The sequence below is a fragment of the Rattus norvegicus genome, chromosome 4 (assembly GCF_036323735.1).
Source record: "Rattus norvegicus strain BN/NHsdMcwi chromosome 4, GRCr8, whole genome shotgun sequence".
Lineage (NCBI taxonomy): Eukaryota > Metazoa > Chordata > Mammalia > Rodentia > Muridae > Rattus > Rattus norvegicus.
In genome coordinates, this window is record NC_086022.1 from 46,480,122 (window position 1) to 46,602,017 (window position 121,896).

At 40.6% G+C, this 121,896-nt stretch overlaps 1 protein-coding gene and 1 long non-coding RNA gene across 3 annotated transcripts; one reads left to right on the top strand and one right to left on the bottom strand.

The window, feature by feature from the left end:
• Window positions 1-31,487: 31,487 nt before the first annotated feature.
• LOC102550644 (uncharacterized) lies at window positions 31,488-101,889 on the bottom strand. Of its 2 annotated transcripts, none has more exons than XR_005503471.2 (6): window positions 101,752-101,889; window positions 100,966-101,034; window positions 60,368-60,522; window positions 55,890-56,236; window positions 55,225-55,409; window positions 31,488-35,841 (listed from the first exon to the last, which is right to left on the bottom strand). It is a non-coding gene; the product is annotated as an uncharacterized LOC102550644 (long non-coding RNA). The 2 variants fall into 2 exon arrangements; XR_005503469.2 differs by having other exon boundaries at window positions 31,491-36,471.
• Window positions 101,890-102,559: 670 nt separating this feature from the next.
• Cav2 (caveolin 2) lies at window positions 102,560-109,937 on the top strand. Its single transcript, NM_131914.3, has 3 exons — window positions 102,560-102,832; window positions 103,199-103,386; window positions 107,910-109,937. The coding sequence occupies exons 1-3, from the start codon at window positions 102,683-102,685 to the stop codon at window positions 108,058-108,060; spliced, it is 489 nt and encodes a 162-aa protein (NP_571989.3). The 5' UTR covers window positions 102,560-102,682; the 3' UTR covers window positions 108,061-109,937.
• The last annotated feature ends 11,959 nt before the right edge of the window (window positions 109,938-121,896 follow it).

Here is a 121,896-nt window from a genome sequence, read left to right on the forward strand (position 1 = left end):
GTTATATATGAGCGCAATAATCTTCATGATCCCCATTTCACAGTAATGTAAAGTAAAGCACAGAAATGCTAAGTAGATTGCCAAGTTCACCATTTAGTAAGTGAAGAGTCACAGTGTCTGTTCCCAGATCTGTGCTTATGATCAATATATTACTTCTTTAAGGATGTGCTGTTTAGTTCTTCTGAGCTTCTGTATCTTCACTTACTAACTAACCAACCTCACAAACAAATAAACAAACAAATAAATAAATGATCTAGTAATAGAATTAAAATTTGTAGATATATTGGTACAAAATAAGTTGCTAACAGATTAGGTTTCCATTTTGTCTTTCTGATGTCTTCTTTATACACAATTCCATTGACACCTTTCAGGAACTAATCTTCTGTAGATTAGGACTATCTAGGCCCTTCGTCGGACTCTTCATAAGAGGGGTAAAAAGATGGCTTTCTTAAAGGCAAGCATAAGCTCCAATTTCTACTCTCATGGATGTGTTAATGGATTCGAATATTAGGCATAAGCCTAATTCAAGTACATCACCTGGGTCCCCTGGGATGCAGGACCGAGACCATGTGGAGCCTGATCCAAACTCAATTTAAGAGACCTCCACAGTCAGTCCCCCTCCCCTGCCTGCTCACCAGCACCCACTCCTTCGATAGTGTTAATCTGGAATCTGAACCCAGAGTCCCAACCAGAACTTCGGTTCCCCAACAGGAAATCCAGGTAGAAACTTCCAGAGCCAGCCTTCCAGCCAGCCTGACTCTTAGCTACCTCTGGATTTGCAGGTTCCTGGGAATTTATGGTACCCAATCCAGAACCTTAGCAACAGACAACTAAAGATGCCTGCCTATCTTCTGCTCGCCTACCACTCGCCCTGCCTATCATGGTCACCTGAGATCAGTTTCAGTTTACACCCTGAAACCCAGATTGGACCCAAGACTTAAAATCAAAAATCATTCAATAGCTCATCATCCAACCGACTGGGAAGCAGCAAAGACCACAACACTCACTCAACGAAGGCAAGACCAGGTATCCACATCAAGAAACACCTCAAATAAAAAACAGCCACAGCAAAAACACAAACACGAACAACCAAGATAATGTGCTCTGCCAGAGGCCAGCAAACCCTATTGCAAGACTCCGAGAAAAACAATTTAGCTAAAGCTGAAAATAGCAATTATGAGCACGTTCAAGAACTTCGTAGGAGATATGAATAATTGCCTTAACAAAGACTGACAACACAAACAATTGAATATTCAAAAGCTCAAGCTACGAAAATAGAATTTAACACAGAAATAAAACTACTAAAGAAAAGCCAAACAGAAGTAAAACTTAAAATGAGAGACTTAGGAAGTCAGCTCAAAGCTCAGAGAAAAGCCTCATCAGCGTGCTCAATGAAGAGGAATGGAAAATATCAGGTCTTGAAGACAAACGGATAGATAGCTCAGTCAGAGAAACTGCTAAATATTTTTCTAATTAATTATTTTGTTTACACTTCATATGATATCCTCTTTCCCAGTTACCCCTCCACAAATCCCCCATCCTATCCCCTTTCTCCCCTTCCCCTTTGTTTCTGCTTCATCACTTCAGCATCCCCCCCTATGCTGGGGCCTCAAGCCTCCACAGGACCAAGGGCCTTCCCTCCCATTGATGTCTGACAAGGCCATCCTCTGCTGGAGCCATGGGTCCCTCCATGTGTACTTTTTAGTTGGTGGTTTAATCTTTTGGAGCTCTGGGTGGTCCCGTTAGTTGATATTGTCTTCCTTTCCCTTGCAGTCCCCTTCAGCTCCTTCAGTCCTTCCCCAAGTTCTTCCATTGGGGTCTCCGGGCTCAGTCTAATGTTTGAGTGTGAGCATCTGCATCTATATTGATATGGTGCTGGCAGAGCCTCTCAGGATCCTGTCAACCATACCTGGATTCTGTCAGCAAATGCTTCTTGGCAACAGAAGTAGTGTCTGGGTTTGGTGTCTGCAGATGGGATAGTTCCCAAGGTGAGGTTACTTCTGGATGGTCTTTCCTTCAGTCTCTGTTTCAAGATTTGTCCCTGTCTTTTCTATGCACAGGAACATTTCTGGGTTAAAACTTTTGAGATGGATGGATGGTCCCATCCCTCAACTGGGGGATCATGCCTATCTATTGGAGGGAGTCTTTAAATAAATACAAAAAAATCCCAGCCCAAAACATCCAGGAAATCTGGAACACTATAAAAAAACCAAACCTACAAATGATAGGAAAAGAGGAAGGAGAAGAAACCCAGGTCAAAGGATCAGAAAATAACTTTTAACAAAATCATAGAAGAGAATTACCCTAATCTGAAGAAAGATAAGCCTACTAAGGTGGAAAAAGCTTCTAAAACACTAATAGGACGGAAAATGAAACTCCCCGCAACACAGAATAATCAAAACATTAAATGTACAGAACAAAGAAAGGATATTAAAAAGGCCAAGGGAAAAACACCAAGTCTCATATAGCCAAGCTCTTCCACATTTCAGTAGCAGCACTGTCCTCTGTCCTTTACAGAGCTACCACTTAACTTCCCTATTCCTTGCCACACTCACCGCCTTAGTGCATGGCTACAATGTACTTAGCAGCTTCATGAACCTCATGAGCATGGATCAAAGTTCTAAAACTGTATAAGATCTAAGTACCTTAAAACAGGGAAGATAAATCTATAGAAGACTGTATCTATCGTCAGTTCTATGTAAAAGAAAAGGAAAAGAAGGTGAATAGGTAACAGACAATTGAGATGCCATCTGCTTTGACATGGGCAGCAACCGAGAGAGAGAGAGAGAGAGAGAGAGAGAGAGAGAGAGAGAGAGAGAGAGAGAGAGAGAAGGGAGGAGGAGGAGGAGGAAGAGGAAGAGGAAGAGGAAGAGGAAGAAGAAGAAGAAGAAGAAGAAGAAGAAGAAGAAGAAGAAGAAGAAGAAGAAGAAGAAGAAGAAGAAGAAGAAGAAGAAGAGAAGGAGGAGGGAGGGGAAAAGGAGGAGGAGGAGAAAGAGGAAGAGAAGAAGGAGAAGGAGGAGAAGGAGGAGAAGGAGAAGGAGAAGGAGAAGGAGAAGGAGAAGGAGAAGGAGAAGGAGAAGGAGAAGGAGAAGGAGAAGGAGAAGGAGAAGGAGAAGGAGAAGGAGAAGAAGAGTCATTATCCTACTCAGATCTCAGGGCCTGGATAGCTCAAAACCCTAGGAAGCTTTCTGAGCTCCCTAAAAGAGAAATAATAATGTTCTGAGACTAAATTGATATCAAATATGGTAAAATATTTTTAAAAAGTCAAAGGAGGTGAGGTGAGGCATCAACAGCAGATCTTACAGTAGGACGCATGGGACTGTGGCACGTCAGTTAAAGCAGTGGACAGTCACTACTCTGATGACCTTCACCTTCCAGCTCACATTAGTGATCAGAAAGGACACACAGGAGCTTGGATGTTTGTACAACCAAACCTCCAGTTCAGGGCACATAGCCCATTTGCACTCATTTGCACTTTGGAAAACAACAGAAATGAATTTCTTTTGCCTTCCTTCCTTAGGTCTTGACACCTTTGGCTTATTAATTTTCATGCCCAATGATTGACACTGTGCCCTGCTAGCTAACTGCTTCACATTTCGTATAGTTTTTATGATGGTTTACTGATACCCTTCACCATCTTGAGAGCTTGTCACTCTTTTTTGCCTTTCTCTCTCCTGCTTATATAAGAGCTTCTCTGGATGACCACATGGTAATTCTTTATCTGTAATCACATTCACCATGATAAACACAAGCAATGATGTCCTGTACAGTAGCCTGAAATTCTTCAAAGACAAGTGAATACATTTCTAATTCCCAGTGTGGATCTAAATTTGCTTAGTGCTTGGTCTATAATTTCCATATGGCCTTATGGCAATCTACCAGCTGTATTACATGTATTCTTACTTTTCCCCGCCCACCTAGATCATGTATTTATTTATACAAAGTTCATATTTAAGTCTAATTCATCTTCATTTTTCTTGTTTCTCAAGTCTCCCCTGATACATAAACAAATGCAGCATTTAGGACACATTAGCCATTTAAGACTCATTTAGTAAACCAAATTGTCTGAAATGCAATCACCAATTTTGGTGCAAGTTATTTATTTATCTGGGAGAATATTCAAGAAGCATGCAAAAGTGTTTGACTTTCAATCCTTCCATGCAAAATGGTGACATCTACTTTACTCAACCTAAAATCTACAATACCCAACTGTGGTGGTTTGAATGAGGAATGTCCTACAGAGAGTCACACATTTACACTTAGTCTGCAGTTGGTGCTGTTTGGGAAGGTTATGGGACCTTTGGGAGGTCTAGCCTACATAAATATACCACTTCAATTAGACTCTAAGGGTTTTTAGCCTCACCCCACTATCAGTTTTGTCTCTGCTTCATGTTTGCAATTGAAAATGTCTCTCAACTTCCCACTCTAGGTGCCTGCTGCCAAGTTTCCCCACAAATATGTTCTCTCTCTCTCTCTCTCTCTCTCTCTCTCTCTCTCTCTCCTGCTCTCTCTTGCTCTCTTGCTCTCTCTTTCCCTCTCTCCCTTTTCCCCCTTCCCCTTTCTCTTTCTCTCTCTTTCTCCAGAACTATAAGCCAAAATGAACTCTTCTATGAACCATTGTTGGTAATGGTGCTTTATCACAACAATAGAAAATAACTACTTCAAGTACCCTAGCCATTCAACTCCAGTGAAGATAGGATATAGTAGGTCAAAAATTGAAAATGTACCCAGAAGCCCTAACTCTTGGCACCACATCACGTGTCATCCCATTCCCTTGATGTAGGTAAAATTTGCAATGTAACTTTCCTGCAATTAGGCAAGATAACTTGACAAAGATGATGGGGGTTTGAAAATGCTGTTAGGATTTCTAATCTATTGAATTGCAAGTAATCCTAAGGAAGGTAAGTTTGTGTCAGCCTCACTTAAACAGGTGAACTTTTTAAAGGTCAGACCCAAGGGTTCCAAATGTTCTCATATTGACTCTGGATAAGCAACTGGCCATATTGTAGAATATGCATCACAAATACAAACAAAAAAAAATACGTGTTAATTCTGTTATTTTACCAAATAGTGGAAAAAGCAAGACATTCCAAGAGGCTCTTTGAGAACACTTCAGTTCACTAGTCACACCAAATTAAAACTAAGCTCTGAGAATTAGCACTACCCACTCAACCAGTGGAACGACTCAACCCTGGCTCAAGCCTGGAAGCAGCTTCATTCCGATCTTGACATGGCTTTATTTAAGATGTAAATAGCAGGATTCTTATTCTCTTGAGATTTTCCTTTGGGGTCAACTTCTCATAACATGCTAAATAAAGATTTTAGGTCAGTACTATCACAGAAACATGAAGGGATCATGCTTAGACTCATGGGGCAAGAACTACTGGTTGTTGCTCTAGAAATAACTCTTATCTCTTTTATGCATCCCATTTATCCCATTTCAGAGACATTTGTTTAAATGTTGTTGATAGGGGGCAATGCTTTCATGTTGGGCACTGTCTGAGTTTAGACAGCAACTGAATCACAGGCTCATAATTGTTCTTTGAAAGTCTTAGTCTCTGGGGATGGAGATGGCAGAGTCAGTAAGTTGCTTGCTGTTTAAGTCTGGGAACCTGAGTTTGATCTACCCAAAACCCATGTGAAAAAGGCTGTATTTGAGGGGCTATTCCCATAATCCAAGAACAATGTGGAGGAGGAGATGGGTGGCTTCTTGGAGCTTGCTGGCCAGCTACTAAAGTTAAATCAGTGAGTTTCGGGGTCAGTGAGAGTCTTTGCCTTAAAAATAAGGCAGAAAGTAATAGCAGAGGGCATTTGACGTCAACCTCAGGCCTCCAAAAGTACATGCATGAGTGTACACACACACACACACACACTCACACACATACACACATACACATCGACCCACATACACACATGTGTAAACACACACAAACATAACACAGACACACAGATACACAATCTAAGTCTTAAAATTAAAGAAGATCCTAAATTCCATGATTAACCATAATGAAGGCCAAACGAAAGAAAACCACAGAACTCATTTTCTACTTTCACAGAATATAGAGCAGCACATTCAATCTTCCAGAATTTAGTTCCTGTCTCTACAATTCCCATCATTCTCAGGTCTTCCTTTGGCCAATCTCACATCATAGTGAGCTTAGAGTAAAGTAAGGATCAGGCCAACAAGAGTTAGTCATTTATGGAGGTTCAATACATTTCTAAATTCACTGATGAAACCCCAGCATTGAATGAAACTTGGCTTGCAGAAGGTCACTTTCCACAATCAGACCACTGAACTTAGAAGACAGACTGAACCACAGATACTGTGAAGCAACTCTAACCCTGTAGGGGATTTATTTCTACATTCTGTAGTAGGTGGACACAAGGCATGTGGAGACAGGCATGAGAACAGAGCATATTTATAAAGATAGAAGTGACTCATCAGCCAACCTGACAGTATTGCAAAAGGCCACGGGGCAAGGCATATTTACTTAATCCCATCCACTGTGGTCCCTATCACCCGCATTCCATGCTGTGTGTCCTTCTCAGGTAACTCAGTGGTTTTGGTCAGTGTTCCTTCAGTTTTATGTCATGTCTCCTCTCTCACTCCCATCAGCTTTCTTGACAGTGTCGTTTCTGTTACTGTGAAAAACATAACTGACTGGCTGACTTTGTCCCTGTCCACTGAGCAAGGTAGGTCCTGTAGAGTTGAATTAAATGCCCAGACATCATTTACTTAATGTCAGTCGTTTAACATTGGTAAGGTTGGTTCTTACAATAACCCTTAAAAGGTGGCTATCATGATGAAATTTTATAGGTATATAAAGAAAGGTTCAGAAAGGCAGACTGCTTACCCCACACTAGGATCCCGGTGCTCTGAGTGATAGCCTTGTTAGATGTCCAATCCTAATCAATGAAGCACGTCAGCTGTGACTCAGTTTCTTCTTATTCTAAGAGGAAATAAAAGGGAACATCAAGCTTGTTGTCTGGATAAAGGGAATAAAGTGAGAGAGTAAACATTGTCAAACACTGGGCAAAGCACTGCCACAACTCTGCATAAGTATCACCTGAGAATTCTTAGCCTGCATACGCTAGTATTATTTCAAATAATATGCATTTTGAACTACATGATCCCCTTGAAATTTTAATGTTATATGGACTCCTACCGTAACTTTAACCAAATTTACTTTTGTGGCTCAAGACAATTAAAATGTGAGCTTGTCATAATGTTCTAAGAACTAAAAATATCCATGTGCTTCTAGAAACTTAACAATAGACATCTAAAGCCAGAAGTACTTTTGTGAATCTCTTTGCTCCACTTAAAGACAGGATAAACCAGAACAAGATACAAAACTTCAGCGAACGTGCTTCCGACACGTACTACATACCAAACACCACCCTAGGCACTTAGGACCTGAGATAGGCAAAGTAGCTTCCCTAATCTCAAGTAGTTTATGGCTAAATAGGGGCAGCTTTCATGTGGGAGAGTTGATATCCTCCTGCTAAGCTTCATTAAACAGCAATGAAACAATGAGAAAGTTTACCCTGTGGCTTCTACCCCACAAGATGATTGTATCCTCAGTCAACCTCATGAAATCAATCCAAGGAACATATTTATTTGCTGCTTGCATATTTTGAAAGAAACCAGTAACAGCAGCTCCATGGGGTGCTGCTGAGGTACACAGGTTATGACACGATTGTCATTCTGCTGAGTTGCTAAGTATAATAGCCCTGTTTGTCAGGATGGGGGGAAGAAATGAAATGGGCGAAGATTATTAGGGGGAACAGGGCAGTTTGTGAGGAAAGAAATCCAATCCCATGACCCTGAACTGAGCACAGAATCTTCATGTCAGGTATTTACACTGTCTCAGTAAGAGCTTAGGGATGTATGCACTCAGCTAGCATAATTTCAAATGTACACCTCCAGATGCTGTTCAGTATTTTGTGTTAACATGTATAGCCCTGTGTTGCCATTATTAAGAGAAAAAAAAAGCTAAACCAAAAGAATTTCCTGTTACTTTTTAAAAAAAAAACAAATTTTATTTTTTGTTGTGTGTGTGCGTGCGTGTGTGTGTGTGTGTGTGTGTGTGTGTGTCTGCACGCACATGCACACTCATGCACACACATGCATGCACACGTGCATATGGATACAGATGCACACTGAGGCCAGAAGAGTGTGCAAGTCCCTTGGAGCTGGAATTACAGGCAGTTGTGAGGGGCCCAGTGTGGGTGCTAGGAACCAAACTCGCAAGAACATTTATGCACTTTTAACCACTGTACCGTGTCTCTGATTGTACGTGTTTAACTTCAGTTTGTACTCATTTGAAAATGAGTGCCAGCAAAGAGGGAAAACATACGAAGCATATTTAAGATGTTCTCAAGTGCATCCTGGAAATTCTACCAAAAATGCTATTCCTCTTATCACGTGGATCTCGTGGATCTCGGTTACTTCCTGCTGCTCCTAAAAAAACCTCATCACAAGAAGCAACTTAAGGAAGAAACAGTTTATTTTGGCTTATGGTAAGAGAGAGAGAGAGAGAGAGAGAGAGAGAGAGAGAGAGAGAGAGAGAGAGAGAGAGAGAGACAATGAGTGGAGGCAGGACAATGACAGGCAAAGCTAGATCTAAGAGATCACATCTACACTCCAGTGGGCAGAGAAAGCCAACTAGAACTGGTTCAGGTGAGGTTACAAACTTTCAAAGCCCACCCTCAGTGACATCTTCTGGCAAGGCTCTACTTCATAGAGGACCCATAACCTCTCAAATGGGGCCACCAAATGGGCACCAAGTGTTTATATGGATTAACCTGTGGGAGACATTTCTCATTCAAATCCCCATGACTTTGGCTTAATTTCAGAGATGAGGATGATAAAAACAATCTGCCATGCTGGCGTCTGCCATGCTGGTATCCTGGTTACCTTTTATGCCAGGATATGTATTTGTGAATGTGGAATTTCCAACCTTAACATACACATCTTTTGGGCAAACACTGCCATTCCCATCACTGAAGAGGATGTATGTCTCTTTACCTGGAAAGCAAACACACACACACACACACACACACACACACACACACACACACACACACACACAGTGGAGGAGATTGATCCCTTTGAAAAGCAGGAACATTTTATTTTATTTAACCCCTGATCATTTTTAAGATTATTGAGAAAGCAGTTATACCAAGTATATTTTTGGGTGCAGGAAGACAGACTGATGATGTGTGTTTCTCTGTAGGCAGCAGCATCTACATAACAAACCTTCAAAGAGCACCTTTTGTCTAATAGGCCCCTAGAAGGAACTGAGAATGCAAGAGAAAGGGTGACAAGCACCAACAGGGAACTAAAAGGAGATTACAGCTCAGCCCTCGTGGAGAATGCTCAGCAATGGGTTACTAAGAAATAGGAGAGGAGAACCACACAGCCCAGAACACATTGTCATGCCTGATATTCAGTTGAAAATTAAGCCTATCCACTCTTTCAACGGTAATTGACAGCAGGGTGTCCTTTTATACTCCCTTTGCAAAGCAAGAAGGGAGAAATCATGGCGAGATCAATACTCTGACCACTGGGTGTGTTTTAGTTCCTTCTAGTTGCTGGGATATGCAGGGCTGGTAAACAGTGTTCTCAGTCGTCTCGTGAACGCCCCTTCTTTCCTCTTCTCCCTAACAAGGTTAGTGAGATTTGTGCAGATTGTTGCATTGGAAAGCGTCTTATCACTGTGCAGTGATCGCTGTTTCAGCCCCGGACAATGAGGGTTCATCCAAAAGCACAGCTTCCGTTCTGCTATGGACAGGAAGCCCTTCCTGGGACAGCCACGAATGCCTCACGCAGTGCCTGGGCAGGCAGCAGCTGGAGAGCTGAGAGAAAAACAATTTCTAGACCTGGTGTTTGTGCAATTAAAATACCAGGTGGTCATGCAATGGGAAAAGTAAAGGGGGAAGTTCAGAAGTTGTTCACTGTTGTGATAATTTGTCTGGGATGTAGAGAGAATTTTGAGATTCAGAAGAACGCTCACGAACAACAAAAGATTGCCTTGTCCGGTCTTGATATGAGTTCTTCTGCCCAGTCCTATTGTATCTTGTTATGTAATGTTTGGTTCTTTATCACTGGGAGGCCCGCTCTTTTCTGAAAGGAAATGGAAGATTAGTGGATCTGAGGAGAGAGGAGGTACTGGGGCAGAGGACTGGGGGAGAGGAGTAGAAAGGGAAACTGAGGTTGGGATATGTTATATACGAGGAAAAAAAGAAAAAAGTATGCCTCAAGCTAAGGAAACAAAGACGTGAGAAACCGAGGGTTTAAAGAGTACTGTAAGTCTCCATCACAGCCTGGTAAACGCATTAAGAGGAATTTGCTTCGCTGATAGAACTACGAGAAGTGGATTTCAAACTCCTGAATTCTGACATTCAGTTACAGAGACTGAGTTGGGTCCCACTATCAACAGTATGGATGGAATGTTGTTAAGACACCGCCCGCAGGAAATGTTAAAATGGAGAACGGGGGCAACTGGGCCTGGATATTTTATTTCCATGCACAAGATTCCATCCTTATCTCTAGACAGAGATGTGTCTTCAACTGGGAGATGTGTTAGGATTCCTTCAGAAGCACCAGAGAAGGGAACTGAACACTGTCCTCCATGTCCTGGAGAGGAGACGGTGATGAGCAGACCCAGGACAGGTCCCTGCGGTTGGTTGTTAAGGATTTGGACCTACTGTTCTCTGCAAGCTTGGAGTGACTAAGGCAGGGGGAAAAATACCAAAAAAGAGGAAAGATAAAAGAGTCAAAGCAAGGTCACAGAGAAAATGTCTATATTTGGATGAAGAAAAGAGAAAGAAAATAATTTCACTGGATGCACATCTAGATAAAAGAAAAAAGTCGAAAGAATTTAATAAGTCTAGAGGCCTAGGGACGAACAGGGACTCATAGGAGGCAGAAGGGAGGGGCAGAACTATGTGTGGGCAACCAGAATCAGAGAATTGGCAATGCCTTAGTACTCGAGAGACAACTTTTGTAGATAAATGAAAGCTGGAGGCAGACTGGCAGAAGGACTGGCTTGCGGACGAGCAATTGGTGAGGCAGCCGAGGAAACAAGCAGATAACCTTTCCAAAAACGTGGTCGTGGAAGAGTCAGAGTCTGTGGAAACCTGGAGGGCTGCCGAGAAGCAAGAGCTCTGATGGCAGGAACTTCACTACACAGAGATCAAAATGGTTAAGGAGAAAATGGTGAATTTCCCTTTGTCCCCAGGGAAAGAAAACATGCCTTAAAAGAAAAGTTACAAATCCAAATGACAGAAAATGCAACTTCAGGCTGTTCCTGGCTATACTCACATAGGGAGCCAGAGCCATCAGTACCAAGGCTCTCTCTGCTGCCTTAAACAAAGTTGGACTTGAACACACAACTCAAGCATTGATGTGTTTGGTAACCCCCACTTCCTTTTGGTGGAGAGCGGAGCTTCCTGTGGTGAGCCACAGGCAGCCCTGGCTTGCCTGCTCTGCCTACCCTTCCTGACTCCCTCCTCCCAGCATACCCAGGCTCTCCTCCTCCCCCTCTCCTCCTCTTCTCCTTCCCCTCCTCCTCCCTCCTCCTCCTCTTCCCCCTCTATGTCCTCCTCCACTACCACCACCACTTCTTCCTCCTCCACCTCCTCTTCTTCCTCCTCCTTTTCTTTAATGTCCCCAGCTGAGTGTGTCTTCTAGATTGTAGCACAAAAGATTTAGATGACTAAAACAAGCTGTCTCTAGCAACCAAGGAAGGATCCAGAATACTGGAAATAGAGGTCAGGGTTTAAAGAGAAAGAGAGGGAAGGTTCCAGAGGAAATAAAGATAATACTGGTTTAATGAGAGCTTGAATGGTGGTAGGTGATGGGGTTTCCGGTGTCAAAAATCTGTCCAGACTGTGAGGGGTAACTTCGAAGACTTAAAAAGGTATAGAGGCTACCTGCTGACTCACAGAGAAGAGAATGCACTGTTACAATATGAAACACATCAGTGCTGGAACTTTACTTCATTCACAAATACATGTGTTGCACACCGCATTTAGTATATAATTTATATTTCTTGAACTGATCAATAAGTTCATGAGTCATGCCATGTTCTTTAATTCTTATGGTATGTTGGGAAATCTATGTTAAGCTGCGTATTATTTTATCTTACTCATGATGAAGTAAAAAGAACTTGCAGGTTCTCTTTAAATCATGCTTGCAGGGCTGTGAGTTCTCTGGAAGCGAACCTTGGTCTTCTTTCCTACACTCCGCATACCTTGTGGTAATAGCTGCCCACCAAATGTTCCGTTGACTTGAAATTGAACTTCCTTATCTTGGCTCTACGTAATAACTACCTTTAGGGCTCATTAATACTTAACATTTTTGCTTAAGAAGAAATATGTTTTCCTCAGCTAAGGCAAGGTAGGTGGTTTTTCTCTCAAACGACCACTGTGAGAGCTGAAAGGACAAAAATGTGGCTATAGACCCAAGTGTGTCTCCTGACTGAAAAAGCATTTAAGCAGATGTAAAAGATGTTTGACGAAGACGGAAGAGTAAGAGGATCGGTGTACAGTAAGAAGGTGTGGAGGACGCAGTCACAGACCCATGTGTCTGGGGACATAGACAGCTTTCAGTGACAGTAGGCATGAGAGGCCCCAGTATCTTCACCACATTTAGTAGTGCTAAACTCTGTTTCTCCATAGGTCCAGCCCCTCCTCCATGCCTTTGCCACTTCAGCAAATCATCACAAGTTGAAAACAACACAAATGTACTACCTTTTCAGTGTGAAAGAGAAGACGACTAAAATAAATTATATGTGATAGAAATTAACAGGCGATTGGGGATGTCTGCTTTCTGGAGACGCCAGAGAATCTTTGTTTACCTTTCCCTGGCTCTAGAGGCTGCCTAGTTCTCCAGCTAATAACCGCTGCCCTCCCTGCAACCCAGCCCCATCTTCTGCCACTGCTAAGGTAGGCCCTATCTCCACCTTTGATCTGATCCCTGTTTTTGTCAGATACATATGGTGACATCAGATCCACTCAAGTTATCCAGGATATGATGGTTTTAATTTCACATACCAACTTTTCTTGATGTTACTGTGAAAGTATTGAATAAGTTTACCATTTGTGTGTGTACGACACACGTGCATCTATGAACACAGTATGAGCATAGCTACACGCACATGTGGAGGCCACAACTGAACATCAGGTGTCTTTCTGTATTGCTCTTTACTATGCTTTCTTATCATTTGATAGAGTCTTTAGCCAAGTCTGGAGTTTGCTAATTTGGCTACACTGGATGGCTTCAAAGCCCTAAGATTCTTCTGACTCCATCAACCCAGTGCTAGGCTCTAGGATATACAGAATATATAGGATATACTTGCTACCTCGGCCAGTTTTATTTGTGGTACATACACAGCACTGAACTCAGGCCCTTATAGTTTATGGCCATCACTTTAGAGACTGGATCATCTCCTTAGACCCAAAAGTTAATAATATTTAAGTGAGTACAAAAAATATCCTCTATAGGGAGGGTGGGCTGTTTTAAGAATTCGTTCATTTTAGTCATGTTTGTAAATATAATAAAATGTATCACACCTCAGTTTCTCTGCTGTTCAGAGGTGGAGAGAGTTTCACTCAGATAAACTTTATTTCCAGAACCAATACAGGGAAATGAGACTTCTAAGATACTGTAGCTGACACCACGGAACTGCAGTTGTTCCATGTGCTGTAGCCTTTTCCACTTTTGTCCTTAAAAGCTATTAGAACCCTTATAAAAATCATAGCCGTTTACTCAGAGACCAACTCTTCCTCCTAGTGATTCTTTTAGCTTATAAGGCATCTGGATATTTATTCCTCCATCTCCCCTATCTTTCTGTGTTTGTCCAGGTAAAGTGGAAAATCTCCAATCCACACCCATCTGTTTGCCTCATTCAGTAGAGCTTTCAGGCAACAGAAGGCATGACCTCAGTAAATAGGCTCATGACTACAATAAAATTCCTGAGATTGCCAAGACACGGGACACTTGGGTAAAAGATTAAGATAAGGTTTGCATGGTTAAATTCTTTCCACATACTTTCTTCTCTCTCTCTCTCTCTCTCTCTCTCTCTCTCTCTCTCTCTCTCTCTCTCTCTCTCATAATACCACTGGTTATAGGTAAAGATTTCAGGTAAATTAGAAAATGCCACACAGAGAGGGAATCCAATGAGTTATTACATAAACAGCCAGCTGCCACACTGAAATCCCTGACTCACTCAGCTTCTGGATAGAAGTCTGGGCTTCCATTTGCATTCATTTAAGTTGGAATTAGCTGTTGGCAAACCATGTTCAAGTTGGGACATTCCACAGAGAATAGAGAGCCAGCCTGCCAGAGAGCACTCTCCATGTTGAACCCATAGCAATCAGCCTTTGTGTGGAACCCAAAGAACCAGAATCGCAGTACAAATATATTATTCTTTCAGTTCCATCATCCCATGATGGCTGGAAACCTGCTTGCTAAAACTAGAGACTGTCACCAGAGATTGTGGGTGACCTGGCAAGGTCCTCGGGAGTTTCTTACCCTTATAAATGAAGAAATTCAGGAAGATAATTTTTAAAAAGCTGGAGAACATTTTTACTAGAGTTAACAAACAAACCAAAATAACAACAGCACACAAAACAAAAAACGACAAACAACACTTCCCAGGCAGGCGCTGTGAATCTCAGCAGCTATCCAGAGAAGGAAGATGGAGAAGAGAAAGAGAAAACTCTATGCCATTTGACTTACATCAACACAGAGGTCAGTTATGTGGTGGACAAACATCTTCATGGTGGGCTATAGAGAAAGAGAAGGAAACTCAATAGCATAACAAAAACAAACAAAGATCAGCATATTTAGATTGTGGCCAGTATCCAAAAAATAGAAAAGAATAAAAATGAAAAGTTCATTTCTTTTTAAGTCAGAATTAAGAAGATTGAGCAGATCCAACGGAATCTCATAATGGCCCTAGAGTAGATGCACAGAGAGTGAAAATTCAGAGAAGGAAAGTGTGTCTATCTCATTGAAGATACGTTATTTGCCTTATCCAATTTAGCATTGCTAATGTTGGGCCTGTCTTCCTGAGGGTAGTCCATTGGCCAAGTGGTTGCCCAATTGGATTAGCTTTTAATGGAAGAACAACACATCTCTCCACCTCTTGGTAGATTCCGTTCTTTACTGTAACTACTGGGCAGTCTCTAAAATGCTGGCACTAACACCAGCAACTCAATACATGTATTGCTTCACTACCCGGTAAGTCACATCCCGTTATCTGATCTGCTTTTTAGATATAGAATTTGAGGGAGAATGTGTAAGTCGCTTAGAGGCACCTTGCTACAGAGATTAGCACCAGCATATAAATGCCAATAGCTCTCCTCAAGACTTCAGGTGCTAAGCCACTGTGCTTGGCAACATTTTTACAAAACTCTTTGCCTAAGGAAGGAGCTCCTCTTACCATGCCATTGACTATGAATCGATTTTATTGGGTACTGAGAACAGATTCACAGTGAACATTCCACCTCAATTCAGCTGACCTCAAGAAACAGTATTGCAAGATGGCTGGCTGGCTGGCTGGCTTGGCTATGGGTGGAGTTGTTTCCAAGCCAATGTGAGTTTATTGGCTTACTTGAGGATAAATCTGAATCTTGGCCTCATTAGCATAATGCTTTATTGAAACAAATGGGAAAACCAGAGTCATTGTTATAAATATCTGAAGCCTAATTATCTGAAGCCACATGCTATGAAGAAAATGAGTAGCTAATTAAAAACAGAAAATTTCTTCTTATGGCATACAAGATGAAGCTATTTAGTGGTACCCCCCCCCATACTATATGGTTTCTCGGGTTACTAAAGAGCTCATATTATATTGCGTCCCAATGGCTCTAATCCCTTTAAATGCCTGGAGGTTGTTGTGAAATCAACACTAAAGAACAGGAGGAGGCTCTCTGGGCTGCACAAATGTCACATTATCCCAATACAATTTCTCACAGACCCTCCAGCAGCAAGCCCGCCCAGCACCACATCAAAGGACACGATTAAACATGCAGCTTCTTTATAAGGTGCTGATGGTTTCTCATAGATGAGGAGAAAACAACAGGACCACCGGATTAGGGCTTGTTATAGCCCAACTGTTCCTGCTTCTTAAATAATGGATCAATGACTGCCCGGCAGAATTAGCCTTTCAAACAACTTTTGCTTTTTGCCCATCATTTCCAAAGCTCATCTCCCATGGGGAAGGCTGAAAGAAGGAGTTGACACTGAGGGAACAGAACTCCTCTTGTGGCTTGAGCTTGCTTTATTTTACTGTTCAGGGAAGGACAACAGGGACCCCTGTGCACTTTGCATGGTTATGACAACATTACTATTCTTCTAGCCTTTGTCTTGTCCCATGGTGACCTACATATCTAGCCATAGAGCATACAGTTATTAACTCCTTTTTGCTGTTGTTGTTGGCCTAAAAGTCTTCACTTTAATAACCATCAGCTCATATTTGCATGCTCCATTTAGTCCAAATAATGTCTTCCATATTATTGTTTTATAATTAATTTCATAATTAATAAAGTTGCAGTTTAAAATCCTTATAAAAGTACAGGGAAGGGGTTAAGAGATGAAACTGTTCAAAACAAGACCATATATATTTTAGCTTCACCAGAGCAAAGAGGAAATTGTTCATTTCTTCCAGCTTGTTCTAGTGCCCTATGGCAAGAGCAGAACGTGAGCGATTACTAACTCCCTTTGCTTATTGCCATGTGGAAACTGGTCCTACTGTTGTAAAGAGACGCATCTCAGTTCCAGGCAAGAGATTGTGTGTGTTCCCTCAACAATCCCACACCAGTGTGGGATTCAGAGTTAGAAGCGTAATTGTTCTAAAGGCAAATTTAGGCATCTGAAGCAACCTTGTGTTGTATCCATTTGCTGATTCCTGACAGAGATGGAGCCTCATTAAATAAGGATTATTTATCCAAGGCCTTACCAGAAAATATACAAAACAAATTTAAGACAATTAACAATTGTCCTAAACAATTTTAAGTGGCCCAGGCTATTCTGGAGCCCATTATGTAGCCAATGAAAATCTCCTAATTTTCCTGTCCCAGCTCCCAAATGCTGCCATTTTAGATATGCACCATGTGTCCACCTTGAAAAAGCAAAATCTTTATTAAATAAATTTCTTATGTCAACATCTAACATTTGCTCACCTCGTATTTTCTAGCCACTTTCAATCTCAAATACAGACGCCACTGAAACATAAGTTTTTCTCACAAAAGTTTAGGACCAGGTTTTAGGCTAGGATATGGCTGGACCAACCCTTCAAACGAGGCAGAAGAGTAACAATACACAAACATTCCTCACTCTGCATCTCCTTTCCAATCAATACAAACATGCAAAGTCACACCTTCATCTCCGTGTCAGGGACTGCTTGTGAAATCACAGGGAGCTGTCCCTCTGAGTCAAATACAGGGCCAAGAGCCAAGAACCAATCCCTCAGGAGCCATGTTCTGAACAGGTTTACTGCAAGGGTCCAGCGGGGGAGTACCACAGAGGGGAAGCACATCACAGAACATCCTTGACTATAGAAGTATGAAGCCCCATTTCCTCTTATATGTAGGTCATAGCTGTGCAGAATCACTGGTCTTATTTGAAAATTTCTGGTTATTAATTGGGAAGCAAGGTAGAACAGCATCTTAGAGAGCTTAATCTACTAAAAGTAAAGACCGTATTGGCAATTGTTCCTTTCTCAAGGGAACAGTTTTGTTTCGAGTAGAGTTTCTTTTCTATATTGCACATGCCAAAAAGAGTCTGGTGAAGTTTTTAATACTAGGAATTGAAAAGATAATGATTGACTACTCATCGACCCGTTAATAATCATCTGTAGTCCTTTGGAAATGACTGTTCCTATAAAATCAAGTGGAGCAGTGAGACATATTATAAACATTTGAAGTAGTACCATTTGAAGGAAATAATTTTAAAGTGCTCCCCAAATCTTTTGCAGCAGAACAGATCTGACTGAATCCTGGATAGAAGAGGCACATTGATGTCTACACTAATTTTGGAATAAGAAAAAATGGGTTGTTGGATTTGATTGTCCACTTGTATACCATGTTGTCTGTCTTAGAACTCTTTTTCCGAGATTTATCATGTACATACCTTGAGTTAGGAAAAACAAACCAGCATTTGATGTTTAGCCAAAGATTCTAATGCCCTAAGGCCTTATCTAAGGACTCAGTGGCTCAAGCTTGCCTTGTGATCCCTAACTACAAGTTTTTTGGGGAAAAAAGAACTAAAAGGAATACTATAAACACAAATAAGCATGACCATCATCATCATCATCATTATTATTATTATTTAAATATTTATTCAACATTATGAATCATGATGTATCATAAATAGTAGTGGCAAAACCATGTAAACAGAGGGTGACTGGACAAGGAAATGGTCATAGGATAAAGACCCAGGTGGGTAAAGGCCAGCACTCTAGAAGAAAACATAGCAAGAGAAATTGTTATACTACATACATATTTGTTATGGATCAGTTTTATACAGAGAATCATAAAAATGTTAGTGTTTACAATGTGAAATATGTCAATTATGAATCACTGAACCAATGGGCATTTATTTTATGATACAAGAAACCAGAAACTAGATAGTTCGAGTGTCTCTTGATCCCACAATACATTTAAGTGACAGTGGACCTTCAAGGTGATTCTGCCTTGGAGGAGCAGTGTCTCCCTGATGCGTTCCAAGGTATCACAGCAGTGCATAAGCATCTTCATGTTTGCACCAATTTAGTAAATTTTCCTCTTCATATATGTCACTGAGAGTTAACTTTGACTCATTTTAAGTTTCCTTATCCTGTTTTTTTTAACCAGGCAAATTGATGCTTTGCTGGGAACAGCGCCTGCCAAGCTCCCCTCTCCATCACTCTGGAATTCCCACGGCTCAAGGTTTCTTGTGTCAAGGCTTCAATACGGAACACTCACACTTCTTCTATGCTCTATTGCTTGGGTTAGATCAGGAAATCAGCTTAAGACTGAGGAGGCAGAAAAATAGATGCCATCTCTAAAATAAAAGAAACCACAAAGCCATTCCCTAAAGGTTTGGATACAAAGTCACTTAGGGGCCTGAGACCACAGCTAATTCAAGGTGAGAATGACCTTTCTGAGACCTGCTCTCTGCGTTTCTCCTTTGGTCTCCCTCTGGACCCTGGGTCTGCACTGCAGCTACAAGGTCTACTCGAAGAAGCGGACACTGACATTTTCAGCAGACTCTGCCAGTGATGAGGTGTAGAGACAAGATGCATGTATGGGAAGCAGCCACTGTGTCTGACAAAACGAACTCCCCTCAGGGTTTCCTAGAGTTTAACCAGGAGAGGAAACACTGCCTGATGTCAAATATAATTAAAGTTAAAGTTAAATATTTATTTAGAAATTTGGAATAAATATCCCTTGCTCATAACATATACTTTGGGAAGTTTCTGAAAAGATGCAGGATGTTACAAGGGACCCAGAAGAAACAGTGAGCTGTTGTAGGCTAAGAAGCACTGGTATGAACTGTAAGCCAACCGAGTGTGCTTCCGGCAAATTAATGCCCACCGGAATAACCTATCATGCTACGTAATGCCATAAAACTGCAATTAGTCTCCCTGGGCCATTCTGTACGTCACATGTATTTCAGAGTGTGTTTCATAAGTTCTTTCAACTATTTAGTAAAATAAAAAGTAGGGAAATCCCACGTTAAAGAAAAGATTAAATTAATCTAGCTAATAAAGGGAACCTATCCAATTCCATTGAATAACTTTCTCTTCATGTCCTGCTTCCCTTATTAAGCAGACAAGAGGGAAAATACAAAGCAGGGAAGTCTGGGAAACCAGGAAGTATGACAGCTGAGAGATGACAGCATTTTATGTGTTGTTGGCCTTGAACCGCGGAAGAACCTTCATAAGTCATGGTCATTCAGAAACTAGAAATGTGGGTCTAAACCATGGCTTACAATGACAGCTTTCCCTCAGAGAATAAAGAGCATCTTTTTATGTATTTAACCACACTTTTGTTTGTTTGCTTGTTTGCTTTTATAACTCCTCTGCCTTCTGCTGGGCAGATGGATTGAAAGTTACTTTGAAATGTATTCAAGATCATAGTGTCACAGACAATGATGGGCTCACCAAACTCTGTCACTTCTGTTGGCTAAGAACAAAGATGAAGTGCATTTCCCAGCTGTTATGGAGCCTATGATTGTCTGGCCAAGGAAACGTGAACAGACGTAATCTTAGTACTTACAGGCTCAATATAAAACCCATGCCTCCGCCTGACTTCTTCCTCATCGGTCAGAACTTGTTTTTTTTAAAATGACTTGATTTATTTTATGTTTATGTGTTTTTTTGTGCATATATGTCTATATAACACATGTGTGCCCAGTGCCCAAGGAACCTAGAAGAGGATATCAGAATCCCTAAAACTGGCATTTCAGTCATTTTCCACCACCTCAGTGCTGGGAATTGAACCTCGGTTCTCTGAAAGAGCAGCTCGTGCTCTTAACTGCTGAGTCATCTCGCCAGCACACAGAAGACCATGAGAGAAAACCCAGAAGTCACAAAGGGAAAGTTGTTTGAGTCTCTGTACACCGACTGGGAACATCCAGTTGGGCCATTTATTTGATCACAATTCCTAAGAGCGTTTTGTAGCTGAATCATTGTGCAAAGATCTAATTCTTTACCTAAATTGTAAACTTGGAAAGAAATTTCTCCTCACAACATTAAAACTTTGTTTTTGAAATTACTTTCCAGAAAGCTTGCATATCATTTAAAATTCCCATTGACAAGACAACAGGAGTTTCCTGAACAGCTCACACTTCAGGACTCAACAGTATCTTCTAATGCAGTAAGTAATTTCTGTAAGGCATTGGCTGGGACCCATCTATCTTTTTTATTTGTTTCCCAAACCAAATGTCATGGAATAATGTGTATTTCAAATGTAAAATATAAGTTAACATTATATATATGTATATATATATATATGGTAGCACATTATTCATTGTGTCTTATAAACAACTTCTGCAAGTGTCCTGTCTGAGCTTTAATAAGATTGTCACGTAGCTGATGATTGTAGGATTGGTTACACAGCAGTACAGATGTTTCCTTCTTGTAGTTTTTATTGGCTCAACATGAGCACAAGCTTTAGTTCAAACAAAGGTGAGAGAGTGAAATTTAAATGAGGATATGGTAGAATGGATGTGTGCTGGAAAAGAAAAGAAGATAAAAGAACTGGCTGTTTATTTGGTTTTCCTTTGAAACCCGCAGGCACCTCTGCTCCTGGTTTGACACTCACAGTCTAGAAAGTTTCCATGTGTGATGAACAGGACTTCTGTCTCCCCTTGGGAGCTTAAGCGAGCCGTGGTAGACCACAGGAACCAATGGAAATACCTCATCCTATTTATGCTGGATCACATTTCACCATTTCTGACAGATGCCGCCTTTGGGGAAGAATATTAACGACCGTGGGGGACACAGTAGTTGTTTGGAGACACATGCAATAAATAGCCAAGAAATATTTCAAACAGACTCTCAAGGTCATTTAATGCTTAAAACTCCCAAAGAAGCTTTTCTTGCGGTCTGTGATGTATATATGTGTCCGTGTCTGTGTTCATGCATGTGCATGTGTGTGTACCTGCGTGTGTGTGGGCGTGCATGTGCATATACATGTGTATGTGTGCAGATGCATGTGTGTGCATGTGTGTGCATGTGTGTGCAGATGCATGTGTGTGCAGATGCGTGTGTGTGCATGTGTGTGCGTGTGTGTATGTGTCTAATGAATACACAAGTGATGGTTAACTCTTGCAGATCTCCCACGTACTAGTTGTCTTTCTTTTTTTTTCTTTTTTCTTTTTTTTGGAGCTGGGGACCGAACCCAGGGCCTTGCGCTTGCTAGGCAAGTGCTCTACCACTGAGCTAAATCCCCAACCCCCCCTTTTTTTTTTAAAGATTTATTTATTTATTTATTTATTTATTTATTTATTTATTTATTTATGAGTACACTGTGGCTATCTTCAGACACACCAGAAGAGGGCATCGGATCCCATTACAGATAGTTGTGAGCCACCATGTGGTTGCTGGGAATTGAACTCAGGACCTCTGGGAGAGCAGACAGTGCTATAACCACTGAGCCATCTCTCCAGCCCCACTAGTTGTCTTTCTTACAACAAATACTTAAGATAATGAGCGTGTAAGTAGAGGAGGCTGGGTTGGCTCAGCTTTAGAGGCCTTGGTTCATGAGCTGTTGGCCTCACTGCTTTTGGGTCTTTAGCAAGAAAGTAGAGGATGGTGGTTGCATGAAGCAGAGCAAAACTCCTTTGGTTCGCAGCTGTTAAGTGAAATGACAGGCGGAGGAGCCAGCATCCTACTATTCCCGTTAAAGGCACAACCCCAATGCATTACACACTTCCCACTAGTTTTGCTTCTTACAAAATCTTTCATGTACCAGTGATGCCATATCAAGGGCCAATAGTCCCAGATATTAGAGGCTTGGGAGTCATCTTTCTCCGTCTCCAACTTGATTCTCCCGCCTCTCCTCCTCCTCTCTCCTGCCTAGACTTTTTCCCTCCCTAGCCTTCCTTCTCATCCAATAATAGCTTTGCCCTACCTGTATCTGCCTTGCGTCATGATGACATCATAATACAGATCTCCCTTGCCATTTGATAGCTATTATCAAAGACTTAGAAGTCCATCCTGGTACACCCGCAGATCCCGGCCCGCAGCAGCTCTCTGCTCCCAGACCCGGTGAGAGAGAGACCCAACCACCTGGTTAGGTGGGCACTCCTGAGGCTGCAGAGCGGAAGAGACCACCAACACTGCTCACCCTTGCCCACATCCCTGGCCCAAGAGGAAACTGTATAAGGCCTCTGGGCTCCCGTGGGGGAGCGGCAGGACCCCTGCCAGAGACACCGCCGGACCCTGAAGGAAACAGACCGGATAAACAGTTCTCTGCACCCAAATCCCGTGGGAGGGAGAGCTAAACCTTCAGAGAGGCAGACAAGCCTGGGAAACCAGAAGAGACTGCTCCCTGCACACACATCTCGGACGCCAGAGGAAAAAGCCAAAGACCATCTGGAACCCTGGTGCACTGAAGCTCCCAGAAGGGGCGGCACAGGTCTTCCTGGTTGCTGCCGCTGCAGAGAGCCCCTGGGCAGCACCCCACGAGCAAACCTGAGCCTCGGGACCACAGGTAAGACCAAATTTTCTGCTGCAAGAAAGCTGCCTGGTGAACTCAAGACACAGGCCCACAGGAACAGCTGAAGACCTGTAGAGAGGAAAAACTACACGCCCGAAAGCAGAACACTCTGTCCCCATAACTGACTGAAAGAGAGGAAAACAGGTCTACAGCACTCCTGACACACAGGCTTATAGGACAGTCTAGCCACTGTCAGAAATAGCAGAACAAAGTAACACTAGAGATAATCTGATGGCGAGAGGCAAGCGCAGGAACCCAAGCAACAGAAACCAAGACTACATGCCATCATCGGAGCCCAATTCTCCCACCAAAACAAACATGGAATATCCAAACACACCAGAAAAGCAAGATCTAGTTTCAAAATCATATTTGATCAGGATGCTGGAGGACTTCAAGAAAGACATGAACACACTTAGGGAAGCACAGGAAAACATTAATAAACAAGTAAAAGCCTACAGAGAGGAATCGCAAAAATCCCTGAAAGAATTCCAGGAAAACACAATCAAACAGTTGAAGGAATTAAAAATGGAAATAGAAGCAATCAAGAAAGAACACATGGAAACAACCCTGGATATAGAAAACCAAAAGAAGAGACAAGGAGCTGTAGATACAAGCTTCACCAACAGAATACAAGAGATGGAAGAGAGAATCTCAGGAGCAGAAGATTCCATAGAAATCATTGACTCAACTGTCAAAGATAATGTAAAGCGGAAAAAGCTACTGGTCCAAAACATACAGGAAATCCAGGACTCAATGAGAAGATCAAACCTAAGGATAATAGGTATAGAAGAGAGTGAAGACTCCCAGCTCAAAGGACCAGTAAATATCTTCAACAAAATCATAGAAGAAAACTTCCCTAACCTAAAAAAAGAGATACCCATAGACATACAAGAAGCCTACAGAACTCCAAATAGATTGGACCAGAAAAGAAACACCTCCCGTCACATAATTGTCAAAACACCAAACGCACAAAATAAAGAAAGAATATTAAAAGCAGTAAGGGAAAAAGGTCAAGTAACATATAAAGGGAGACCTATCAGAATCACACCAGACTTCTTGCCAGAAACTATGAAGGCCAGAAGATCCTGGACTGATGTCATACAGACCCTAAGAGAACACAAATGCCAGCCCAGGTTACTGTATCCAGCAAAACTCTCAATTAACATTGATGGAGAAACCAAGATATTCCATGACAAAACCAAATTTACACAATATCTTTCTACAAATCCAGCACTACAAAGGATAATAAATGGTAAAGCCCAACATAAGGAGGCAAGCTATACCCTAGAAGAAGCAAGAAACTAATCGTCTTGGCAACAAAACAAAGAGAATGAAAGCACACAAACATAACCTCACATCCAAATATGAATATAACGGGAAGCAATAATCACTATTCCTTAATATCTCTCAATATCAATGGCCTCAACTCCCCAATAAAAAGACATAGATTAACAAACTGGATACGCAACGAGGACCCTGCATTCTGCTGCCTACAGGAAACACACCTCAGAGACAAAGACAGACACTACCTCAGAGTGAAAGGCTGGAAAACAACTTTCCAAGCAAATGGTCAGAAGAAGCAAGCTGGAGTAGCCATTCTAATATCAAATAAAATCAATTTCCAACTAAAAGTCATCAAAAAAGATAAGGAAGGACACTTCATATTCATCAAAGGAAAAATCCACCAAGATGAACTCTCAATCCTAAATATCTATGCCCCAAATACAAGGGCACCTACATACGTAAAAGAAACCTTACTAAAGCTCAAAACACACATTGCACCTCACACAATAATAGTGGGAGATTTCAACACCCCACTCTCATCAATGGACAGATCATGGAAACAGAAATTAAACAGTGATGTCGACAGACTAAGAGAAGTCATGAGCCAAATGGACTTAACGGATATTTATAGAACATTCTATCCTAAAGCAAAAGGATATACCTTCTTCTCAGCTCCTCATGGTACTTTCTCCAAAATTGACCATATAATTGGTCAAAAAACGGGCCTCAACAGGTACAGAAAGATAGAAATAATCCCATGCGTGCTATCGGACCACCACGGCCTAAAACTGGTCTTCAATAACAATAAGGGAAGAATGCCCACATATACGTGGAAATTGAACAATGCTCTACTCAATGATAACCTGGTCAAGGAAGAAATAAAGAAAGAAATTAAAAACTTTTTAGAATTTAATGAAAATGAAGATACAACATACTCAAACTTATGGGACACAATGAAAGCTGTGCTAAGAGGAAAACTCATAGCGCTGAGTGCCTGCAGAAAGAAACAGGAAAGAGCATATGTCAGCAGCTTGACAGCACACCTAAAAGCTCTAGAACAAAAAGAAGCAAATACACCCAGGAGGAGTAGAAGGCAGGAAATAATCAAAGTCAGAGCTGAAATCAACCAAGTAGAAACAAAAAGGACCATAGAAAGAATCAACAGAACCAAAAGTTGGTTCTTTGAGAAAATCAACAAGATAGATAAACCCTTAGCCAGACTAACGAGAGGACACAGAGAGTGTGTCCAAATTAACAAAATCAGAAATGAAAAGGGAGACATAACTACAGATTCGGAGGAAATTCAAAAAATCATCAGATCTTACTATAAAAACCTATATTCAACAAAATTTGAAAATCTTCAGGAAATGGACAATTTCCTAGACAGATACCAGGTATCGAAGTTAAATCAGGAACAGATAAACCAGTTAAACAACCCCATAACTCCTAAGGAAATAGAAGCAGTCATTAAAGGTCTCCCAACCAAAAAGAGCCCAGGTCCAGACGGGTTTAGTGCAGAATTCTATCAAACCTTCATAGAAGACCTCATACCAATATTATCCAAACTATTCCACAAAATTGAAACAGATGGAGCCCTACCGAATTCCTTCTACGAAGCCACAATTACTCTTATACCTAAACCACACAAAGACCCAACAAAGAAAGAGAACTTCAGACCAATTTCCCTTATGAATATCGACGCAAATATACTCAATAAAATTCTGGCAAACCGAATTCAAGAGCACATCAAAACAATCATCCACCATGATCAAGTAGGCTTCATCCCAGGCATGCAGGGATGGTTTAATATACGGAAAACCATCAACGTGATCCATTATATAAACAAACTGAAAGAACAGAACCACATGATCATTTCATTAGATGCTGAGAAAGCATTTGACAAAATTCAACACCCCTTCATGATAAAAGTCCTGGAAAGAATAGGAATTCAAGGCCCATACCTAAACATAGTAAAAGCCATATACAGCAAACCAGTTGCTAACATTAAACTAAATGGAGAGAAACTTGAAGCAATCCCACTAAAATCAGGGACTAGACAAGGCTGCCCGCTCTCTCCCTACTTATTCAATATAGTTCTTGAAGTTCTAGCCAGAGCAATCAGACAACAAAAGGAGATCAAAGGGATACAGATCGGAAAAGAAGAGGTCAAAATATCACTATTTGCAGATGACATGATAGTATATTTAAGTGATCCCAAAAGTTCCACCAGAGAACTACTAAAGCTGATAAACAAATTCAGAAAAGTGGCTGGGTATAAAATTAACTCAAATAAATCAGTTGCCTTCCTCTATACAAAAGAGAAACAAGCCGAGAAAGAAATTAGGGAAACGACACCCTTCATAATAGACCCAAATAATATAAAGTACCTCGGTGTGACTTTAACCAAGCAAGTAAAAGATCTGTACAATAAGAACTTCAAGACACTGAGGAAAGAAATTGAAGAAGACCTCAGAAGATGGAAAGATCTCCCATGCTCATGGATTGGCAGGATTAATATAGTAAAAATGGCCATTTTACCAAAAGCAATCTACAGATTCAATGCAATCCCCATCAAAATACCAATCCAATTCTTCAAAGAGTTAGACAGAACAATTTGCAAATTCATCTGGAATAACAAAAAACCCAGGATAGCTAAAGCTATCCTCAACAATAAAAGGACTTCAGGGGGAATCACTATCCCTGAACTCAAGCAGTATTACAGAGCAATAGTGATAAAAACTGCATGGTATTGGTACAGAGACAGACAGATAGACCAATGGAATAGAATTGAAGACCCAGAAATGAACCCACACACCTATGGTCACTTGATTTTTGACAAAGGAGCCAAAACCATCCAATGGAAAAAAGATAGCATTTTCAGCAAATGGTGCTGGTTCAACTGGAGGGCAACATGTAGAAGAATGCAGATCGATCCATGCTTATCACCCTGTACAAAGCTTAAGTCCAAGTGGATCAAGGACCTCCACATCAAAGCAGACACACTCAAACTAATAGAAGAAAAACTAGGGAAGCATCTGGAACACATGGGCACTGGAAAAAATTTCCTGAACAAAACACCAATGGCTTATGCTCTCAGATCAAGAATCGACAAATGGGATCTCATAAAACTGCAAAGCTTCTGTAAGGCAAAGGACACTGTGGTTAGGACAAAACGGCAACCAACAGATTGGGAAAAGATCTTTACCAATCCTACAACAGATAGAGGCCTTATATCCAAAATATACAAAGAACTCAAGAAGTTAGACCGCAGGGAAACAAATAACCCTATTAAAAATGGGGTTCAGAGCTAAACAAAGAATTCACAGCTGAGGAATGCCAAATGGCTGAGAAACACCTAAAGAAATGTTCAACATCTTTAGTCATAAGGGAAATGCAAATCAAAACAACCCTGAGATTTCACCTCACACCAGTGCGATTGGCTAAGATCAAAAACTCAGGTGACAGCAGATGCTGGCGAGGATGTGGAGAAAGAGGAACACTCCTCCATTGTTGGTGGGATTGCAGACTGGTAAAACCATTCTGGAAATCAGTCTGGAGGTTCCTCAGAAAATTGGACATTGAACTGCCTGAGGATCCAGCTATACCTCTCTTGGGCCTATACCCAAAAGATGCCTCAACATATAAAAGAGACACGTGCTCCACTATGTTCATCGCAGCCTTATTTATAATAGCCAGAAAATGGAAAGAACCCAGATGCCCTTCAACAGAGGAATGGATACAGAAAATGTGGTACATCTACACAATGGAATATTACTCAGCTATCAAAAACAACGAGTTTATGAAATTCGTAGGCAAATGGTTGGAACTGGAAAATATCATCCTGAGTGAGCTAACCCAATCACAGAAAGACATACATGGTATGCACTCATTGATAAGTGGCTATTAGCCCAAATGCTTGAATTACCCTAGATCCCTAGAACAAACGAAACTCAAGACGGATGATCAAAATGTGAATGCTTCGCTCCTTCTTTAAATGAGGAAAAAGAATACCCTTGGCAGGGAAGGGAGAGGCAAAGATTAAAACAGAGACTGAAGGAACACCCATTCAGAGCCTGCCCCACATGTGGCCCATACATATACAGCCACCCAATTAGACAAGATGGATGAAGCAAAGAAGTGCAGACCGACAGGAGCCGGATGTAGATCGCTCCTGAGAGACACAGCCAGAATACAGCAAATATAGAGGTGAATGCCAGCAGCAAACCACTGAACTGAGAATAGGTCCCCTATTGAAGGAATCAGAGAAAGAACTGGAAGAGCTTGAAGGGGCTCGAGACCCCAAAAGTACAACAATGCCAAGCAACCAGAGCTTCCAGGGACTAAGCCACTACCTAAAGACTATACATGGACTGACCCTGGACTCTGACCCCATAGGTAGCAATGAATATCCTAGTAAGAGCACCAGTGGAAGGGGAAGCCCTGGGTCCTGCTAAGACTGAACCCCCAGTGAACTAGTCTATGGGGGGAGGGCGGCAATGGGGGGAGGGTTGGGAGGGGAACACCCATAAGGAAGGGGAGGGGGGAGGGGGATGTTTGCCCGGAAACCGGGAAAGGGAATAACACTCGAAATGTATATAAGAAATACTCAAGTTAATAAAAAAAAAAAAAAAAAAAAAAGAAGTCCATCCTGGTGATCAAAATGTGAATGCTTCACTTCTTCTTTAAAAGGGGAACAAGAATACACTTGGCAGGGAATAGAGAGGCAAAGATTAAAACAGAGAATGAAGGAACACCCATTCAGAGCCTGCCCCACATGTGGCCCATACATATACAGCCACCCAATTAGACAAGATGGATGAAGCAAAGAAATGCAGACCGACAGGAGCCGGATGTAGATCGCTCCTGAGAGACACAGCCAGAATACAGCAAATACAGAGGCGAATGCCAGCAGCAAACCACTGAACTGAGAATAGGACCCTCATGAAGGAATCAGAGAAAGAACTGGAAGAGCTTGAAGGGGCTCGAGACCCCTTATGTACAACAATGCCAAGCAACCAGAGCTTCCAGGGACTAAGCCACTACCTAAAGACTATACATGGACTGACCCTGGACTCTGACCCCATAGGTAGCAATGAATATCCTAGTAAGAGCACCAGTGGAAGGGGAAGCCCTGGGTCCTGCTAAGACTGAACCCCCAGTGAACGTGATTGTGGAGGGGAGGGCGGCAATGGGGGAGGATGGGGAGGGGAACACCCATAAAGAAGGGGAGGGGGAGGGATTAGGGGGATGTTTGCCCGGAAACCGGGAAAGGGAATAACATTTGAAATGTAAATAAGAAATACTCAAGTTAATAAAAAAATACACAAAATAAAGCTAAATTAAATTAAAAAAAAAAAAAGAAGTCCATCCTGGATGGAAACGCAGTCCTTCGGAAGGTTGGAAAGCTTATTCCTCATATGGGTGAATTAGGACAAAAGACAATAAATTCCAACCAGGAAAAATCAATTAATTCCTGAAAACAAATAAATCTGTTTTATCGTAATTGATGGTCTTCCAGAATCTTATAGCTATCAACCTAAAATCCTAAAGTAAACGCCCATAGCAATTCCAACTAGAATAAGGTTAAAGAATATATGTATACCTGGTTTTGAAATTTGTTCAAATATGTTCAGGCTATGGTCATTCCTTCCTTTAGCTAGAGTGAGCCACAGTTCTGCTAAGACACTGGTGGCTCAGGGCAGTCCCTTCTGGATACCTGAGATGTCTCATGTTTTCTCAGATAAGTTACATTAGAACAAACAGTCCAATAATTTCCCAACATTTTTTTCTGGTATTCAAGTTTCTTGCAGCCATCTCTAGAGGAAGAATCCTCCTCAAAGGACTGCCCCAGGATTATCCTTGCACAGATTGGAGGGAAATCCCAGAAACTATGTACCAGCAGTGATATGAGAGACGTCAAAAATGTCAAGTGGACAGGGTGTACCCATGCTGCTGCTTTGGACTCGGGTAAGAAGGTTCAGCGAACGAACCAGTCTGTGCTCGGCAGGGGAAGTTATTTGTTTTAAAGACCATAAGGACAAAGTACTTGGTTCAAGACTCATTCCACTGAAGCAAATTCTGAAGAGCAAATATTGTTGAGCTTAAACTGAAGCTCATAGCCAAAAGGAGTGCTAGATATCCCACAAGAATCTAGATTTGTATCACTAGAGTGCAATTTCTACAAATTTGAACCTGTGGTAATTCTAAGGACACTAGTACATTCATATCACATTTGATGATAGACACGTTTATAGCAATGTTTCATGAACATTGAAGTGTAGGAAACAAATAATAGAAAATAATTAAGAAAAATGTATGATTGGCAGGACCTAAGCTAGTGGGAACATATGAAGAATATACATTCCACGAAAATGCATTGTCTTTGCAAGTTTTCAGTGCCTTTAAAACCCTTCTGAAGGAAGAGAGCTAATCCTTCCAGTTTAATAGAGCATAAAATAAAACAAGGGATCAATCAAGGAGGTCCTTTGGAAGATACTGGAAGGTATGAGAAGGAAAACTGAATTTGCTAGACTCAGGCAGATGCTCGCAGCCAACCATTGGACTGAAAACAGGATCTCCAATGGAGGAGTTAGAGAAAGGACTGAAGGAGCTGAAGCGATTTGCAAATGCATAGGAAGAGCAACAATATCAAGCAACCAGACCCCCTCAGAGCTCCCAGAGAGGAAACTACCAATCAAAGAGTACACATGGAGGGGCCCATGGCTCCAGCCGCATATGTAGCAGAGGATGGCCTTGTCGGGCGTCAATGGGAGGAAAGGCCCTTGGTCCTGTGAAGGCTTGATGCCCCAGTGTAGGGGAATGGCAGAGCGGTGAGGTGAGAGTGGGTGGGTGGGTGGGAGATCACCCCCACAGAAGCAGGGGGAGGGAGGATGGGATAGGGGGTTTACAGAGGGGAAACCCGGAAAGGCATAACATTTGAAATGTAAATAAATAAAATATCCAGTAAGAATGGAAGAAGAGGAAAACTGAAGAATAAACACAAGGAGTTTCCGGTGGTCAAACCTTTGTCAGGCACTATAGATTCGATGGAAAATCAGCAGTTGGGTCCGACTCAACAGCACTGCTTAGAAAGTTAACCAAGACTTGCACTGCCTTTCCTTGTCCACTGCAGACCACTTTAGGCTGGGCTGGCTTTCTTTAGATATCCCCTTCTACCCTCTAGTCAATCGTAGCCAAGAGGAGCTGATACTCAATGCATGTAACAGTAAGTGAGTGAGGAGCCCCCCAGCCTCAACCCATGACAGACATGGGACTCCATTTAATTTTTACAGTAAAGGCTATAGATGATTAACAAATGACTTATAAATAATTACAAAATTCCAACAGAGGTTCCAATTTCCAAAAGACTGGAAAGCCAATATGTAATATAAGTGGTTATTTTAACTCTCTAGTATGTGTGTGTTAGGTAATTTCAAGATAATAAGATAGTCAAAAAGGTGTTGTTACTCCTGTGATTAGAGAAGCCCTCCCCTTAAATAGTTTTTGAGAGCTAAGTGAAATAACCCACCGGCTTTGTATTAATATAACTCCACAGTAGTTTGCCTCAGAGTCATTCATAACAATATTAAGATCCCTCATCATTCTGTCTTGATGGATAAATTTTTGTTCTATGCCCTAGAGACCTCTGTCATAATTTTATTGAGCAAAACTCAGAAGGCTGTGACAAAAGTTTTCTAAGCTCTGTTATGATTTTATGGAGACATTGCAGGAGATGGATGTCTCCAAGGCTTGTCCTTTTCATTCTAACTAATTTTATCTCCCACTAGTATTTTCAGGGTGTCTCATAGATCTGGGGACTTTGCTCAAGAGGCTTCCCATACATCTCCCCCTTTGAATAGCCACACATCAGCTTCCGTGTGTACACACTTTGCTTTGCGTTTCTCCTTTTCTTTGTATTATAATTGGAGTTTTTGGGAGGGTGTAGTCTGATGCTTTAAAAAGATAAATTGAGGGGTTGGGGATTTAGCTCAGTGGTAGAGCGCTTGCCTAGTAAGCACAAGGCCCTGGGTTCGGTCCTCAGCTCCAAAAAAAGGAAAAAAAAAGATAAATTGATGCTTCCACTATGGCTCAGCAGTGGAGAGCTGGTGAGCATGCACAGGGCCTTGTATTCAATTCTCAGTGCCCCAAAACACACTAACATGAGTGGATGGTATTGTGTACATTTAAAGAACTCAATACAATATTATGTGCTATGGAGTAAACAGCTATGACAGTGAGGGAGTTGGCATATCCATCACATACACATCTTTCTCTCTCATTCTAATTGAAATTTCTTGCATTTATTATATATTTTAAATTATGTTATGCACACACAAGGCACATAACATGATGTCATAGGCTACTTAGAGGACACAAGTTACTATAATGAGCTGATTAAAATATGCAGGTCCACACATTTTATTGATATGACCAGTTATTTCATGACTACTAAACCTCAGGGTAAGAATGAGTGAAAAGGAACACATCTGTGACTTAACATTTCTTATTTTCCCACCCAGAGTGGGAGGTTGCCTGTGAAAACGCTTCTGCGAATCTCTTAGGACCTTTGAGGTACTCTGAATTTGTTTCTGCCCTAGGTCTTTTTTCTCAAACACTACTGTTTGAAGCAAGCTTGAGGTTGTTTTTCAGTTACTTCCCTCAAGGCTAGTGTTCTTCCTCTGAAGATGTCACTGAACTGGATTTCCACCTCCCCAGTCTATCTATTGGAAGTAAATAAAGTATAGAGATGACCACATGAGTGTTTACACATATACATGCACATACGTTCACATAAACACATACACACCAGAGCAGGAATCCTTAAAGAGATACAGAATTGTTTATCGGTGTGGAAGAGAATGAAAGGAGATTGACAAAAGACATATTAAATTCATGATCCCATCCTACTTCTGGTAAAAGTCTATGTGACAGAAGCCGTATTCTGTTCCTCCCAGTACACAATACAGCAAAGTGACCTCAGCAAGGCCACCTATACATCTGTAGAGCTCTGGCATTGGGGCTTACTGATCACTGTGGAAAGCAGGATTCCACCTCACACCAGTCAGAATGGTTAAGATCAAAACCTCAGGTGACAACACATGTCGGCAAGGATGTGGAGAAAGAGGAACACTCCTCCATTACTGGTGGGATTGCAAACTGGTAAAACCACTCTGGAAATCAATTTGGAGGTTCCTCAGAAATTTGGAAATAGACTGATCTAAAGACCCAGCAATACCACTCTTGGGAATATACCCAAAAAGTGACCCACCATGCCACAGAGGCACATGTTCCACTATGTTCATAAGGGCCTATTCATGATAGCCAGAAGATGGAAACAACCCAGATGCCTCACAATGGAAGAATAAAGAAAATGTGGTTCACTTACACAATGGAACACTACTCAGCTATTAGGAACTAGGACATACTGAATTTTGTAGGAAAATGGATGAAACTAGAAAATACCATCCTGGGTGAGGTAACTCAGACCCAAAAGGACATGCACAGTATGTTCTCACTGATAAGTGAATATTAGCCAAAAAAGTACAGAATACCCAAGATACAGACCATAGAACTCAAAAAGGTCAACAAGCTGAAAGTCCCAAGTGAGGATGCCTCATTCCACTTGGGAGGGAGAAGAAAGCAATCACAAGGGGGGAGGAAGGGGCAGGGGAGTGACAGGGAATGGAGGTGGTGGAGAGAGGAGAACATGATCTGGTAGTGGGTAGGGGAAAAGGACTGAAGCCCTGAGGGCCAGCAGAAAGAATGGAAACAGATGCCCTTGGAGGAAGGAGGTTGAGAGGATGCTCTAGAATATACCAGAGACCTGGAAAGTGAGAGGTTCTCAGGACTCAAAGGTGGGAGGGGAACACTAGATGAAATGCCCTACAGTGGGGAGAGGAAACTTATTGAACCCACCTCCAGCAGAAAGACAGGGCATCAAGTGAGGGATGGGGTTGCTATCCTACAGTCAAAGCTCTGACCCATAATTCTTCCTGTCTGAAGGAAATGCAGGGATGGAAATGGAGAACAGCCTGAGGAAAAGAGAGAGCGACAGACCCAAGGTGGGATCCATCTCAAGGGAAGGCCCCAAGGCCTGACACCATTATTGAGGCTACTGGGCATTCACAAAAATGGACTTAAGATGACTGCCCTCCAAAAGACCCAACAAGCAGCTGAAAGAATTAGATGCAGATATGTGTACCCAACCAATGAACAAAAAACTACTGACCCTCTGGTTGAATTAGGGAAAAGCTGCAGGAAGCTGAGGAGACAGTCAACCCTATAAGAGGAACAGCAGTCTCAGTTAACCTGGACCCCTGAGATCTCTCAGACACTGGATCACCAAGCAGGCAGCGCACACCAGCTGAGATGAGGACCCCAACACAGAGGACTCCTGGGTCTGGGTTCAGTCAGAGAAGATGCACCTAACCCTCAAGAGGCTGGAAGCTCCAGGAAGTTTAAAGGTCTGGTGGGGTGGGTGCGGTGGGGACCATCCTTGTCGAGAGGAGAGGGGGCAGGGAAGAGGGATGGGATGTGGAGCAGTCGGGAGGTGGACTGGGAGGGGAATAAAATCTGGAGTGTAAGAATAAATAAATCAATTAATTAAAAAAAAAGAAGTCTGAAGAGGAAACAAGGCCCTTCTCATGATAGAATGTGGGTGACCCCACGTTGGCTGAGAGACCACAGAACACAGTATGCTTCTGTGGGATGTGGGTTATGGCTAACATCTGTGAAAAAGAGAAAAACTCATTTGTGGAGATTTTAGCAAGTGGCAATCATTTTTTTTTATTGTAATAAAATAGCATTGGCATCAGTGGTGCATTGACGTTGTATCTGTTTATTTTATTTATTTATTTAAAATTGGATGTTTTCTTTATTTGCATTTCAAATGGTATCTCCTTTCCTGGTTTCCGGTCCAGAAACCTATCCCATCCTCCCTCTCCGTGCTTCTATGAAGGTGCTCTCCCACCCATCCACCCACTCCCACCTCACCGCCCTACCATTCCCCAGTCATGGAGTCTTCACAGCACCAAGGGTTTCTCCTCCCACTGATGCCCAACAAGGGCATCCTCTGCTATGTAGCTGGAGCTGTGGGTCCCTCTTTGGTTGATGGTTTAGTCCCTGGGAACTCTTGGAGCTCTGGTTGGTTAATATCGTTGTTCTTCCTATGGAGTTGCAAACCCCTTCAGCTCCTTCAGTCCTTCCTCTAACTCCTCCACTGGGAGAATGGCACCAAATTATTCTTCCAAATTCTATGTTCACCAACTGCTTAGAAGCTGGGGACCTCTCCTGTTCTTCACAGCATCTGGACATGCTCCGGGCTTCATGGCATGAAATTACCTGTGTAGATGGTATTAAGTGCTAAGGCAGTTCAGTCACCCTGCTTGTTGTAATCTAGCTAGTGGAGAAATTGTGCACATACATTCAGAAATCAAACACTAAGTTATACATGAGAGAAAATGAGGGAGAACAGTAAGCTTCCCTTTAAACTGTCATGTTCACTCTTTCATTATATTCTCTTTGGAATATATTCACAGGATCACCCTCTAGCCAGATTTCAGTTCTAGTGGTTGGCTTGTTGTTTGTTTGTTTGTTGTTTTTCCTCCTGTGACTTCAAATGTGGTCCTGAATGTCCAGCTAAAATCTCTGTTTGCCTGCTAGTCTAGATTCTTCCTCTGGTTCTAACTCTACCCACCCAGATTTTGACGTTTCTCACAGCACGTTTGCTTCTCTAGTCATTCATCTCTCTCTCTCTCTCTCTCTCTCTCTCTCTCTCTCTCTCTCTCTCATTCTCTCTCTCTCTCTCACTCTCTCTCTCTCTCTCACACAGTGTCCCCCTTCAGCTGCTGCGGAGTCCTTCTGAGACAACACAATGCACTTCTCTGTGATGACCATGGGCAGATGTGCTTTTTAATTGGTCCTATTCGGCTTGCTTATTTATTATGGATTCCTCTGACTTCAGTCTTTAGTCTGGAACGAAATAAATTGGAGCACTCATTTCTTCTCATTTATACCAAGATTGATTTTTTTCATCAATTCGAAATGATTTTATATATTAAATCAAGCTCTTAAGTCCTTGTCTGAAAACCATAGAATGTATGAGGTGAAGTTTAAAAGGCACAGCTTTGTTATTTCTTTTTTTAAAGGAAACTCAAGAGCAAGGAAGCAGCAGCTTTAGCAGAAGTTCACCTTCTTGATACAGCGCTCGTGGCGTTTGTAAGAATGTTAACACAAGTGTTTCCCAAACCATGTGTCAGTGTTTTCCAATTACTTCTCTTCCTTTCAATGGCTACTTTATGTATTGAGAGCACTGAACCCAGAAGAGCATTTGAGATGCATCATGGCTCATTTTACAGGTGAGGAAATATAAGCCACAGAAGCAGGATAATGCCCTAGTGGGTTCATAGCTAATGAGTAGCAGCAAAAAGATTGGGAACCAGGATCTTCACTCTGAATCCAGACCTTTCTCCCCAGTCACCTCAAATACAAGGATAGCCCCTCCCAAAGCACCTGCACAGCCATAGGTGAGGCTGACATAGTGACAGCTCACATGGTAAGTAGTCATAAAGGCAGAAATAGATGTTCTGCAAGGCTAAATCAAAAACTACAGATTGAGCCAAGAATGCTAGCACCTATTATAACCCCAGCACTCAGAAGGCTGAAGCAGGGGGAAACATCATGACTTTAAGGTCAGATGGGTTACATAAGTGAGTTCACGATTAGCTGGCACTATATAGGAAGATCCAGTCTCAACCAAGATGGGAGAAAAATCTCAAACTCTCCAAAACAAAACCTTACAGACTAGATGGCAGACGAAAATGGAGTAACTAATATGGACCTGCTACCTCGGCACACTGGCAAGTTTATTCTCCACACTTACTGGACCACATTGGATGAGGCCGGCAGAGCAAGCTTAAGAGTTCCAAGAAAGACAGAGATGATGACTTCCAAGCACAGCCCTCCCAGGGCATCTCAGTAAAGTTCTGCCTGGTAGTGATTAGTTGTAGGGAACATTGTGTTTTATGCATTAATTAGTTGTAAGTGGGTTGATCAATTGACCTAAGGGGAATTTCAGTTAGAGCAGAGGAGGGTGGAGCCCTGGTAAGGAAAACATTATTCCTGCTGTGACTTGGGTTGAAACACATATTTCAAAGGTTTATTCCAGCAACACAATTCAGGTCCCTTTTGGAAGTCTTTGCAAAGAAGAACCTGTGTTAACAGCCAGATCTTAGAAAGCTTCTGCTTTCTCGGGGATTTGATCATATAGGCATCATATTTAATAACTATCTACCACATGAAAAACAGAGTCATTAATGTTAATATTCACAACAACAAGATGGCTTTTCTTTGTATTAGACGCTTAGAAAGCATGCCATCTTTTCAAAGCATTTCCAAGTGTCTGTTTTAGCATTTGTCTTTTGAAAGAGGTTATAACGTTTGTGCTCAGAGAGAGCAATTCCAGTGTCTTCTACTAGAAAAGCAGTTAATCTTATCTTCTTGGATTTTTAAATCAACAAACAAAACACTTCAAGGAGAACTGGCCATGAAAAAATGGGGTGAACTAGGGTTAAAACACTTCAGAAGGGGCTGTACTAATTTGAACCATGCAAGACTTTCCAGAAAAATCTATTTACAAATGAGGATAGCATTTCAAGGAGCTGAGAAGTCACGGTTGTGACACTGATGCATCTTAAGTGTTAAATTATCCTTTTGAATACGTGGCATGCGTTTGTTATGTGCAAGACTTGGTTTCATCTCTCACCTCCATGCCCCCAATCCTGCCCTTTAGGCTTCAGTGAAACAGACTAAGGATTAAAAGATTTTGTTAGTGGGAAACACCTACACATGCTGGTGTGGGTGATATGGAGAGCATATCCACACATAACAGACCCACTCTGAGCTGATCCAATCCATTCTTAGGTTCCTAAGGAATTTGAGGTTTGTTTTTTTTTTTTATGGTTTTTGTTGGTTTTTTTCTTTTTTTTTTTTAGTTTAGTTTTTGAGAATTTCATACATTGTATGTTCATTATATTCTTTTTTTTCTCTCCCTAACTCCTCCCAGGTTCCTCTTACCAACTTCATAATCTCTCTCTCTCTCTCTCTCTCTCTCTCTCTCTCTCTCTCTCTCTCTCTCTCTCTTAAATTTTACTTATTTTTTTACACTCCAGATTTTAATCCCCTCCCAGTCCACCTTCTGATTGTTCCCCACCCTACACCTCCTCCCCATCCCCCTGTCTCCATGAGGATGTCTCCAACCCAACCCCCCGACCCCCACCCCCACCCCCACCCCCACCCCCAGACCTCTAAACTCCCTGGGGCCTCCAGTACCTTATTGGTTAGGTGTATCTTTTCTGACTGAACCCAGACCTGACAGTCTTCTGCTGTATATGTGTTGGGAGCCTCATCTCAGCCGGTGTGTGCTGCCTGGTTAGTGGTCTAGTGTCTGAGAGATCTTGGGGGTCCAGGTTAATTGAAACGGCCTGGTCCTCTTACAGGGTTGTCCTCTTCCTCACCTTCTTCCAGCTTTTCCCTAATTCAACTATACCCCTGTCCATTGGTTGGGTGGAATTGCCTACATCTGACACTTTCAGTTGCTTGTTGGTTCTTTTGGAGGGCAGTCATGTTAGGTCCATTTTTGTGAGTGAACCACAGACTCAGTAATGGTGTCAGGTCTTAGGGCCTCTCCTTGAGCTGGATCCCACTTTGGGTCTGACACTGGACCTTCTTTTCCTCAGGCTCCTCTCCATTTCCATCCCTGCATTTCTTTCAGACAGGAAGAATTAAGGGGCAGAGTTTCGGGTGGAATGGCAACTCCATCCCTCACTTGATGCCCTGTCTTTCTGCTGGAGGTGGGATCTACAAGTTTCTTCTCCCCACTGTAGGGCATTTCATCTAAGGTACCTCCCTTTGAGTTTTGAGAGTTTCTCACCTCCCAGGTCTCTGGTACATTCTGGAGGGTCCCCCCAATCTCCTACCTCTAGAGGTTGCCTATTTTCACTCTTTCTGCTGGTCCTCAGGGCTTCAGTCTTTTTCCCACATCCAATACAAGATCATGTTCCCCTCTACCCCATACTCTGTCCCCTTTCCCACCCAAGTCTCTCCCTCCCTACCCCATTGTGATTGCTTTTTTCTCTCTCCCAAGTGGGACTGAGGCATCCTCACTTGGGCTCTTCAGCTTGTTGACCTTTTTGAGTTCTGTGGGCTGTGTCTTGGGTATTCTGTATTTTTTTTTGCTAACATTCTCTTATTAGTGAGTACATACCATATACGCCTTTTTGGGTCTGAGTTACCTAACTCAGGATGATATTTTCTAGTCCCATCAATTTACCTGTAAAACTCAGAATGTCCTTGTTCTTAATATATGAATAGTATTCCATTATGTAAATGAATCACATTTTCTGTATACATTCTTCTGTCTTGGGGCATCTGAGTTGTTTCCAGCTTCTGGCTATCACAAACAAGGTCACTATGAACATAGTGAAACATGTGCCCCTGTGGCCTGGTTGGGCATCTTTTGGGTATATTCCCAAGAATGGTATTGCTGGATCTTTAGGTAGATCTATTTCCAATTTTCTGAGGAGCCTCCAGATTGATTTCCAGAATAACTGTGCCAGTTTCAATGCCACCAGCAATGGAGGAGTGTTCATCTTTCTCCACATTCTTGCCAATATGTGATGTCATCTGAATTTTTTATCTTGGCCATTCTGATTGATGGAAGATGGAATCTCAGGGTCGTTTTGATTTGCATTTTCCTGATCACTAAGGACTTTGAACATTTCTTTAGGTGCTTCTCAGCCATTCCAGATCCAACTGTTGTGAATTCTCTGTTTAGTTCTATACCCTTTATTGATTGAGTTGTTTACCAAAAGCTGGTTCTTGGAGAGAATCCAAGATAGATAAACCTACAGCCAAACTAACTCAAGGGCTCAGAGGCAGGATCCAAATTAACAAAATCAGAAAGGAAAAGGGAACCATAACAACAGAAATAGAAAATATTCAAAAAATTATCAGATCCTACTACAAAAGCCCAGGCTCAACAAAACAGGAAAATCTAGATGGAATACATGGTTTTCTAGACAGATACCACATAGCAAAGTTAAATCAAGAGCAGGTAAATTATCAAAACAGGCCCATATCCAATAAGGAAATAGAAGAAGTCATTAAAAACCTCCCAAACAAAAAACAGCCCAGGACCAAACAGATTTGCAGAATTCTACAATACCTTCAAAGAAGTCCTAATTTCAATATTCTGCAAGCTATTCCATAAAATAGAAACAGAAGGAAAACTACCTAATTCATTTTATGAAGCCACAATTACTCTGATACCTAAACCACCGAACAGCCCAACCCCCCCCCAAAAAAGAACTTCAGACCAATTTCACTTATGAATATTGATGCAAAAATACTCAATAAAATTCTTGCAAACCATCATTCACAATGATCAAGTAGGCTTCATCCCAGGGATGCAAGATTGGCTCAATATACAAAAATCCATTAATATAATCTACTATATAAACAAAGTCAAAGGGGAAAAAATCACATGATCACCTCTTTAGATGCAGAAAAACCATTTGAGAAAATACAACAACACTTCATGTTAAAAGTATTGGAAAGATCAGGAATCCAAGGCCCATACCTAAACATAATAAAAGCAATTTACTGCAAACCAATAGCCAATATCAAATTAAATGGAGAGATACTTGAAGCAATCCCACTAAAATTGGGGACAAGACAAGGATACCCACTCTCTCCATATCTATTCAATATAGTAATTGAAGGGCTAGCTAGAAGAATAAGACAACAAAAGAGATCAAGGGAATACAAATTGGCAAAGAAGAAATAAAGGTATCACTATTTGCAGATAGACATGATAATATACATAAGCAACCCCAAAAATTCTACCAGAGATCTTCTCCAGCTGATAAACAACTTCAGCAAAGGGGCCAGATATAAAATTAATTCAAATAAATCAGTAACCTTTCTTTATACAAATGATAAACAGGCTGAGAAAGAAATTAGGGAAACAAGTCACTTCACAATAGCCACAGATAATATAAAATATCTCAACATAAAACCAGATACACTGAATCTAATAGAAGAGAAAGTGAGAAAGAGTCTTGAACTCATTGACCCAGGAGGAAATTTTTTAAACAGAACTCCAATGGCTCACACTTTAAGATAAAAAATTGATAAATGGAACCTCATGAAACTGAAAAGCTTCTGTAAGACAAAGGTCATAGTCAATAAGACAAATCAGCAACCTACATATTGGGATAACAACTTCACTAACTCCACATCTGATAGAGAGCTAACATCCAAAGTATATAAAGAACTCAAGAAGCTAACAACAAAAATACCAAACAACTTTTTCTTTCTTAAACAAACACCCCATAAAGCCACATTTGTGTTAGCCAACTACTCCTGAGCATGGGGTCTGCCTGGAGTATGGTTAATAAACCAAGTGTCAGTCCATTGAAGAAAGCCAACGAGGCCCCTCCCAACAGCTATTAGTTGCAGAAGCTCCTTGACTAGGAGTGGGATGTTGTGATTAGTTCCCCTTCTCAGTACTGGGATTTTGTCTTGCACAATCTCTGAGTTCATATGTGAATCAGCTCTCGTTCTTCAAGAAAACAGTTTCCTTGATGTTGTCCACCACCTAACATCTCTTTCCCTCTGTTTCTACATAGGTCCCTAAGCCTTGAGGAAAGGAGCTTCATGAATATATCCCATGCAGACCTGAATGCTCCAAAATCTCTCACTCTCTGCATATATCTCTCACTGTCTGCATATATCTCTCACTTTCTGCATATATTTCTCAGTCTCTGCATATATCTCTCACTCTCTGCATATATCTCTCAGTCTCTGCATATATCCTGTCATAGGTCTCTGTGTTATACCACCTTCTACAAGAAGAAACCTCTCTAATGAGGTCTGAGAGATGAAATTGATCTAAGGGTACGGTGCTGTTTTTTGGAGTTATTTTTTAAATTGCTGTTTATTTAGCAGAATAAAAGTTTTCCTCTAGGCCCATGACCTATCTAGTCTCAAGTTCCTGACCTCATTAGTTTCCAGAATAGGTTTCACCTCATGGAGCCAGTTCCAAATATAATTGAAAAATGACTGCCCATATATAGCAGTCTCTGGCACTATGATCACTAGTCAGTGGGGCAAAGCATCCTCTTGGGTATCACCTTCCCAGAGAATCTTATCTTGCTTCCCATTCATATCTCTGCAAGGCACCTTACCATCCTCAACATGGCATGTAAAGGAGATAGTTATTTCTCTTGCAAACATAGTTTCAGTGTAGTTTAATTTAAGTTTGTTATTACACTATTCAAATATCCATCTTACCAGATGAGGGATAGAAATGGTAGGGAGGAAAATCATGCTTTAGTAGATACTAGGAATACTGTTCGTTTTGCATCAAAATTAACTGAATACATGAAACTGTAGAGGCGTTTATAAATACATCTAGCTCCAATTTGCTAGCTGTACTGTCTTCTTCTTTTTTTTTTTTTATTAACTTGAGTATTTCTTATATACATTTCAAGTGTTATTCCCTTTCCCGGTTTCCGGACAAACATCACCCTCCCCCCTCCCCTTCCTTATGGGTGTTCCCCTCCCAAACCTCCCCCCATTGCCACCCTCCCCGCATAGTCTAGTTCACTGGGGGTTCAGTCTTAGCAGGACCCAGGGCTTCCCCTTCCACTGGTGCTCTTACTAGGATATTCATTGCTACCTATGGGGACAGAGTCCAGGGTCAGTCCATGTATAGTCTTTAGGTAGTGGCTTAGTCCCTGGAAGCTCTGGTTGCTTGACATTGTTGTACTTTTGGGGTCTCGAGCACCTTCAAGCTCTTCCAGTTCTTTCTCTGATTCCTTCAACGGGGGACCTATTCTCAGTTCAGTGGTTTGCTGCTGGCATTCGCCTCTGTATTTGCTGTATTCTGGCTGTGTCTCTCAGGAGCGATCTACATCCGGCTCCTGTCGGTCTGCACTTCTTTGCTTCATCCATCTTGTCTAATTGGGTGGCTGTATATGTATGGGCCACCTGTGGGGCAGGCTCTGAATGGGTGTTCCTTCAGTCTCTGTTTTAATCTTTGCCTCTCCCTTCCCTGCCAAGGGTATTCTTTTTCCTCATTTAAAGAAGGAGTGAAGCATTCACATTTTGATCATCCGTCTTGAGTTTCCTTTGTTCTAGGGATCTAGGGTAATTCAAGCATTTGGGCTAATAGCCACTAAGGTGCACTGGGTAATATCTGGTATGCCTTCAGGTGCACAAGACTGAAGAACAATGGATCTTACACATTGTGAGAGTGACTCTACCCCAGGAACTGCCATTAACCCCGGGAACATGAGCAATGTGGCACTAGGAATCTTACTTTCCCTGACAGCCCATATCTGTGCTTAAAAAAATAATCAAAATAACTAGATGTATATATGCAATATAATTATACATAAAATATAATTACATATATATGATATATATGTACACACACACAATTACCAAAGAATACATCAAAAAATTTTCCTTAGAAGCAGAGCTAACCTAAGAGGTCATCAAAAAGATGCTGACAAAGAAAGAATTCAATAATAACACAAGCCGCACAGTGTCTCGCACAGTACAGTACTCATGAGACAAGTGTGTCACTAGAACCACTCGCATCTAACATTACATAAGAAGACAGGGACTCAATGATGGCACCCAAAATGCTGACCAAGGGAGGAAGAATTTTAAAAAGTGTTCTGCAATCTCCAAGAAAATCTCAAAGTAAATTAATTATTTACTTTTATATGCAAATGTGAAATGAAGAGAAGGGAAAAAAATCTGAGATGGTATTGTAACGCTGAGAAAAGCCTGAGTTTCAAAATAGCTTTTGTTTCATAATAGCAAGGAAGGAGATAAGCATTTCCCATGCTTGTGGAGAAGTACTTTTCAGGTGCCATTGCCAGATTAGGTCAATCAATGATTGTTAGCATATGTTTTAATGTCCAAAACCTAGGAACTGATTTTATGCCAAGGAAATCAGGGTGTAGACAAAAGAAATGCAAGGAATTCAGCCTCACCTTTTAGTGTCTCTGAGAAACGACTTCCTGCAAAAAAATATTTGTATTAAAGTTGGAAACTTATTTTAACTAGAGTGTGTAGGTGGTAAATCAAGCAACCCCAGGGGCTGAGCACAGGAAATGTGCTCAAGAAGGGAAAGGATTCCAGACACTGGCTACTTGCTGGTTACTTCCTGGTTAGGAAGTGATGCTCATGAACCTTTAGATTCTGTTTGGGCTCCTGTTGAGTGGATGGATGAGAATAGAGTGAAAGGAGAGTAGGCTGAGGATTCTCTCCCTCCTCCCCCTACTACAGTCTCTTTTCAAACTCCACATACAAGCTCTCTCCAGTTCGATGTAGATCTTTCATTGCATAGATAATGGTATCTGGGTCCTGGAAAAATGTTTAGACTCTATTTATCTTTCCAAATGTTATTTCTCATCTCCCTCTGTGTTTATTTCCCTGCTTTTACACAATGCCCTATTGTCTTCCCAAACAAAGTAATTGGGCCAAAGTCTAATTTATCAGTGATGTCTGCTAACCTCCCTCTTGTACCCTACTATATCAGACTCCTGACTTCTAGCCATGATAGAATGTACCGTTCAACCTACAAGCTAAATAAACCCTTTCTCCTTAAAGTTACTCATTTCAGGCATTTTGTCCCAGCTACAGGAATAGTAACAAATTCAATTTGCTAGTACACTTAATTCCCAGGACAAGGTTAAAGCTAACTTTGCAAACATTGCAGTCAGCCTTTCAGATTCACCATTAATCGCCTCCTTCCTTCCCATAATCCAGTTCATAAACTCCACCCCACCACGTACCTTGCTTTCTTTTCTGCACTGAATAACACACATAATTCACTTTCTCCAGAATAGCCTGCTTTGCATTCCTCACTTAATTGACTCATCTCCATGATCATGTCCAATAAAAAATAATCTTCCCTAGGGATTAGGGCAGATATATGAATCTTCCTGGGAAAAAGAAATAGAACAGATTTTATGGATAAACTGGGGACAGGGTGGAGATGGGAATGGTATGATCAGATATGGAGGTGGAGAGAAGATGGGGTTGAGGGGGAAGTTGGAAAAGAGACAGCTAGAATTGAAGGGCATTTGAGGCGTGATGTGGAAGCTTAGTGCAGTGGAAACTTCCTACAATATACAAAGGTGATCCTAATGAAGTCTCCAAATAGTGAGGGAGACAAAGTCCCTACTAGCTATCTCTTCCAGTACTAGGACTGGGTTATATCCAGTTGAATCGTTGGCCAAAAGAAATCATCACACAACCCAAGGTGTTGTCAAGGCAATATGTTGCCCTCTACAAACTAACAGCAAATCCCCATTGTTGAAGATAAAACCCATGCAACCTATTGAACATGGTAAGGCCAAGCTGTTACCTACATAAAACTTTCACCCTCATGTTCTAGTATCTTTGGTACAGCAAACTACTCTACAGATTAACAAAAGAGAAACATAAACACCAAAAACAGCCACAAAATCTTCATCTACAATGGTGTCCTGCCTACAAAATATGCTACAGCAATGGTGGCACATTTCTCATGAGTCTAACAAACAAAAGTCTGATTTGAAATAAGACCCACTCCATGAGATGAAATCTATACCTAACATTGTTTGGGTGACCAAGAATCAGAGATTAGATATCCCAGAGTCTTAGAGTAACACCAAATACTACTGTTCTAAAAAAAAACTAAATAACTAATAAAATGAATCATAATGATATTCTGTTATACTCATCAGATCAGTGCCTTACTCAGCTATCATCATAGAGGTTTGTCCTGCAGCATAGGAGAAAACCCAGAGCTAGATGTTGTCAGGGAGAGAGAGAGAGAGAGAGAGAGAGAGAGAGAGAGAGAGAGAGAGAGAGAGAGAGAGAGAGACAGAGACAGAGAGAGAGAGAGAGACAGAGAGAGAGAGACAGAGAGAGAGAGAGAGAGAGAGAGAGAGAGAGGAGAGAGAGAGAGAGGAGAGAGAGAGGGCTTGGAACACAGCTGTGAGTGGGACGTCTCCATCAAATATTTCCCCTCAGAGCTCAGGGAACTCTTGGAAGAGGAGGTTGAAGCAGTATGGAAACGAGAGGAGATGGCAGACATCGGGAAAACAATTCCTTCTAAATCAACTGAGCAAAGTTCACATACACTCAGAGATTGATGCAGCAAGTGCAAGGCCTACACAGGTGTATACCAGATCATTCATTCATATATATGTATATATATATATATGTATATATATATACATATACATATACATATATACATATATATACATACATACATATATACACATATATACATATATACACACATATATACATATACATATATATATATATATTTCAGTTTAGTATTTTTCTTGGACTCCTGAGTATATGAATGTGTGTGTCTCTAACTCTTGTGAATGTTCTTGGGACTCCTTTCCTTCTGTTGATTTGTGCTATCTAACCTTACTCTTATGGTTTTTGTTTTATCTTATTATATTTTATTTTGTGGTTATGTTGGTATCTTTTCTAATGAGACACAGAAAGGAAGTGGATGCAGAAGAAAGGGAATGTGGGGAGAAATCGAGAGGAGTAGAGGGAGGGGAAACTATAATCAGGATATATTGTTTGGGAAATGAATCAATTTTTAATGAAGGGAAGAGGGAGTCTTCCTTAAGCCTCCAAGTTGGTTGCACAGTGCCTTCTAGAGCCCTTCATAATGCCATGGCATCTTGGAAGGTTTACACCATCATCTTAACAAATTCATCTGGAAACTAAGTCTAGGCAGTATGCCTGTGAGGAAGTGTCTAGATCAGCTTAGTCTATGCATGTCTGCCGGGAATTATCTAGATTAGGTTAACTGAGGTTGGAAGATTCAGCTTAACTGTGGAAGTCACTAGCTGCTCAGGTCCTAGACTGAATAGAAAGGTGAAATAAGCATATCAGGATCATTTGTCACTATCCACTTCCTGACTGTGGATGCAGTGTCACCCGCTACCTCATGGCCTTGTCACCATGACTTGTACTGTGATGAACTGTATCCCTCCTTGAACTGTGAAACAAAATAAATACTGTCTTAATTAAGTTGCTTTTGTTCACACAGAAACACAACTCTAATCTCAAAGGGAACAAAGAGATAGTTTATTCTGGAACCAAATCAGTGACCATGGCCTTGGGGACACATATTGAAATCACCCCAAATCCCAAGTTCAAAAGGAAAGGCAGTGTCATCAAGTTTTACTGGTAGCAGAAAAAAGAATCGAGACGCTTTTCAAATACCATTGTAGAAGCATCAGTGAAGCTCTCGGCAGGATAGTCAGGGGTCTGCTAAGTTAGTCCATCTCAAACACTCTGCCTGCTGCTCACAAGGGTGTTAGATCAGACACAGGGGTGGAAAAGAAGTGACGTTAAGGAGAGCTAACATGTAGCACAGAATAAATTGCAATTTGACTCTCAACCTGCAACAACCCAAACTCTCAAGGATCTTGAAAATACTTTTCTCTTTTAATTTAAGTTTTCGCTCTTTATATACCTTACACCTTCAACTGCACTTTCGTCTCCCTCCACTCTTTGCAGTCTCTCTCCCTACCTCCCCTCTCTGCTAGATCTACTCCGCCAATTTCCCTAAAGGAAAAAGGCAGGCCTCCCAGGGATATTTAACTAAAAATGACATAACAAATTACAATAAGACTAAGCACAAACTCTCATATCAATGCTGGACAAGGTGAGCCAGTAGTAGGGAAAAGGTCCCAAAGTGTGGAAGAAGCAGAGACAGCATTTGCTCATGCTTTTAGGAGTCCCACAGGAAGCCAAACTACACAACTATAACCTTTATGCAGAGGGCCTAACTCAGACCTGTACATGGCACTTGATTATCATTTCTATCTCTGTGAACCTCTATGAGCCCTGCTTAATTGATTCTATGGGTCTTGTTTTCCTGAGGTCTTTAACCCCTCTGGCTCCTAGAATCCTTCTTCTTCATCCTTTTTCTGGGTTCCACTGGCTTCCGCTAGTATTTGGCAGTGAATCTCTGTATCTGCGCCCATCAGTTGCTGGATGGTGTCTCCTTAGTGATAATTGGGCTAGGCACCAATGGTTGAGGAACCCTTTAAAGGAATGTTCAACATCAGGGAAATGCAAACTGAAATTATTTTGAGATTCCATCTCATAGCTGTCGGAACGGATAAGATCAAAACCACAAGTGACAGCTCATGCAAGTGAGGATATGGATAAAGGGGCACACTTCACCACTGCCGGTGGGAAAGAAAACTGACACAGTTAATATAGAAATAAAATGGAGGATCCTCAGAAAATGGAGACTCTATCTTCCTCTAGAACCAGCAACACCACTCTTGGCATACACCCAACGGATGCCCTATACTCCCACAAGAACACTTGCTCAACTATGATCATAAATGCTTTTTCATAATAGCCAGAAACTGGAAACAACCTAGATGTCCCTCAATCAAAGAACGGATAAAGAAAATGTGGTGCAGTTACACACAATGGAGAATTACTCAGCTATTAAGAAGCAAAAGCATCATGAGATTTGTAAGCAACAAAACAGAACTAAAAAAAAAAATCATCCTGAGAAAAGTAAGCCAGACCCAGAAAGACAAACATGGGATGTACTCACAAATGGATATTAACTACAAAATAAAAGACAGTCATGCTATAATCCACAGATCCAGAGAGGCTTAGTAACAAGAAGGATTCAAGGGTGGGACACATGGATCTCCCTGGAAATGGGAAATAGATTGTGCAGGTAGACTGAGGACAGATGGGGATGGAAACAGGAGGCTTCAAGTTGTGAGGGATATAGAGGGAAGAAAGGAAGAGAGAACTGGAATTGGGGAGCATGTAGGGAGTGTTGTAGAAACCTATGGCAATGGAAACTCCTTAGAATCAACACTATGGACCCTAGCAATGTTTCCTAGTAATGTGGGATATGAATCCTGAACCAGCCACCATCTATAATAAGGTAAGGCTTTCAGAAGTGGGATTGGAATATTAACCCAGACACAAAACCTTTGACCTACAACACATCCTGCCTGCAATACATCCTGGGGTAATGGTGGCCCAGAACTTACTGGAGTGGCCAACCAATGACTAGTGCAACTAGAGACCCTTGCCGTGAGAGGAAGTCCTAGCCTGATACTGTGTAAATAGCCAGGAAGCAGAGGCTAGTCAGCCCAGAGACCAAGGATAGAACCAAATAAAACTGCCAAAAACAGGCATTGAAATGAATGCTAATGATAGTATAATATAATCTTTAAAGTTCTAGTCAGCTAATCAGCCTTGAAGGAGGTTCAGTAAAAGGTTCAGTTCTTTCGTACTTTGTCTGGGCATTCTGTCACAGTAAAAAGCAAATAATTTACATGGTATGTTTCTTTAACAGCCCCTAGAATTGTTTTCTAATGCTCTGTCGTGGAATCTTTCTCCTTCTCTTGGAATGCGTTTTTAGCATGTAGGTGTGGGTTGGAGTCTGAGAGATTGCAGGTGAGAGGTTGAAGGGAGTCTCTGATGTGTCACTGGGGTAACAGTCCATAATGCCATGTTTAGAGAGAACATCAGTAAAACAAAGCCAAAAGGCGATGTTAAACATCTAAGAGATGTGAATAGAAAGGGTTTTACCAGAAAGCCATGGAATACTAAAACATATTAGCACATACAGAGGTAACAGCAATAGAAGAGAGAGCCACAACCTAGCATTTAGAACCATGCTGCTATATGCATATGTGAGTATTCCAAAGGCACAGTCTGCCTGGAGCACAGAAGCTCACGTCCTCTGTGAGTCCAATGTCTTTTAGTCATCACTTCTCTATGGGTGATGGAATACTACTGAGATGATGTACCATTCAAGACATTGCAGTACATAAGTCACATAAAGCCATTCATCCTACAGAGAGCTTTCTCAGGAGGCTCCCTTAATCCCAAAGTAACATCGGATCCCCCAGAAGTTAACCTTCAGAGCGGTTCCTTAATGTTCTGGAATGTCTGATTCCAAATGTTCAATGACAAGTAGAAAATGACATGGCATATGTGTCAAAGTCTCCTAGAATGAACCTGTAACACCACTAATGAGGGAGGGGGACAAAAGAACTTTTGGATAAATTAAATGGTTAATTGTTTTCGAGACTCTTGGTCCAAACAGGGAAATGCCTCTTCAGAATGGACTTCATCCTTTGAGGATACATCTGTATAAGAGAAGCAGGGCAAGGATGTATGACTCAGAAATTCCACTCCCTGGAAGTCGACATTTTTTTCCTCTTAGCTGGGCTCATGGCCAGTGTAGCCGCAACCTTAATAGACTCAGTGGAACTGCGAGTTGTTTGACCTCAGGAGGATAATCATAAAGATAAGTTGAAAATAGCAGGAGATAACTGGCCCTAATGTGATGTGGATGGATACAAATGGGAAATTGAATCTAAAAACTGGTAAGAAGATGCCGTAAGTGTGAAGTGTGAAGTGTGTAGATTTGGTTCCTATAAGTGAAACCACAGACTTGGGAGGGAAGAAAGATCTAGAATGTCTTAGACAAATAATTATACGTAGAACCATCCTGGAAAGCATGTTTGTTTTTACCTATAATCCTAACACTCAAGAACCCAAGGCAGGCCAGCATAGGGACCATGGTAAGACCCTAGCTGAAATCACAAAACAAAACAAAATGGTGGAGTCAACCAAACAAGAAACTGGCTAGGGAGATAGATTAATAGGTGGCATCTCTGTAACCTAGCACTAGGAGATAGAGGCAGGAGAGACTTTGGCCAAAATAGTCCAGATGAAGCCGCAAATTCAAAATTCAGTGAGAGACCCTACCTCAAAAAACAAGGTAGACAATGCTGGATAAATCAACCTCTGTCCTGGACACTTGCAGCACAGGTAAGTTCCCTGACGCACATATAACCAAACACACACACACACACACACACACACACACACACACACACACACACACACACACAGAGGGCCAGAGACACAGCTAATGAAATGAAAGAGCTACAGAGTTTTCTACCACAAAAGTGGCAGAATTTACAACCCTTCCAAATTTTTCCAGGCTCTGCTTATTGCTAATTCCTGATGCACTGCCACGTCTCTCTGATGTAAACTAGACTGCCTGAACTTGACCCAACCCATTTAATCTTGAATTTTAACAGAGTTTTAGATACTTTTTTCTTAGAAAAAATCTCCATATTTGGTCTCATTCAAAATCACATCTGTAGGGAGAATACAAGCCTTAGCTAAACACATCAGGTAGGTTTGAGTAACTTTGTCTTCCTATACAGATATAGTAAATAAGAAGCCATGTTTGAAAACCCAGTATTTCCTTCATATAAGCTGTTATGGAGGTTTTTTAATCCAGCAACATGGCTGCTCTGACAAGGGTTCATATTCAAAGACCTTCTAGGTCTATGTGAGCCAACTGGGATACAGACACTCTCTGTGGGACAACCAGCCATGCCAGGAAACTTGGTAAGGTTGAGTGGGTCCTCCTAGCACCCAGACACCCACATGAGACTGTAGGTGTCTCCCTGCTTCCTATTAGCTTTCTGGCCCAGAACATATGACCACATTCCCCACAACAGTCACTTAGCCCAAAGCAGAGTTCTTCATGCTAATGAGGTATTTAGAGGCCCTGAGGGTTTAGTCAGTAAGCTTCCCTTCCTTCCCTGACATTCCTTCCTGCATAAGGTATTTCATCTCTGGTCCACCCTGAGGAGTTGGTATGCACCCATTTTCCACAATGAACAATCAGTAAAGAATCTGGAAGCAAGGACTGTCTCTCTTATTAAGAACCATCATGGGGGACATGGAGAACACCTTCACCTATAAAGCTACTGCCTAAGCTTCCTGCAGAAGGTCCCCCGGGCTCCCAGACAACTACCACAAAGCTAACAATTTTCACCAATGAGCTAAGCTGGAGTTCCACATTCCCCTGGCCCTGGGCTCCTCAACATCCTCAATCTGTGGGCTCCCAACTCCATTCCAAATTCCCCTTGACCCAGGGGTGCCTGGATCTCTAGGAGTTTTGGAGCCACTGGCCTTGGGGTCCTCATTGCAGGCCTAGGGACCCCTGACCTTCATTCTGACTCTTCTGTGTGGCACCCCAGCAGTAACTGGATGCCTGAGAGTCATCCCACCCTGTTTTCCCATCCTGTCCCACCCCCGATTGGTGTTTCAGTGCTTCCCTAAAGCCCAGCACTGGACAGTGGCAGTGCAGAGTGAACACAGCCCAGGATTTCCACATTCCAAGTCCAAGCTGTATGCTTCACACCCCAGTGGGAGGTGAGAACGGGGACCTACAAGCTCTGGTATGATCTGTCTGGAATTCAGGCCCACCTTTATTATACACCTTTAATATCTAACACTGAAGGTAAGGCTAGTTTGTACAAGGAAGCAGCCATGTTTGAAAGTGAAATCTAATTAAGGGGCAGACAAAGTGACAAATCAGAGAAAGATATGACAGACTGAATCAGAGAGAGGATACGCCTAGCTTTCATAAGGACAAGAACGAGAGGATACTTAAGAGCAGGGCAGAAAGAAAGAAGTTTGTTCATAAGTTCAGTTGAGTTCAGGCAACCAGTTCAGTTCAGTTCAGTTCAGTTCAGTTCAGTTCAGTTCAGTTCAGTTGCTCAGTTCAGTTCCATTGAGTGCAACTCAGTGAGTTTAAGGAGTTGAGTTTTCATTCATTGAGTTTGTTCATAAGTTCATGGAGAAGTAGTTAAAGTCAGAGCATTAGAAGGAGCCAGAAGATTAGTACAAATTATCTGAGTTAGTTTGAGGCCAAGCAGAGCAATCCAGTGAGAAGCCAAGAGAAGCCAATTTGAGTCAGTCAGCTTGGAAGATTAAATTGTATGGAGTCTAGAAGCTTCCAGGACTAGGCCCCGGGATAGTTAGAACAGAGAAGGAAATGCTCTAGGTTCCAACCAAGCCATGTATCTGTTCAGTTTGAGCATAACTCTCATCTTATTCCATCATCTGAGGAAAATAACAGTGACATTTACATGCTGTCTTTTTTTCCCCCCACTGTCTTGTCTTTTTTTTACTTATTCTTAAGTTTCATGTAGGAGTGTTGTGGCTTTCACATTAAATTGTTTGTTCATTGACCAATGCTTTAACCTAAAGATTAGATCACACCTCAAATGCAATTTTCTGATGTTAGATTGAAAATGGAAAGACTATTTCTCAACAGATTTTAAGTCCAGTAATAGAGAGAAACAATTATCTAAGCTTTTGGTAGCTAAACTTAAATGACACAAACTATAAATAGATTTTTAAAGCCTTGTTCTTCCTACAAAGAGTCCTACATATATTCATGTTTTATTTATTAGTAGTTTTGAAATTTTCTCTCAGCTCCTGGGATTAAGTATTTTCTAGATTTTGTGGATGATCCTGAAAAACATCTCCCATGAATCATTGTTTTAAAACAGAATGCTGAAGACAGACTCTATAAAACTCTTTAGCTAAAGCCCCAAACCAATTAAATTCATTTCTACCATCAGCCCATGTGTTTCCACTAATGTTGCTCACTTTCCTCTTCAATAGTTTGATATCAACAACCTCAGTCTAAAGAGTCTAAGTGAAGAAAAAAAATACAATATAGATAAACAAATTCAGTAAAATCTGCAGAACATTTGTCTTCTCTTGTGTGTTTCAGAAATATATATAATCCATGCAGTTATTGATAAATAATATAAAGAATATATATATATATATATATATTTGATGGGTTTATTTTCTTGGAAGAATGTATTAATTAATTGCCAATGCCTTTAGCTCTATCATCAGACTCTAAAAAGATACTCTAATTAGCAAGTAGGAGAGACTTTTCTGGAACCTCTTATAGTTATTTTCTTGTTAAGATGGTTCTGTTTGTTCTCTACTGTAACTCTGAGAAGTGATCCACACTGAATTACAAAACACAGTTACTCAGGCCATGACTCATTACCTTTCCAAATGCAGTTATATCTACATTTTGATCCATCTATGTTCACATCTTTATCCTGGTCTCCATTCTATCCCTCCATCTTCACCTCTATGTCTGCCCCCATTTTCATCTATTTTGATCTCTACCTTCACTTCCATACCCATCTCTGTCTATCCCTCTTCAATATCTTTTTTCTCTTGCTTCTTTCTGGTCAGGTTTGTTCTTGTCTATAAAAGAGTTTCCTTCAGGTGGCCAGAAATATGGTCACCAGTCCTTAATTGCAGGAATACATTATTTCCAAATTTGATTTCTGGCACATTCAATTTATTATTTATATTTACCTATCAAATCCATGCAGTTATCGATAAATAACATAAAGTTGGATTTCCTTAGTTTCCTTTTCAAATCCTTCCTCTAACTGTTAGATGGGGTTATTTTCTTATTTCTAATGCTATTCATTTTTACCATCTCTTGAATCATGTCCAGCCCACAAAATTTGGGGGTTTTATGAGAAATAATTCACATATATACTAATTATTCTCCATTTATTTTTGTTCCTAATATTTTCATTTTCCCATTTTTGTACATATTAGATATTTGTTCTCTCCTTTCTGAAACTCTGAAAATCTAAATTCTAAAATTCTTAAAAAAAATCTAAGTAAGACTGAAGTTTTCTGTTTTCCAACATCTTTGGCCACATTATGCAAACCATGATATGTAACATACTTACTGTTCATTTATACACTTACTGTTTAAATCTTCATTCCGTCTTTAGCCAAGGGTTTTCCTAAGAAGTATCATCCAAGTTTCCAAATAAATGTTTCAGGGCTGGGGATGTGGTTTTCTGGTAGATGGCACTTCCTTAGTGTTTTTGAAGCCTTGGCTTTGATCTCCAAGCCTACCAATGAATAAGTGGCCCTCTTCTGTCTCACATCTGATATGAAATTATTTTAAAAAAGAGTATTGGCATATTTTAATTACAAAGTTTAAATTTTATTGTATTAGTATTGTTATAAATATAGTGTTTATGAGATGTTCTTCATGTACAACTTTAAACATGCCTTTCTGGTTACTATAGCTCAAGAAGTTGGGAAAGACCACTCATCCCCTTTTAATTATGCACACATAATCAAAGTGTTTTATTCTTAGAATCCCATTAAGCAGTTTTTGCTAGTGCTTACTATTTGAAAATTGTGGTGATCCTTCTCATTACTCTTGTCTTTCTTGCTTCTTTATATCTTGGCTACTTTATATAACATTTTCTTTAAATAATATTTTTACTGATATTTTTTAAAATTTCACACCATACACCTCATCACACTTTCCAGTCCTTCCATGGCTCCCCGTTGGGCCCCCCAAATAGACTAATTATTAAACAACAACAATAATCCAATCGTGCTGTCCATATACTCACTGGAGAATGATCAAACTCCCTGGGGTCAGCATCCTAAAGAAAACTGAGTCCTTCTCCACCTCAGTCCCTCCCAGATGCCATCAATGGTGGAAAGCTACCATTTAGCATCTTTATCACAATTTTGAAGGGTTCTCTCCGATGACTTTCATTTTAGGGTGTTATTTTGGGGTGGGGTAGTCACAGAACTCTTCTATGTCCTCTTTCTCAACTGCAGTCACTGATATCACTGCCAAAGTAGCTTCCTTGCTCTTTGTGTTCAGTAGGAGCATCGGGCATGCGCTTTCTCATGGCCTCAAGCGGAGGCACAGGCCATTTCCATCAATATGGCACTCTATGGCAGCCAGGTCCTGTGGACATTAACATAGATTCAGGCTGCAGCATAAACCATAGACATTCACATGGTCTATGGTGATAACTCCAGGCATACACATCAATGCAGACCCCAGCTACCGTAAGACCTTGAAACCTAGCCTTGGCCAGCAGCAGCAGCATGGACTTGGACATCACCATGACCTCAGGTGGCAGAGCATGCTACTCACATCAGCCTGGCCCCGAGCCACATCAGGACCACTGTCCCACACTTAGCCCTCCACAGCATATTGGGGCACCATAGAGACCACTGTGGTCCCTAGAGGAGGTCCAATTCAGAGTGTGACCCATTCCTTATCTCAGGCCTTGGTCACTGCCCAGAGCTGGTTGCTGAGTCTCCATTGGCATACCGCCAGGCCTCTGCATAGCTCCCCACAGAGCACACTGGACAACTATATGCTCCACTGTTGACCCCTGCCCTCTTTCACTCTCGTCACTACCCCTCTCTAGAGTGCACACACTGCTCTGCGCTTCCATTTTTCCACCACACATTCACTCATCTTAGTGGTGCCACCCGCCGTCAAGATGAGGCAGGAGGGCTGTCTATATGATGAATTTAAAGTGTGCTACTATTTTGGTAGGTTGTACTGTTTTGTCCATAGCAGTTCTTCTAGACTGTTACTATGCCCATTATTTCTGTTTCACTGGATACGAATATCTTTATACTCTATTTTATTGATTCTTATCTGACAAGTACTTTTAACCTTTAACCGTTTTTTTAAAGTTTCTTCTACCTTTGGTTTCTTCCTTATTTATCTTGAGATATTATTTTATTGTCATGCTATCGTAAACATTTCTAAAACAATCAATGGTTAATTTTTACAGGGTTTTGTTTTCTCTATTGGATCTATTTCCTCCGTTTAGTTTTTCTCAACTACTTGGTGATCTATTATATACTGAGAAATCTCAAATTTGATTTTGTGCAGTTGTTGGCATTTATAACAGAATTGCACAAACAATTCTCATGCAAGGAAGATGATTTGTGTTACCAGGTAGGATGCAGAATGAGAGAGCTATTGACTAATCTGATCTGGGTTTAAGGGCCTCCACTGCTTACAGGATCTCTGTCTGTCTGTCTATCTGTCTATCATCCATGTATCGATGTAACTATTTATCTTCCATCTATCTATGTATCTATGTATCTATGAATCTATCTATCTATGTATCTATCTATGTATCTATCTATGTATCTATCTATGTATCTATCTATGTATCTATGTATCTATGTATCTATCTATCTATCTATCTATCTATCTATCTATCTATCTATCTATCTATCCATCCATCTATTCCCTACCCTGAAATGTTCATTCAACACAAGCATAGAAAAGAAAAGAGAACTAGCTCACCCATGTGAAGTTATTTCTCACCGTTACATCTCACCACTATTCTCACCTCAATTCACTGTTATATTTCACCATTATATCTCACAGGACAACTTACCATTCTGCTTCTGCATGTGCAGATCTGTTTTTCAGTGTAAAATGATAGCTTCATTACTTCCAAAACTTTCTTTAGTTTCTGCACAATATTAAGAAATGCAACCTTATTCTAGTTCTGTTTGTCTCAGACCACTTCAGTTACTTCTGTTAGCCCATATGTGTGTGTGTATGTACACTTATATGTATTCAATGCATATATGCATATATACATGTAAATATATATACATACATAGATACATATATTTGTATTCATGATGTAAATACTCCTGTTTTATTCTTAGTCCACATTGGTAGAAACCAGAGAGCCGAGGGAACAGAACTGTGACCCTTCAGTGAAAGTAGCACATGGAATCTGTCTTAGTCTCCCTCTGTCCATCATATGAGGAAATCCGTTATAAGCAAATGACTCTTTGGTCTCTGTGGAAGCAAGGAGTAGGTGTGAAGCCTTATGTACCACATCAGGGCTACTGAGTCTTCTCTTTACAATCACACAGATTTAAGCAATTCACATCTTTCGTATCTTTTGCTGACGTGAATGTTTAAATGAAATATAAAATAAAGCTATTAAAAAGTCTTGGCTGGACATAGTGAACCATGCAGTCAGGATGAAGGGACAGGCATGATTCTGTGAGTTATGAGACAGAGAACAAGCTAGTGAGATCTTCCTCTAAAATTTGAAAGTTACAATGAGTTGTAAAAGAGAAAATAGTTTGTAAAGGCATAATTATTTAACCTTTCTGTATTTGATCATTGTTTAACACTAAGTCATCAGAATACCCTACTCTACTAAGTGGATGGTACACCTTACTACCTTAGATCCAATGTTTAGTTTCACTTGTGCCCACATTCAGTCATGTTTCTCTAAACCCTGGTTGTGCTGCTACGAAATATTTGCTGATTGCCAATGTGCTGTCAATCTTGTTTTGTCAGCATGGTGTGTGCCATGATAAACACTGGTCTCAGAGCTGATTCAAATGGATGGACCCATCCTCCCATGCATATAATGATTGGGTACTACTGAGGGTCCTGCCCTACGCCTCTACACCTCTCTAAATCCTGCTCATGCTTCAAGAACAAGCTCAAATGTCACCCATCCCACAGCCCTCTGGAAGGAGCTTCTCATCCTTGATTAAACTCATGCCATACTTCCTGGTACTCTAGTACTCTGCATCATGCCCCTTGTAATTATTTACATGTCTCTCTCATTATAAAAAAAGTAATGCCAGTTATGGTAAACTCAGATGTTGGTATCTGGTATCTAAGATTTATTTTATGAGTTGTTATCTGACCAGCACAATGACAAATGAATATTTTCTTTTATTGTTTCAAAACAAAATTACTAAGTATTTTTCCTGGGCCAGTCCCTAAATGTGACAAAAGTGGCTTCACTTCATTTGTAGTAACTGAGGTGCTTTGGGGACAATCTGGTGTTTATTTTGGCTCTGTTGACCTTTGAGGTATATCAAAGTAAGAACTGCTATTGCCAAAAGTTGTTGGTTGTGTGGTATTAATTTTTCCTGTTTATAGAAATTTCCTGATAGGAGAGCTGTGATTTGATCTTCTTCCAGTATTGCTTTTTAAGATTGTGGCAATTCAGTACTAAAATATTTGACATTTCCTTCTTTCCTTCTGAGATAACGCTTCTGCCTTTTATCTAGTTGAATATGACACGCTTCCAATTTTTCCTATTTTCCTATTTAGTGTTAACTGCAGAAGTTTCAGGATTTTAAAAGCATAAATTATCTTCATTTGAATTACAGTTCTTACTTGGCCTTTAGGTAAACATTTTCTGAAAAACGCATTTCAGGAAAGAGATGTTGTGGTACACTTAAGTCAGCTTTTGAAAGTTCCATCGAAGAATGAGCTATGGGTTCATAAGTCCTAATTCTGAATTCATCAAGGCATGGCAGGATTGTCATGAATATTCTAATTTTAATATGCACAAGAGATGAAAAACTGGTATCATTTTCTCATCACAAAAAAAAAATTCATTATGAGCAGTACAGTGAAAAATCCTTATGTGCATCTTGCGAATCAACTTAATCGTTTCCCAGTTACTGAGGGATGATGCAGTCTTCCCCCTAACTAATCATGTTAGAAGATTTGGAATTGTTTTTCTTCAATTTTCCAAGCTGAACTTTGCTGCGTGAGACTCGGAGCACTTTCATTTCATAGCTCCAGGTTCTCTGTCACAAGGGCAAAGGCATTCTGTGGATGCATAAAGAAAAGTCCCTCTCACAAAAGCTTTACTCTGTGAAAGGGACAACACATGCCACATTTCTGAAAGAACTGAGATGTCTTACAAACTAAAGCTGGTAGTGTTTATCTGTCACTTCATAAAGCCTCAGTCATCTAATCACCAGCAGCAGCAAGAGGTCTAAATGAGGTGGGCTTATGTTTAGAAGAGAAATTCTTTTCTACATCTATGAGTACGAAGCCTGGAGCCTAGTGTTTGTTAGTTCCAAATGTCAGACATCTAGGGTGTGGTCCTTTGGAGCTTCTTTCTGCCAAGCCTAAGTAAGGAACGTAGGATGAGGCAGTGAAAAACTGAGTGTAACAGACATAATTGCCTCTTGTTGTCACTAGTCTTAGTGCCAGGTCTTTTGCACCCGTGCCATTCATTAGGAGCGGGACCAAGGACAGTGACATTTCTTCCATTAACCTCACCTGTGATCATCTGGACTTCTTTTCAATTTTCTGGCCAGCCTCCTTAAAGGACCAGCTCAACTCTTCTGATGGGATTGTAAACTACAGGTCACCATCCAGATCTGAGTTGTTGATCCTAGTTGCTTCAGAGTGAAGCCATTTGTCATTCAGTTTCACTGCAGAGACAAGAAACATTTGGTGAGCATTTCTATGGAGTGTTAATGGTGGGATAATGGATCAAAACAGTTCTTTTTGTGACTGTTATGTTGTTCTCACTAAACTCCCCCTACTTCATTGCAAGATGGTAAGGAAGGGAATACTTGCTGTCAAGGGAAAAGTCTACAGATGAGAGCAAAGAGCTATGGCCTCTACCTTTACAGTCAAGAGACATTTTTGAATAAAGTCAGAAAGATCTGATGGGTTTACTTCCTGAGGAACACGTACAGCTTTCTATGCTTTTGACAAGGGGATTCACAGAAAGTGGAAGGTTTAGAAAGCAGGTTATTTATGTATTATAGGGAACAAATGTTGTTTGTACTCCTTCACTTTGGGAGTCCAGAGACAGATTGGGGGGGGGGGAGGGAGAGGGAGGAAGGGAGAGAGAGCATCTTTCTCTCTCTGTCTCCAACATGAGGAAGAGGTGTAAGGATTCTTCCATACATGTATATACATATATCCACATACAAATATGTTATATACATTATAAGTATGTGACATACATATGTGAAATATACACACACGCATCACAACCACTGTTGCCCACCAAGGCTCAAGGAACACAACAGAAAAGGGGCATAAAAAATGTAAGAGCCTGCAGATGGAGAGAAGAATGCTGTGAAATGTGACTTCACGACCCGATAGGACGATAGTCTGTCCTCACAGACTCTTAGCAGCTGTGATGGCCTGCCTGTACAAGAGTTGAAAAAGATTAAGCCAGTCAAGACTCGCTCATGAATGTGTTATAGCCTTGTGAGACCAGATGGCATAGTTGATGGCAGCCAGGGGAAGAAGAATCAGTTTTCTTCAAACCTATGGCCATTAGTGGGTTGCCCATGCTGCAGGGTATGGTCCCTAGGCTGTTGAGCATATGGACAGCTCTAAGTGAACCCAGTGAGTGATAAAAAATTATACATGGATCTGGTGGGATATGTAGTGAGGAAATCTAGGGAGAGTTGGAGGAGAAAATGATCATCACATTGTATACACATATAAAATTCTGAAAGAATAAATTTAAAATGTATTAAAAATAAAACAAGATACAGCAAGACACATGCTTTTCTAAACTCATGGATTATACTAGAAAGACAGTCTTGCTCTGCATGACCTCTCTACTGGACTGGCCATTTTGAATCTCTAACTGAGCAAGCAAGTCTGACTCTGAGAAATAATGAAAGGAAGTAAAGCTACAAAAATGGTCCTCTGGTGCGGGCCGCAACAAGACAGTAAAGCATGCAATGGATCCAGGGAGACAACAGGCTTCAGAGAGAAGCACAGCCAAGAGAGCGTGAGACCTGTGTCCTAGCAAGGCAGTGCATGGATTCAGAAAGTCTGAGGTGACTCAGGGTGGCCCAGCCTATAGGAACAATCAAGAGCAGCACTGGAAGCACCCAAGCCATGCAGGACCGTGTCACAGAGTGTTGACCCCAAAGGACTGCCATGAGACAGGAGAGCATGGAGCATTTAGAGAAGGTACAAAGAGGGACAAGGACATGAACGTGTATTGGAGAGATGAAACGAATACTAAAGTCACCTTCCAGAACTCAAATTTGTTGAACTGATTCACTATATTAGAAATATCCAATATATATCCTAAAGGGATATATGTGTGTGTACATATATTTATATATATTTGTGTGTATGTATATATGTATAATTTAATTACAAATATATTTTTCATTTATTTGTTTTATTTGTTGGCAATTTTACACATGGATCATATTCAACTCTCACTTTCCCTCACCTTCTCTTAGATTCTTCTCCTCATTCTCCTACTAATTTGCTATCTTCTTTTTGTTTTACTTTGTTTTGATTTGTTATGTTCATAACCCACTAGGCCAAATTAGTACTACCTACGTGGGTTACAGCTGTCCACTAAAGCATGGTCAAAAAACTTGTAACCATATTCCTGAAGAAAACTAACCCATTATTGCTTACTAGACAACATCTACCAATGATTCCTCAGCGAAGGCTAGGGTCTCTTGAGCCCTCATCCATCCATGTGGGAATGTTGACTGGCTTGGTCTTGTGCAGGTCTTATGCAAACAAATACAGCCGCTGTGAGCCCGTGTGTACAGCAGTCCTGTTATGTCTCTATGGCACCTTTCTCTAGCAGTCTCCCCACACTCTGGCTCTTGTAGCTTTCCACCCTCTCATCTGTGGTGTTCCCTCAACACTGAGCCTAAAGAGTTTTAAAAGGAGGTCTGGAGAGATGGCTCAGAGGTTAAGACCTCTTCCAGAGGTCCTGGGTTCAATACCCAGCAACCACATGGTGGCACGCAACCTTTTGTGATGCGATCTGACGCCCTCTCCTGGTGTGTCTGAAGACAGTGTACTCACAAACATACAAAAATAAAAAGGTCTGAAAGAAAACAAAGATCAAATCAGATAACAGCAAAGTGCCAGGGCCCATTGATCCATGTTGATCCTGAAATCACTATGCTCCACTCAAGACAACTACTATGAGAGAGACTATAGTCTTGGTTAACTTTCTTCTGGTCTCTTCAGACAACTTCACTCACACATGCACATAAACCCAAATGCAGACATACATAATAAGAAATAAAATAAGTATTTTAGAAGTGCTTATTATATGTTAGGCACTGACAACATTGCTGAACAATATTGCTGACATGACTATAACAAAGAATATTTTGTTCCTCACCAAACTGTACTAGCTTCTCATCCAGACATCTGGGGTTTAGACTGCACCTCTTGTTTGTGCACAAAACCTTGTGCTCTGAGGGTTGGAAGATGTCAAGGTTCCTTTAGTGCAGTGCTCAGATCAGTGCATGAGACAACCTTCTCCACATCTAACCATTCAACAAGTCTCTTTACTCAGTTATCCAGAGGTTTCTGGTAGGAACAAAACCATTGTGCAGGGTGCTATAGTGAGACTTGAAGGGGTGCGGAAGTTAACTAAGCCTACAGTCTCCCTCTTCCATGAAACTTACTTTTTTTCAAAACACTGTAGCAGTTAGCAATTTAGTCTTCTGTTTCCCCCACATTGTAATCTTGTCCCCTTCCCCCCGACAATACCAAAAGCCACATACCATTCTTCTGGCCAAATATGTCAAAATATGTTCTGGAATGTTGTCCACTGGCCCTCTGGGAGTAATATGAGTTCTATTTATAAACATGCCTATTCCCCAAGCCTCAGCTACTCTTTGATGGTCAGCCTTTATCTTTATCTGTTTTATTGTTAATATGTTTAAATTTCCTTGTACCTACCGAAGACAATAATCATGATCAAAATTCCCCTTCTTGGGCTGGTGAGATGGCACAGGGGGTAAAGGAGTTTGACACCAACTTTGATTACCCAAGTTTGATCCTTGGGACTCACATGTTGGAAGAAGAAAATTGACTTCTATGAGTTGTCCTGTGACCACAGGTATCTACACACACACACACACACACACACACACACACACACACACACACACACACTAAACAATAATAAAAATAATTTTTAAAATGCATTCTACTTGTCACTTTAAATACCTCATTCTATTACTAAAACTAGATTGCACTCACATAGTGCCTAACATATAATAAGCACTTCTAAAATACTTATTTTATTTCTTATTATGTGCGTCTGTATTTGTGGGTTTATGTGCATGTGTGAGTGAAGTTGCCTGAAGGGAGCAGAAGAGGGCACAAGACTTTCTGGAGCTGGAGTTACAGGTAGTTACAAGCCACTTGATGTGGATGCTGGGAAGCAAACTTGAATCTGTGCTCTTACCCACTAAGCACCTTTAAAAGTACATATATGTTAACACAGGTCTCATTTAAAAAGTACTGAGTAGGCACTCATTTCTGTCCCATCTCACAAATAAATATCCTAGGCATTGAAAACTGCAAAGGCCGGGCTGGAGAGATGGCTCAGCAGTCAAGAGCACTGACTGCGCTTCCAGAGGTCCTGAGTTCAATTCTCAGCATCCACAGGGTGGCTCACAACCATCTGTAATGGGGTCTGATGTCCTCTTCTGGTGTCTGAAGAGCTACAGTGTACTCATATACATAAAAATAAATAAATAATTTTTAAAAATATTCAGGACCTACAAATAGCAAATTTTAAAAAGGGGGAAAAGAAAAAGAAAGAAAGAAAGAAAACTGCAAAAGCTTAGACAAGGCCATGCAATTACGTAGAAATGGGAAGCAAGCTTGGGCATTTCCAACAGACATTAAGTATCTTAATTTCCTTATCGACATACCTTCCTGCCTCCCACTCTTTTGCCTTAATACACAGTCCTAAAAACAAACAAAAAAACCCAACCAAACAAACACACGAAAACATGCCACTTCTTTCAAGGTTCAATGTCAGAAGAACACACTGAGAAACATTAGCCTAAAGGTATTTTCTTGTGGCAATTGACTTTTTGCTGTAACAGCAATTGAAAACAGGGTGTTGTGAATGCTAAGTAAGAAAGTGCTCTATTATTCAGTTACAAGCCCAGCCTTGTGTGTGCTGTTGTTGTTGTTGTTGTTGTTGGTGGTGGTGGTGGTGGTGGTGCTGGCAGTGTACGGTATATATGTGATTGTGTGCAGTGAGTGGTATGTATATGTGTATGGTGTGTGTGTATGTGTATGATATTGTAGGGTGTGTGTATGTGTATGGAATGTGGTAAGCATGTGTGTGTGTATGTATAGTGTGTATTATTTCCCTGGGGTGTATGTGTATCTGTGTGTGTGTGTGTGTGTGTGTGTGCTATGTGGCATGTGGTATGTGTGTTTGATATGTGTGTGTGACTGTGTGATGTGTGTATGTGGTGTGTTATACGTATAATGTATGTGTGATGTATGTGTAGTATGTTGTTTGTAGTGTATGTGTGTATGATGTGTGTGTGTATGGAGAGTTGTGTGTAGTGTGTTATATGGTATGTGGTGGGTGTAATGTGTGGCGTGTGTGCATGATGTGTTATGTGTGTTTGGTGTATGTGAGGTATGTATATGCGTATGTGTGTGGTGTGTGGTATGTGTGTGTGTACTGTATTGTGTGTATGGTATGGGTGTGTGGTGTATGTGTGTGCATATGTGTATGTGTGGTGTATGTGTGTATATGTGTGTTTACTTTTTAGACAGGGTTTCACTGAGTTTTTCAGGGTAGCCTTGAGTTCTCTCTGTAGCCTTCTTGAGCTTCAAATTTGCAAATCCTCCTGCCTTAGCACCCCAGAAGAGATTAGTTAAATCTCTTCTAAACAGAGGTAAGGATTGATCATCTTAATTTCTGTTTACAGTCTCCTTTTTATCAGAATCTTCCAATAGAGTGAGAGTCACACAATTTTTATGGTTTCCCATATCAATATGCTCACCAGTGCATAATTACACACAAACACATACCTGGGGTATTAAAAATTAGTTTCCGGGGCTGGGGATTTAGCTCAGTGGTAGAGCGCTTACCTAGGAAGCGCAAGGCCCTGGGTTCGGTCCCCAGCTCCGAAAAAAAAAACAAAAACAAAAAAAAAATTAGTTTCCATAAACAGAGGTTCTCCACCTACGGTGAAAACAGCATTTCAGTGAAGAGCAGCAGGCTTCAAGCTTTAGGAAACCCAGGCAATCCCAATCTTACAAAAATATTCTCACACTCCTTTTGCAAAGGTTGCAGAACTGTGCCCTTCCTGTTTCGGTCATGGGTGGGTAATCATCCAGCTACTCTCCAAAGTGAGCAAGTGTGGAAAGTTCTTTCACAGAATTCCTTCAGGCCGAATATCAAAGAAAATGGGATGTTTCCGAAACTCTCACACTGTCTCTTGACAGATTTACACAAGCACTGACCTGTCCTTGTTTTGAAGACAGACACAGTCCCAGGTTCCAAACCACTGGGGCTACCTTTCAGATTTTCTCTGTCTATGTGATTAATATATTACAGCAAAGGGCATTTTGATGAGGGTAAGTTTATATCATTTACTTGAGGACAAGGACATAGCACAATCCTCGTCCTACTTTTATTTCTATTAACAGCTTTAAAAATGAATGTCGTGAAGTTATATTAAATTATCTTAGTTAACTTGTTTCTAGATTTTTTTATTTTCTCATATATTACAACTTGACCTAACCACAGTTTCACCTCCCTCCTCTCCTCTTCCCCAGATCCAATATATTTTCCCCTTAGAATTAGCAGACCTCCCAGGGATATCAACCAAACATGGCATATCAAGTTTCAAAAAATCTAGGCATATTCTATAATATTAAGGCTGGATGAGGCAACCAGGTAGGAGGAAAGGGTTCCAAAAGCAGACAAAAGGGGGACAGCCTCTATTCTCACTGTTAGAATAACACAAGAACAACAAGCCACACGACCACAACATATATGCAGAGGTGCTAGGTCAGACCCATGCCAGCTCCCTGATTGTCACTTCAGTGACACTTCAGCCCCTATGAGACAAGGTAGTTGATTCTATGGACTATTTTGTTATAGGCTCCTTAAGCCTCCTGACTCCTACAGTTCTTCCTAACGCTCTTCCACAGGATTTCCTGAACCCCACCGAACGTTTGCCTGTGGGTCTCTGCATCTGCTCCTATCAGTCGTTGGATGAAGCCTTTCTGATGATGATTATGCTAGTCCTTGGTCTACAAGTATAGCATGGCATCATTAGGAATCATTTCATTGACTTTTTGCCAGTTGTGTTTGCTTCTATCCTAGGTCTCTAGGCTATTCAACCTCTGGTTCCTGGCCCTCCAAAAAGTGACAGGCCTGAGCTCCCTTTGCATAGGTCTCAAGTTGAACCATTCATTGGTTGGTTACTCCCACAAGTTCTGTGCCGCCTTTACCCAGGCACATCTTACAGGTAGGACAAGTTGTAGATTGAAGGTTTTGTGGCTGGGCTGGTGTCCCAGTCCCTCCACTGGAAACTTAGCCAGGAAACAGATGACCAGTTCAGGCTCTGTATCCCCGATTAATAGGAGCCTTAGCTAAGGTCACCCTTGCAGATTCCTGGGAGTTTCCATTGCACTGGGTTTCTACTTTGCCCCTAAAATGCACCCCAATTCCAGTTGTCTCTTGGTACTCAATTCCTCGGCTCCTCCACCTATTTCCTCCTGTTCCCATCAGCACTCTCCCTCAGTCCACTTGGGCAACATCTTTTCCATTTTTCCTCCCTAGGGAGAGCCATGTTTCTTCTTTGAGTCCTCTTTGTTACTTATCCTCTCTGGGTCTGTAGATTAGGCAGCCAATCCAACCTCATCTATTTCCACAAAGGACTATGGAGCCCATGCTGATGATAGGACCAAAGCACATTTAGGATGGTAAGAGAAGGCTACTTGAAAGGTCAACAAACAGTGCCCTTTGGATAAATGAGAAATGGATAAAGGAGAAACCAGGATTGGAAGATTCAATGGGGATGGAGATGGAATGGGAGGGTAGTAGTACAACGTGCAAGAAAACAACTAACACTAAAAGCCTTTTCAAAAGCCATATGGAAATCTACTACTGCAGAAGCTTCCTAAAATATATACAGACACAAAGGAATATTTTAAGTGCACCTACTATACAATAGAGGAGACAGTGCCCTAACTAGGCATCTTATGCTTCCAGTAAACTGTTCCCTTACCAGGAAAGGGTTACGTCTTGTCGAGTCATTTTCCAAAGGGGTCCTATAGACTCCCCCAACATTACAGGCTATTTCCAATGCTATTGGATGTCCACGACACCTAAAGGTAAGGCCTCATTGCTAAAGACATCACTTACTTATAGCATTAAACATGAAGAAATTGAGCTGATGCCCAACTAGAAACTCCCCATCTACTGACTAGCATTCATGGTACTAAAAGGTACGATGCAAGCTACTGGAGGGAAAAAGTAAGCATCACGATCACCCAACTACATGTGATCTACAATAATGACCTGCCTACATGGGACAACGTGCAGTCATGGCACAACTGTTATGGGAGAAACCAAATGCTCTAAGAGATGGTACTTATACTTGATGCTGCTAGTGACTAGTGACTAGTGACTAATGACTTGGCTAGTGACTAAGACAATATAGATTTTAGGCCCCAAAAGGAAATTTACCACTAATATTGTGCTAAATAACCATAACAATAAAACAACTAATGGTATTGCTGTGCCTGTAGATTAGTGTATTGTTCAACTCTTATCAGAGAAGCCTCTTTTTGTAGCATGCAGCATATGGTAATTCATACAGAGATCCATAGTTAAACAATGCTCAGAAGGAGAGATTTGGGGTTTTATCACACTCCTTCACCTCAAGGTTTAAGGTTTAAGGAGAAGAGGAGGTGAAAAGATTATATGAGCCAAAGGTGGCGGATGACTCCAAGGAAAGAGCATCTTCCAGACACAGGGGTGCTGATTCATATATGAACTCACTGAGCATGTGACAGCATGCGCAAAGCCTGCACAAGTTCAAGCCAGACAATTCACAGCATTGAGAAATGGAATTGGGTTCAGAGTTCCATTCCTAGTCAAGGAGCTATTTGCAATTGATAGCTGTAGGGAGAGGGAAAAATCAGTTTTCTCCAATGGAGTAACAGTGCTATATCACCCACATTCCAGGGCAAGTCCCATCCTCATAGTTGGTCAACACACAAGAGACTTCATGATCTTCTGTATGCTTTTGTTGTTATTTTTATTTGGTTTGGTATTTTTGTTCGTTTGTGTTGAGTTTGGGTGTTTTTATTACTTTAGAAAAATAAAAACCATGAAGTTCTGTGCGAAGGGAGGTGGGGAAGACATGGGAGAAGTTGAAGAGGAAAAATATCAAATATACTATATGAAAAATTAAGACTAATATTTATATTTAATATTAATGTTTAGATATTTTTAAAAGATATCTAAATCTACTTTGTAGGTTCATGCATAAAATAGTCCACTGTGTGTTTTTCTCACAAAATAACACTCTCCTATTTTTTAAAAGATAAGCTACAGAAAAGAGAAGGAAACTGTGTGAAGTGATGTAAGACTGTGCAATGATAAAGTAGAAACCTATAAAAACCTGAAATGAATACATGCATTAAACCATGAGCACTGAGTGGAAGAAGAAGATGCACTTATGTAAGAGATTTGTCTAGGTAGAATAAAGGAGCTTGGTTAGTGAATGTGCATGCTTCTTACTGTGAGACATGAAAACCTAAATGACCTTTAAATAGAAAATGAACATATGTAAATAAATCATCCTTTTCTCAGAGTCTAAAATGTAAATTGGGATGGAGCAAAGCCTGGGTCCCCAGGCAGACCAGGAAAGAGGTGTGGGCCACAGTGAGGAAGGTGTTCTGTTTGTTCAGAAGCTGGAAATTTGAAAGGAAGTTTGGAAACTGACAGAGGTGAAAGAAGAATGGAATAAAAAATATTTTCCCACAAACACTCCTAAGTCAGGAATTTATGTGACTAACTCATGATACATAACTGAAGTTTGAGATAAGTGTAAAAAATCATGAGTAATTTTTCTGACCTTTTTTTTTTGCTGTATTTCTGTTCATGAAAATGTAATAGGCCCCCCAGGGAGGGTTATAGCATTTGGAAAGCTTCCCACAAAGAATACAAAACATTCTTCTTCTATGCTAATTATTCCACAATTAACGCCTGGCTGCTCTCCTCACTTATTGTAAGACTGTGAAAAAGGCACCGAGCCTTTCTGTCTTTCTTTCCCAGCTGTATAATGAGGAACCCATTAGCATCAATAAGTTGTTATAGGTACTAAATGAGGTTATGCACATAAAGTGCTTGAGCATGAGCCTAGAATATATTTTTTCACTGTGAGTGGAATTTATATTAAACCCATAACTGATTTTTTCCTCATTCTTTTTAAGTGTCAGACCCCAGTACTAGGTCCTAGTACTAATCTTTGTGTTCTGTTCTAATATCATCTTCCCTACTTGCTTAAAACACCACCCACAATTGGTCCTGAACCTGCCTTACAGTTGGTTATCTAATATAAATGGAATGGCTTCTTGCTAAAAATGTATCCTCAGCTCAGGTGTCAATTTCCCTAACACAATGAAGTAGGCACTTCCCTTCCATTCAGACATATTAGAAAAGGTACAACCACACACACACACACACACACACACACACACACACACACACACACCTTGTGTGTGAGTATGATAGAGGAAAACAGCCAATGTCCTCCTCTGCTTGCTACATGCTTAGCATAGGTATGTGAAATAAACCAGCCCCAAAGGACAGCTACCATAGGGTGCAGCTTCCCCAGGGTGCCTAAGTTCATAGAGACAGGGTGGCAATCACCAGAGGCTGTGAAGACACGGGGATGGGAGTTATTTAGCAGTAATGAAGTTTCATCTTTCTGAGATGAGAAAGGCTCAGGAGACAGAGTATACAATAAATAAATAAATAAATAAATAAATAAATAAATAAATAAATAATAAAATCTAACATTACTGATCTACAGAGTTAAAGCCAGTTAAAATTTATGTGTATGTATTTTACCATAACAAAAGAAAGGAAAAATAATCCAGTTGCCACTATAATACTCACGTAAACTCCTGAGGAAGAACATATGTGAGTAGGTACATCGAGATGTCATCCCTGTACCCTGTCTTTCCCAGGGCTTCTCCCTAACAGCAGTCCCACCCAGTTACAGGAGCTGAACCAGGACACTCGCACACAGCAACCTCTCCTTCACACATCTGCACTCCATCATACTCTCACTCTCTGTCTCTGTCTCTGTCTCTGTCTCTGTCTCTGTCTCTCTGTCTCTGTCTCTCCTCTCTCTCTCTCTCTCTCTCTCTCTCTCTCTCTCTCTCTCTCTCTCTCTCTCTCTCTCTCTCTCTCTCTTCCACATGGCTAGAGCAGTGGGTATACCATGAAGCCAACAAACCTACAACAGCAAGCCCATTCCATTTTCAAAATGACAGACTTAATGCTTACGTTATTTTTCAAAAGATCACCATCTCCCCAGAAGAAATTTGCATTAACTCTCAAATCCACTAAATGTGGGTGCATGCTGAGTAGGTATACCAAAGGTGGCTAAGAGGTCCCTTCCACCATGAGTCCTTTCTGAGCATGCTGATCCCCTTTGGGGGATGTGCATATTGTCGCATGCTGTGTCTGTTGTATTTTGTGTCACCACAGCCTGACTTCTGCCCTATCAGCCCTCCAGACCTTGTTGCATGGTTCCAAAGGGACGAAGTTTTATTTGTCCCTCCAGTTTCCTGGAACATGGAGTGGATAAACACACGGACTGGTGAATAAATAAAGTGTCTGGTTCTAAGTCATTAAGAAAATTATTAGTGGAGGAGCCGGTATGAAATTTGAGCACTCCACATTCCTACCTGTAACCCATTGTCTTTCATTTGCCTAGTTAAAAGGATACATATTTCCATCTTAGAAACTTGGGGATACACGTTCTGGGTCAGGTAAAGGTTAAATAGGCTTAACTTGCCTTCTTGGGCTCTGTGAAACAAAACTCTGTGTTAAGCCACTGAAGGCAAGCTTAAGAAAAACAGGGACTTAGATATAAAAAAGGTGTGTGTGTGCACGTGTGTGTGTGTGTATGTGTGTGTGTGTGTGTGTGTGTGTGTGTGTGTGTGTATTTCACAGGACAATTCAGAGAAACTAAGAGTTGGATTTAGCACCCCTATCTGTTAACAATTATTAAATTATGAGATACCTTAAAAAACACAGCAAACTAGGTTTCTTACATTGAAATTAGAATACAGTTTATGTCCTCAGACACTTTAGGAGTATTATATACGGTGGCTCACACTTATAAACTCAGTGCTTGGGAAGTGAAGGCCAAGGTAGAAGGATTGTCACAGGCTTAAGACCAGGCTGGGCTACAATGCGAGACCCTGTCTCATCAAAACGAAGCAACACAAAGACATAGAAGTAATGAAACTTAGGAAATCCTTGTGCAAATTTTGTTCTGTTATGTTCAAACCCGAAACGTACTTTGAGTCCTAAACAAGGCAAATTTAGGAAAAATAAAAATAGATAATGTTTACTTTTTACCTAAAAATATGTGCATTTTGCAATTTTCTATGCACTGATCCACTTTTACCTCTCAGTAGGAATACAAATAAGGCAGTTTTGTTCCTATTTCACAGAGCTTGAGAAAGAAGATCAAGTGTCTTCTAAACGGGGCTGATATATACTGTCTTTTAAGATGGGCCTACCTGCTAAGATTCTCTGTCTGTCTTCCTGTCTCTGTCTCTCTGTCTCTCTGTCCCCCTCTCTCTCTTTCACTCTCTCTCTCTCTATGAATAAAAAGATAGATTTGTGTGTATGTGTGTGTGTGTGTATACAGATACACACACACACACACACACACACACACACACACACTCACACACCTGCCTCTGTCTATTTCGCTCTGTCTCCTTTTTTCTTTCCCTTTCCACCTTCCACACAAAATAAAAGAGCCTGGATCCAGTGGTTGTAGGACAGCACAAGGCTAGTCAGGAAACAGGAAGACAAAAAGTTTATAAACTCACAAAATGTTAAGCAGATATTGGCTTCACATGGGGAACTACAAATTCACACTGTATGAGTTTTTTTGATACCCGGTTTTTAAAACCTTAAATTGTGTTAGCCGATTTATCTCTTCCTTTCCCTTGACTGGCATATTTTATTAGAATCACAATTGTTTTTACAGTGTAGCAACAACAAGTCTGCTGCAGAGTAAACAGGAATACATGTTTGATGTTGAGCAGAAACTTGTTCCAAGGCATTATTTAAACTGCAAAGCAATCTTTACAGAAGGTAGAGGCAAGAGGAAGGCACGTGACTATCTTATCCTTGCAGTACAGATGAAGAGATCAAAGCCAGCCACTGCCTGCCAGGAGAACTATAATTTGTAACTGGAAGAGACTAAATAAGGAATCAAGACACTGTGCCAATCTTTTAAAAGGAAAATGTCTTTGTTTGCAATAGTTTTCAGAGCAACAGACCAAAGAGTTTGACTTGATGTCAATAGTTGAATTTTACGAATGTCTTTAAATTTCAACCTGTTTTATTCTTTTCAATTTGATATCCTAGAGACGTTTGGATTGCAGCATTCTGCTCCCTGAAGTCAAAACAGTAATAAAGTGTTTAACTACGGAATAGAAAGAGAATACTACCCATAATACTACCCATAAAATATAGTCCAAAAGTGCATTCCTAGGCGAACAAAGCCTGGCTAAGTCATTGCTGATATAAGGTTTTACTTGCGCATGCATCAAAAGAAATATTTAACAGAAAGGGATTTCTGGTGTAAAATGGACTGCATTTTTCCTCTAGTTTTATCAAAATATTTCTAAGAATAAACGAATAAAGACTGCATAGATTCACTAAAACAACCAACACCAAATAAGAGTTCCAAAAAATTCTGAAATACAAAACAAAAAACAAAACACACAAACACACACACACACACACACACACACACACACACACAGAGAGAGAGAGAGAGAGAGAGAGAGAGAGAGAGAGAGAGAGAGAGAGAGAGAGAGAAACCATTAATGTGTACACATTATAAAACTGGTCAGAAAAAAAGTCAGAAGCCAGAGCATTGCTCATTTCAACCGTAAAGTCACCCTACATAAATATAGCAGGTAGGTGTCGACTTTGGGACCAGAACAGGGTGCCAAAGCTTTTGAACTCGACACAACTGCAAATGCAATGGTTTCCACTCAGAAGGGGAAAATAAGGAAGTGTAAAGCAGGCTGTGCTGCTTAGTTTGAACTCTCAGCTGGACACTACCTGAAAGTACCCACTTGGAGTCTCAGTGGCCAGTTCTTTCGTTTAAGGTGGTCTATCAGCCTGCCTGTGGAAGGTGATTTGGATTAATAATTGATGCAGGGAGACCCAGCCAGTTGTGAGCAGCACAAGTCCCTAGGTAGAGAGTCCTGAACAGTGTAAAGGGGGAGAAAGTGAGAAGAGCAGAGCAAACGAGCAGGCAAGCAGAGGACTCTGCGTCATTTCATCTCTGCTCTTGACTGTGGACTGTGGTGAATTATTTATTCAGCCATCGAACTGAGAGCTTTCCACACAATAGACAAACACTCTCAAGTAGAGTTCAAGACTTTTGTTTGCTCTTTGTTTGTTTGTTTGTTTGTTTTGTTTTGTTTTGTTTGCTGGCTTTGAAATAGGGCCTCACCATGTAATCCAGGCTGAACTGGTCTTGCTATATAGACCAGGCTAGCCTTAAACGGACAGAGATTCACCTACTTCTGTCACCTAGCATATCACCATACCGGACATACTACTGAGTTTAACACCAATCCATTTATTTAAAATAAAAAGAACATATATTTTATTTACAAGAATTTCAAACATCTGTCTGAAAACAGGTTCAGATGCCATTACTCCATTACTATATTGAGCCTGTGACTTGGAGCCTTACTTCACACAAGATGAGAAAACAAGACAGATGCACTCCAACAGCGAAACCCCCAATCCCACCTTCGAGAATGTCTTTACACCTTTTATTAGGCTGTTTGGACACAGCGGTGCCTATTTCTATTCTGGCCAGTAAAGCCTAGCAGATTTTCATGTGTTATCCTTTGAAGAGGTCTGGAGTAAAGGAATAAATGATATTTCCTAAGATTCACAGACAGGACTAGAGAGAGACTCTGTGGACAATTCTCTTTCAGTCTTCCCTTCTTTGGAGCAGATGTTAACAATGGGCTGCCCTGGGGCCTTTAAAACAGTGTTCTTCACATTCTAGATGTAGATCTCTACCACTCACATTTGCTGTGGTTGGTCTGTGATTTTGTGATAGCATTCTTTGTATGTGTTTCAGAATCACACTAGTAAAGAAATAACTTGTTCTAACATGCCAACCTCATATAGCATCCACTAATTTAAGAAATAATGGCTTACATAGATTCAAACGTTTATATATGGTACCATGACTCATAGCATGTTGGAAATTTGAATTAATTTGGACATATGACATATGACAATGCAAATATTCATTTTGTTTGGTTTTGTGCCAAGAGAAAATACCTCAAAGATAATAGCAGTGCTATGTGTCTGTCAAAATGTGGTTCTAGATCTGAGAGAGTTAATTCATACAGAATATTAAGAAGATACTAATTGTTATTACAGAACAAAATGTAAACATTATCAAATAAAAATGTCAGTGACATAGTGACAGCTAATCTTGACTGTCAAGTGGATAGAGAAGTGCTTAGGAAGCCAGGAGAGTGAACCTTTGCCTGTAGATTGAAAAGATAATCTGAGGAGAAAAGGCCATTTCTGAATGTGGTAGCACCATGCCACAGGCTGGGGATATGGGTAAAACGAACAACAGAAAAAGAAAAGGCTCACTGAATAGCATATCTCTCTCTCTCTCTCTCTCTCTCTCTCTCTCTCTCTCTCTCTCTCTCTCTCTCTCTCTCTCTGCTTCATATCCACTGCCCTGTGAGCTGAAGGCTCTTCCAGACCCTCCCAACCATGTTGGGCAGAAGCCGTGAACAAAATAAAACCATTGTCTCTTTGGTTGTTTCTGTCAGATGTTTTGGCTCCCATGATGGATAGCTGAGCAGCACAGATATAGTTTGAATAATAACACACTTCTCAATGTAGCCTCAGATTCCCAAAAGCATCAAGAATGGCTGGAGCTTGCCTGCCTGGTTTTCCCACATAACCTCTCATCTTTGAATCTGTTCTGAGGTTTATTTAAAGTTGCTTGTTTTGTTGTTGTTGTTGTTGTTGTTGTTGTTGTTGTTGTTGTATTGTGTTGTTTTCTAAGCAATATTTCTCTGTGTAGCTCTAATAACCTAGAACTCAATTTTCAGGCCAGGTTGGCCTTGAACTCACAGACAATTTGCCTGTCTCTGCATCTCAAGTGCTGATTAAAGGCACGTGCCACTGCCTGGCTGTGTGTCTCATTGCACATGCATGTCTTTTCTGTTATACACTATGATTGCCTAGTACACAGTATGTCTCATAAAGACACTGAATAAATATTTACTGAGTTGATTAGGTGGGTTTGAAAGGTATGCTTTAACCTTTCCCTCAGAATCAATGTGAAACGTGTCCAAAATTGTTCAGTTCATAATAACTGTATCTTAAAAGAAAAGGAAGCCATAAAGTCAACATCTCTCACGTACCGTGGCCCTCCGATTTCTCTGCTTTAGAACTTGTAGCTTCATCTTGACATCAGTTAAAAGCCTGCCAAATTTGCATGCCTTTACTCCAGATCCATATACCTGCAATACGGTCTCTAAAACTTCTGTTTCACCAGCCTGAACAATTTATATATGATCGGGGGGATTCTAGTGTAGTCAGAAAGAGTTTATGACAAATTGAAATAGAAGCATGTTCCAAATACCCATAATATAAATTGCTTATTTTGAGGAAAGCTTCCATTGTCGCGTGCACTAGCATTGCTCATCAAACTTTCCATAAGTCATGGGAGCAGTAAACAACTTGCTGTTACTCACTAGTGATCTATGCCCATAAACCACATCTAATGACCGACCGCACATCTGTTGAGATTCCATTTTTATGCTGCCTTTTCTGTGCCTGGGATTAAAGAAAAGAGCAAATGAGGACTTCAAATATGTTGGCCACATGCAAACTATACTTTAAATTACTCAGGAAATTTCTTTTCTCCATCCATTTATCAGAGCTAGAGTTCACTGACTTCATATAATCATTGTTGTAATGATAAAAAAGAAGAAAAGCAACATATTTCCTCTCATTAAAATTAAGATAGGGATAGCAAACATTGAAAAAGAAATAGCATGCCCAAAACTGAACACCCAGTGTCCATGGTGATAGAAAAAGCAAAAAGTATATTGGCTGTGTCAAAACAATCACCCAGTAAAATCTTAATAAAAATTACTTACAGATAAATGAATATTGAAGTTGAAGTAATACACATCCAGAGAGTTCTGTTTCATATTCACACATTCGCATTTCTAATAATGATATAGCTTAAGCTTGAGAGAGTCTAGATTTGGGGAACAGGGAGGCACTCAGAGCCCTCCAGAGTTCCACACTGGCATTCCATTGTGTCCAGGTTTGTAGAAACTCCGGTTTATCAACATACTTTAGTCTTGGCATGAAGCTGGTTGTCATTTACTAAGTTCTTTCTTTGAGCTAGACTGTGCATGAGGTTATAAGTAAAGACAAAAATGTCCTTGTCTTTAAAACATCAGCCTTTTTTGGAAACAGATACATGGGGAAAATATCAACTGCTAGGCCAAACAGGGCAAGGTTAAAGGAGCTTTCAGAGCACAGGAGAAGATGGATTACATCTGCGTTCAGAGCCAGGGTAAGGAATTAGTAATGAAGAGACATTTGAGCATAAACAATTGTTGAATATCTGTCTTTGCTCTCTCATCAAATGCAGCCCAATTTTTACACAAAGAATACCAGGACAGGTCTTTAACTAGAGTTGTGGCACTTGCCTCAAACAATCAAAAGAGCTTCAGAGCCAAAGGCATGTGATCACCTTCTCATACTCTTTCTAAATGAGCCTGTGATGACTGGAACACACCAGGGTGGGAAACAGATAGTGCCATCTTCTGTGCACCATTCTGCAGTAGCTGTTGTGCTACACAGCCTGAGGGTGGTGAGCGCAGGTCACATACAGAAGCTGTTATCATGTCTAGTTTTTGTTGAATTTGTTTGCAATGCAGAGAGTTTGGGGCATGTGGAGATTGGGCTTTTGTCCCTGCTCTGATTTACTCCATATTGCACAGGACAATTGCATTCAGACTGTGCTGTGCTCTAAGTAATTCCAGTTTCCAAACAGCAGTTTTCTCCACTGTATGACAAATGTTGACTGAATAACTCAAGAGCTTGTTATGAAAATAAACAACCACCACCTGTCTGATACAAACTATCAATTCATACACTAGAAAAATCTTTTATGCAAGTAAAATATTGCTACCCACTAACATTTTCCTGGTTTTGATTTTAAAATATATAAAGCCATCAACAATGCATAGACAATACTAGGGAGGAAGGATAAGGAGACACCGATGGGTTACAGTTTTGTTCACTTGTCTGTATTATTTAAATAAAAGATAAAAGTAAACAGCTTAAATGAGGGTACCTCTCAGAAGGAGGTAGGGAGGAAGGGAGGAGAGAGAGAGAGAGAGAGAGAGAGAGAGAGAGAGAGAGAGAGAGAGAGAGAGAGAGAGAGAGACTGGGCTTCCAAAACCTCAAAATCTATCCTCCATAACACACTTCCTCCAATAAGGCCACACCTCTAATCCTTCCCAAACAGTTCCACCAACTGGGAACCAGGCATCAAAATATATGAGCCTGTGGTAGCCATTCTCATGTGAATCACCACAGACAGTAAGATTAATTATGAAATATTTGGCACTTCCCCTGACATAAACAGGAAAACAAAGCCATCTACTCTGAGCACTCCTACAAACATCACTGGAAATAATTCAAAGCAGGAAATATAAGTACAAGACATACAAATTGTAAAGAAAGAAGTAGACCTATTCTTTTCTATTCATGTGAAAGTCTTTACATAAACTATCCCAAGGTTTCAACAAAGCAACCAGTAAAGGTAAGAGTAGAGTAAATTTATCGAAATGCACATTCAAGGTCAATTAGCAAAAATGAATGCGATTCTATACATTGGGAAATGTAAATTTTTTCAATTAATGTGCATAAGGACATCAAAAATTAAACAAGAACAATTCTAACAATAGAAATGCTGGGGTTGGGGATTTAGCTCAGTGGTAGAGTGCTTGCCTAGGAAGCGCAAGGCCCTGGGTTCGGTCCCCAGCTCCGGAAAAAAAAAAAAAAGAAAGAAATGCTAAACCTCTGGGCTTGCAGATGCTCGTAGAAACATTTAATAACCTAAATCTATGAAGGAAGCAATGTGAAGAGGCCACAATATTAGATATACTTTTCTAAAGTATATAAAGCATTCTACAGATTCAGCAGCATCTATCCAGACCTCACTAAAGCTTATAAAACAGATTCACATATGTGCAAGCATTGGTTACATTTTATATTTTTATGTAAAAACTAAGCGTAAGTGCTAAAAGATAGTTAAGAGGATAAGAACTTACGGAGCTCTGGCAGGGGAAAACTCAGGGCCTAGCATCCATATCAAGTGCCTTTTGATTGCTGTAACTCCTCTTCAGGGTATTAAATGCCTTCTTATGGTTTCCATGGACACCACAGCCACGTGCCATACACCCCCAACACACACTTAATCCAACTACACTGAGACAGTGAAACACAAATGTTCTATAGTTCTATAGATTAATGTATAGAAGAGGGCATAGAAAGGGATCCACACACACATGAGTAGTTATATTTTTAATATACCTATAATGAGAAAACATTATTTTCAACAAAAGATGAGAAAACAATTACTGATGTTCACGGGAAACTACACATCTTGGTTATTATCTCGTGTGACAACTTAAAATGAGTCTTAGAATTAAATACGAAAGCTAAAGCTGTAAGACTCACAGGAAAAAAATATTCATCGCTTTGTCTTAATGGATGATGTTTTTATAGGAGCTGGAGAGATGGCACAGTAATTCAAATGTGAATTGAATTAACATCTCCAGAAGCTAGCTAAACGTTGATGAACATAGCCCACTTGTAATTCCAGCCTCCAGAAGGCTGAGTCAGGAGCTAGCCTGAGCTAGCTGACTAACAAGACTAGTGTCAATGGGCTCTGGTTTGCTTGAGAGACCTTGCCTCAATGAATACAAATGGAAGAGGTACAAGGGATGCTTACAGACAGCAACCCCAGGCTTCTACATATACATATGCACAGATATGCAAAACATTAATGGATATACACTTGTGTACCTGCATACATGCATACACGTAAAAATTAAGAACACAGAAAAATATATTGTTAGAAAGAACACCACCAGTTTGAATGAGAATGGCCCCCATATGCTCACAGATTTGAATACTTAGTCACCAGGTGGTAGCACTATTTGAAAGGATTCAGAGCTGTGCCTTGTTGGAGGAAATGTGTCATTGGGGTTCGGCCTTAAGATTTCAAAAACCCTTTTCATGCCCAGAGTCTCTCTCTTCCTGTTGCCTGTAGATCTGGATGGTGATCGATATTGGATTCAACCTCTGAAATTGTAAGCAGGACTTAATTAATGTCTTCTTTTATAAGAGTATGTCAGGGAGGGGGCGTTGGCACATACCTTTAATCCCAGCACTCAAGAAGAAAGGACAGGTGTATCTCTGTGATTTAGGAGCCAGGCTGATCTACAGAGATAGTTTCAGGATGGACAGCTACACACAGAAACCCTATCTCAAAATACCAAAATACTACTACTACTACTACTACTACTACTACTACTACTACTACTACTACTACTACTACTACGTAGGAGGAGGAGGAGGAGGAGGAGGAGGAGGAGGAGGAGGAGGAGGAGGAGGAGGAGGAGGAGGAGGAGGAGGAGAAAGAAGAAAAAGAATGTCTCTTCACATCAAAAGAACACTTGAAAAATCTATCTTCTTCAGTCCCCTGAGAAGCATAACTAAAAATTGAAAGCATAAAGACAGACTACAAAAAATTTCATGAAGAACTTTTGGATTTTAGTAATTAGAGCAGAACAGACTTTTAAAAGGGCAAGACTTGTTAGCAGGTCCACGGAAATGATTCCCGGTAGCATCATAAAATATGCTCACCATCATTAATTATGAGGAATATCCATATTAAAGCCACACACAATGTCACCGCACACCCGCTAGAATGACTAACAAAAGTCACATTCATAATGCCAGCTATCCCAAAGTGTGTCTTCCATTAGGAATTTTATGTTGCTAGAAGAGGGTAAGATGGCATCAACACCCACAAAATACTTTTGTATTTTTCTGTGAAACTAAAGACACATTTACTATACAACCTGGCAATTCTTTCCTATGTATTCATACTGAAATCAATCCATAAACCCAGAAAGTGCTGGAAAATAGAATTTGTATTCTGTAAAATCACAAACTTGGAATAATCAGTTTTTCATCAATAAGTGCTTGACCAAATGCTGAGCTAATTCATACTATCAGAATTGTTTTGCAGCATGATATTCTTTGTGGAAATACTTCTGTGAGTTCACCATCTAAGAAACACTAATCCTGCTAGTTTGAGAAAAGCGCAGTATTCAGCCTAGGAAATGTCAAGATAGCTCAGTGGGTAAAGGAGCTTGCCGTTAAGTCTGACTATTTGAGTTCAAGTCCTGAAGCCCACTTGATAGAAAAGAGAACCAATTCCCACAAATTGTCTTTACACACACAGATACACACACACTACCACTGCTACTGCTACTATAAGTAGTACTAATAATAACAATAATTAGTTAATTAAAACTTTTCTGTTTAATAATAACACTTTTCAAAAAATTAAAAACTAAGAAGCCAAAAGGCAAAAAAAAAAAAAAAGAAATGTTAATATCTTTCAAGATATTCCCACTGATGTTCATGAAGGATAATATTTTATAGTTTTTACTTATGCATTGTTTTATACTTATTGCCATCACAGTAAGCTTTAATAAAATAAGCTTTAAATGTGTTAAAAAGAAGAAGAAGAAGAAGAAGAAGAAGAAGAAGAGGAAGAGGAGGAGGAGGAAGAGGAGAAAGAAACCATTTGACATGATCTCTATTTCCATTAATTTAATCCCAAAGTGGAGTTTCAAGGTCTTCCTAAATATTTGATAATCAACAAACCAGAGAATCAGAGAGCACAGAGTTCGTGTTAATACTTTGCCTTGGCGGGGCTATCATAAATAACCAAAGCACCCCTCTGTTTTCTTTACAATTTGGAGCACTAGATGTCTCTAGATTTACAGACTCCATTGATTGATAGATGACAGAAGGTTTTCTTTCTGTACTCCTCCTCATTGCTTAAGGGACTTGATGTGTCCCAAAGCTTTGGATTCCAATGTAAATAAACGTTAGTGACTATTTCAGGAAAGAGTAGGAACTCATTCCAATGGTATGTGTTTTCCCAAGCTCTCTACTTGTTCCCATTGGTCCCCTCAGCCTTTCCTCTGCTCTCTGCAATCCTGCCTTCTCCCTCTGCTCATGTCCCCCAGCCACTCCATAGCTTACACAGTTGATCTCTCTTCACCAGTTTGTCCTCTCAGCCTCCCTCACAGGAACTCACCTCCTTAATCACCTGCAACCAGTACCTCCTCAAGATTAGCCAAAGATGAACAGTCCACTTCACATTCCTCAAATTATTAAAACCAACCGTGTGTGTGTGTGTGTGTGTGTGTGTGTGTGTGTGTGTTGGGGGGGTGGGTGTGAGTGTAAGCATTAGAGCTCTGAGGGGTAAGTTGGGAGCCAACAAATACCACAAAGTCACACAGCACAATAAATCCCACAAGCCATTTATTGGGAAAGACAGAGGAGGGAGGATGGCTGCCTCTGCTCCAGTGAGAAGTAACAAAGAACTGGACAAGAGGTAACCTTTCTATAGGGTTTCTTATGGGGGTGGAGCTTTTCAGGGTAGCCTGGGATTGGAGGGATTTTGCAGCCTGACTTCAGACTTTTTTTCCCTGTAGGATAGTACCTGGGGCTAGAAAATCTTAGAGAAATCTAAGGAGCAGGCCTAGCCATTAGTGCCTCTCAGGGGACTTAGAGTAAGTAACATTTTAATAAGAGGACTTGGCTGTTGTTTCAGAATATAATATATAATAGACGTTTTAGAAAATCAATATCAAAATATTAAATTATGTTCACAATAAAGGTGGTGATAGAATCTTTTTTAAAAAGGCATGCTAAGACCTCCTGCCCCCAAACCCGTACAAAAGTTATCTTTTTCTTACATGTAGAAAGTACCTTTAGGAGGAAGCCAAGCCAAAATATCATTTTCATGAACTGATCACAGGTTACTATTTTCTACAGTAATACAACTTGAAGAAGTTCAAGATTTCAAACTGATCAAAAAATGTATCACTGGACTATTTGTATATGTTTTCCAGTCATAGGATACAAGTATTTGGGGGAGGGGGGACATTAAGACATTTCCGGATGGTTTGTTTAGACGCTGTGGAAGGAGGTCAACATGGACTTTCATCTGACTTAGCGTCTTCGATCATAATCATCTTAAATAACCAGTTACAAATGTCTTGAAGTTCCCCAACTGCGTAATGAAATTTTTCTTTCTTCTAACATTATATTTTATGATGTTTTATATAATATTATTTCCTTTTAACATTTTCAAAATCCCAAGGAATTTAAAATATCCTAGGAAAATTACCATTTTAGACACCTAAGGTGAGCAATCTCAGGGCTCCATGCAGTGCTGTGTTTATACAAATGTTTATAACAGGTCATAGCGTGTGCAATTCAGGAGGCAGAAAGTCAAAACCATGTCAGAATTACACCAGAGGAAAACGTCTCTGGAGAACAATGCAGCACACTGTATAAGGCTGGAAGTTATGGAAGCAAACCAACAAACCCTCCCTCACGGAGGAGGGACAGATGAAACCATTATGTGAAACATTATACAAGTCAGGCCATGCTTCTAATTTAAAAAAATCTTCTAGAAAACATGGAACAAGTCACAAATGTACACGTTATCCTCATTTAAGAGACAACACGATAATGTCTGTTTTGGGGTCACAGGATGCAAGTGTTTGGGGGACCTTAAGACATTTTTTCGATGGTTAGTTTCAATGCCACAGAAGGAGGTCAGCAGAAAGCCTCCCACTGTAATGCAGATGCTGCCAAAGTGAAGACCAGAGTCTTCCAAAGGAAACGTCTCCTGCTCTCCATGGTTTGCTAGACAGAGACCGTGTTTCATGTGAAACTGTAGTCCTGTCCCAAGTAAATGATGTAACCAAAAATCACTGATGCAGAAAGCACAACTCTAACCCAAGCAGGGCGTCAGGAGTTCTAGTCCGGGTTACACAGTGAGTTTCAGATCAACGTGGGCTACCTAAGAAACAAACTCGACTTATCTCCAAAATGAAACATTTTTTTTAAATAACATGAGAGTTCATAATGATGCGTTTCCTTTTTAACATGAGAACATTTAGTTTGTTCATGCTAAAAAATAATGATTTCATTGATAAGAGTCAAATGTTTGCAAGCAAGGAACTCTAAGTTTACTAAGAACTGGGAGGGCAAGACCATAACCAGGAAATGTTCTGTTCCTGAGCCTGATTATGTGAACTGCCCTGTGTAATCATTCATCTCATTAGGACGCGGGAGATGGCTCAGTCCATAAAGTCCTGGAAGCACAGAGAGCTTAGAATCCCCCAGTGTGCATGAGAAAGTGGGGCCCAGTGTTCTTTTGTAACTCCAGTTCTAGGGGGACGAAGACAGAGAGCTCCTTACAGGTAACCAGCCCAGCACAAAACTGGCAATCTCCAAGTAGAGAAACACTGCCTCAGAAGTAATGTGAAGAAGGATTGAGGGAGACAGAAGCCATGCCACCTGAACCTCTGACCTACACACACACACACACACACACACACACACACACACACACACACCATACACAGAGAGAGAGAGAGACATAGACACACAGACACACACACACAGAGAGAGAGAGAGAGGCAGACAGACACACAGACATATACATACGCACACACACACACACACACAGAGAGAGAGAGAGAGAGAATATACACACATAGACACAACACACACAAACACACAAAGGCATACACAGAGATACATAAAAAGACAACACACACACACACAAACACACACACACAAAGATACATAAAAAGACAAAACGCACACAGATATACACAAAGACACAACACACACACATACACACACACCACAGAGAGAGAGAGGGCAGGCAGACAGATGAACAGATAGACACAGACACAGAGACAGGGAGAAAAAGACAACACAGAGACAGAGACGGAGAGATGAGAGAGAGAGCAGCAAAGCATCTCCACACCCCACAAAGAGACACTAAAACAAAAGCATGGGATTAAATTGACATTTACAGATAATTTTAAAGACTTCCCTTTTTCTGTAGCAGCAACAACTTCAAACAAACAAAATATATAAATGATGGCCCCATGTTCTAGAATATAATGACAGAGAGTCCCTTTAAGTCTTTAGTATGTTTGTTAACTGTAAGCCACAGTTACTCAACACCCTCTCACGTTGCTAACATTGGTCAGCTAATCTTTCTCCTTCCGATTATTCTCTTTGATCCCCCTTTCTCCAGGTTTCAGCACACTGCATTCCCTAGACTTGAGTATAGCACACTGAATCATTTTGAAGTATAAAACAAACCTTGCCACATTTAAAAAAAAAAAACCCTGAAGACATAATTTTTCCCACATTCCATTGTTCGATGAGCTTTATGGGGCAGAGCATGTGTGAGGCTCCTCCAGCCACAAAGCCACCTTCTCCTACACTCGTTGCCTCTTCAGGTTCCAGCGTATTGCTGCTCTCACTACGCTGGCCGTCCTCTGGCTGTCTCCCAACCTCTCTTCCTCACACTGTGCCTCAGAAAACTAACCTTAGAGATTCGTTTACGGTGGCCCACCCTTTGTCCACGGGCTGGCTTTAGCTAACTGTAGACATCTGCGGAAGGTCACAAGGTGGATGGAGGATGGGCCTGGTTTTATTCACAGAGACCAATGCTACTGCTCCGTCCCCCATTTCTAGGCAGCTTTTGCTTTCCAGTCTCCAGCCTTAAGCCCATGGTCCTCATTGTTAGTGTTGGTTCTCCTGGCAAACAGCCCCTCATGACACTGTACCCATTTCCTTCCAGGACACCAAGTCCCTGTCTCCTTTTTCATCCATGAATGATACCTTCTGTCTGTCAAACTAATCATGAGCCTGAGTTCCAAGTGCTAAGACACCAGGAAGCATAAAGAGAAAAGAAAATTCCACTTTGTCCCTCTCGGTGATGTATGGAAGTGATAAATTCAAGTCGAGCCATAAACAGAAGCCTGCCTGTGGATGGACATTGTAAGAGTTAAAAGCTGACCATATTTGGCTCGAAACGACGAAAATCCTTTCCACGGCTGAGGCTTTGCCTCTTGGCTGCCAAAACTGCACAGTGTTTACCAACTTACAACACTCACAGTGCTCCAGCAGCCAGTTTCCTGGCATTCTACTCTTGCCACAATCGAGGCACAGTTGGAACTTTCTTCTAAAGCTAAAATAAAATTTAAGATGTTTCAAGACATAGTAACCAAAATAGCATTAAGAAGTGACGAAAATTTTGTGGTGGTGTCGTCTCTGGGAGTTCTCCAACTAATAACTTGTTAGGAGGTAACCCATGCTCTGCACTGGGATTTCTGTTTAATAACCTATGTCTTCTGGAAGCAGCATTGTACACCCAAGGAGGGTACCTCAACTCAAATGTCGTTCATCCATCCATTATTCATTCATTACATTCTGTAAGTAGTTTTAAAAGTCATAGGTTTCCATAAGGCTTTCCCACACATCCTTAGTTTGGCTAAGCCTTTCTTTCGCGTCTTGTCCACATTCCCACTTAAACCTTTATCACCCCAGCATTGATCCCGTTTTCTTTCATATCACATGTGTCCTATTGTCCTCTCTAGATGTAACTTTTAATTGGGTTGCCAGATAGGTTTCCACATGGCTTCTTCAGATCTGCTGTAGTTGGTTATTGTTTCCCTCCTCTCTCTTGCCTTCCACCCCCACTCTCTCCCTGCGTTCACGATTCACCCTGTCTTTTCCTCACCTCTACTTCTGCTGTGTGTATATTCTGCTACTCCTTTCTCTTAATGCACCCTCCATATTATCCCATTTCTAATTTACTGGCTTCCACTCATATTCTCGGTTAAGCATACAAAAAAAATTCAAAGTTAGGACCTACATAAAAGAGAAGGCATACAGTGTCTGTCTGTCTGAGGCTGGATGCCTCACATGGTATAATTTTCCCGTTTCATCCACTTACTTGCAATTTCGTTATTTCAGGCATTTTTAGCAGCTGGATGAAATGCTATTGTGTGTATATGTCATATTTTCCTAGCCCATTCATCAATTGAGGGGCTTCCAAGTTGATTACATTTTCTGGGTATTGATATGACCATATTGCTGAAAATTGGTATGACCACCTGCTTTGATTGCAGAACAAAGGGAAATCAATCTCAGACTGGAACATCCTGCCAGCTAGCTTTTGTGGTAGATAGAAATTTTCAATAATCAAAAGTATATGAAAAAGTATAGGATTTGGAAACTGGTTCAATGAAAGTAGCAAAAATAAGTAGCTGTGACTGCTTAGCCCCAAGTAGAGCGTCTGTGTGAATCTCTGTACTCCAAGGTGCAAGGACCATCTCTAAAGAGAGCATGGAATGAGCGTAAGAGAAGGGTAGGGAGTGTACCTTGATACACTGTCTTCTGGACATGATACAGTGTCCCATGTGTGACACAGCATCTATGATTACTGCAAAGATCAAGCCTGTCAAAATTCCACTGTGGTTGGGAGAGGAGCGCAGGAGGTCTGGCTGTAGCTGAGGATTACTGGCAGTTTGTTGTTTCTAGGGAATGGATAGCCATTTTCTGTGGGGCTGTCACCAGTGATAGGGTGTGCATGCTCTAGTGGGTGTGCCCACACCTGTCTGTCATGTGCAGATAGGAAGCACTACGTGAACTCAATAAGATAATTCTTTAAAAAAGAAAAAGAAAAGAACGAAAGAAATAAGGTGAGTCTAGTAGTAAGTAGGGTTATTCTGGGGGCAGTCAGGAGGGATGGGTGGCATCCAAACACATTGTACATGTATGTGAAATTCCCAAATAAAAAATAAAGTATCAGTGTAAAAAGAAGGGAATGCTGAAAGTCGCTCAGGAAGCAATTGAGCGCTCTTAAGTCTTGAATAGCAGGTTTGGTGCAGCGCTTAATGCAATCTAAAGGATCTATAGGAGTTCAAGGCTAGTCTGGGTTGCATTTCCTTGCTTTCCTGGGATAGAAGGAGACTCTGTCTTTAACATAACAATAGGAACAAATCCTGCTTGTAGAGTCTGTAATTGAGGTTACAGGGGGTCTTCCAGAGACCTGGGAGCTGCAAGTTCCTCAGCTCCCAGGACTCCACCAAGGGTCTTAGATATAATCAGCTCCCAAATTAGTATCTAGAATAGAACAAAACGGAAAGCAAGCTATATAAAAAGAAACTGGAGGAGTTGGGAAGAAATCCACAGTAATAGCCTTCTTCCTTCTTTAATATCCTCTGAAAGGGTTTGGAAGGAAGCATGTAGCCTTTCGTAAATGTCTAAGTTGACAGAAAATGTTATCCTTCCCACAATTTAAATGGACTCATGGAATGTAATTTCCAGAATAGTTATAAATACTAAGTATATTCTTTTAAATGCAGCAGTGTGATATGATCACACCAATTTGATACTACAACCATATATTTTTTAAATATATGAGCAAATGTATCACCAGCTTTTAAATTGGCAATAAGTTATTGGTCCTTTATTTCCCTTGAAATAATTATTCAATATAACTTCAATTACAGACCCTACATACATGATTATTTTTGTTACTGTTTTTATTGTTGAAATCAGGGTCTCATTTTATCTTAGATAAGCCCAGAAGACACTATGTCAACTTTTAAAATACTGGGATTACAGACATGTGCCACGTACAACGGTCACGAGGTAAGGGGCAGAAGTGATCTTGTACCTGTAGCAAAAGTATGTTAGCCATAGAGTAGCTATAATTAGGAAGGCTGTTCATTATACCTCAGTTGCCGGGTGATAAATCCAGCAGAAAGACACAATGGGGGATGTTCTATGAAAAGTCCTAAGAATTTCACAGGGAAGGAAATATTTTAGTATAAAACTCTAACTTTTTATTTGAAAGTCTAAATGTCATATAGAGGCAAACCTCTCCAGTCAAAAATAAAAAAAATATGTAATCATCCATGAAGAACATGTAAAGACCATATCGCATGCGCCAGTGTGTATACAGAAAAGACAGATGAAAACGTGCAGAAGCAGGAATTCTCAGACACTGTAGTACAGAGGGAACAATGAAAGATGACACCCTCGATTGCAAAGGCAGTCCTCAGCTTCTTCAAAGGTTAAACACAAAGTCCCAGAGGACCCAGCAACTCCAACCTACGAACAGGTCCAAGTGCCATGAAGACACATCTACACAGAAAACTCACACAAGGGTTCACAGCAGCATGTATTGTAAACACTGAAGCAAAAGAAGTCAAACTTGCATTAACCAATGAGGAGGGAACAGGATTAAGAGGGACAACTATTCAGAAACACAGAGGGATAATGCTGGCTTGGCTTTATTATGTAATAAGAAAAGACGCGAGAAACTGTGCCCAGACACAGAAGATCACGAATCACATGATTTCATTTATATTAAATGCCCGGAGGAGGCAAAATATAGAGGCAGAGAACAGCTCAGGGATGACGGAGCTGAATAGCGCAGGGACAGTAGCTAAGAGGTAAAGGGTTTCTTCAACGGGCTTTGTAAGCAACTAAGCAATGGGGTCACATCATTTTAAACTCCGTTGTGATAACAGCTTTACGGTGTTTGGAATATCCTGAAAACAGTTAAATCATGTTACCTGGTAACAAATTATCTCGTAAATGAAGATTTTATCTTAATAAATTGTTATTTTTTAAAAGCTAAATATGCCTATTATTCTCTTTCCTCTTCCTCCTTAGTCACATGAGATTCTAGTTTATTGTAAAGAAAGGTAACAGAAAGTGGGTAAAGAAAAGGGTTGGACATAGAATTAATGTGGGCCTTCTATTATCAGGCCTTAGCAGCCAAATCATGGACCCAGCAGACTTTTTTGCATCAAGAAGTTAATATTTTGAGCCATTTCCATGTTGTAGATACTCCAGTATACATCATAGTTTTTGCTCCGGTGGTGGCAACTACTTCTCATGGCAATGTTGCCACTTTATGACTCCAGTAAACCCATCGGTGGTGAGGACTCTGTTCAGGGTCCTGTATGTACCTTCCATGTTTCCCTTCTGAACCCCCACAGTACGGCTACGAACTGCAGTTGTTTCCTATAAGATGCCATTTATTCAAACCTTCATTCTTCCGGACCTACAGACTGCAGTCTCAACACTTGGACTCCAAGACCCACTATTATTTTCTGAATAGATCCCAAGCTTCATTTAGCACATTCTTTTGAACTTTGCAAGGTATATACATTATCTTAACTCTTTCAGTTCTTGCTTTCCTGAAGCAGTTCAGAGCTGTTTAAAAGAACCTGCAACCATGTCAGTAGCTTGTTCCCTGGTCAGTCCTCCCGGTCAACCCACTCCTCTCAGAAAGGCATGTGCCACTCCCATTGGGTTAGAACATTATCCATCTGCTTCCTCTCACTTTTTTTGTTAGAAATATAAGCCAAATAAATCCTTCCCTCCCAAGGTTGCCTAGGTCATGGTGTTTTATCATAGTAACAGAAACCCCAATTAAGACACAGTTGAATCATATTGTCTAGTGACTTTAAAATTGATGATTAAGAAAGCTAGAAGTAAAAAGAAGAGATAGAATGTAATAAGACATTGTTACTCTTCACATACAAGGTAACTTGTTAGCAGATAATATGATTTAACTGTGTCTTAATTAGGGTTTCTGTTATTATCAGTACCAGTGCACAATTTATATGGTATTTCCTTTTGAAATTTGTTTTAACCACATTTTAAACTTAATTCTAGTTTGTATAGACTACCATAACTTTCATAGCATCATAGTCTAAAGAATATTGAAACAAGAGCATCCAATAGAAGGGTACTGATAATAGAAGGGTACTATTCTAGTGTTGGGATACATAGATTATGTGACAGTGATTGAGAATGACCACTCACATGTGGGAATGAAGGCCTGGTGTTTTTTGGTTTTGTCCTCAACTGTTTCCTGAACCATAATCAACACCTTGTTTGTGTCAAAACTAAACCATAACATATCACAGAAGTAAGCATGTTGAATGTAATTTTTAAAAGCACACGCTTGGTCCGGCTAGGCTTTAGAATCAGTAGCTGCCCATTCCTCCTAGCCAACACCTCTCCCACAAACTCCCACTTTGTTTCTCCAGAGCTCTGAGATCACTCTTTGGCCATCCTGCTCCACTGTGGTTACCTCTCCCCTAGAGTTCTGTCCTTTGCCCAATCCTCTCATTCCAAAGCCTGGCCAAATTCTACCCAGCTGTGTTCTTTCCCTGCTGCCTACCTGAGTCATTGCGCAGGTGGTGGGGGGGTGGGACACCAGACAGGTCTAACACTTTAAAAACAGCCAGATGGTACAACTGCTGGGTGAAGAATATCCTGCCCCATCTTCCTTGGCCTCCACATACTGTGGAGACCAGAAACTATCAGCCTCTCCCCACCCAATCCCAGAACCCTAAGTCTGCAACAGCTGCCTGTCCCCTGGCCTGATCCTAATCCTCTCTGTCCTTCTCTCTTTCTCTTCCTAACCTGTTCAGAAATCCCACCTCCATATCTTTACCCAGTGATCTTCTACCGTCTTTATTAGCCTATCAACAATTAGGGAAGCAATCAGGGAAACTCCCCCTACAGAAATGAGCTTTAAATACCTTATGACAAGTTTCTTTTTAAATGCAGGTGATACTTGACTGCCCAGGCCCTATGCCAACAGAGTGGGTTTACATTCTGGACCTAACACTGAATAACCATAGAAGCTTTGTCAAATCCACAAACTCTTCAGAACTTCTTCAGTTCTTTGTGTGGGTATAACAGTATCTCCTGTTCCACTGAATTCTTCCTAAGAACAAATGAAACAAATTCAGAAGGGAAGAAAACATAAATGATACACATTGTCTTAGTTAGGGTTTTATAGTTTTGAAGAGGCATCGTGACCAAGACAACTCTTATAAGGACAACATTTAATTGGGCATGGCTTACAGATTCAGAGGTTCAGTCCATTATCATCAAGAGGGCAGCATCTAGACAGGCATGGTGCAGGCAGAGCTAAGAGTTCTACATTTCCACCTGAAGGCTGCTAGAAGAAGACTGGCTTTCAGGCAGCTAAGTCGAGGTCTTAAAGCCCATGTCCACAGTGACACACTTTTTCCAATAAGACCACAACTATTTCAACAAGACCACACCTCCTAATAGTGACTCTCCCTGGGTCAACCGTATTCAAACCACCACACATATGTTAGGAATTAATGAATTAGACATAGATTTCTGAAGCCATGTGGTTGTTTAAGTTAATTTTATGACACTGTCCCTTCACCTTGAAGAATGCGAAGATAAAAGCAGTTGACTAATAGCCACAATGGTCCAACTCTAATCTCATATTATTTCTTCTGTGTCATAATTAGGAGAGTACTTCTTCTTTCTTAATCTCCTGAACAACCCTAACTGTTTAAGACACACAGATTAGAGGATCCAGCATCCCTGTCCATGAGGAGGGAGAGGACATAGATGCTCACCAAACTAGGACAGCAATGATGGCAGTTTCCCCAGGACAATTTTCATGTAAGCTGGTCATCAGATACAGTTGCCACATGTCACTTTTCATTTTCAAAAATTTGAGACTAGATTAATACCTTGAAGGTTAACCGAAATAATCCAGGATTAGACGCCTACTCCATCACCACCCCACCAATGCATCAGAATGGCATATATCTAAAGGTGCTACTGATTTTTACTGTTAAGTATTGTATAGTTAAGCTAAAATAGAATATGTATTCAGATAGCAGCCAACAGGAGAGCAATTAGAATGAAGAGACAGAAAAGGCAAGAGAAATAGAGTCATAAATGATGAATTATGAGAGAGGATGTCCTAACTCAAAAACCAACTCAACTGGCTCACAAGCTAGGTTATAATCTATTTTGTAAAGCAAGATGGCTCTTCTGACATTCATATTGTCTCTTCCGAGGAAGGAAATGGAATGGTAACACATTTTCCATTCCCCAAAAGGACATTTGAGTAAAGTTGATTATTTTGGCCCCTGTGTTTTCCTATGAGTGTTTGCCAGTGAGCAATCCATCCCTCTTCATGAGTATCTCTCTCCAGCCAGCACCGGATCCTGCCTTTCATCTACTTCATGAGTTCAATAAAATAATAGGAACTTCTCACTTTTTACATAGTCAACCTTAATATTTTCAGTTCTCGTTGAAATATCTAACATTTTGAAACTTTAAAAAAAATCATTGAACTTTAAAAATCAAAATCTGTGTCATGAGACAGTGAAGCCATAAGTAACCATATTTTCCTTTAACATCCTATCCCAAATAAGTGCTCTACGCCTTGTCACCCCAAACAAGAAACCAGCAACATTCCATGTCGAGCCTTAGAACGGACAAATAAATTGCTCTCTGAGCATGCAATGTAATGAGAAGAAATATCCCCTCTGATGAGCGAGTCGGTGAGAGTCACAGTCACAGTTTCTGAAATGAACTAGAGACAACATTGAAAAGTACAGTGTGTGACGTCACTGTGTATATAAAATTGCAAACAGAGAAAATAAAGTGAAAGTTTAGGCTTAGAGTTGCCTGAGGAGAGGAGGGTGGGGTGACAGAGCCGAGCATGGCCATGGGCTTTAAGGGTTGGTCATCTTCTGCTTTCATTTGAATAGAAGATGTTTTCTCTGTGAAAACTCATCGAGCTGTGCATTTACCTTTCTATGCATATACGTATAATATGTCTAATAAGAACACGTATGGAATGGTGTTTTGCTACAAGGTCCACTGGATATTGGGCGAAGGCTGAGATTTGAGAGAGCAAAAGCGTGCTCTGTGGTGGCTGTTTCAGTGATCAGATCTGAGACCAGGGAAAGGAAGGAAGATGGAAGACGGTGGAAGCACTGATTTGGGAGGCGGAACTAACAGACCGCTGGGCCTCGGAGCAATGAGCAACTCGTAGACGTTAAAGCTGAGGCCTGACTTTAGATTTTAACCGTGTGATCAGAATGTCTACGGCCGATTTGGGTATAGAAGTAAAACGCTGGGTTTCTGAACTCCTAGCATTTGAGATAGCAAGGTTATCGTGAGGACATGTCTTTGAAGCTTGGAGTCACTGGTAGGACTAGACCTTTAGAGGTCATGGACATACAGACGGTATAACTAGTGATGAAACTGGAATGCTTCACAACTCTTAATAGCTCATCAAAGTGTATTCAGCCTTCCATCAGTGACTGTGAGACTGACATGAAAGAAATAGAAAACAGCGTTGAAAACCAAGGCAATAATTCAAAGCGATAAAATTTGATAGAAATGTTTAACTGACTCTTTCCAAGACAGGCATCAAGTAGTACTATCTTACTTTTGCAGTGCGACATAACCAAAGTTAAAAGTTAAAACTTCAGATTCCAGTGAGACTGATTTGAATCATAACTATGATAGAACAACCAAAACTTAATACTTATTACTCTGTAGAGTAATGAAAAGAAAGCGATGTGATATTATGTTACCTCCAGCCTCTCAGACCTGACTTTGGGTCTTCACTTTGAGTGCCATTTTTGACAAGTTGGATTATGTTATCAGAGAAAGGAAACTATACAATTGGATACCATCACATATGAAGAACCCTGAAATAAATGAGGTAGTTTAGCTAGAAAAATGTTTAGTGAGGAGAAAACCTGGTGTTTACAAACTAACCTTAAATGATCTGGGAGCTGAACTTTAATAGTTATTTTCTTTGAGAGGCAAAGGCAGAATTAAAATAATAAATGATGGATAGATACATAGATAGATAGATAGATAGATAGATAGATAGATAGATAGATAGATAGATAGAATGATGATATACAGACAGATAGATAATAGATAAAATGATCTTTACATAGCTGGAATTGGCATAAAATAATGAGAATTTTCCAAAGCTTTATCTTTGGTTTGCTTTGTAAACTAGCTTTTCATTGTTGTGATATTCTAACAGAGACTATGAAGGCATATGGCAGCATTCATCTAGATCAGCAGTTCTCAACTTGGGGCCTCTTTGAGGGTCACACATCAGATATGCTCTATATCAAATATCTAAATTGCAATTCATAACTGTACCAAAATTACAGTTATGTAGGAAATGGCATTGAATAATGTTATGGTTGGGGGTCACCACCACAAGAGGAAAAGGATTAAAGGGCCATAGCATTAGGAAGATTGAGAATCACTGGTCTTACGCTTCCAAGTTCCTCCCAACTCTGAGATGTTGGAAATGGGACAGCCTTTGATTGGGAAAAGCAACATCTTAGAAAGAAACAAACTGCAAAGGAGGACAAAGAAGGGAAGGAGAACCGAATGAGACATTTCTATTGTGTGAAGCTTTATTTGGCGGGTACTAAAAGAACAAGAAGGTAAATAGAAGCTGGGTGTGGTAACATGCACTTTTAATCCCAGCGCGCAGGAGTCAGAGGCAAGCAAATCTCTGTGAGTTTGAGGCCAGCCCTGGTCTATATAGTGAGCTCTGGGACAGCCAGAATTACGTACAGAGGCCCTGTCTCAAAAAAAAAAAAAAATAGAATGAAACAAAACAAAATAAACAATTTTGTAATATAAAGAGAGAAACAGGCAAAGCTTTTCCAAGACGATAAAATAATAACTCTATTTTTGTCCCAAACATTTAGCTAATTGTGCTCTACTCCTTCAGAAACTATTTTGCTTTCATAATAAAAGCCTTCAGAACTAAGTCACTTACGTAGCGTGCCCTTTACAGCAACATTCTGCAGATTCTGCTGCTCCCAAATAAAGCAGTGTGCAGTTTTTCAGGACCACAGTTGTTTTACTATCTAGGTTTATTTCCAGTGTCCTGTTTATCCAAGAGCTTCCAAGGACAATGGTTTTTAAAAGGGAAAGGCAAGCTTTTTGCTGGACTAACTCCCTGAAGGCATATAGACTGACAGTGACAACTAGAAGTTCACAACAGAACTCCGTGTTCATTCACTCTTATAAAAAGGGAGAAGCGATCCTATTTAGAAAACAATTATTATCGCTCCCTAATAGTGAAATGGTATTTATAAATACAGGTTTTATAGAAAAACAAATTGACTACTCCAATGCGAACTTTGGTGTTTCTCCTGATGTTTGCATCTTAATTCCCCAAGAAGTCTCCTCCGCCCCACTTCCTGCATATTGCTTACAAAAAGAAACATATAAACATTTACTAAAATTACTTTGCAATATAATGTTTACACATTTAGTCATTGATTAACTAGAGAAACAGTTCCCCATCCAGACATATAAAACCTCAGTAGTCCTCTTGGTAATAAACTGTAAGAGAACAACTTCATTTTTATTTCCTTCTCTATCCAATTCTGAGGCTGGTTTAAATGAGAGATTAAGAATTTAACAAGCATTTGGCAGACAGTCTGGGGACTAACTGTGCTTTGGGGGCCCACAAAAAATAAATGCAGACACCTAGATTTTCTCATTTTATGTTTTTGTCTATTGTAGAAACCAGCCTTACAACTGTATGCCACTAAGGAACAGAAGTAGAAAAACATATTCTTAAAAAAAAAAAAAACAAAACTCTGGAACCAAAATTCTTCCCTGATATTTATTGATAGGAAAATCTAATCTGAATATTCTTCTGCCCCCCCCCCCCCTTGGCTACATCCCAGTCCTCCATTTGCTCTGTAGAATTGGACTCCTTTTGCTCTTTGCTCACAAGTGATCCTTTCATGAGCTCAAAGATGCCCAACGGACAGTAAAACAGGGTTTACAAGAGCCAGGTGGGAGCACTCTGTTCTTGCATTCTTATTTTTCTATTGAAAAAAAAAAAAAAACGCGATGAGGTTAACACTTGAAAGGGACTTTTCATGCTGTCTCCTTTCCTCTTTCTCATCCTTTAAACTCAGAGTGGCCTGGGGCTGGCCTGGCCGGGTTTGTCTTGCCTATTCTAGATCAGACAGGTTGTTTTTACACATTGGTGTTAATTCTAAGTGAAAGCTGAAAAGTATTTGTAAATAAGAGAAAATGGCGCCTGGGGAGACGGATCCACAGGCAAGAGGATTATGACTGGCAACTTGGAAGGACCTAGAAATCATGTAGGCTCTCTGGACATGCCTGTGAGGTATTAAGTAGGTTAGGTTAACTTCTGGCAATCCCAAGAGAGATTATCTAGGATAAGCTAATGGCAGTAGGAAGATCCACCTCAACTGTGGTCAGTAGCGTTTCATGAGTTGGGATCTCAGACTGAACAAAAAGAAAAAAGAGAGCGGAGCGCAGGCGCGGATCACTGCCTCTTTCCCTACTGTGGGTACAGTGTAACCAGTTGCCTCAAGTTCCTCCCACCGTGACTTTGCCACCATGAGAGACAGCAGCCTCTGTGAGCCGGAATAAACCTTTCCTTATGTTGTTCTTGTGGCATACTTGATCACCGAGGAGAAAGTAGCCGATACAGCAAGTAAACTGCTTGCTCTGCATGCCTGAGGATGTCAACTCAGATCCCAGCATTCAGGTGAAGTCTGGGCAGTGCGACATGCATTGCAAACCTCGGCGGCTGGGGAGGCGAAGACAGGTGGATCCTTAAGGGTTTACGGGGCAACCCTCCATCGTGAGTTCCAGGTTCTCTAAAAGGGTATCTCAAAAGGTGAACAGCAATAGAAAAAAAGGGAACGAGCTCCCAACCTCTGGCTTCCAGGTATTAATGCAGGGACAAGCATACCTCCACACACACATGCAAACAGCAACACGTGCATGGAATGCGTGCACACAAACACACAAAGAATTTACCACTGCTACACCTGCTACTGCTGCTGCTGCTCTTCAACACAAAGTCTTAAATCTGAGCTATAATATTTTGGGTTTTGTCCAAACTAAAATCTCTAATCAAGCCCCAGCAAGATGGTTCTGTAGCTTACAGCACTTGTTACTAAGCCTAAACATTAGAGTTCCGTCCCTGGGACCGAAATTGAGAAGGAAAAGTACCAATCCCCTCATGTTGGTCTCTGACTTGCACATATGTCCTTTGGCATGCATATACAAACTTAATAGATAAATTTAAAAAAAGTATTTATCCTCAAAACAAAAAAGTAGCTTCACTCTTAATACTGGGGAAAGACTAATCCAAAGTTTTGCAAAGAACTAGGATCCCACCTGAATATAGAGGAAATTACACTTCTTAAAAGTTTAACTTAAATTTAGTGCTCACCAAAGGTTAGTGAGCTCCTACTTCATGTTCCGGAAAGATAGATTGCCAAAGTCCTATAGAGATGTCTTTTTAATATATACAATACTCCAGATGTCAATGAGATACGTAGAAGGCTAAACAGGAAAATCCTTTACTTATGGAAAACAGGATAAAATAAAGCTAAATTAATCGTCTTGCATTGTTCTGAGTGAGAATAGAATGTCTTGTCCAATCATCGTCAACAGTGAATACGGACTTCTCAAGAGTGCACTGGTGCTCTGCTGTTTCTAAGAGCCAGGCCTTCCCACAGAAATAGTAATTCTTAATATTCTTGTATATGACATTTTTTGGGTGGGAGGGTTGGGGGTTCCTATTTGAGGCAGACAAAATATTAAGAAGCCACCACTCCCAAACATGCTAGTCTGCCTTAATATTAAACTAGAAATTCCTGGTCACAGATACAAGACAAACGGCCTTTTAAAAACAAAACTGAGGGAACTTTCATTAAGTATCTGACACCACTTCACATGTGTGACAGTTGAAGAACTATATGGACAAACACCTTCTAGCTGATCTTTTAAACTTCAGGGGGCAGGGTCCATTGTCAGGAGATGGGGGGTGGTGGACAGAGGGGTTTAAGTGAGGAGAGGAAAAGGTGTGAGACACACACACACACACATACACACACACACACACACACAATCAAAAAGGGATCTATTTAAGGAGTTACTTATTCAAAACCCACTGTGGCATGGAGAGATAAGCTCAAACAAGAAGAAGCAGCAGCAGTGTTTCCAAATTTCTCAAACTTTGTGCTGTGCAGTAAAAACCTGATCAACAGCTGCCTTGTATTTCTTCCAACAAGGACATGGATCCCTCAATGAAAGTCACCTAAAACTTGGGGAAATTATTCAATAGGTGAGATTTGCCAAAAACCCAAGAATTCCATATGGTCTTAAGGCAAAATATAAAGGATCCAGACATCCCCAAATTCACGATTTTCTGGATATAATCATCTAAACAATCCATCCCTTCTGTGAAGACAAGTGTGGGAGATCTGACCAACAGACAAGGTTTGGAAATTGATTCTGGGGGAGGGGGTCTCTTGATGGATCTGTGTATCCCTTAACCCATACCAACGTTCTATGAAATTTTGAATACTTATTATTTTGAAAATCTTAAAGAATAGATAAAATACTTACATTTAACTTTTTTATAAATGTATATGTAAGTTTACGTTGGACTTAGCTTTCTGTACACATGAAGATGTTTCACAATCGAGAATCAGGCTTTCAGATAAATTACTAGTACAGTTCCAAACTTTGTCTTAAGCGGGGGCTTATTAATGTGCATTGGAGAGGTCTCAGTTCTTCCTATTCATGTGATAGATTTCAATAGTGGTGAATTCTGTGGTTCTCAGACCCAGGAAAGGCGGGGAAAGGTGACTTGGGTCCTCAGGGGACATTTGGCAATGTCTGGAAATTTGGCGTTGTCATGACTAGGCAGTGTCAGAAGCTAGTGGGGCAGATGTTGCTAAGCATACCGTTCTAGGGACAAGCCCTCAAAGCACAGGATGATCTTGCTGAATATGCCAATAATGTGGACATTGAGCAAGACTCCTCTAGCCCAAGTGTTTCAAATCCCAAGAAATTATTTCCATGAATAACCACTTCCATGGATAAACAAGGAGTAAAGCCGTGTGTAAGCAATCCAGGGCTCCACAGTATGTTGGTGATTTGAGAAGAAAGCTGAAGAGGAAAACTGATTTCATTCAGTGTGTATTCACAAACACATTACAATTAGCCAGAAAAAGATCTTCTTTCTTACAGTGTAATGAGAAAATGAAGGAACAAAGTCCTACTCACGAATACTAGTCTATAACCAAGTTGGACTCACCCATTATTTTAATATGACATTTAAAACTCAGTCTTAGAAGGCAATACATAATAACAGCCAGAAAAAGACAGCACCAGCATTGATTTTGTATGAAATATGATTTCCCCATCTTTATAATGAAATATGATTTTGAAGCTCATTGGAGGGTAATCCAGCATGCTGGAAGATGACAGTGTGGGCTCGGCCATTTAGCTGTAACATCTTTACTTTTTTTCTTTCTTGGAAAATCTATGAGTTTAGCATGAATAAGACCATCTTTGCTGTGGGATAGTGTTGGTTTAATCCCCTTGAAGATAACGGTAGCTGTCATGGTCTAAGAATATTCTAATAAGGTAATCAAAACCATTTTATAAAAATGCTTTTTAAAAACTTGAATTAAAACAGTGAACCAGGCAAGAATGCCATTAATATAAGATTGTCATCCAGTCCCAATCCATGGTAGAGAAATGTATTCAGTAAGTTAACATGTGAGTCTTCCTCTATTGAATTCTTCATGGCAAACACCAAGTCTAGACAGGTTCTGTTTTTAGCATAGGCTTCAGAGACATCTTTTATAAATACCTATAGTTTTACAAATGAATCTATAACTGTAACTGTCCAATAAAAGACAGAGAGATTTACCTTTCGACGGCCTCCTGTCTCCACGGCCTGAAAACCCAGCAATTATTTGCATCCGTTCTTTCAATTGTCCTAAGGAGAGCATTGGGAATGTGAAGATGTCCCGAAGACTTGGAATGGATAAAGCCCCAGTGCCAGATGTCCAGCCACCACCCTGAGTGCAGCCGTGATTTTCTTCTACCCGAGAAAGATCTTACAACTTGGAGGAAATGCAAGCTTTACAAAAGATTAATTGGATATAATCTATCTCGTACAGATCCTGGTTATCAATAAGATACCCTCCCCTTCACACTCCTGCCTTCTGGGAGCAGCATCTAGAACCTATCATATTCTCAGAAAGTCTGCCCGGCTGAATGAATGCTGAGAACACAGTAAGTGTAAGGCCTACGTAGAACAAGTATAATTCAGGGGTAGAGGGAGGCTTGAGTAACAGGACTATGTGAGGGAGAGGAGAAGTCTTCGGGACGTGGGACTCAACCCTGTGACATTTTGCACCACTGCCACACTGACCCACACAATGCAGTGGCAGAAGATACACTCCTTATTTAACTACAAAATATAGAGTTCTGGCTTCAAAATGTTTCCCAGTCAGTTCCCGGGTTGTTGGTTGTTTGTTTTGTAACTTTTAGTACTCCCCAAATAGCCTTTCCTTTTCCAAAGAAACCTTCAAATCCAGTTCCTACGATGGGTTTGATTTGTGCATCAGGCTCTAAAGCCTGCTGACCATAGCAACGCCTGCTCTCAGGTACTCTCTCGGGCCCTGGGCAGTCTGCAAGCATTACTCCTTACCTATATTAATCAAACTCCCGTTTCCTGCAGGCAAAGTTTGAGGTTACCAGATGGCAAACTCTTTATACCAATCCCTCCTTACTGAAGCTCTTGAGAGAATGGTCCGCAGGCTCATCCATGTACCATGACGTGGTTTTATGCTCTGATTTATGCTGCTCCTCTGATGGTATCACGGATCTGTCTGCACGGTATTAATTCCTGCAGTCTTTGAACAGAATCCTGACTCGAGGGAAAATTCAAAGTTAGTTGTAGTTTGGAGGTAGAAGAGCATGTCCTTGGGGTGTGATGGCACAAACTCCTATAACGACTCACATAACCAACTCTGGAAAAAACGGAAGGGCTCCTGGAGTCCATCATCTGTCAATAAGGTAAGGTTGGCTCTTAGCCTCACAATTCAACAACAAAGCTTGCTGTGAGTTAGGACCAAAGTTACAGATTAACACGTCATTCTCTCAGTATAGCTCCAAGGAGCAGGTGCTGCAACTCTAACCCAACCAGCAGATGCATGTAGACTTCCCCAATGCTTGTCCCCTAGCACCCCTAGACCTTCTTCCCATACACATGCCTCCCAGGACCGATCCGCCTGCCTTTAAGCATCCAGGTCAGAATGTTAGCCAAGTGGCCCGGGAGGTCTACTTTGCCCGGCTTCACCGAGCCAGGAGATGACTCATCGAGCCGGTTCCCCGGCTCTTTGGGGCTCTGGCGAGCAACTGGAGAGGTGCCCTCCCTCCCCGCAGGCCCGGCGGGGCGGGGCAGGACTCCGCCAGCCTAGGCTGGGAGCGGGAACCGGCAGCGGGAAGCGGCCGCCGCCTGGGCAGCCGGAGGCTAGGCAGGGCGAAGCCAGGCGGGGCGGGGCTGGGAGCCAAGGGAAGGGGAGGCCGTGCTGCCTAGGGACCGACCGACCCGAGCCAGTCTCCCAACACCAGCCACCATGGGGCTGGAGACCGAGAAGGCCGACGTGCAGCTCTTCATGGCCGATGACGCCTACAGCCACCACAGTGTCGTCGACTACGCAGATCCTGAGAAGTATGTTGACTCCAGTCAGGACCGGGATCCTCACCAGCTCAACTCTCATCTCAAGGTGAGTTTCAGGCTGAGCTCTCGATCACCTGGGCTAGAGGCTGCTGGGGTCCATGGCATGCTGCATTCAACTTCTCCCCAACAGTGGGAGTTGGTTCCATTGCTCTGGCTGGTGCCTTTGGCACTCTGCCCTGGTCCCACAGCCCTCGGGCTCCCCGAACAGCCAGGAATGTGTGTCTAAATCCTGTGTGCCCACTGTCACTCGTAAGAAAAGCTGGGAATACTCTAGCCAGGTGGCCTTTCCTTCGGACTTACCCTGTTTAGAGTACTTCTGCCACCACCACCCCCAACTCCGTCCCCACCCCATCCCCACCCTACCCCTGACAGGCTGGATGACAGCGTGAGTCCTTGCTTCTTGTATCTGCAGCTAGGCTTCGAGGATCTGATCGCAGAACCTCCGACTACACACTCCTTTGACAAAGTGTGGATCTGCAGCCACGCGCTCTTTGAAATCAGCAAATACGTGATCTACAAGTTCCTGACGGTGTTTCTAGCCATCCCCTTGGCCTTCATTGCGGGTATCCTGTTTGCTACCCTCAGCTGTCTGCACATCTGGTGAGAAGGGACACATGGGGTGGATCTGCCTTCTGAAGTTTACAGACATTTTGCCATCTGCCCTCTGTTCTTCCTATTTCCCAGGCCGGTTTGCAGAGAGAACACTTTCATTAGTTCCCAAGGCTAACAAGACCTGAGAAATCTTGAAGGGCAGTGTGCTTTCTTTAGAATAATAGTTCAGGCTGAGAGTTTAAACAGAAGGAAGCAAGGGCCTCTTTCCTGGGTGTGATTTTCCCTTCCACACAGAGGGCCAAGCTGAGTGCGGGGGGGGGGGGGGGGGGGGCTGAAGACCGCTTCCTGCCATAGGCTTCTCTCTCTAGGGCCTGTTGTGACCTGTGCCTGTGGTTTGGGGCAGGTCCTTTCCTCTTTTCACTGACTTTTATTCAGTTACCATCTGTGCTGGGCAAAACAAACGTGATCTCAGAGCCAAACAGCTCTGACAGTCTGACCCATGGAGAAGGCTTTAGTAACAGTGCTGTGGACAGGGGCCACTCAAGTGTTGCTACTGGTAAACCAAGGACCCAGGGGAGATGGGAGGTGTTTACAATGACGGCTTGCACACCTACCATGAAAGCGTGTAATCTCAAGCTATGAAACACGGAAAGAGGCCATTACATTACTGTTCCACCTACGAAACTCAAAAGAAAATGGCCTCTAGTTACAAGAAAAAGAAATAATGGAAACCAATCGAATGTTGACGGGATGTCTAAAAAGTTATTCACGTTCAAAGCGCACCATTAGCTTTATAGACCAATTTTTTTAAGCCCTCAAATTTTTCTTAAGGAAACAGTACATTCCTCCAAGAAATTCTTTGTGTTAAAGGTTATCCACTTTGTTCAAGGAATTATCTCCAGTGCCACAATAGTTCTCAAGGTGGTCCTGTTGGCACGTGTAACCCTAAATACCAACATTTAGATTTTCACTTTATGGGATGTTGCCACACCCCAATGCAGTCTCAGAGTTCAAAGATTTGTCCAACTTGCTCCTTCTTTCAGTCTCAAATTACACTCTGCTGTTAGCTAGCAAATTCTGCACACCAAGACTAGTGGATGCTCAGTTTTGCTGGTGAGGACACAGTCTTTCCTCAGCTAGCCCATCGCCTGGGTGGGGGATTTAGAACCAAACGCAAATAGTGAGAAAACATGGGGAACCCCAGTGGAGAAGCTGAGACAAGGGTAACTCTGTGAGGGAAAGGAATATGAAGATCAAAAGAAGTGTTTTGCAAGACAAATATAAATTCAGATGACGAAAGGATAAACAAAGAACACAGATTTGGTCCCTCGAGGCTATAAGCAGCCATGTGGAAAGGGCCAAGAGATTGCCAGAGATGTGGAACTCTTGGCTTTTGTGTACATGCAGGTCCACACAAGCGTGTGTATAGTTATCTCATATGTGACATTCCCACATGTGTGATTTTTTTTACATACCTAAATCAATGTGTAAAACTGGACATTCCCAATTTACTAAAATTGCCACATTATTTTGAACGACTGTTATTATTTTTTTTACTTTAGAAAATAGAAAAAGACCAAGGAACCATAACATAAGGTGACATGCTAGCTTTGAGCTCTCTGTAAATACACAATGAAGGTTTATTGACGACACTAGGGCTCCTCACAACTTTGGGGGAATAATTGAAAAAAGGGGTGTTCTCTTTTGCTAAATAGTGGAAAGATATTGACAGTAGGACAATGATGCTCTAAATGATGTCTCTCTCCACCTGTCTTCCCTGGGAGTGGGAGGAGCTTTGTGTCTGGCTTCCACTGGGTGAATCATCATACCCGGTCCCTTTTAGACACAGAATATGTATTATTTAACTTCAGCTCCTTTCTCAAACTGCATTCAAGTGGGACATTAATATTTAACTGTCACATGCTTGTCATCAGGCAGCTATGAATCGGTGCTTAAATGTTACGTTTTAGCTTCATGAAACAGTTAGCATCAATGGACTGCATGCCCCTAACATATAACTGAAACTATTGGAAGGCTTATAGAAGAGTTGACTTGGCTGAGCAAGTTTGGCTTTTGTTTTTTGGTTTTTTTCTGTTGTTTTGTTTTGTTTTGTTTTTTTGTTTTGTTTTGTTTTTCTTTTCAGGCATTTATTTTATATTTTTAAATCAGGGGATCGTTGATTGTTTAACCACAGTTGAGAAAATAAAAACTAAAGGACCTTTTAACCAAGTCACAATGTCACCACGCACCTGATTTTAGATTTTTGTTTTGGATATCGTTATTGTTGGGACAGGAGTTATTTGGTTTACTAGTTGTTTCGTATATTTGTGAACACTGAGGCCATTATGTTGCCCAGGTTAGCCTTGAACTCCTGGGCTCAAGCAGTGCTTATGCTTCAGCCTCTCCAACAGCTGGGTCTACATCACAACAGGTAGATTTCAGATTCTTCACCCAAGTAAATAACAAAAACTAAAATTTAAACATCCGGTTGTATCGGACCTGCAGTCAAATATTCTGGTCGTTAGGACTGGTGAGTTGGTTTTATATGATGCCTTGGTCAGATCTTCTTACCATTTCACAAATAAGTTTTCTGTACGTAAACGCAACATAACCAAAGAAATGTCACAGGGGCATCTATACTCTCGGTTTTTGGTTTCTGTTTTTTTTTTTTTTTTCCTGAAACACGATGAAAATAGATGTCAGGTTGCTGGAAGCACACAGCCCAGTGTCTTTTTTCCAGTCCAGCACACTGCTGAGACCACACAGGCTTCCCGACTCTGTCGTGTAAAGACAAAATCACCCCTGACCCCAGACTCGTTGTCCGGTAGCAGCCCAGGGGACGGCAGATTAGGCGGTCCACAGAAGAAGCATCTGGTCGATTACAGTGAGCCTCAACACATTCGTCACCAGTCTACACGGTGTGCAGATTTAGAAGAGAAGCGATTCAGGATGTTAAGAGCCCGGTTCAAATTCTATAGCCAAGGACTGTTGAACTCTCGCATACGAAGAGAATAACGTGCATAAAATCAAATGTGCTCACCCCATCCGATGAACTAAAATCTTCCATTTTCACAGGCAATTGGATTTCACTGAATCACAAAATACTCAGGTGCCTTTTAGAGCCCAGAGATATAAGGGGTTATAAAGATCGAAAAGGATTTGACTAAGGAGAATGTAGGGCACAACTTACTCAATGTGAGGTGAGCTTGATAAACAAAACTCTCAGACACAAACTTCAGATGTCTTTTAATGTGAGGCTATTTCATTAATTTTTCATTATGTATTTTGACTTTCAAAGAGGTTTATTGATTATTATTTATTATATGACGGTACCATGTGACATCTTAGGGACATGCGATAAGGCTTAGGCCCATAACTGGTTAAGATTTTCCACCTTTTGTTCATTTGTGGCAGTGTGTGGAAGTGACATTGTGTGAGAAGTGTGAGGAATACAAAGTGAAAAGTTGCTATCACTCAATTTTAGGTCAGCTGTTTAGTTCTAAATACCCATAATTAATGTTCTTACAAAATTGGTTCAAATATTTAGCAGTTGGAACAAAACATAACATAAATATAGTCGATGTAAATAGGAAAGTGAATAATTCAGCACTCTCAAAACATATTTATCAAACACACAGATGCCGATCCTTTGGGTTAAAATCAATAGTTAAGTCAGGTTTTAAGAACAAACCAAGAAATCAGCCTCACCCCCAACTCTCCACCCAAATGACAATTAAGATTGCATCGAGTTCTCTGGCAGAGTTTAAAATTCGCAAATACTTTTTTTTTCCTCAAAGGGAACACTGTTCAGGGGATTACACAAAAACTTTACGTGGGTAATTGAAGAATATTAAGCTATTTTAAGAAAAGGTGTACACGTGGGAATAAATATTTTCTCTTTTAACTAGAGTACACAGACCTTCTTGGTGAGTGTGATTATTATGGAGAATAATAATATGCAGTTGTTAATGTCGGGATGTTGATAGCAGTATGAAGCAAACAAAATACTAAGTTTATTTCCACACCAATCTTAGTGAAGGAGAAGGTTCAGCATATAATCTAGAAGGGAAGAAAGAAATACAACTATCTACTTACCATGCTTTTTTGATAAATTTGAAAATTGCTAGGTTTGTTTCAGTACATTAGAAATGCAACCAGGAGACTCCCAACCAGACTGAATAAGAGGGGAGGCAAAGTGAGAGGCCACAGGAAAGGCAGGCAGGAAGTAGGTCCTCAGAGAAATAGGAAGCGCTAGCAAGTTAATGGTTAGGGGAAGAGATCTGGCAGAGAAATAAACCACTTTGTTTATTTTTATTTTACCGTTTCCACCAGTGTTCAACCAGCAGAAAGGATATTAACATTTATCATCTGTGTGCCTGTTTATCTGTTAAACACTATGCCTCTGGTTCTTCTTACCAGACTGACCATTGTCCATTTATATATTGAGAACTGTTGAACCACATTTCAGTTGTCATTCTTATATTTGTTCATGCGTGTGTGTCAGGTCCCTTACACAAATTGTTAGTGCTAACATTAGCAATGCTTATATTTTTCTCTCACCCCCGTTCCAGGATCCTAATGCCTTTTGTGAAGACCTGCCTCATGGTCCTGCCTTCCGTGCAGACGATATGGAAGAGTGTGACAGATGTTGTCATTGGCCCATTGTGTACAAGTGTAGGGCGCATCTTCTCCTCTGTCAGCATGCAACTGAGCCATGACTGAACACTCAGACCCCAGGTCCAAATATTTGGATACTGTACAACTCTGTTGATGTGACACAAAAGCACTACTGTTCTGTTCACTTTCCATTTGTCATAATTATTCTTAAGATGGGACCAAGGTTTATCAATGTTCACTGTCAGATCTTTAGCAATAATGATTTTCCCCACTAAAAGCCAAGGATTCCATATCTAATTGTGTAACAAGGGTTGGCAACACTCAACGTAAGAACAGACAGCTTTCTGCTTTCAGAAAAAAACATACATTTGTAGTGATGATTTGATAATGGTCAAAGGGCAACTTCCTCAGACACTAGAGTAATTTTGTGCATAACTGCTCATACAAGTGTGGAATTTCTTATTTTCTTTTACTCTAGGAGTAATGTCTTAAAGCTACTTTTACAGATATGATCATAAGGCTAGGTAGAGGTAATATATTCAAACATTCTAGAAACTTAGTGCAGTAACAGAAGCATATACTTATGAAAATAACTATCAAATATAATAAGACAGATAAATGTGAAAAATGTGTTCCTTTGCAATATTGTTAGCTTGTAACCCTCTTTAACAAGACGTTTCGTTTTGCTGTATATCTTATACCTAATGCAATGTTACTCAAATGCAATCGCTTTGGAGTGCTTTTGCTTGCGTTTGCTATCTTATTGATCTCATACACAAGGTAAGCAGAGCTACCATAGGGTAACTTTCTTTGTAAGACTGTGATGTCATATATGAGAAGTTTTGTAGCTTCTTTGGGATACAATGTAAAATGTGCTGTCTAGGTGACCTCTCCAACTTCCCCAGCAAATGTTTTATGACTGGGCTTCATCTGGCTGTGACCAGAAGATATGTAGTTGTTTTGTTTACTAGAAGTTTTCTTCCGAATAAGTAGAAACTTAACCTGTAGTCTACATTCCTATGAATGCTTCACTTACTGTCAAGTACTTCTGGTGCTAGTTAATATTTTTATGATAAAGACTATGTCTAAGATCTAAGCACATTACTACAGTGGCTCATGTAGAGAAACTTACAGGAGAATTAACACTTGTGAGGGCCTATAAAACTAAAGTACACATGTAAATTAAAAACTAACAGTTACAAATTTTCAAGATCTTCTCTAGTATGAATCTTGTAACCCATGAACATTATTTCCTTTTCAATTCTAGACCTATTTTAACATTTACTCATATGGCCTTTTAAATGTTGGTATATAAGAACTTTCTACATTATAATTATACAATTTTTCAAATTTCAGAGTTATTATCAAAACCTGAAGTATTTGCTTGAATATTCTCATGGGTGTCAAACCTTCACTTAGTGAAGATAAATAATTTTTTTTTCAAATTTTCAATTCTGGTCAATATTAAATGTGATTGAACTGGGATTCCATTGCAGACCAGATCAAAAGATTATGGTTATAAAAACCCATGTTATAAATCTCATATCAATTTGATGGTAATCATAAAAGAAACGTTTCAAAATGTCCTTACGGTATCATACCATTCTCAGAAAAAGAAGTCATAGCTCAGTAATAGCCACAAAACATTGCCACTAATGTGACTATGAACATTGTATCTTATTAGTTTCCAAGGTCAGTCTCAAGGCTTTATACTACTATTTGTAATTTAAACACTTGGATATATTGATTAGTCAAAACTTTAACAATAAAGTATTAGTTTACCTTTTTTAAATAGTTCTGACAGATTTAAAAGACAAATATGTATAATTATATGTAAAAACCTTTAATTGCTAATATATATATGTATATGACTTCTTTTTTCTGAATAATATCAATTACTTTCAAGGAAACTTTTACTGAAACTTTTCATGAATTATTTTGTCTTAAAAACTCAAATCACGAATAAAAAGAATCAAAGTTAACTATGCAAATATATTGATTCTTTTTTGGTGGGGGGGCAGATGGAAGTCAGATGCAAAGAAATTCCCTCATCATCTATAATAAACATCTTTTTAAACAGTGAATGCCTTTATTTATTTCATTATACTTTGTCTTTCTGCTGCTTATTTCTTACAGCTAGAACTTAAGAGCAAGAACCTTTTCAAATGAAGTTTATTAAAACCTCAAATAACAAGTACATGAGTTACTGTCCCAAGATATATATTTGTCAGGATAAGGAGACAGGTAAAGGACTATGGCGCTTGCCATGCAAGCACAACTAGAGTTTGGATTCCCAGAACCCAGATAGAAGCCATGTAAACCTGGCAACCCATCTTTAGCTCCATCATTACAAAGACAGAGGTGGGATCCCCAGAGCCAGCTGGCCGACTAGTCATATCCACAAGCTCTGAAGTCAGCTGAGAAGTCCTGCTGCAGCAAACAAGGTGAATAGTGATAGAAGTCTTCCGACCTCAGGCCTCTGAGTGTGTACAGATGCATGCACAACCATGTACGCAAGTGTGTGCACACATGAGAAAATGTGGACACACACGGCGCAAATGCACATGAGGGAAAAGAATGTTGTCCTTAAGAATTATGAGACAGGTCATTTGGTTCTCTGTTTTTCTAGCTCTTGAAGAGGCTCTATATAAATTTTTCTGTCGCTTGATAAGTAATATGTGGTGGCTTGTTCACAAACCAACCACGTTCCATCTCTGCAAAGTCTCATGTTGCTAATCCCAAATAAACTGATGTCTCTATTTCTAACTCTTAAACATGAAAGTGATACCAATATAACTCACAAACTAAAATACTTTATATCCCAAAGCCAGATTTCTCCAAAATTATTTTTGGAGAGTAAGTATGTACGGAACAACTGCTGGTATTGGCACAGACTTTCTTGTGGTCAATTAATGTGTTAATAAATCAGGTATTTGGCTGCTTTTGAATGTTCTTTATGGCTTGAAAGAACTTTAAAAAGTCTCTCTTTTTACCATTCATCTAAGTCCCATTCACTTACTTTCAAGTCTTTCTTGGGCAGCTGTTGTCAGTGGGGAAAGACCCCTGCCCTAGAAGTGAGACATCCCCATTCCACCCCATTACCAAAACTCCTGTAGTTCACCTCCTGCAAATGGCTTAGCTTCTGAGTCTTGGAGTTCTTATCTGTAAGGAAAATACTGGGTTAAATGTTCCCCTAAAAGCTCCACGAGGCCACTGTATTTTATAACATGAAGATTTGAGTATGTCTCTTCTTACAAATTTGGCTACTTAGTCCAGGAAATTTAAGAACAACAGCAATAAGAAAGAGGAGGAGGAGGGGGGAAGAGGAGGAGGAGGAGAGAAGAAGGAGAAGAAGAAGAAGAAGAAGAAGAAGAAGAAGAAGAAGAAGAAGAAGAAGAAGAAGAAGAAGAAGAAGAAGAAGAAGAAGAAAAGAAGAAGAAGAAGAAATGTAGAAATGCAGTTCCTGTCAATTACTCAGTTGGCATAATAAATATACATTCACAGATATACTTTGAACTCTTCCATGGCTTGTAGGACATTTTTTATTACTTTGATTTTTTATGATGGGAATTTTTAGATTTTTATAAGGTCAAATATTATCATTCTATCCCCTAAAAATGTTCTGGCACATTTTAAATTAATTCAAATTAATTTGAAGACTTACTAACAAAATTGATGCTTTAATTGGTATTATGGTTTGGATTTTAAGTGATCCCCCAAAAGGCTCAGATCTTAAAGGCTCGGTAACTTGCCAGTGGTGCTATTGGGAGCTGGTGAAACCTTTAGTAGTGTGGGTCTAGAGAGAACACGCCATGTCTTTGGAAGTGTAGAAAACAATTATGGGATCTTAACCCCTTGCTGTCTCTCTCCTCTCACGTCCTGGGTACCATGCAGTAAGCAGTTTACTTTACTACATATGTTCTCCCTACAGCACAAAGTCAATAGGGCCAACCAATTGAAATATTTAGAAGAAAATATGATCCCAAAATAATTCTTTCCATCTCAAAGTTATCTCAGCTGTTTGGCCCAGCAATGGAAATCTATTGAGAACCACCATTGTCGTTATCATCTTTATTCTGAGCCTGGTTGTCATCCAGGACTCTGAGCTGGCTGTACCCTCTGCTGTCAATATGTTCTCCAAATATCCTTCTCTGAAAAATGTTGCCCTATCAAAGCTATGCCATCTCCTTGATTAAAAATGTTGGCTGTAAGTGATCACCCTTTTAATGATCAAACTCTTGAGTGACATGCACAAGGCTTATCACATTGCCACCGTTAAAGACTCTTGCGATTGTCACTTACAATGTTAACTAACTTCATTATATAGCTGCTTAGAGGCCCAAAGTATGACTCCATGTTTGATTCCTAAGACCCTGCAATAATGGCAGCCAAATGAATTTGGGAAATGTTTTCTAAATGAGTAGCTAGAGGAATAAATGATTAAGGAAAATCTGAAGTGCTTGTGGAGTTAGGAGTAAGTGTCACATTTCAAAGGAGTGTAGACAGACTGATTTTGGTAAAAGTTTCATACATGTGATTTTTGTGCTCATAAATCACTAAGGGAACACTAACTATGTAACTAGACCTTACATAAGACATATGAAGTGCATTCATTCCTTTGGGGAAATACCAGTTGTGCTGGTTACACGCATCATTGCTGTAACAAAATACCGGACACATAGAATTTAAGGGGTTTATTTTGACTTGTGCTTTAGGAAGAAAAACACTTGGTCGTTGTAGGAAAGGCATAGAACAAGAGTGTGAGGTACTTAGTTCTATTACAGTCAGGAAGCAGAGAACAGACAGGAAGGCTCAGCTAGAAACTTTAGACCTTCCCCAGACACCGTACTTCCTCAGTCGGGCTCCACCTCCCAAAGGTCTGTAAACCCCTCCAGCTCTATCAGCTGGGAACCAAATGTTCAAATATGTAATTTTCCTCACTCAAGACATGCCTGTCGAATTCTGTGTTGCCTCTCTCCAAACCTGCTTTCAAATTGTCAAGAAGAAGGTTCTGTACAACTTGGAAATGTGCTTGTAGACTTACTTGTGTGTTTTTCAGAATGGTAGTTTCTTTCCCTATCCCATTTCCCACTGAACTAAATGGAAGCATGGTCACAATGTTGCGTGTCACAAAACACATTCTGTACATTGTGTCATTTGAACGCCAGGACAAATTAAATGACTTTGTATGGTAAGAGACCATACAAATTGCCCCATATCTGTGAATGCAACTTCATTACTACGAAATGTTTTCATTAGATAACAGGAGTCTCCAGAGGCTTTGTATGGTGATGGGAAGCAGCCAAGGGAAGTCACTGGGTAGTGCTGCAAAGACACCTTAGTACAGCTGATGGAGGTCATCACAAATGGGGATACAGGACATTTCCTCTGAAAAACAGACAACGGAGCAGGCACAGGTACCAGATAGGCTATAGATTCAAGGAATAAGAATTATTTGAGGTCGACTCACCCAGTGTCTTCCCTCTTCACTTCTAAGTAGTAAAATGAGCAAAAGAAGGCTCCCCTCACCATAGTTTAAAAACACCTTTGTGCCCTCTATCCTTTCTCGGGGTAACATCTGAAAGCTACCACAAGTATCTTACTTCTGATGCCTTTTAAGTGGAAAATAACCTTGAGCGGGGTCAGGTTTCAATTGATTAGCAGCCTTATATTTTAAACTTTAGTATGAATGGGTGGTCTAAAGGGGATATTGAATCCTGCAGAAGGGACGTGTCCAGGAAGAGCCATGAGTACTGCATGGTGCGCATACACAGAGCAAAAAGAAAGCCAGGTTAGAGACGCAAAGACAGGCAGCTACAATGGCACTGACCTTAACCTTCCCCAGCTTGCTTCGGAGACCTCTGCTTCATATTCCTAAGCAGGGTTCAGTGGAAACTGAATAGGAGTGGAGAGAATTCAGCCTACAAAAGAGACTTCTTTTTCTCCACAAAGAATTGCTTTTGTCTTATTGAATGAAAGGGGGTCTGGGGGCTCTGCAGGAACCGTATACCCTAAAGACCGTCCAGTGAGCAAAACTGAAGATGAAAATTGAAGTATAGCTGTGACCACTTGTGTCTCTTTCACTCTGCCCTGATCCACTGTTGACCCCAGCCTCGGTGTCTGTGACAGAGAAAGGATGCCACAGAGCAGTCAGAGAAATCAGAGGACACCACTCCAACAATTACCCCAAAATAGGACAGGGACACCTATCTGCCTGTACTTGTGCGTGTTATGTTACCCAGCGTGGCTGCACGGCTGGAGAAGTCATTTTGCCATTATGGGAAGAGGTAGAGGTGGAGGAGGATGAGAGGAAGGAAGAGACGTGACTCGGTGGGAAACAGCATGTCGCCAAGGGTAAATATTGCCCGCCGATATAAATGAATCCGGAAGAGATGAGAGCAACAGGTCATCCGTGGAGCATTCTTTTCTTTCCCTGCCTCTCAGCCACTTGTCACTGAGCACCGTCCAGTCACAAAAGGGGAGAGAAGGGCAGTAATCAGTCCCCGTTGCAGCTGAATGGTAGATCAGTTCCAGGCAACCGCTGTCTCGTCTAACTGGGACAGCAGAACAAGGAGTTGTTTGGGATGTTGTAGGGCTGAACTAGGGTGTTTATCAAGGAGGCAAGTGGCAAAGATTAGCATGTTTATTGTAATTCTGCATGTATATATGACTCAGAGCTCCCAGTATAATCAACTACAGGAATGTGCACATTGGTAAATACTCAGGAGCTGGGAACTTCTGTACCTTATGACATGAATTCTATTGTCACCATTTTTTTAATGATGAACATGATGCCTGGAAGCTAAAGAATTCACTTGAGTTTGTAGTTAAAATTATGATATGAGCCAAGACATTCTGAAACCCAAGTTTATACACCAGTGATTAAGCTTGCTCTCCAAGGAGATGTCTACTTTCCCTAGGATTCTACACATGGTTTCTCCTGTCCATTCTGTTATGTAACCTCCCAGAAGCAAGTGTCTGTGTTCTCCTACCGTGGAGGCAGGCTGGTGACTTCAGAAGCAGGTCCTCTCCCAACCTGAGAGCTGTCCCCCAGCCATGTCTCCTAATACAGCTCAATCTTCCACTTCTCGGAGCATGGACTTTCTTTCCTTTAACAATCTTAAATCCTGTCCAGGGTCAGAAAATTATTTTCCAAATGCCATTATTCACAGATAGAAGTTTGAGTTCTTCACAAGCTTCTGTACAATCTTCTCAAGCACAGTGATTTATCTAAACACCAGGCACATCAACACACATTAACAATGGCGTCAATTTCAGTTTAGCAGACCACATTGGGTGTCTTTATTTGTTTAAAAATCCCTTTTCAGTGTGTCCAGCCTTTGGTTGCTACACGCCTTTGTCTGACATTCTGTTTTTGAAATCCCAAGGGAAACATATATTTGTTTGTTTACCTATCATTGAAGATTTTATAATTGTTCAGAAGTAGAGCATCATGAAAGTATATGATAATATTAACAGTTTAGTTTTATAATGCCACGAAGATGTTCAATATATGTGTATAATGCATAATTCCAACAGTAGTGTATTATGATTTTTATTTTTGAGACTGAGTCTTAATTTGTAGTCTCACTATGTAAAACAGACTAACTTTGAACTCACAGACATCAGCCTGCCTCTCTGCTCACCAAGTGATGGTATTAAAGGTGTATGCCACCATGCCAGGCCATATATTACAATCTTGTTATCAGTACTGATTGGTGTTGTGAGAAATTAGGCTTTGCTATTAAAAGTGACTAGCTCTCCAAAGACCAATATTCCACAAATCTTGTGAAAACTTTTAATCAAATTTCTCAATCTCTCCTACCTTATGAAACATTTATGAAAATCTTTCAAAAACAATCACATTTTTAATCTTTACTTTACTTTATATATATGAGTGTTTTGCCTACATGTATGTATATGTACTTCAGGAAGGCTGGAATAATGAGCTAGATCCCCCAAATTAGTTATGAACAACTGTAAGTCACCATGTAGGTGGTGGAAACCAAACCGATTAATCCATCTGTATAGCTCCCTGTGCAAATCTTTTCATCTCCTCTCAGGGGCTCTGCTACATTACAAGAAGTTAATGACCCTTGACACCCACCTCCTTCCCCCTTTCCTTCAGGCCACTTTCCAAATTAACCAATCAGGAATAGACCGTGAGTTTGAACTTTAGCCAAAAGGGATGATCAGCCAAGATTCCCCTCGAATGAAGGATAAAAGGCAGAGGCCAACTTGTCTGTGAGGACTGCTTGCTAGGGCAGTTTTGGTTGTGCACTTTTTACCAAATAGTTTTCTCAGGTCAGTTTCCTTGTTAGAAATTTGTGCAATATTCTTTTGTACTATGTACATTTGTAACTCAGTATGATTTGTACATTCTTTCTTTGTGTGCATGTGTGTGTGTGTGTGTGTGTGTGTGTGTGTGTGTGTATGTTTGCATGAGGTTGCGTGTATATTGGGAGTAGATATAATGTTATGTGCACATAGGTGTGGTAGTCAAAGGCTGATCATGGGAATCTTCCTATATGAACTTCTATCTCAATCTCTTAAGTTAAAGTCTCTCAAAAACAAACAAATAAACAAACTAAAAACAGAACTCACCAACATGGTTATTCGTGCTAACCAGATTCTCCAGGTGTCACATCTCTACCATGTGAAGCTGGCTGGTGAGTCCCCACATTCTCTCAGCACTTCTGTTGGTTCTAGAGATTTGAATTCTGGTCGCCTTGCTTGTGTGACCACATGTAGGAAGCAGAATAATTGAGATTAGGACTCCTGTCAGAGGGCAAGGGAAACTCTATTGCTCAGTCTTTACTGTGACTGATAGACAGTTCATGTCTGTTCATCCTCTCATCCTCTACTTTGTCCCACCTTCCCGTTCTCATTCAATCCTGTGACCTGAACATTTTATATGGTTCTAAAGGATAAAGAATTTCGGCGAAAGACAAAAATAAAGTGGACTACGCAACATGATTTTAGTTTATTTATAACATTGTTTTAACTGACCTAATAAGACTTAATCTTTTTCTGATTAAAATATGTTGGCAGTGGTCCTCAACCTTCCCAATGCTGCCACCCTTTAATACAGTGACTCATGTTGTGGTGACCACCAACCATAAAATTATTTTTATTACTACTTCATAACTGTAAGTTTGCTTTTGTTATAAATCATAATGTAAATCTGTGTTTTCTGATCACCTTAGTCAACCCCTGTGGCCACCCAGAGAAGTCATGACCCACAGGTTGAGAACTGCTGGGGTTAGGTATAATACACCAAAATAAGAAAATCACCAAATGAATGTGTTTAAATAGCTAATAGTTCTTACATACATATATGTACTTACAAAGTAATAGTTGTAGACTCAAACATAGTAGTAATCATGAACACAGGAAACTTTGACACTGTGATACATGCAGAGAAGCCTAAGACACAACCTACTCTCTTCTTCAACTCCTATGTAGTTGCAGAAATATCACAGGACTAGATGACAGAAACAAGATGAAGGCTCTCCAGAGAGCTAGAGCAAATTCTCTCAGTATTAAGGCTGCATGCACCACATGAGACCATGAAGAAATGCATAAAATTCAGGAACTAGGGCCATGGTCAAATGTCATGATGATGATGATGATGATGATGATGGTGGTGGTGGTGGTGGTGGTGGTGGTGGTAGTGGTGGTGATAAATATTATTATTATCAAGTAAGCCAACAATTGAATCATATTGGTCAAACTTTTAAAAACAAGATCCTTTAAAGGACACAACAATCTTTCAGTATGATTTGTTCCAGAGGTTACCCACAGCATGCAAATTGTTTTGGAAGGGGTGATTCTTATTACAAATTTTTGATCCTGAAAGTCTAAATAAAGTTATCTTTAATAGAAAGGACACAAGAGACATGCACGTGACACTTGCATACCAACTCACACAGAATACTACAAGCATAAAGATATTCAGATAAGAACAGAGACAAAAAGAAGACTGTGAAACAACTTGTCTGGAAGAACTTTGGTAATGGTCATCATCACCTTCTACAAGAGGCCGGTATGAAAGGGACAATGCTCTCTGCTCCATGATGAAACAAACCAGAAGTTTATTCAAAACCTTCATAAGAAAAGGTTCAACATCAGAAAACAAAAATCCTTCTGCCTAAAGTCTACAAATAAAGTGTCCTAAATGGGGTGTCCTCTGATAAGATCAGTAGGTCCTGTGTCTCAACTCATCACTCACAGGTATACTATCATTGGTGTACTTAATATACTCAGTCTTCCCTTAATAAAAAAAAAAAAAGGCATCCTGGTTTCCGCCTAGTGCATAATTTCTGATTTCACATTCCAAGGAGACTTCCGTTTCTAGAGAAAAAATATTGTCATTTCCCTACAAGCAACTTAGACAACATAATTGTGGGGTTCCCCTTCAATGATGCTTCCTGCTATTTGCTTACAAACATTTCTTTAGTCATACATCACTTCCTCTTGCTAAATTGAGATTACCTTTTAGTCACCAGGCTATAGTTGCAAAGCTCTTCCTTTATTGTAACATGTAGTTAGTTAGTTAGTTAGTTAGTTAGTTAGTTAGTTAGTTAGTTAGTTTGTTGTGTGTTTCTCTTGTTTGTTTATTTCATCCATGCTGCCTATAATTTATATTTACTGGCATGGCATCTGTTTATTTTAAATGCCTTAAGGTTTAAAGTTTTTCCAGTTTCTTCTAAATCAGTGCTTATTAAAGACTGGAAGACTATGGATTGCCTGGGGAGTTTGGTAAAATGTAATTATGTCTCTGTGACAGTGCTAGAACCTAGGATTCTGCATTTCTAGGGTCACTCGCTCCTGTGACACTGACTTTCTAAACCACCCTCAGAATGGTGTGGCTCTAAGTGATCTAAAGCCACTTTTAATAAGGCACAGAAGGAGAGACCAGTGAAAAGCTGCAAACAAAGGAGACAGCAATAATGCCTATGTGTTCAGCCCTCTGAAAAGGGACAACAGATAATTTAAATATTAGAATCTTCTCTACCCACATCAAAACACATTTGCCTTCTCAAACCTGGTAGTACGGAATTAAATCCAGTCAGAAGCCATATAAAAGCAAGATTGCAATGTTGTACTTTCTTTGGAAAGGAAAATAATAAACTTTATATGACTGTAGAAAAATAGTGCGATGTGAAGACCATTTAATAACTAATATAAAATTACACACACACACACACACACACACACATTTAAAGTGTTATATATTTACCAGTAAGTGTCATTGCCTTGAAGGAAGTGATGTGCAGAGCCATTTGCCCAAGTAAAAGCAATTTCTAGTGAACCGTTTATTTACTAGGAAAAGCATCAAAGGAAGGAGAGTTCCCTTAGTTAAATAACGAAGCATTGACTTAGAGCCATAGATTTGTAGTCAAAGGGCTTTTGTGGACGACTCCACCCAGATATTTATCTACATTTGCTCAAGAAAAGTGTCAGTGTCGTGTCTCCACTTTATGATTTCGTGATATCTAAAGTAAATTCTTTACTATTCATCACTACATCAGGGTCAAAATGTATGTTTTGACCCATCATTATTAAAAGTAATAGTGTGTAGTTTTGCAAAATAATACAAAAAACCAGTATGCAGATATTCTTCAAAATAGTATACTGGTTTTGTTTTATTATATCAAAGAACACTAGATTGCATTATATTCTATATTATACCCCCATTTGGTAGTCAGTTCTGGATTGCATTCATGAGACAGTCATGTGTCCAAAAGGGAGTCCCAATTTACTTAGCTTGAGCAGAAGGAAATGCAGCCATTATTCCATTACCCAATATCTCTCAACTAGATTTAATTTTCTTCAACACTTAACTTCATTTTTTTCTGAAAACTTCTACACCTGAGACTTATTTACAGTTAATAGTTTCTAGTTTGAATTCAATAGAATCGTATTTGTTTTCATTATTGATAAATCTACTCAGATGAAAGAATGAAACAAACATTTATTTATTTTCAACCTCATGCTTTCAGAATATATAATCCTTAGATCATGCTACTGTTAGCTATAAACTTGGATTAAGGGGTTTTTTTTGTCTTAAAGAGTGGAAGGACAGTTTTGATTCAGTTATCAACATAAAGAAAAGAGATCACTCATCTTCATGGCAGCTAATTTGATTTATTCTATGTTATCATGATAAGACAATTCCTCGAATTGAGAATTTTACATGAGTGTCAAGCATATCTCTCTACCCTGGGGGTATTATTAATATGCTGCATAATGCTTTCTGAGAATGAGACAAAGGACGGCAATAGAATATATGTCAAAGCTTAGATGAAAATTTAGAAAATCAGTAAAAAGCCGATCTCTGAGCCTCCTCTGGCTTCCCTTTATTCACAGACTTAACATGGCTTTCGCACTGGGGATAGTTCCTCCCTTGTCCTGAGGTCAGACAGGGTCAATTCCCGGCCACACCTAATACACAAAGCCATACCTCCTACTAATGCCACTCCCTGGGACAAGCAAATTCAAACCACCATAGTGTCCAATCGAAACTTTCTAAGGCTTGAGTCCTTGTCTCCTTAGCCTTTAAAACTACTAGATTTTATAATAGTTTGTCTATACAGGCATGCTGTAGAAATAATTGATTGCTATATCCTAAAGTTTAGTTTTTAAAAATACATCAAGTGTATAATAACAAAATCCTGTTGGTTCCCTTCAACTTTCACTTTCAGTTAGCTATTGTGGTAACCACTTAGACAGAGCCATAAAGCCACAATGGACCGGAGCCTAGCAACCACAAGGTAACCAAGCTTTCAGCAATTTTTGATGGGACACTGTGGTGGTTTGACTATGCTTGTCCTAGGAGGTGGCACTAATAGCAGGTATGGCCTTATTGTGGTAAATGTGGCCTTGTTAGAGGAAGTGTGTCACTGTGTGGGTAGGCTTTGAGAGTTTCCTCCTAGCTGCCTGAGGACGGCAATCTTCTGACTGTATCCAGATCAAGATGTAGAACTCTTGGCTGCTTACCCAGGACTGTGTATGCCATGGTCCCTGCCACGATGGTAATGGACTAAACCTCTGAACAGGTAAGCCAGCCCCAATGAAATGTTGTCCCTTATGACAGATGCTTTGGTCGTGGTGTCTCTTCTCAACAATGGAAACCCTAACACCGATACAAAACTGAATTCAGTTTTTGCTTGTGTGTTTGTTTACTGGTTGGTTTATGGTTGGTTGATTTAGTTTGGCTTTAGTTTTTTGGAACGGTTGAGAGATGCTTCCCAAAGCAGGACTATGATATAAAAAAAATTTAAAAAGGAAACAGGGTAGATGCTCTTCATCCCCACAGCCTTGTTCCTAAGAGATGCAGAACATAGAGGTATAACTGGGTGACACAGGGATGGGCTGCCCGCCCCAAAGAAAAGAAGTTAGAAAACAAAATGTTCATAAGCAGATAATGTACAAGGTTCAGAGAGCAAAGATAATAAGCTTTTGGTTCTGGGTAGAGCTCATGTTGGTAGCAACCTCCAACATGTTTCAATGAACCATGACAAGGATCGGGAGTGACTTGCCTCACTTGGGATGGATGGATACTCTTGTATCACTCCTATCTGTCCAGTTTGTCATATTTCCACAGAGTCCTTGGGACAGCACTGGAATAATAAGAAAGTGTTACTGGTCCTAAGCTAGTCGGTCCCCCATCACTGGAACAAGTACCTGAGCTAGTCTACTTGTAAGGAAGAAAGAATTGTTCTAACTCACAGTTTGACTGTAGTCATGGTCAGATGTCCCTCTGGCGTTGTGGCCAGTTTTAAAGCAGCACATGTGGGAGCATTGAACAGAATAAAACTGTTTGCTTTATGGTGGGAATGTATTAGAGAGGCTAACAAATAAGCTGGAGTCCAAAGTGCTCTTTTTAAATTTGCCTACAGTGACCTAATGATCTCACCTCCCAGTGTCTCCACAACC

Excerpts from the sequence above, each read along its gene's own strand:
- Cav2 (NM_131914.3), top strand. The coding sequence starts at position 102,683 with ATGGGGCTGGAGACCGAGAAGGCCGACGTGCAGCTCTTCATGGCCGAT. Across the intron at positions 102,833-103,198 it reads AGCTCAACTCTCATCTCAAG|CTAGGCTTCGAGGATCTGAT; the intron begins GTGAGTTTCAGG and ends TTGTATCTGCAG. Across the intron at positions 103,387-107,909 it reads CTCAGCTGTCTGCACATCTG|GATCCTAATGCCTTTTGTGA; the intron begins GTGAGAAGGGAC and ends CCCCCGTTCCAG.